Source organism: Acomys minous (assembly GCF_964271855.1).
Source record: "Acomys minous genome assembly, chromosome: 15".
Lineage (NCBI taxonomy): Eukaryota > Metazoa > Chordata > Mammalia > Rodentia > Muridae > Acomys > Acomys minous.
This window is the reverse complement of record NC_140497.1, coordinates 99,587,143-99,702,400: the sequence shown is the minus strand read 5'-3', so window position 1 is coordinate 99,702,400 and position 115,258 is coordinate 99,587,143. Positions and strand designations below refer to the sequence as shown.

General features: G+C 49.4%; 5 protein-coding genes and 1 long non-coding RNA gene across 10 annotated transcripts; 2 read left to right on the top strand and 4 right to left on the bottom strand.

Annotated features, from left to right (window-relative positions):
* Nucleotides 1–1,366: 1,366 nt before the first annotated feature.
* Nucleotides 1,367–6,033, bottom strand: MARCHF9 (membrane associated ring-CH-type finger 9). Its single transcript, XM_084759622.1, has 4 exons — nt 5,070–6,033; nt 3,926–4,081; nt 3,171–3,363; nt 1,367–2,220 (listed from the first exon to the last, which is right to left on the bottom strand). The coding sequence occupies exons 1-4, from the start codon at nt 5,424–5,426 to the stop codon at nt 1,886–1,888; spliced, it is 1,041 nt and encodes a 346-aa protein (XP_084615748.1). The 5' UTR covers nt 5,427–6,033; the 3' UTR covers nt 1,367–1,885.
* A 4,324-nt stretch (nt 6,034–10,357) lies between these two features.
* Nucleotides 10,358–13,922, top strand: CDK4 (cyclin dependent kinase 4). The gene is made up of 8 exons (XM_084759625.1): nt 10,358–10,516; nt 10,964–11,200; nt 11,346–11,481; nt 11,607–11,774; nt 11,889–11,998; nt 12,838–12,888; nt 13,003–13,138; nt 13,582–13,922. The coding sequence occupies exons 2-8, from the start codon at nt 10,983–10,985 to the stop codon at nt 13,672–13,674; spliced, it is 912 nt and encodes a 303-aa protein (XP_084615751.1). The 5' UTR covers nt 10,358–10,516; nt 10,964–10,982; the 3' UTR covers nt 13,675–13,922.
* A 1-nt stretch (nt 13,923) lies between these two features.
* TSPAN31 (tetraspanin 31) lies at nt 13,924–16,835 on the bottom strand. The gene is made up of 6 exons (XM_084759626.1): nt 16,622–16,835; nt 15,872–16,039; nt 15,459–15,539; nt 15,096–15,224; nt 14,848–14,961; nt 13,924–14,763 (listed from the first exon to the last, which is right to left on the bottom strand). Exons 1-6 carry the CDS (start codon nt 16,682–16,684, stop codon nt 14,689–14,691), a joined length of 630 nt encoding a protein of 209 aa, XP_084615752.1. The 5' UTR covers nt 16,685–16,835; the 3' UTR covers nt 13,924–14,688.
* A 4,491-nt stretch (nt 16,836–21,326) lies between these two features.
* AGAP2 (ArfGAP with GTPase domain, ankyrin repeat and PH domain 2) lies at nt 21,327–39,090 on the top strand. 3 transcript variants are annotated; one of them, XM_084759567.1, is made up of 19 exons: nt 24,799–26,698; nt 28,275–28,333; nt 29,011–29,098; nt 29,271–29,356; nt 29,494–29,641; nt 30,738–30,872; nt 31,164–31,273; nt 32,339–32,497; nt 32,659–32,745; nt 32,829–32,933; nt 33,506–33,668; nt 33,847–33,966; nt 35,088–35,216; nt 36,035–36,094; nt 36,331–36,479; nt 36,573–36,663; nt 36,766–36,988; nt 37,085–37,343; nt 37,465–39,090. In XM_084759567.1, the coding sequence occupies exons 1-19, from the start codon at nt 25,549–25,551 to the stop codon at nt 37,705–37,707; spliced, it is 3,564 nt and encodes a 1,187-aa protein (XP_084615693.1). In that variant the 5' UTR covers nt 24,799–25,548; the 3' UTR covers nt 37,708–39,090. The 3 variants fall into 3 exon arrangements, with proteins under 3 accessions (XP_084615695.1, XP_084615693.1, XP_084615694.1); XM_084759569.1 differs by lacking the exons at nt 24,799–26,698; nt 36,035–36,094 and adding an exon at nt 21,327–21,575; XM_084759568.1 differs by lacking the exon at nt 36,035–36,094.
* A 2,649-nt stretch (nt 39,091–41,739) lies between these two features.
* OS9 (OS9 endoplasmic reticulum lectin) lies at nt 41,740–68,441 on the bottom strand. 2 transcript variants are annotated; one of them, XM_084759608.1, is made up of 15 exons: nt 68,206–68,441; nt 67,684–67,860; nt 66,780–66,843; nt 66,598–66,674; nt 66,282–66,380; nt 46,397–46,607; nt 46,197–46,298; nt 45,918–46,015; nt 45,694–45,751; nt 45,069–45,157; nt 44,588–44,860; nt 44,137–44,326; nt 43,085–43,249; nt 42,808–42,917; nt 41,740–42,508 (listed from the first exon to the last, which is right to left on the bottom strand). In XM_084759608.1, exons 1-15 carry the CDS (start codon nt 68,365–68,367, stop codon nt 42,383–42,385), a joined length of 2,001 nt encoding a protein of 666 aa, XP_084615734.1. In that variant the 5' UTR covers nt 68,368–68,441; the 3' UTR covers nt 41,740–42,382. The 2 variants fall into 2 exon arrangements, with proteins under 2 accessions (XP_084615734.1, XP_084615735.1); XM_084759609.1 differs by lacking the exon at nt 43,085–43,249.
* An 11,206-nt stretch (nt 68,442–79,647) lies between these two features.
* On the bottom strand, nt 79,648–113,396 carry LOC311584901. Of its 2 annotated transcripts, XR_014775029.1 has the most exons (5): nt 113,263–113,396; nt 113,035–113,162; nt 110,028–110,143; nt 82,074–82,210; nt 79,648–80,550 (listed from the first exon to the last, which is right to left on the bottom strand). It is a non-coding gene; the product is annotated as an uncharacterized lncRNA (long non-coding RNA). The 2 variants fall into 2 exon arrangements; XR_014775030.1 differs by lacking the exons at nt 79,648–80,550; nt 82,074–82,210 and adding an exon at nt 108,555–109,281.
* Nucleotides 113,397–115,258: the final 1,862 nt, after the last annotated feature.

Genomic DNA, 115,258 nt, shown 5'->3' with positions numbered 1-115,258 from the left:
TTCTGTTAATGACAAATCAATAAGATCCACCTCTCCTGGTAGCTGGGAGGGAGAGGGGCGTGTCTCCGGGTAAAATGTCCTACTAGAGAACTGGAGAGCTCAGCATCAGTTCCCTTTCACATTTGGAATTAAGTCAGAGCCCCCAGTACAGCTTTGGTTCCTACACCCACAAGGCAATTGGACGCCAGCACCATGGACAGCAGCCAAGCCCGCTGGGGGGAGGGGAGGGGAGGCCCTCCCCCCCACATCTCCTCACTACTGGAAAGGCTTGCAGCAAGGTTTCTAATGCTCCAGGGTAGGCGGGCTGTTAGAAGGCAATCGTTCTCTTCTTTTTCTCCCAAGCCTTCTCAAGAGGAGGCAGAGCAGAGGGTAAGGCTACCAATAGTAGAGGACCAATAGTAAGAAAGGCCTCTGGACCTGACTTTAACAATGTATGAAGGAATTCTTTAATCGCTCACGACACCATCATTCATATAGCACCCAGCCCCCCAGGCTTCAGGAGAAAGGGACCAAGCTTCAAGCTGACCCACAGACTCTTTGTGGTGTTATGGGCGTTAACCTCATGCACACCAGACAAGCACTGTACCACGGACCCACACCCCCAGCCCTCGGACCCACCGTTCCCACATCTTCTCCCATGATGCTCCCTTCCAGGAATACCACTAGCTGGGCACAGCGGGATCAAACCTGTGGCTCTGAGCTGCCACAGAAATAGCTTCAGTTGGGGTCAAAGGCATGACCCTGAGTCATGTCCGTCTCACCTCATTTCTCTGGGGGAACATGGTACCTGGAAGGGACTGACCCAACACAGAACGAGTCTAGTGGCTCCAGCCTCCCCCCAGGGTCCACTGTTTTGAGGGTCGGGAATGTTCTTGTTCCCACTACTGACACTGTTCTGCACAGCTGCTGTATCTGCCTGTCTCCCCTTCGGCATCTGTATCTACTCCGTCACTCAGAATGCCCAAAGCTCTGGGCCACTTCTGACAGAAACCGCATTTTGGAATTTGCTGTACCACCTAGTGTGTGAAGTAAGCGGACTGGCAACTAGTCCAGAGCTCTTCCTATACCGCTGTCAATTTTCTTTGTAATAGCGTTCAGCCTGTCCTTCATTTACCCTCATCCCATGTCTGTGAGGTAGACAGGAAAAAGACAGCTCGGGGGTTTTCCCCTAAGTGATGTAACTCACAGGTGGCAAGTCCACCCCTCCTCAGCTCCCCCTGAGCACTGCCACCTAGCAGCCACTGTGAACTGTGGGAGTCCCTCCTCCAACTGCAATCGCACTGGCACTGCTGCTCCCGAGGAACCGCCCCATAGCCTCCAGCCCTTCAGAAGAGCCCCAGGTGAGAAAGGAGTCTCCACCTCCACGTGCATATAAATGATTCTTTATGCCCTCCCCCCATGCAATGGGGGGGTGGAGCAGGGGGAAGTCCCCCGCCCTCATGCAGGGAACGGGAGGTCAATGTTTACTAGTCTTATTGCCAGATGCCCTGTGGCCATGGGGTGGGGAATGGGGGGGTCTACAGCCCCTTTTTTTTTCTGGCATTGGTCTCCCTTTACCGAGTCATCGTGGTGGAGCCAGGGGACTGGAGGCCCTAAAGCTGAGGTAAAGATGGTTCTCTCCAGGAAGAAAAGCTGTTCTCCCCGCCTGCCTTGCTGGCCATCCTCAAGGTGAATATGAGGCGGTGTCAGTGGGAGCTGAAATGGCATCCAGATGTCTCTACCCTGTGGGCAATAGAGGCCGGACAATGTCTCCAAGCTTGAGGCTGTCCACAGAGATCCTCAGTGGTGGGGCCACTGTGCCCCCCACACCTTGTCTAGGTCGTACCTCCAGCAGCTCATGTCTGGCCGATGCACTGACTTACAATCCCTGCTCCTGAAGTCCAGGTCAGACTGTGGTGACTCTCATGACCACCTCTCGAGCAGAATGAGAGGTGGAACGGGCATCCGGTGGCCGCAGCTGTCCAAGGAGATGCAGAATTGTATAACCACAGCGCTGAGGCAAGAGCGTCCGCATGCGCTGGGCGGCTGGGGGCCGGCTGGGGGCCCCAGCAGGGGGGCTGGTCCGTGAGGTCCTGGGGCCTGGCTTCCCTGCTGTCCCTCCCCCTGCATCTCCTCCTATGTCCTTGGTCTTGTCATAGTTCAGGACCTTCCACTGTTGGTTCACAGCTTGCCAGCGCTTGAAGATGCGGTAGACGGAAGAGCCCTCATGAACGATGAGGCCTGGGCAAAGGGACAAGGAAACCAGGGTGAGGGTCTGGAGAGGTTGCTCAGCGGTTAAGAGCACTGACTGCGCTTCCAGAGGACCCGGGGTTCAATTCTCAGTGCCCACATGGCAGCTCACAACTGTCTGTAACTCTTAAGAACTGAAGCTCTCTGTCGGGAGGTGGTGGCCGACGCCTTTAATCCCAGCACTCGGGAGACAGAGGCAGGCGGGTCGCTGTGAGTTCGAGGCCAGCCTGGTCTACAAGCAAGTCCAGGATAGTCAAGGCTACACAGAGAAATCCTGTTTCAAAAAAACAAACAAAAACAAACCCACAAAAAAAAAAAAAAACTGAAGCTCTCGGGCTGGAGAGATGGCTCAGAGGTTAAGAGCACTGGCTGCTCTTCCAAAGGTCCTGAGTTCAATTCCCAGGAACCACATGCTGGCTCACAACCATCTATAATGTGATCTGATGCCCTCTTCTGACATGCAGGCAGAGCACCATATACATAATAAATAAGTAAATAAATATTAAAAAAAAAAAAAAGAACTGACACTCTCAAACAGACAAACATGCAGGCAAAACACCAATGCACATAAAATAAAAACATTATTTTAAAAAGAAAGAAAAAAAGAAAGAAAACCAGGGTGAGCTGGACGGTGGCGGCACATGCCTTTAATCCAGCCCTCAGGAGGCAGAGGCAGCTGGATCTCTGAGTTCAAGCCTAACCTGGTTCACAGAGTGAGTTCCAGGACAGCCAGGGCTACAATAGGCCACAGGTCCTTGAGCATTCATTTCTGCAGACAGGAGACAGAACTACAAAGGACAGGGGCCCCAAGCTGGTACTAACAGTCTCTAAAACGGCAGAATTAAGAGCAAGAAACCGAGAGGATGGGCAGGGAAGGTAGGTGACTGCGTGAAGGAATATGCTGAGCGGGTACAGGAAGAAAAGAAGCGAAGTGCCCTCACCTATGCAGACAACATCCATGAAGCCGTACATGCCATAGCAGATCTGGAAGAGCAGATCCTGGCGTTGCCACTTGGCTGAAGGGCTGAGTGAGGACCAGATGAGCCAGGAGATGCTGGCGACGAGGAACAGGGAGCCCAGAACTATAGCAGCAATCTGAACCTTCTCGATGACAGTCAGGGAGATGGCCTGCCACTGTTTGGGAGAAAGCGCTCTAGGAAGTCACGGGAAGGGACAGGAAGTGGGGCAATAGGTGGCCCTGAAGAGAAGACGCCAGGAGCATCTCCTAAAATGCTCAGGAAGGACTGAAGGTCTGTCTTCTCCATCCCCTGATCTAGGTTAAGACGTGGCGCTAAGGAAGATGCTACGCGAGTAGGGAGGAGAGAGATTGGGCAGGTGCTTTGAAACCCAAACACACAGGTTGGAGCTTGGAACTCCAACCTTAACTCCATCACTTACGAATTGAGTAATTGTAGACAAGTATTTAATCTCTATGTGTGTCTGTGCCCTCATTTCTAAACTCAGACATAATAATTGTATCTAATGAGATCATTATGAAAGTTAAAGGAGTTAATATACAACAAATGGCATACAGAAAACAAAATATATTCAATACCGTCCTTAACATTACTTTTCCCTATTGTTTTGAGTCCCTAGGACAGGGCCAGAACCTAAGTGTCTTGGAATGCCATAAAGATGGAGGGAGGTGGCTTCGGGAAAACGTTAAATAAGATGAAACAGGCTCCCTGCACCTCACCTGCAGCGGGTTCTTGGTGCTGATGGCCAGGACCTGGTACTTGAAGTAGCAGAGCTCGCAGCTCCAGGAGCCCCTCTCACTGATCCAGCGGATTAGGCAGGGTTGGTGTGTACAGCGCACTGAGCCGTCACAGCGGCAAGGGCTCAGGAGCTCCCCCTGGAGGAAGAGAGGGGAGGGCCCCTGTCAACCACCATCACCCCGACCCCTTCTGGGGCACTCCTGGAGAGGAAACCTCTTCTTCATGTCAGTAATACTACTCCACTTAAAATCTCAGTTTTTTTACCCAAAGCAGGGCAAGAGACTATGGCTGTGGCACAATAGCAAGAAGTCAGGGAGCGAGAAAAACTTCTCCAACCAAAGGGATTAAAGGTGGGGTGGGAGGGGAGCCCGTCTTTTTTCCTAGAAATTGTAAGGGTGATTAAGACATACTAAAGAGGGCCGCCTCTCGCTAGGACCCGGAAGGAGGGGAGAGGCTGTCCACTCCACAGTACTTCCAGGATATAGATCTGGTGCCAGCTGGGATGGACTAGTAGTCGTGGTGGTTTCCATGCTAAAATGGGGAGCATTCTGTGGGCAGGAGTGTGTACCAGGGTCCCCCCCCCTTTAGTCAAGCAGTCATCTCTCCCTGCACAGAGATGCCCTCTGCCACTATGCCGAGATAACTTTACCTATAAAATTAAACAAAGAAGGCTCTTTAGAATGAAGTGGAAAGTTGCAAGGTGGGAGCAAAAAGTGCCTCACTACGGGAAATACTGAGTTGGGCAGGGTCCTGGCTGGTCCCTCCCCTCATGGTTCGAACAAATGTACTCTTCTTTTCTGTCCACGTCCCAGAGACTAGGTTCCCTCAGCTAATGGCGACCCTAAGGTGAGGGAGCAGGTGCTAAGGGCTGTCTCCGACCATGGGTGAGAGAGATTCTAAGCCCTCCTAGGAGAGAGCCCCACCCCATCTGGGGGCTCCTGACTCCCGCCGCACCAATCTTGACACACTCTAGGAGTCTCCAGCTAGGCCAACCTCACCCTTCTCCCACTCGGGGTCCTGGGTCCCGCCCTGCTTCCCCAGGCCCCGCCCCCTGCTCCTGTCTCCGCGGACACCCCAGGTGCGCGCCCCCACCCCTCCCCGCCCAGCCAGGTGCTCGGGCCTGACCTGCTCCGGGCCTTGGAAGCAGATCCTGCACTGGGGGGTTCGGAGCCCACTGTCCAGGCTGCTACTGAGCGACAGGGCGTCCAGCGCGCCTGGGGGCGGCGGCGGCGGTGCGGGCGGCGGCGGAGGTCCGGCCCGCGGCTCCTTGTCGCCGGCCAGGCCCCGGGCCCGCGGCTCCGACCCGTAGTACTCCTCCTCGTCTCCGTCGCCGTCCCGGGCGGAGCAGCCAGCGAAGGGCGCCCAGCCGCAGCCGCCTCCCCCGCCCCCCCGGGGCTGCGGCTCGGCCCGGGGCCGCCCCCCGCCCGTCAGCACCAGCAGCTTCAGCTCGTTCAGGAACATGCGGAGCCGAGACTTGAGCATCGTCCGGGCGCCGGGGGGCGGGGGGCGGCGAGCGAGGGGGGCTCCCGGGTGGCGGGGGGAAGGGCGAGGACAAGGCCGGGAAGGGGGCGCGCGCGGGAGCGCCGGACCGGGCCGGGGTCTCCGCGGCCTGCAAGCGCGGTTCACTGCTGCCACCGCCGGGGCACCGGGGCTCGCGAGGCCGAGAGGGCCGTCAGCCCGGGGGCGGCGAGGTAGGCAGGCATGGCCCGAGCAGGGGCAAGGGGCGGGGAGGGGGCTCAGGGTGCCGCGCCCCGCGGGTCGGGGTCCGGAGCCGGCCGGGCGCCGGGGCTTATGCGCCCCGGTGCTCCTGCGGCGGGGCCGCCCCCCATCGTCGTCCTCCCGGCCCCAGTCCCGCTCCGACTCTCGGATCCCGCTCGGCTCGGCCCGTGCGCTCGGCGGTGGCAAATGGCGGCTCCTTCCGGCGGCGGCGGCGGCGGAGACCCCCCCGGAGCGGCGGGCGGGCGGGGCGGGAGCCGGGGAGCCGGTGAGGGATGGAGGGAGGGGTGGGGCGGGGAGGGGGAGCGGAGGAGAAGGGGCCGCGGCTGCGCATCCCCGCCCTGCCCAGCACGAGCAGGTGTCCCCAGGGGCGGGGCGAGTGTGCGAGACTCCGGAGGAGGGAGGGAGGGGAGTGGCCAACGAAGGGGAGTGTGTACCGGGATAGAAGAATAGGTGTGTGCGCGGGGTGGGGGTGAGGATGGAAGGTGAGGCGTCAGAGGCTGCAGGTGTAACGAGGCACGGAGGTATATGCACAATGGAAGTGTGCAAAGACAGAGCTCGGCGAGGGGTTAGAGGTGTGCGGGCGGTGAGTGGTCAAGGGATTGGAACCTAAAAACACACAAAAGATTGTAAAGGGTGCTCGGTGCGGGACTGTGAGGCGGTGGTGTGCGGGAGTGGAATCAGATTGTGTGAGAAACAACCGATTCATTCTAACGTGTGAAGGTGGTGAGTGCGCAGAAAGAGGACGACTAAAGGGATGGGCGTGTCCTCCATACCCTCCAGCCCTCAGCTGTGCTACTCAGAAGTCAATACCACACATACACGCTTAAATCTCAGTTTTATGTTGACCTCTAGGGCTGCTACCCAGCCTAATATTTTTTTTTCCCCGCTTTATATTGACACCTCCCTTTCAGTCTCTTTGTGAAGCTGAGGGAAAAGGGATTCCCGGGGAGCCCACTGGGTCAAAGACACCGAGAAAAAAATTAATTAGTAAAAGAGTAATTAACAGAAAAGGGAGGGACTGAGCAAGTCGAACTAGGGACAGACTGCCAGATGAAGACTCTTCGATGGAAAGTGGCAGCGAAGACAGTCATTTTCTGCAAAGCATCCAAGTGCTCTGGGTGGACAAATGAATGAAGCAGGGGGCAAAGTGTGTGAGTTAAGCAGACAAAGAAGACAGCTCCTTCAGCGAGGAGGGGCAAGCAGCGGTGGCCTCATAAAGGAGCTAAGATGAAGCAGGAAATACCTGTGCTGTGAGTTTAATAAGCTCACAGGCTTTCAGACAGCTAAAGAACCCAAACACCCCTAGGAATGTAGCCAATGAAGCACCCACCTCTCCAGCCCCTTAGCCAATTTAGGCCTCCATCTTTTTCTTTCTACTCTTTTGGGTTTTGGGTTTTTTTTTTGTTTGCTTGTTTCCAGAGGCAGGGTTTCTCTGTGTAACAGCCCTGGCTGTCCTGGAATTCAATCTGTAGATGAGGCTGGCCTTGAACTCACATTGATCTGCCTGCCTCTGCCTCCAGAGTGCTGGGACTAAAGGTGTGTGCCGCGACGGCTTGGTTCTCTGTGTGTTCTGGTCAGCCGGAAACCTCCTCAGAGCAGCAGGAAGAGAACTGTCCGATGCACCTTCCACTGTGTACTTGGTTATGGTTTACATTAACTCTACACCGTTACATTCACATTCTTACATATATTTGACACCCACCCCCGCCTCAGACAAGGTTTCATGGTGTAGCCCCAGCTAGCCTGGAATCACTGAGTAGACCAGGCTGGCCTTGAACTCACAGCGATCACCCATCTGTCTCTGCCTCCCAGTGCCATCCTGGGATTAAAGACGTGTCCCACCATGCTCCATCAGAAAAGTAACAGTAGACATTGGAATGGAGTATACCACAAACCAGAGATAGAAAGGTTTCAGTCTGGGTGTAGTGGTTCAGGTCTGGAATCCAAGAACGTGGATTTTGGAGAGTTGGAGGCCAGCCTGGGCTACATGGCAAGACTGTGTCTCAAAACTGAAAGAAGAAAAAAAGAAAGAAAAAAAACAGGAGAACCCCTACCCAGATCTAGCCAATGGACAGGATGTTCTCTATAGTTGAATGGAGAGTGGGGTCTGACTTTCACACGAACCCTGGTGCCCCATATTTGACCATATCCCCCGGATGGGGAGGCCTGGTGGCACCCAGAGCAAGGATAGCAGGCTACCAAGAAGAGACTTGATACGCCATGAGCATATACAGGGGGAGGAGGTCCTCCTCAGTCACAGTCATAGAGGAGGGGAATAAGGGGAAAATGGGAGGGAGGGAGGAATGGGAGGATTCAAGGGATGGGGTAACAACTGAGATGTAATATGAATAAATTAATAAATTTTTTTAAATTAAAAAAGAAAAGAAAAGAAAGGAGAGAAAGAAAAGAAGAAAGTGGTGTCGGCCTCTAACCTTAGTTCTTGGGAGACGGAGCAGTAGGATGGAGCAGTTGAGGCTAGTCTAACTACATGTTCACTCAAAGGCCAACCTGGCCTATATGAGTCCTTGTTTCATTAGGACAAAAGGTAACAAAAATCCACAAAAATAAAACAGAGCCAGAGTGGTCCCTCATGTCTGTAAAAGCAGCATTTAGAAGCTAAGATACAAGATTGCTATTTATCTGAGGCTAGCTTCAGCTATTTTGTCTCAACTATGATTTCAGAGCACAGTGACTGAATCACACATGCTTATATGTATAAAAACACTGATTCGGGCTGGAGAGTTGGCCCAGTGGTTAAGAGCACTGTATGCTCTTCCAAAGGACCAGAGTTCAAGTCCCAGCACCCACATGGCAGCTTACAACTATCTGTAACTCCAAGATCTGACACCCTCACACAAATGCACATAAATTAAAATTAAATAAAATATTTTTTAAAAAACACTGACTCTAACACCAGCACCAAAAAAAATTTTTTTAAAAAATAGATCTAGATTTTAGTTACTTTCTCACAAATGGGAACACAGTCCTTTATCCCCATGTCCCTAAATGATGGCAAACAATAAAGGAGTTGGAGCCAGTGAGACAATGAACATCCAACAAACCTACCTCTGTCTACCTAGATTTCCCTGTGCAGAGACCATTTGAGAAACGCTGTTCAGGGCGACAGTAAGTTCTAAAGCCAGGTGTGATGGTGCACGTCTTTAATCCCAGCACTCGGGAGGCAGAGGCAGGCGGATCTCTGTGAGTTTGGGGCCAGCCTGATCTACAAAGTGAGTCCTGGACAGCCAAGGCTACACAGAGAAATCCTGTCTTCAGGTGGGGGTGAGTAAGTTCTTTTTTTTAAAGATTTATTTATTATTACATATACAGTATTCTGCCTGCATGTACACCTGCAGGTCAGAAGAGGGCATCAGATCACATTATAGATGGTTGTGAGCCACCATGTGGTTGCTGGGGATTGAACTCAAGACCTTTGTAAGAGCAGATAGTGCTCTTAACCACTGAGCCATCTCTCCAGGCCCATGGGGGGGGGGGGGAGGGAGTAAGTTCTAAGAAAGCCGCAGGAAATAAAAAAGAATGTGACGCCAATGGAGAGTTGCGGGTTTACAGAGGCACACAAGTCACGCTTGGGTCAGAAGTGGTGTTGGTGACTGCCCTATACACAACCACCCTTTTGTCTGTTCATATGTACAATCACATATATGTAACAGGGTAACCTAAGTGTTGTAAGGAGACGTTTAAGATCAAGTACCCTTATTTACAATAACTTCTTGCTGCTATTAATAATCCCAGGAGGGTTTACAAGTTGGGAACAAGGGAGGTTATTCCAGTGTCACTCTTCCCTTACAATGGCTCGCTATATTAATCTTCCTTCTGTCCATCTTTTTATTTTATTTTTTTCCGAGACAGAGTCTCCCTGTGTTAGCTTTGGCTGTCCTGGATTCGCTTTGGAGACCAGGCTGGCCTCGAACTCACAGAGATCCGCTTGCCTCTGCCTCCTGTGTGCTGGGATTGAAGGCATGCTCCACCAATCCTGGCCTTCTGTTCATCTTTTAATCCTATTATCCTCCTCAGATAGAAATTGTCTCCTCCCTGTTTTAAAAGACCACGCTTGCCTATATTAGATATCCTTATCGTTACTTCAAAAGGAGAGTGCCCAAGACACCAAAACAAAAACATCGCATACCAACTGGAAGGAAGCAAAGCACTTAGTAAAATTTTGCTGAATGAATGAGTAAAACAAAGGCGCAAAGACGAATGTTTCCCCCATGGCAGTGGAGTGAAAATGTGACAGCACCATCTCTGGTACCAGGATCTCCCACTAGCACCCCGACCTCCTGCCCACGTAGAGATGCGTAGTGAAGACTGAAGATGCGCTCTGGCTCGGCCTTGAGCTGGTTGGCCCGGTTGCCATGGCACCGCCTTGCGCTCCACCCTCCCTCGCCCCCACACACCCCCTCGGCAGCCGGGGTAAGGCAGCCAGTCACGTGCTACGCAGCGTAACCACACCTCTGCTTCTCAGAGAGAAGTCAAGGGGTCACGTGGGATAGCAACAGGTCACGTGGTGCCACAGCTCCCACGCCCACTTTCCCCGTCACACCCCTCCCATCCAAGCGGTTCCCCCCCCATGGCCGCCCACTGCGCATGGGTGGAGGTCACGTGTCCAGAACGTCCTGCGTCCGCCCCGCCCTCCCGGTTTCCGCGCGCCTCTCTGGCAGCTGGTCACATGGTGAGGGTGGGGGTGAGGGGGCCTCTCTAGCTCGCGGCCTGTGTCTATGGTCTGGCCCGTAGCGTCCAGCTGCCCGGGACCGATCCCCGGTGTATGGCGCCGCAGGAACCGGCTCCCGGGCCCAGGTAAAGGGCCACCTCCTCAGATCTCCGCCTGGCGAGAGGTGAGTGCAACCCCTTCCAGGTATGGGGGCCAGCCCCGCCACCTCCACTATCATCTCGCTCCCCACGCGTGCGCGTCGCTGGATGATTATGGAAGTGGCTCAGTGGCGGGAAGTGGGGCCTTTGTGGTCGCGGCAGCGGGTGTGATTTCAGAGAGTTGGAGTGTAAGGTCTTCGGTGCAAACCCTGTGCCTTGCGTGATCTTCTTTGTGCCCAGTTCGATGTCCTCCCAAAGCAAAGAAAGCATTCTTTCTTTTCCTCCAGGGCATCACGTGGCTGGAGGGCTCGGGGGGTAGCCTTTGTGTTACCTGAGGCGCGGGCCCCGGGATTGTGGAGGGGTGGGGTGCTGGTGATGTTTGTGCTGGCTCGGGCAGGAGTTCCTTTGTTGGTGCTGGGTCCCCCTCCTAACTGGGAAGGAGAGTTTGGTGTTAGAAGCCTCTGTGATTGTAGGAAATCCCCTGCTCCGAGAATGGCTACCTCTCGGTATGAACCAGTGGCTGAAATTGGTGTCGGTGCCTATGGGACGGTGTACAAGGCCCGAGATCCCCACAGTGGCCACTTTGTGGCCCTCAAGAGTGTGAGAGTTCCCAATGCAGGAGGAGCTGGAGGGGGCCTTCCCGTCAGCACAGTTCGTGAGGTGGCCTTACTGAGGAGGCTGGAAGCCTTCGAGCACCCCAATGTTGTACGGTGAGGAGGTTGGATTGGGAGTGGGGCGGAGAGGACAATAAGCCTGGGGTGTGGTCAGGAGTGGGACCTTAAAAAAAAAAATCTGAGGCCACGTTGGAACAAAGGAGGTGACCAGATGGTCGGTCACCATTTGTTTTTTTCCCAGGCTGATGGACGTCTGTGCTACTTCCCGAACTGATCGCGACATCAAGGTCACCCTAGTGTTTGAGCACATTGACCAGGACCTAAGGACTTACTTGGAGAAAGCGCCCCCGCCAGGCTTGCCAGTGGAGACCATCAAGGTGAGCGCGCTGGGAGGGAGAGGCGGACAGAGAGAGAGAGAGGCAGCCTGGTGTTTCTGTAGAACTTGTTGGGGCTTTGAGAGCGATACATAGTTTCCAGTGTTCTGTGCTTTCTTCTAAACTAGGACCTGATGCGTCAGTTTCTAAGCGGCCTGGATTTCCTTCATGCAAATTGTATTGTTCACCGAGACCTGAAGCCGGAGAACATTCTGGTGACAAGTAATGGGACAGTCAAGCTGGCTGACTTTGGCCTCGCCAGAATCTACAGCTACCAGATGGCCCTCACACCCGTGGTTAGTAGAAAGATGGCAGCCAAAACAGGTTGTGATTGGGGGGGCGGGGCTCAGGTTTCCATGGCAACTGAGGAATCTTGTGTGAGGAGGACCCTGACTCGGCTGTCTCTCTAGGTTGTTACACTCTGGTACCGCGCCCCTGAAGTTCTTCTGCAGTCTACATATGCAACCCCCGTGGACATGTGGAGCGTCGGCTGTATCTTTGCAGAGATGTTTCGGCGAAAGTACGCAACTAGGAACTTCTGTTCACATTTTTCGTTTTTCAAGACAGGATTTCTCTGGTAGCGGTGGCTGTCCTGGACTTCCTTTGTAGACCAGGCTGGCTTTGAACTCACAGCAATCCACCTGCCTCTGCCTCCCCAGTGCTGGGATTATAGGCGTGAGCCACCATGCCTGGCTTGGGACCGAGACTCTTTTTTTGTTTTGTTTTGGTTTTTGAGACAGGGTTTCTCTGTGCAGCCTTGGTTATCTTGGACTCACTTTGTAGACCGGGCTGGCCTCGAACTCACAGCAATCCGCCTGCCCCTGCTTCCCGAGGGCTGGGATTAAAGGCATGCGCCACTGCCTGAGTGCTCTGTTTTTATACACACCAGATGAGGTAATCAGAATCCATTAAGATGGTTGTGAGCCACCCTGAGGGTGCTGGGAATTGAACTGAGGACTTCTAGGAAGAGCAGCCAATGCTCTTCACTGCTGTCTTATGGTGCTGGAGGTTTAAACCAGAACTCACGCACACGTGGCAAGCGCTATACCGCTACACTGCACCCCCGCCCCCCAAGTCTTTTACAGACCTTTCTGCTCTTCACCATTCTTCCTGTGCATGTTTGGGGTGGGACAGCCAACCTACAGTTGTGAGAGGCATGTCCCCTGCCATCCATCCGCTGTAGTCCCAACCTAACTGTTCATGCTGAGCACCTTGCCTAGAGTAGACAATCTTGTGAAATGTCCTAAAATTAAGGACTTCATGCTCCTAATCTCTAGTGTGAGCCACTTGACAGTTACTCCCCCCCCCCTCCTTTTTTCCTGAAATAATATACACTTTGGATATTTTTTTCTGCCTTAGGCCCCTCTTCTGCGGAAACTCTGAAGCGGACCAGTTGGGCAAAATCTTTGAGTAAGTATCCAGTGAGGGTCCGTTTCTGCTGAACGCCAGATGGCAGCTGGTCCTAGCCCTGGATCTGAGAGCCGGAAAAGGACCCTCTTGACCAGCGCTGTCCTGTCCCTACAGTCTCATTGGCTTGCCACCAGAAGATGACTGGCCTCGAGAGGTGTCTCTGCCCCGAGGAGCCTTTTCCCCCAGAGGGCCTCGGCCGGTGCGGTCAGTGGTGCCGGAGATGGAGGAGGCTGGAGCGCAGCTGCTGCTGGTACTGGGCCAGGGGTGGGGAGGGCTGGGGAGATGGCTCACCAGGCACAGCTCTTTTATATGAGTGTGAGGACCTGAGTTCAAATGCCCAGAACCCATGTAAAAGCTGGGTGTGGCAGTGGGCTGCTGCTGTTGTGCCACTCATGGTAAGAAGGGAGGTGCAGATAGACACCCTAGCAAAGGCCACACTGACAAGAGACTCAAACGTGGCAGAAGGCAAGGTTGACCTCCGGTGTGTGCGCTGACATGTGCATGCCCACATTTTCACACGTCAGCGGGTGCACACAAACAGGAAACAATACCTGTTAGGGGCCCAGACCATTGTGGCACTAAGACCTGGTTAGTGGCTAGCCAGGATGGGATACAGGAAAGACGCCATCCCAGCCAGACTGGGGTAGGCACCAGGCTCTTCAGCTGCTTTCTGACCTTCGCGTCTCCCCTTAGGAAATGCTGACTTTTAACCCACATAAGAGAATCTCAGCCTTCCGAGCTCTGCAGCACCCTTATCTGCACAAGGAAGAAGGCGACCCGGAGTGAGAGGAGTGGCCACCTTTCCACGCTTCTGGACACTTGAGTGGGAAGGACCTCACCGAAAGAGCAGCCTCCCAGTTTTTTACAGAGAATATTTTAAGCCTTAAATGACATTCCCCACCCACCCCTCCTAACGAGGCTTGCCCTCTTGCCCTCTGACTTCTCTACACTAAAGGGTGGGTGTGTCTTCCCTCCCTGATTTATATTTGGGACCCTTTTTTATACAGGAAAACAAAACAAGACAAAGAAACGTGGTCTCTCTTTCTCTTTTTTTCCTTTTCCTTTAATATTTTTCTGATTGGCTTTGCCATTGGGAGATTTGAGAAGCCACATGAAAGTTCCCTGCAAGGACCCAGGCAAGGCTGTCCAGCTCTTAGGCCTAGGAGATCCTTCAAATCCTTTGAATATTTGGTTAAAATGGCTTTAGTTAGTCTAAGATTCCTGCTTTGCTCTGCGTCTGCCCTGACAAGACCAAAGTGGGGCTGGGACTACAGTTCATGGATAGAAAGATGAGGCCCCTGGTTACAGCCTTGGCACTGCCTCCCCTCAAGGCTCTTGGCTTCCCCTTGATACTGCTCCGAGTTGTCCTTGTAGCAAAAGGTATTGAAGGAAAGGAAACAGTCATGAAAGGCTTCTGGGAGCATATCAGATCCTCCTGGGAGAAGTCCTGCCCTTCCTCACACACCCCTCCCGCGAAATCTTGTGAAGACATAAGTCTAACCATCACTTAATCTGTTTTGGGAAGTGAGGCAAGGGGACCTCTTTAAAGCAAACAAAAGGCAGATGTAGGGACTGAGATAACCAACCTAGGTTTTTAAAAACTTAGGGAAGCCAGGGAGAGCAAGATGAAGAGCAAAGCCATCAAACGGATCCAGGGACTCCCCGAGTGTGGTGACACACACCTGTTCTCCCAGAATTGGAGGCTGAGGCAGGAGAATCCAGAACTCAAGGCCATCCTTGACTGTATAGCAAGCTGGAGACCAGCCTAGGCTGCAGAGACCCTATGGGGAGCTCAGAGTCTCATAGGAAGGCACTGGGGTTGGCTCGAGGGTCTTTTTGGTTCCGGAATCTCATTGCTAGCCAAACACCAAGGATCTACAGGAAAGGGGAGAAGGAGTTACTTTTGACTCTGGGTTCAAGGCTTGCGGGTGTGTGTCCATGAGGGCAATGGGTCAGTACCTCTGTGAAGCTGAAGAAGAGCCCGACGCCGCCAAGGATTTTCAGGGCTTTGTCTGAATGTTTGAGGAACTTCTCCCCACACATCTGGCAGGTAGAGCTCCTGGTCTTACACATCTGGGCACAGAATGGGTACACAGAATACAAAGCTACTAACCTGCCCCATCCAAATACCTGTAGTGGGTGTCCCAGAAATCACTAATATCTGACATTCTCCACCTAAGCACAGCTGCTCCCACCCTTCAACTTACAGCTGTGCAGGAGTCCTCTTGTAGGTGCAGGGTTGTAAGGTTGAACAAACCACAACAGTCAAAACTTCTCTCAAATTCATGCCGGGTACTGTTGCTCATGACCCACCAAGAAGCATTGATGACATCTGCCTAAAACAAGTAGGCAGAGGAGCGTCAGGCTCCCTCCGTCCTGCACTGGGCTCACAGTCACCCCACAGTCAAGCCTCAGGCTGTCTCTGACTACATCTTGGGGAATTAAGCATACATGTTAGGAAGCATACACCTCTGGAGGGAGTGGGCCTCAGCACGACGGTATGAAAGGGTCAGATGAACAAGTCTAAAGGGGAAAGCAAGAAGGACACCCTTGAAAGGGTGACCCCTTACCTGTTTGCTTCTGTTAATAGCCAGGCATGAGCAGGAAATTCCGAACTGGAAGATGAAGACCAAACCAAGGATGATCATGTACTGAGAAGTTAGGGCAAAAAGATCTGGTTTCCACGTAAACTATCTCATCCAGGGAGACAGGCAGGCAGATCTGTGTGAAGGCCAGCCTAGCCAGGACTACAGAGCATGGTCCCGCTTTTTTTTGTTGTTTTTAAAATCTCACCCACGTAACTGTAACTGCAATGTGGCAGGCAAGAGGGCAGAGTTCAAGGGCCTCCTCTGCTCACAAAACTGCAGTTTTATAGTGTTGAGAACAAAAACATCTACTTGGGGGGGATTACAGAATATGAACAAAGAGGCCCCCTGCCCAGGAAAGGCCTGCCCAGGGGCCCCAGTCACTCCGGTCAGGATACAAAGAACAGCAACACTTGGTGGTGGTTCACGGCACCCACTAGTCCTGCCACCGCAATGAGGAGAAGGAAGACCCCCACGGCAATGACTCCTCCGATAATGTGGATGCTGGACACCAGACCCAGGCCCTTGCCCCAGGCGGCCACGCCAATGAGCAGTAAGCCCACGAGCTGCGAGAAACAGAAAAAGAGAATACACTGAATAATTCACCCCGGGGAAGTGGCTCCCACCTGCAAGCGCTGCACAGTCAAGTTTGAGGCTAGCCTGTGCTAGCTACATAGTGAGACCCTGTCGTCGCCAAAGAATTCTATCATGAAGCACATCCAAAGGCTATGATTACAAAGGCGATGTGGACTAAGCAGGGTAACCGGTTAAGGTGTGCTGTCAGCACTACTCATCCCCAGACACGCTTCACAAGCAGCTGGGATAGAGTGGGCCAGGGCACTAGCGACTCAAGAAACAAACGAAACCCTTAGCGTTGTTCAGCATCTATTATGGGAAGAAACTGGAGCAGAACTGAAGGCTCAGACTATAGGCCCTCAGTCTTCGGTCTACCCTTCCCCACCACCAAACAAGTCCCCTCATCACCGGAAGTCTCTCCTCTTCCACGGAAGTCCCCAGGAATTCCCTCTCGCCGGAAGTTTCTGGGAAGCTTCCCAGAAGCCCCGGCACACCCCTCTCCCCACCGGAAGCCCCCTAGAAACTCTCCCATTCTTTCCTCCACGGAGCTTTCCCTATCTCCGAAACCTCACCATATAAACCACGTTGAGAGCGCACAGAGCATTCTTGGAACAGGCAAATCCTCCGCAAACCATCTCCCCAGTTCTGGGGACCCAAATGGTCCCAAGGACTTGAGGGGAAGGTATTGGGGGGACCGTCTTGTAGGGCTCCAACAGCTTCTATCACTTTAAATCCAAGCCAGCCAAACTAATATTCTGCGCCTGCACGGTCCCACCCCTGCCTCTGGATTGGCGAAACTCGTGGCTAATCCAGGACATCCAGGACTTCAATGCCAATCAATCTGCATTACGTCACCAGCCCGCCTCCCAGTCCTTCCCTCCGTTTTTTCATTGGACGAGACTTAAAAAAAAAAAAACCAACCGAGGACAAGGTTTCTAGACAGTTTCTCAGGGGCTAGAGCCTAAAAACTTCCAAAGCCTAGATTTCTGAGTACGGAGCTGCGAGACTAGGAATTCGGGGAGAGACTCAGAAGACTCAGGTGAACAGAAAAAAGGGGGCTTGTGGAAGTGGGAGGAAGAGGCTCCGCCCCTCCAAGGATAGCCCGCCCGGCCCTCCACCCCTTTTCCCGTGTTTCACGATGATCTCACGATGATGCCATCGTTTTGTTAGTGCGTCATACCCTGGAACACCAAGAGGGGCCAAAAGACCTATGTGGCCTCGCTAGGGAGGATCCGAGTCAGGCAGAGCGACAGCAGGCAAATCCTCACATTTGTTTCAAGTGTATACTAGTACGCATGTTCTGTTCTCCATCCCTTCCTCTGCAGTGTCAACAGGGTAGAGGAGACATTCAAGTGGAAACCATGACTTGCGGCTGGTGCATTCCTGTTTGTCACAAAACCACAGGCGCAGACCCTGGTGTGCTCTACATCTTTAGAACACACACATGCCTGATCCAGGGCTGGCACAAGATGACACCAAATATGGGAGCGAATCTGGAATATGAATAAGAGCCCACACCTGTAATCCTAGTGGGAGGCAGAAGCAGGAGGATCGCTGTGAGTTCGAGGCCAGCCTGGTCTACAAAGTGATTCCAGGACAGCCAAGGCTACACAGAGAAACTCGAAAAACAAATAAACCAGAGTCTCCATACTGCTTTTTAATTATTTAATATTTTATGTGCTTTTGGTGGTGTTTTGTTTTTGCACGCATGTCTCTGTGAGGGTGACTCATCCCCTGGATCGAGTTACAGATAGCTGTGAGCCGCCATGTGGATGCTGGGAATTGAACTCAGATCCTCTGGAAGGGCAGCCAGTGCTCTTAACCACAAAGCCATCTCTCCAGCCCCCCACCCCACCCCAGAGTGTCCATACTTTTTAAAAATTGTATTTATTTTTACTTTAGGTGCATTGATTTATTGCCTACATGTATGTCTGTGTAAGGGTATGGAGCCCCTGAAACTGGAGTTACAACGTGAACTGCCGTGTGGGTGCTGGGACTTGAACACAGGTCCTCTGGAAGAGCAGCCAGGGCTTTTTATCTACCGAGCCCTCTCTCAACCCCGAGTCTCTATACTTTTGCTCCAGAAGGGCGAATAGTGGGTGTCTGGTCAGTGACGTTATTGCATAAGCGTTCGCGGACTTAGTGCCCTTTGAATGGGAGTGACAAATGTCACAACCCTTCTCTTCCTCTTGGACAAAGAAGCAGTCTTGGTGGGACTGAAACCAAAAAAAGGGCCCCACCGGCTCCACATGGTGACCTGCTCACATCCTGTCCAGTCCTGCAGCTGCAGTCCAATTGCACGGGTTTAACTTTGTGACTCACCATCTGTGTGGGCCAGGCACTTAAGCCCTCTGTGAAAGGGGGATGGACGACAGTGCGTCTACCTTGGACAGTACTTCTCTGACAATCTCTGGGTTGTCGTGAGGCCTGGGTTAGGGTGTGTAAAAGGCTTGAATCAGTGGGCAGTACCTAGCAGCCCTCACCTAGTACTGTTTACTTATTTTTATGGAGTCTAGTAAATAATCCAAACGCAGCCCCAAATATAAAAATGTTCAGTCACCCTTCACACATCATCCTCAAGAAGATATGCTTGATGGGCTGGAGAGATGGCTCAGCGGTTAAGAGCACCGTCTGCTATTCCAGAGGACCTGAGTTCAATTCCCAACAACCACATGGTGGCTCACAACCATCTATAGTTAGATCTGGCGCCCTCTTCTGGCCTGCAGCTGTACATGCAGGCAGAGCACCGTACACTTAATAAATAATCTTTAAAAAAAAAAAAAGTGCATGCCTTTAGTCCCAGCACTCAAGAGGCAGAGGTAGGCAGATCTCTGAGTTCAAGGCCAGCCTGATCTACCAGGACAGTCAGGACTACACAGAGAAGCCCTGTCTCAAAAAAAAAAAAAAAAAAAAAAAAAAAAAAGGAAAGAAAGAAAGGAAAAAGAAAAAGAGAAGAGAAAGAAGGGAAGGATGAAAATAATTTGCTATCTACAGACAGGTTTAACCCTTAAAACAAAATAAGAGACTGCTAAATGGGTAAAGTACTTGCTGTGCACGTGTGAGGATCAGAGACTGCTAAATGGGTAAAGTACTTGCTGTGCACGTGTGAGGACCAGAGTTTGGATCCTAAAGTGTCCATAAAGGCCAGGTAGCTGTGCCTGCCCCTGTAATTCTCCAGCACCTTGGAGGTGGAGCCAGGAGGTCTTCAGGGTAAGCTGTCTAGTTAGTTTAACCTGTCAGCAAGTTCCAGGCTTGCTGAGAGACCCTGCCTCAATAAACAAACTGGAGAGCAGTCAGGGAAGGCAAGCAACGTCAACTTTGAAGTAACCACACTGGCACACGTGGACAGGTGCACCCATACACACATCCCGTGAGCACACGCGGACAGGTGCACCCATACACCCATCCCGTGAGCACACGCGGACAGGTGCACCCATACACCTATCCCGTGAGCACACGTGGACAGGTGCACCCATACACCCATCCCGTGAGCACACGTGGACATGTGCACCCATACACATATCCCGTGAGCACACGTGGACAGGTGCACCCATACACCCATCCCGTGAGCACACGTGGACAGGTGCGCCCAACACACACATCCCATGAGCTGTGGTTCTAAGCGTCTTTCCGAGGTTTAGAATCTTTTGAGAGGAGGGTATGAGTGAAGGATTTTGTCTCCATTGGGTTGGAAATCCTGTGAGAAAAACCAGTCCACTGCAGGTGGCCCCATTCCCTAAGCAGGAAGCCATGAACTGTGTAAGAGTAGAGATAAGAGAGCTGACCACAAACAAACAGGTGAGCATAGCAAACATATATCCATTCAGTATATACACTCAGTCCTCTCGCTTATGGGTGCAATGTGACCGACCGGCTGTTTGAAGTTTCCACGGTGATGTCCTATAATAACACAAAACCTTCTTGACTTAAGCTGCTTTTTGCCAGAGTTATCGTATCACAGTAAGTAAAGCAAACTAGAACACATACACCTGTGCACATCACACACAACACACATACACACACACACGCGCGCGCGCGCATGCGCCAAGTCATAGTAATAATTGGGCCAAACTACCCTTTTTTTTTCCCCTTCAAACTACCCTTTACCTACGACCCCTAACTTGCTTTATCTCCATTTTCTCCTTCAATCCCTCATCCGTCTTCTCCTTCAGGTCCGCTAGTCAAGGGCAGATCAGTGGTACCGAGAAATAAGCTGGCAAGCACCTCAGTTGTACGCGTACTAAATTAAAAGTATAATTGGATCCTTGGTCACCAGCTATTGGCCTTTCTGAGCAACGGTTTCCACTACCTCATAACGATGATAAATTTTCCTACCCTTTGGCCTTGTCATGAATATGTAGGAAAGTTACACATGCGAACTGTTGTGACGGAGCCTGAACTTGGGCTCATCATTTTTAAAAAAGATTTATTTATTTATTATTATGTATACAGTGCTCTGCTTGCATGTACATCTGTAAGCCAGAAGAGGGCATCAGATCACATTACAAATGGTTGTGAACCACCATGTGCTTGCTGGGAATTGAACTCAGGACCTTCAGAAGAGCAGGTGGCGCTCTTAACCACTGAGCCATCTCTCCATCCCCTGTGCACATCATTTTATCAGGCCACAGGTTACTCCTCTTCCCTGTAACCTGCTCCCCGCTCCCCCAGGACACAGTCATAGTGAGTAGCCCGCTAAGGGAAGGCTATAGGAATGGGTAGAGAGATTAACGAATCACTGGGAACCAAGCTCTTGGTATTTAGAAGTGTGAGCCGTAGTTTTGCCGGCTGAGCTATCGCTCCAGCCCCAGCTAACGGTACACCAGCACATGAAGGCTGTGGTGACAGACCAAGGCTACGTGGATTTCTGTGCTATTCTGAGACAAAACTGAAAACCACCAAGACTCGGGAATCCTAACTGCGATACCATTAGCCCATCTTTCCCCGGGCCCCATACCCTGCAAGACTGGTCTCGAACTCATGATCTTCCTGCCTCTATCTCTCTTTCAGCAAACCCTACTGGCGTGTGCCACCACATGCCCATCTTAATTAGCTACCTCCCACAGGGGCTGTGAGAACTCTTATTAAGGTTGCTTCATTCACTTGGTTGAGCAATCCTAACCGGGGCTGGCTGTCAGAGCTGAAGGGCCAACGCTAGAGGGGGCAGGACCTGTGAGAGGTAGCACTGCGAGGGTTGTGGGTTTGAAGCTCACCAGTCAGGAAGTGAGGCCGACAGACGGAAGGGCGGGCAGGGTAGAGGAGTTCTGGGGAACAGCAGAAGGGGCCTTCTGAAGTTTTGGGGGTGCGGGGTCATGGGCTTCAGGGCCAGAGGTGGTTGTTAGTCTGGCAAGGCCGGTCTGCGCAACATGCATGCCCACAGGCAGTTGGCTATAGCCACAGTAAGAGCAGAAGTCAGGCGACATGAGGTGGCCAAGCAGGCTCTAAGCCGACTCAGGAAGCTGGCAGAGAGAGTGGGTGACCCTGAACTCCGAGACGGGATCCAGGCCTCACTGGACAGCATACGAGGTAAGAGATGCATTGATCCCTGACTTGGCTGCTTTGGGGAACCAGCACGGGATACAGAAATGCTTACCTGTGTCTTAACATAGTTTCTCACTATTCAAGCAGCCACTTCCTAGTTCTTAAGATGGAGTTGGGAAGAAAATATCTGGAGGATGAAGAGAAAGGCATGTGTGTGTGGTGTGTGTGTGTGGGGGGGGTATTATTATTCCTCTGTCCAAAACTCCATCTGAACAAAATGCAGGTCACTGTGGAGCTGACCTTCTTGGCAGTAGGGAGTGGATAGCATTGGGGACAGAGACTGTGAGAGACATACAAGACCCATTAGTCCTTGCCTGAGGAGTCTAGAACAGGAAACAGCCAGGGCAGGAGGTTCTGGGAGTCACTACTGTGTTCATTCCCAGGACCCACTAGAGATCAGTGACCTCTTGTTCTCCAGCTGTGGAGAAACACAGAGAACATGCGTGCCTGCGCGTGCGCGCATGTGTGTTACACCAAGAGTGTCGGGTTTTCAGATACACTAACCCTTAAAACTCCCATGCTTCGTACAGCTCCGGTGCGGCGAGGTCCACAGGGCTTGCCTCAGTCTCCTCTCCTTCTGTGCTCCCGGTCTTGTCTTCCCCTCTACCTCCTTCCTCTCTGCCTCCTTAGTGCCATTAGAGTAAGTGATGACAACACAGGGAGGAAGTGCTGTCATGGCAACACCATCCGCCACATCCTCCTGCCCACTGTAGCCTTGGATCCTGTGGTGGGGCCCTGGCAAGTCTGTCCTCCATCCACAAGGCCCACGGAGGACCTGGGGGTCCAGTTATGTTTCATCCATGTCTGGATGCCCAAGAACTCAGAGCAGCAGGCTTCCTTGTCAGTTGTGTCAGGCAGAAGCCCATCCTCCTTCAGACCCTGGTCAGTCCAATTGTAAGTCCTCTCCGTCCTTGGCTACTTCTCCCAGAAGGGGGCGTCAAACAAAACAAAACAAAACAATTTGGAGGAAGGGTTCGTTGTTTCATTTTTCAGTGGGAGAGTCCCATTCCCTTCGCATGTCTCTCTCTTCTCTCTAGCCTTCTGAAGCTAGTGTCTCAGCTCCTGCACTCTACCCTTTGATAGGAACCGCTCCTGGGTGTTCCCTGATCTCCAAAGCGAGACCTGGTGAGGGTGGTCTATAGAACTGGCTGGGGAGAAATTCTAGATTCCCACCTCAGTCTAAAATAGTGTGGGGCTGGGGCCAGGCAAAGAAAGGGCTAGTGTGATGGGGACACACTGAGCAATCCTAGCATTACAGTCTCACAACACAGAATGGAGCAGGACTGAGCGTTCTAGGGCAGCCTCGGTTACACAGCAAGTCCGAAACCAGCCTCAGACTCGGCTACGTAATAAGCAGCTAACAAACTCTTACAAAGGATGGTAAAGAGAGAACAGGCATGGAGGAGACTGTCTCTCCATATTGTTTTGTGTGGTGTATGTTTGCTGGGGATAGAACCCAGGGCCTCCAGGCCTCCTACACGCCAGGCTCCACCACTCTACAAATCTGGTCCAACACTACCTTTTTTTTTTTTTTGAGATTGGGGTTGGATGCTGCTGTCTATCCCAGGCTATCATTGTGTAGCTCAGGCTGGCTTAAAACTTTCAGCTATCCTCCTGCCTCAGCTTTCTCAAAAGGGTGCACCACCTCACCTGGCAAGACTCTTTTTGTAAGTACTTTTCATAAGTAATTTGTTCTACTCTGAGGCAGAATTCTGTTCCTACTAAATATAAAGAAAAACTGAGGCTGCCCCTCCCCCAAATATTAAATAGCTTAACAATTCCCCTTTATGGAATTGTCTCCTTCATGAAAAATTAGGGTGGGTCTCCTGTCCTGAGGACGGTTGTCATCCGGTTTGAAGGGCACTCCCTAAGAAACCACTGACCTCCAAGATAGGATCTGGGAGAGAGCCGGTATGGGTCTCTGGAGAACAGAGAACTCCCCATCCCTTCGGCCCCCAACCCTTACCCCCTACCAGGCCGATCACAGTGCTGGCTCCTGCCTCCAAGAGCCGCCCACGGCAGCCCTTATTATAGTCTCAGCCGCGTCAAGAGGGTGGGACGCCAAATCAAAGGACCGCCAAGGCTCCAGATCTCGGGCAGAGGTCTCCAAGGCTTCAGAGGGACCTTCTTCCTTCCAGCCCACCCCCTCCTCCCTTCACGGGGGGTCTCAGTCTCTCTTCTGCACAGGCTCATGCTTCTCTGTCCTCCTGGAGGACAAAGCCTTGAACTCCAAAGCCCCTAAAGGGGCGGTGACGCGGCGCAAATATTGTCCATTCACACCGTTACCCCCAACCCCCTTTTAACCTGCTGTAATACATAGAGCTCAGGAGAAAATGAACGGAAACACCTAAAGACTGGGTTCCAGATGCCTCAACTGAGGGGGGTCCCTTGTGCCCAGGGAGCAAAATCCCCCGCAGGTGGGAAACCAGGTGTGACAGTAGTTGCCTTCACTAACCAGCGTCCCCTGATTGGTCTCCCACCCATCCTACACACCGATTCCTCCTCTCCGCTTACCCCCGCTGCTGCTTCTGAGGCACTCTTGGAGCTACGGTTGCTATGGAGACTAGATGCATTTTGGAATGGGGGTGTGTGTGTGTCAATCGGTAGATGTATTTCTTCCACCTTGAGCTGGGGCCTTTGACTCACGCTGCAGCTGAGTCTCCGAAGCCTTCGTCGTTTCCCCCCTCCAGAGGCAACCCCCTCCCTTCCTACCCTGCTAAGTTCCTTGTTTGTCCCCATCCCTGGGGAACACTTTCCAAGTTCACTTTGGGACAATCAACCGAAGTCGCAGTGCTGTGAAAGTATTCAGTATGGGGTGGGAGTGGGGATGGGAGATGGAACTGGACGATGAGAAAGGAGACTCATTCAGGTACCCCCCAGAAGGGAAAGAAAGGGGGTCCTGGGAAGGGATTTCAGGGCTCCTCACTTTCCCATTTCAGCTTCCGCAGAGTTGACAGAGGCCAAAAGAGAGTTCCCTCTGTTCCCTGTACCTGTCCAGCCAATAGATCAGTTTTTACCTTTGTCCCTAAATGTCACACGTTCGTGTTCCCTAATCTTGGTGTGAGAAAGGCGGGGGCTAGGTAGTTGGTGGAGGTGAATCCAAGTCCCAAGGAAATCCAGTCCAGGTTTTGGGAGGAAAATCCAGTCCTGGATTTTGTACTGCCTTAGCAGACAGCGGTGCTGGGGTTGGGGGGGGGGTAAGAGATGGGATGGGGGGGGGCCCGCGGGCCGCCTCCTCCTCAATGTGAGGGGAGCGCCCGGACACAACGCGCATCCGGACCGAGCGGATCCCGGGCGAGCCCCCCCACCCGGACTCTTCTCCAAGATCCACGCCCCTCCCCTCCCAGACCCCAGACCCGTGGGTTCCTACCCGCTCCCGTTCCCTGTTCCCTCCCTCACCGCTTCTAATATCTCCATCCCTTGCATCCTCTCCGTGCTCCTGCGAATCCCCCGCACAGACAGCCTCACTAGTCTCCTACCCTCAAGACCCCCCCCCTTTCCCACTGCATCCGCGGCCTCTGCCCATTGAGTCCGCATTCCCGCCCCTGCCTTCCCCTCACCGGTGCTTCTCCCTCAGCCCCCAGTCCCCTTTTCTGCCCCTTTTTCCTTCATCCCATTTGCCCCCACTACTGTCCTCCCCACCCTCCTCCGCCCATCTCAGCGCCCCCACCCAGGCTGGGGTACACGGTCCGGCGCGCCTCCCTGGAGCAGCACTAAGGTCCCGGGGCTCCAAGGGGGTGGGGGCACAGGGCGGGGAGCATGGGGAGGGGGCGCCCCATGTGATGGGAGGGGGGCGCAAGAGGAGGCGGCGGAGGCGGCGGCGACAGCGGAGCCGGGCCGGGGGCTCAGCGGGGTCCGAGGGCTGGGGGCAGCGAGCAGGGCGGCCCCATGGCTGGGCCCCCCTGAGGCAGTCCCGGGGAGTCCCCTCCCCTCCCCAGCTCGGGGGTCTCCGGGCCCCATGAGCCGGGGCGCGGGCGCGCTTCAGCGCCGGACAACGACCTACCTCATCTCGCTGACCCTGGTCAAGCTCGAGTCGGTACCTCCACCGCCACCTTCTCCGTCTGCAGCCGCGGCCGGCACCCCCGGGGCCAGAGGCTCCGAGCCCCGAGATCCTGGCAGCCCCCGAGGCGCGGAGGAACCCGGCAAGAAGCGGCATGAGCGTCTCTTCCACCGGCAGGATGCGCTGTGGATCAGCACCAGCAGCGCGGGCGCCGGGGGCGCGGAGCCCCCCGCGCTGTCCCCGGCTCCGGCCAGTCCGGCTCGCCCGGTCTCCCCAGCTCCGGGCCGCCGACTGTCTCTCTGGGCCGCCCCTCCGGGACCCCCACTCTCCGGGGGGCTGAGCCCGGACTCCAAGCCCGGGGGCGCCCCCTCTTCCTCCCGGCGCCCTCTACTCAGCAGCCCGAGCTGGGGGGGTCCAGAACCTGAAGGCCGGACGGGTGGCGGCGTTCCGGGCTCGTCCTCCCCGCATCCTGGCACCGGCAGCCGAAGGCTCAAGGTGGCGCCTCCTCCACCGGCTCCCAAGCCTTTCAAGACCGTGACCACTAGTGGAGCCAAAGCCGGCGGGGGCAAGGGCGCGGGTAGCCGCCTGTCATGGCCCGAAAGCGAGGGCAAGCCCAGGGTCAAGGGGTCAAAGAGCACCGCCGGGACTGGAGCTTCGACCATTGCGGCCGGCGGGGGAGGGGGCTCTGCAGTTACGACCCCCGGAGGGGTCGGGACTGGGGCTGGAGCGAGAGGGAAGCTGTCCCCTCGGAAAGGCAAGAGTAAGACCTTGGACAATAGTGACTTGCACCCAGGACCCACTGCCGGCTCTCCTCCGCTCACCGTGCCAGCCACCCCAGTTCCAGCCACTTCTATCACTGCCGCCTCCACGCAGGCCCTCGGGCCTGCACCCCCTATCACTCTGGAGCCACCAGCTCCAGGGTTGAAAAGGGGCCGGGAGGGCGGCCGAGCCTCCACTCGTGACCGCAAGATGCTCAAGTTTATCAGCGGTATCTTCACCAAGAGCACAGGGGGGCCTCCTGGCCCTGGGCCCCTTCCGGGACCCCAAGGCATGTCTTCCAGCAGCGGGTCCAGGGAGCTGCTGGGCGCAGAGCTACGCGCCTCCCCTAGTGAGTAGGAAGGGTAGGGGCCCGAGACACCTGGATGTTTACTTGGGGTTGGGTGGGGGGTCGCTGTGCAACGAGGGGAGCTTTTTTCTTGGGTGGCTGGGGGAGCCCGGCTCGCTCCTCTACCAAGAGCTAAGGCCAAGGATAGGAAGAGGTCCTGGCTGTTTTCTGAGGTCTGTGCTTCCTGGGATGCTATGGTTGAAGTCTACTGTAGGAAATCACCCCCACAGAGGCTGCAGACCCCCAACCCCAGTCCTGGTTGGATCCTGGAAACTAGGCGATATAGGTTTGCCTTCTGTGGAGGGGACATTGGAGGTGCAGGGGATGTGGAAACCTCAGTTTCCCCGGAGTAACTGGCACAGGTGGTGTGGCGGTGACCTTGTAGGCAGTTCCTCGCTAGAGACCGGTCTCCTGGCTTGAGAGCCGGCTGGTGGCTTTTCCAAGCACTGAAAGGTGGATTGGGCGGTTCTTGAGTGAGCGGGGGTTGGAACGTGCAGATTTAAATGTGAACTGAGAAGGGGGGTAGATAGGAAGCCTGGCTTCCCGCACTACCCACCCCCGCCCCACGGCGGCGTTGAAACCCGCCCGGGGCTGACCCCGGAGTGAGTCAGGGGGCGGAACTGCTTCAAAGACAATTCTTACCCCGGGAGACTTGGGAGGCCATACAGGGAGGCAGCCTTATTTATTTCTTTTTCTGGAGGGGTGCTTTTATTATTTTCTAACTGGTAGAGACGGGCGCGTGGGGTGGGGGTGGGGGGTGCGACCGACGACTGGGTTCCGCTCACGTTCCCCCGGAGGGGAGGCGGGTCTGGAAGCGGGGGCGGACCCGGGGGTTTGGCTCCGGAGCGGGTGGGAGCAGATGGCTCCGGATCCCCGAGTTCCCGCCGCAGCTGCGGCGCCCCGGGAACGTCCGGCCAGTGTCAGGCGCGGGGGCTGGACCCGGCGGGCGCAAGGAGAATCTTTTCTCCCCAGGCCGGTGGTTTCTTTCTGCCTGGGGATTGAGCTTTAACACCCCCCCCCCCCCACACACACACCCGTTCTTTTGGAGGCCTTGGAGATCTAGGCAGAGGAAAATCCAAGTTCTGTCCCCTTGACGGATGGACAAGGGTTAGGACTACCTGTGCCACTGACCTTGAAAAAGGGCAGGGAACCCTCACCAATCTTCTCTCTGGTGAAAGAGATGGAAGAAGACCCAGTCCATTCTAGGACCCAGGCCTTCCCTTCTTGGATCTGCCCCAAGAATGTCACGGGGACACTCTAGTCTCCGTAGTGGAAGGACAATCGTTGCTAGTAAAGTCTTAGTCTGGTCTGGGGCAAGGACCCACGTTCCGGCTTGTGTTTAAGGGAGATGCAAACTGAAGTATTTTTGTCTTGCTAGCTCTGTTGCTAAGCAACCGCTGAGTGGTGGCAACAGCTGTGCAGAGAGCGGCTGGGATGGGAGGACTAGGGACCACTCTCAGACCTTAGCCAGTGTAGGCAGGGTCCTAGGGATTAGGTGAGCTCCTCAGAAAAGCGAGTGGCTGAGGGTGGAGAATGCTCCTAGGCCGAGTCTCCCTTAACTGTACCTTTCTCTTTTCAGAGGCTGTGGTCAATAGCCAGGAATGGACTTTGAGCCGCTCAATTCCTGAGCTTCGCCTGGTAGGTAACCCAGCCTTTTGGCTTGCAGGAAAGGGTTGCCTGCCCCTCAGAACTCTTTTGGTTTGTTTGTTCTTCCGAGACAGGGTTTCCCTGTGTAGCCTTGCCTGTCCTGGACTCGCATTGTAGATCAGGCTGGCCTCGAACTCAGGAATTCACCTTCCTCTGTCTGCTGGGATTAAAGGCTTGCGCCACCAATGCCCGCCCGGCTCCCTCGGCACTCTTAATTCTCTCCCTTCACCACTCCACTCCATGAGAGAACCAAGACCTCTCTGAGTAGAACGTTCAATTGATGCCTAGGCTTATGCCATGCTACACAAACAAGTTTAATGTGTTTACTAAACAACACACAAAATGGGCATTGTTCAGTTTGTGGCCTATCGGCCTTGGGACCGTTTCTTTCCATGGCAAGCCCTTCTCTTTCCAGCAGACTGGAAGCCTTGAAGGTCCTTATTTGGTGGCCTGATGCTGCCAGTCTCTAGCATTAGCAGAGCCAACTTCTTGCCTTTTTTTTTCTTGTTGTTGTTGTTTTGAGACAGGGTTTCTCTGTGTAGCCTTGGCTGTCCTGGACTCAATTTGTAGACCAGGCTGGCCTCGAACTCACAGTGATCCGCCTGCCTCTGCCTCCCAAGTGCTGGGCCCTTTCTTAACTCCTACTGTCCTCCCTGTCTCTCCGTTAGGGTGTGCTGGGTGATGTCAGAAGTGGGAAATCTTCCCTCATCCACAGATTCCTCACGGGCTCATACCAGGTGCTGGAGAAGACGGAGAGTAAGTTCCCGGGAGCTAGAGTGAGCTAAAGCTTGGGGACAAGGGACCCAACAGCAAGACCAGTACCTGGGGCGGGTACCAGGATGGCACAACAGCTAAAGTTCAGGGCCTGTGGAAGGCTTGGTGACCTGTCCTCTTCTGACCTATCAAACATCTCAACTCTTCTGGGCAGGCGAGCAGTACAAGAAGGAGATGTTGGTGGATGGGCAGACCCACCTGGTGCTGATCCGGGAGGAAGCAGGAGCACCCGATGCCAAGGTGAGGCATGGAAGCAGTGTCAGTAATAGGCCGGCTAGGGTCACCCCCCCCCCCCCGCCTTGCTAGGAGCCCCTCTGAGTGGTATGCAGAGCGGGTGTCCTGTATGACCCTCTGTTTGCCCTCTCATCCCCTGCAAGTTCTCAGGCTGGGTGGACGCTGTGATCTTCGTCTTCAGCCTGGAGGATGAGAACAGCTTCCAGGCTGTGAGCCGTCTCCACGGGCAGCTGAGCTCCCTTCGCGGGGAGGGACGAGGAGGTCTGGCCCTGGCTCTGATTGGGACCCAAGGTAAGGAGGAGAAGTGGAGGCCACCCTGGTTGATAAATCGGCAAGGTGTCGGGACTGGCTCGTTAGATTCCAGCAGCCCTCTAGAGGGAGCCTGATGTCCAAATAAGGAAGCAAAGAGCCAGACAAGGTCTGAGCGGAGGAAAGCGGACAGCCTGGGAGGGAAGGACAGCCGTAATGGCCATCCCTGTTACTTACCTTGTGCTCACATCACCATTTCTGACGCCATTACCGTGGGACACAGAGAAAATGTCAAGTTCTCGTGTGGATAGAAAGCCTTTCCCTTCAGCTGGGTCAGGCTGACACTGTTTAAAAGACATCTCTCTGCAAACAGAGGAAACAAGGAAATCAGGAGAGCCGAAAGTTTTCAGTCCTTCTCATAGTGGCTCAGAAGCATTCCACGACAGGAGGAATGCTGCCACCACCCATCACTGTCCAGCTGGTGGGATGCTCCGTGTGGCTGGCTGCACATGCTGCTGCAGGTGCAGGCCTCCCACCTGTCTCTTGCCTCTAGAATGAGCACCCCACCTGTTACCTATAGGTTTTCAACTTGCTAGTTCCCAGGCCAGGTGTCCTCTCACTTAGGTCTCGGGGTCAGTGAGTTTTCAGGACGTTTATCACCTGTGAGTCTCAGCCATCGTCAGGAAGCTTTGGTGAAACAGACAGACAGACAGACACATATGACATAGACACACAAACATGACACAGATACACAGACACACATATGACATAGACACACAGACAAACATGACACATACAGACACACAGACACGTAGAGACACACAGAGAAAGACACATACGACATAGACAGACAGACATACAGCACACACACACAGAGACAGACACTTACATGGACAGACACATACAGACACACATATAGACAGACACACACAGACACATACACACACAGAGGCCGACTGAACTTTGTCTAGGCCCAGTCCTCACACAGGGCCTCACACAATAACTGTCCACCTGAGGACAGATGTCCCCCCACACCCCACTTCTAGGTCTAGCTGGGCTCCAAACACATGACAGAAGGGATCTCACGAACATTGGAGGAAGGGCCCTCACCAGCCCTGCCCCTTTCCTGTCCCCTTAGACAGGATCAGTGCGTCCTCTCCTCGAGTGGTGGGTGATGCTCGCGCTAGGGCTCTGTGCACAGACATGAAACGCTGCAGCTACTATGAGACCTGCGCGACCTATGGGCTCAACGTGGACCGGGTCTTCCAGGAGGGTGAGTGTGGAAGGCCCCAGCAGGTGACAGTGAAAAGCTAGAGATCCTGGGGTACTCCAGAGGCCCAGTATCTTTCTCTCTGTGTTTCCTAGTGACAGGAGTTGGCTCCTGGGAGGCAGGAGGGGCCTAGGGGACCTATGGAAATGTCAGTTAACCCCCAGATTGTTTCTGGGCTGGAGGATCTGGTGAGGCCATGGGTGTCATGGAGGCCCCAGTGACAGGGAAGTTGGGGCATCTCAGAGGAGCACATGGCTATCTGTGCTGCTCATGACTCCCTCCCCTCCCCTTCAGTGGCCCAGAAGGTGGTGACCTTGCGAAAACAGCAACAACTCCTGGCAGCCTGCAAGTCCCTGCCCAGCTCGCCCAGCCATTCAGCTGCTTCCACCCCTGTTGCGGGCCAGGTGAGTTGGGGTGCCAGGGGCTAATGTCAAACTCAGGAGCGAGGAGATGAGTGGGATTAGAAGAGATGGCTCAGAGGTTAAGAGCACTGGCTGCTCTTCCAGAGGTCCTGGGTTCAATTCCCGGCAACCACACGGTAGCTCCCAACCATCTACGCTGGGATCTGATGCACTCTTCTGACATGCAAGTGTACATGCAAACAACGTGTTCATATACACAAATAAAAAAATCTTTAAAAAAAAAACCAATCTTTTTTAAAAAAAAGATTTATCTATTTTATGTATGAGTACACTGTCTTCATGCACACCAGAAGAGGGCACCAGATCGTGTTACAGATGGTTATGAATCACCATGTGATTGCTAGAATTGAACTCAGCCAGTGCTCTTAACTGCTGAGCCCTCTCTCCAGCCCAAATAAATAAATCTGTTTTGTTTTGAAGACAGAATTTGTCTGTAGCCCTGGCTGTCCTGGACTTGCTTTGTAGACCAGGCTGGCCTGGAACGTACTGAGATATGCCTGCTTCTGCCTCTCAAGTGTTGGGATTTATAGGCGTGCGCCACCATGCCCAGCTTTAAATAAATCTTAAAAGAAAGAAAGAAACATCGAGGCCAGGCAGTGGCGATGCTCGCCTTTAATCCCAGCACTTGGGAGGCAGAGGCAATCTGAGTTCGAGGCTAGCCTGGTCTACAGAGCGAGTTTCAGGACAGCCAGGGCTACACAGAGAAACCCTGTCTCAACCCCTCCCCACCAAAAAAGAAGGGGGAAAAGTAACATTGAACTGGAAATCAGCCAAGCTCAGGGTGCCATTTGTGACATCTAAGCAAGTTGCCTTCCCCCACTCAGGTTACCTGCGCTGTTGCACTGCACAGTACTTGGGAAGTCAAACTTGGTTAAAAAAAAAAAAACAAAAAAACGTAAAGCAGTGTGACGGTGCTGGGGAAGATAAGTGATGCTTGTGGCAGGATGAGTGGATAACAGTGACAAGAGGGGATGTCCCATACCGGGAAGTCAGCTGAGCTTGGTGGGCACGGATGCGAGCTCTGCTGACCCCTCTGTGTGCTTCCAGGCCAGTAACGGGGGCCACACAAGCGATTATGCTTCCTCCCTCCCTTCCTCACCCAACGTTGGACACCGGGAGCTCCGAGCGGAGGCGGCCTCAGTGGCTGGATTGAGCACCCCAGGCTCTCTGCACAGAGCAGCCAAGCGAAGGACCAGCCTTTTTGCGGTATTGGGCCATGCTGAACCTTCTTTTCCTTCTGTGCTATTGCCTGCCCATCCTCCTTAGCCTCTGGACCACTGTGTCCGGTGCTTCCTCTGTCTTTTTACCGTCCTTCTTCCATCACTGTATCCTACCCACCCACTGGCTAATTCCAACAACCATTCCAGAACCGCCGGGGCAGTGATTCTGAGAAGCGCAGCCTAGACAGCCGAGGAGAGACAACAGGCAGTGGGCGAGCCATCCCCATTAAGCAGGTAAGAGGTTTAGGAGCTGAAGAAAGGGTGCAGAGCGGCTGCTCCCGGCTGCCTTGTCTCCCACGTGTCTTCCTGCTCTCCAGAGCTTCCTGCTAAAGAGAAGTGGCAACTCCTTGAACAAAGAATGGAAAAAGAAGTACGTGACTCTGTCCAGTAACGGCTTTCTACTCTACCACCCCAGCATTAACGTGAGTAGCAGGCATGGTCCACACAGAAAACCTTGGGGGTGTGACCCTCTAGTTCTTTCTTTGCCTCTGACAAGTCCCCACATCACCAGTCCTGTTCTCTTAGGCTCATCATCCCGGTTTAGAGCCCACCCTTGCCCATGGTGGGGGCAGAGGGTAAATTTCTTTGCCCTCAGGAACTTGGAATCTTGAGGGAAAGTAGCGAGGACGGGCCTGTCCCTGGCCGACCATTCAGGGACTACTTCCAGGCCAAGTCTGACAGGTCTACTCCCTGTCGACCCATCCCAGTCAGCTCCCGAGGCCCTTTCTTTCTTTTATTTATTTATTTTTTTCAAGACAGAGTCTCTCTGTCTTGGCTGTCCTGGACTAACTTTGTAGACCAGGCTGGCCTCAAACTCAGAGCGATCTGCCTGCCTCTGCCTCCCGAGTGCTAGGATTAAAGGCGTGCGCCGCCGCCACCACCACCCGGTTCCAGAGCCCCTTTCTACCTTGTATTACTGCCTAACTCCCAGCACTCTCAAAGACCAGAACCACCCACCCACGCACCCTCAACCCTGTTCTGTACCTCTCTGCAGGATTACATCCACAGTACACATGGCAAAGAGATGGACTTGCTGCGAACAACAGTCAAAGTCCCAGGCAAGCGGCCCCCAAGGGCTATCTCTGCTTTTGGCCCCTCAGCCAGCATCAATGGGTTGGTCAAGGACATGAGCACCGTGCAGATGGGTGAAGGCCCAGGTGAGTGGGGCCCATGACAAGGGGTCAGGGAGAGAGGCAGGGATGGAGGAAAGCGATGAGGAGAAGAGGGAGTTGGTGCTACCCTGGCTGTGTGGGGTGGGGCCCGGTAAAGAGGTACCATACAAGAGGGAGGGCTGGGAGGCAGGGTCACTGATGTCTCCTCTCCCTCTCAACACAGAAGCATCTACTCCCACGCCAAGCCCCAGCCCCAGCCCTAGTTCCCTGCAGCTTCCGACAGACCAGACATCCAAGCATCTGCTGAAACCAGACCGGAATCTGGCCCGTGCCCTTAGCACTGGTCAGTAGGACCACCCTCCATCTCCTGGCTTCCAGAGCCAAACAGGATGCGGGTGGGAAGGGAAATGAGGCAGAGGCTTGGAGCGGAACAAATGTGTGAGGGAAGGAACACAGGGGTGTCTGCTGGGCGACTGGTACCAAGCTCATATGCCTCGTCTGTCATGGCAGTGAGGACAACTAGACTCGGAGGCAGTCTGCCTGCCTGAGCTCAGGTTCCTGGTTTCTTGCCCCCTTCTACTCCACAGGAAGTGTCTTTAAGGCAGTGGCTCTCAACCTATGGGTCTCGACCCCTTTCTAAACATCCTTATATTATGATTCATAACAAACAAAATTACACTTAAGAAATAGCAACAAAATGACAGGGCGTGGTGGCTCGTGCCTTTAATCCCAGCACTCGGGAGGCAGAGTCAGGAGGATCTCTGTGAGTGAGTTCGAGGCCAGCCTGGTCTACAGAGTGAGTCCAGGATAGCTAAGGCTAACACAGAGAGAACCTATCTAAAAAAAAAAAAAAAAACAACCAACAAAATAAAACAAAAAAAACCCCAAAAGAAATAGCAACAAAAATAACTTTATGATTGGGGAGATCACCACAATAATGAGGAGCTGTATTAAAGGGTCGCAGCATTAGGAAGGTTGAAAACCTCTGCACTAAGGCTTAAAAAACTGAGGGACTTAACCAGCATCAAGCCTTCAGTGTTTGGAAATTATATTTACAAATTACAAACACACACAGACACACAGACACACACACACACAGACACACACACACACACACACAATATACACATACGCATGAACAGGAAGCGACAGTGTAACAGATGTTCCTCACAACAACTTACCAGGTCAAGACTGCTACTCCCCATTTTAGGAATGAAAAACCTAAGGCCCAGAAGAGTAAGTTGCTCAAGGTCTCAGGGCCAATAAGTTGCAGTCAAGAGCTGAGTTCTGACTCTGAAGTATTCACTCATCTGTCCACCTCCCCAGGAATGATCCGGGGTGGGGTGGCGGTGGGGGCCCCTGGACAGGGCCAGCTGAGAAAGTGCCAGTTAGTTCAGGGCAGGACACAAGCTGTAAAGAAGTCTATGGAAGGCCAACTGAAGCACTCTGTCCCCCCTCCCTAAGACTGTACCCCATCTGGAGACCTGAGTCCCCTGAGTCGGGAACCCCCACCTTCTCCCATGGTGAAGAAGCAGAGGAGGAAGAAGTTGACCACGCCATCTAAGACGGAAGGCTCAGCTGTGCAGGCTGAAGGTGAGGCTGCGGTGTGCACCGGCACTTCCGCTCTGGACCCTCATCCCCTGTACCCGGACCCCTGACCTCGCTCCTGTGGAGCAGGAAGAGTGCCTGAGCTGAATGCCTGACTGTCACCACCACTGCACATAACTGAGTGGGAAAACAGACGGACACCAACCAGCTCCTGTCCCTTCCCTGTTTGCAGCCCCTTGTTCTGTTCCTCCGGCCTTCTAGTTCCCGCCCTCACCTGCACTACTGACTCCATCCTCTGCATCCAAATCTAGGACTGCAGCCCCTGAACTCAGTGTCCATATAGACTTCCCCAGCCCCTGCTCTCAGTAACCTAAGACTGGCCAAGAGCTCTTGGCCACGGATCCCTATACCTACCCCCAAACCCTCCCCCCTTTAACAACCCCTCACACCACCCTCTCCAGTTGTGCTGATGTTTAAGCCCCAGGTTCCTCATCCTAGCGTCTCGCCCCTTTCCTCCTGTTCACACAAATTCTGACACCCCACTCCCCCCAGAGACCAGGTTTCTCTCTGGCCACCGCACCCTGCCGCCCTGCCCTGAACCCATTCTCCTTTGGGTGCTCAGATCCGGGTTCCAGACCTGCCTACTCTCATGGCTCTTGGCTTCTGCTCCACTCCCGCTCTGGGGCCACTGACTACAGTTCTCCTTTCTCTCCCCCATCTGTCTGCCCTGCTCTTTCTCTGGCACTCTCCGTCACTGTCTCTCTCCCTCCGTCACCATCGCCTCCTCTTTCTTTTTCCTGGCCTCTCTATCTCTCTCTTGTGCTTTCTATTCTATCTCTGTCTCCTTCGCTTCGGGAAACCAGCCAAGCGCAAAATGTGGAAACTAAAATCCTTTGGTAGTTTAAGAAATATTTATAAAGCAGGTAACAAGTGGGAGCCGGGAGGGGTGCTAAGCTGGGGTGCAGAGGGGTGGAGGGGTGGGCCCTGCCTCTCCCTGCATGTGCTTGGGCTTCCTGCTGTTTGGCCACCCTTTGCTTCCCTTCCGTCCACTGTCCCCTCCCTCCCCCCAGGGGTTCCAAGGACTTCAGGGAGGAAGGGTTTGGGGAAGGCCTCCTGTTTGAACTCTGTCCCCCATGACCTCTCCCATCCACCCACCCAGAGGAGAACTTTGAGTTCCTGATTGTGTCCAGCACTGGTCAGACGTGGCACTTTGAGGCAGCCAGCTTCGAGGAGCGGGATGCCTGGGTCCAGGCCATCGAGAGTCAGATACTGGCCAGTCTGCAGTGCTGTGAGAGCAGCAAGGTCAAGGTAACCGTTTTGACTGTGGAGGGCTTAGCAGGAGTGGCTGAGGGTCAGAGGTGCCGGGATGTGTCAGTGTAACCTCTCCTCTGCTCTGTGCAGCTGCGCACTGACAGCCAAAGCGAAGCTGTGGCCATCCAGGCAATCCGCAATGCAAAGGGAAACTCTACCTGTGTGGACTGCGGAGCCCCCAGTGAGTGAGGGCGTTGCTGAGGGAACTGGGGATCCCAGGCTAGGGAGTTAGCTGCAGTCTGACGAACGGTGGGGGTGTCTTACTGTTGTATTCTGTCTCCAGACCCCACGTGGGCCAGTTTGAATCTGGGCGCACTCATCTGCATTGAGTGTTCTGGCATCCACCGGAACCTGGGCACACACCTGTCCCGCGTGCGTTCGCTAGACTTGGACGATTGGCCGCGGGAGCTGACCCTGGTGCTGACCGCCATTGGCAACGACACAGCCAACCGCGTGTGGGAGAGCGACACTCGGGGCCGTGCCAAGCCCACGCGGGACTCTTCGCGGTGAGGATAGAGGATCAGCGTGGAGGGCGTACGGTTCCTAGGAGATCCTGGTTAGAAGTCCCCTACAACTCTTTCCCTTGGTCCCTGGTCTTGCAGGGAGGAGCGTGAGTCGTGGATTCGCGCCAAGTATGAGCAGCTGCTGTTCCTGGCGCCTCTGGGCACCACGGAGGAGCCGCTTGGCCGCCAGCTGTGGGCCGCTGTGCAGGCCCAGGACGTTGCCGCCGTACTGCTGCTTCTGGCCCACGCGCGACATGGGCCGCTCGACGACACCAGCGTGGAGGACCCACAGCTCCGCTCGCCGCTGCACTTGGCAGCCGAGCTCGCCCACGTTGTCATCACACAGCTGTTGTTGTGGGTACGTGAGCGGAGAGGTAGGGAAAGGGAGCCTGGAGGTGGGCATGGAGGTGTCGGGTGGGTGGCGTGTCGGTGGAGGTCCCCTGGATGATGCGTGGTCACAGGGCCTTTTACTTCTGCAGTACGGCGCGGACGTGGCGGCCCGCGATGCTCAGGGCCGCACAGCCCTGTTCTACGCCCGCCAGGCTGGCAGCCAGCTGTGTGCCGACATCCTCCTCCAGCATGGCTGCCCGGGAGAGGGCGGTAGCACAGCCACCACGCCCAGCGCGGCCACCACCCCCAGCATTACCGCCACGCCCAGCCCGAGGCGCCGGAGCAGCGCCGCCAGCTTGGGCCGCGTGGACACTACGATCGCGCTGGTATAGTTGCCCAGCAGGGGGAGAGACACCCCCCCACCCCTGCACGGGCCGGGCACGACTAGACACCGGGTGGACCACTGGACAGATGCACCCACTCACCTCTCCAGTCCGCACCCCGCCCCACAGGAGCACTTCCTACCCCCTCGTGGGCACAGTCCCGCACGCCTCCCAGGAGACACAAACTCACCTCCCTCTCCCCAGCGAGGCATGGAGACCCTAGCTCAACACGCCCCTACTTCACTGTTTCCTTACTTGGATTGCTCTGGGTCTACCTGCTGGGTGTTCGTAGAAGGGCACGCCCTTGCACCTGTAAGGGCTCCTGGGTGCTTGGACTTGCTAGCTCGGCCCCCTAGGGGGCGGGAGGGGGGGGGGTGGGATCCAGTCCTGCCTGCAACCTACAAAATCTGGTGGCGGGAGCCGAAACCCAGGCTGGCTCCTGGGGCAACGCCATGCCAGAGGGAGGGGTTAGTACAAGGAGGACTAGCCCTGGGATTTGGGACCAATTTGGGGACCCCACCCCTTCCATGCTGATCTCACTGCCCAGTGAGGGGGAAGGGCAGCGAGGGGCAGGACCCCTGCTGCCCGTGGAGGTGGAGGGGTCCCCAACCCTTTCCGTGAAAGGGACCATGAGGAGTGGAAATATCCCCCTCTACTCTACCTGTGAATGGAAGCTAAAGAGCCAGGGGAAGCAGAGAGCCTGGGTCTTTCCCCTTACGATCTTGCGGTAGGGGGAGAAGGATTGGAACACGAGGGGGCTAGAGAGAGGGGCCTTGTAATTTATTGCTTTGTTCCCCAACATGGGGATGGGGTGGGTAGGGGCGAGGGGAGGGCATTTCAGGGTAGGGGAAGCCAAGGGTGGGCAGGGGTGGGGTGGGGTGGGGGTGCTCTCGGGTTGTGTCTGTGACCGTGACTGCGTACCTGTGACTGTGCAGCGCCCCGTGGTGATCTGGGGTAGGGGGCACCCCTACATTTGGGACCCCCTCCCCCATATTCCTTTCTGTCCAGCCCCTCTCTCACTGGAGCAGCTCCAGATTTGTTTCTCTAACCTTTGCTCCCTCCCAGCCAGGGCTGAGAGGGTGTGCAGTGGCTGGGAGGGTTTCAAGGTCCTGGCCCCATCCCCAGAGAGGGGGAGGTGGGACAGACGGACTTACCTGGCCCAGCCCTGCCTCCCTTAGTCAACCCAGGCTTTGGGCTGTCTGTGTCAGTGGTTTCCGGTCTTTCTTTTCTTTTTCTTTCTTTCTTTTTTTTTTTTTTCCTGGCTAAAATATTTTGCAAAAGACCAGGTAATTGGGGATGGGGGTGAAGAGGGGGCAGGGGTTGCCCCCCGTCACCTCTGAAGCAGGTGGTGTGAATCTTAACAGCAATTAAAGAGGAAGTGATTTTTGTCTAGGGGGTGAGATGCTGGTCTGTTATTGAACAGGCAGGTGAGGTCTGGTCTTGATGCTGGAACCATAGATGGGAAAAAGAAGACCTGGCAGAGGTGCTGGCTCCTGGGGTGGTGTTAGGACAGTACCCGCTAGCACAGAGGGAGTTCCAGCTTTGATCCTGAGTTTATGAGGTGGGAGAAACAGTAGGGACCTGAGAGCAGAAGACACCCAATCCATGCTTAGCCCGGGAAAGAGCTGGAGCAGGCTGGTGAGTCGTAGGCTGGGAAGGTGGCACTGTTGTGGTTCAAGAGGGAGCAGATTTGGTTTGAAACCTGGCCAACTGTTGCCTAGCTACGCTGAGAGGGCACTTGTAAGCGCTGAAATCCTGGGGAAGACTGCTGTCCTAGGCTAGCCAACTAACCTTGACTGCTAGACATCACAGCTAAAGGGGGCTGTGGGACACTAAGGACTGAAAGGGTGAAAGATTTCCCAACCAGTTGCAGGTCCTGGGGTCCACAGAGTCCATGCCTGCTGATGTGGGCATTTGCTATGGTGTCACCTGGTCATAGTGGCCTGAGCCACAGTGCTGCTTCTTGTGTAGAAGTGTAAGCAGCAGGCCTTACAAAGGCATGTAGGGTGGTACTAGGCTAATAGCAAAAGCAAGTTGGGCCCCTACACACTCTTGTCTACCTTGAGGAGTTGGTTGGTGGTACTGGCATCTTTGCGTAGAGTTGATTCTAAACCCTGGCATCCTCTAAAAGTGTTCATGTGTAGACATGCCAGGGAACTGAGTCTGGTCATAGCTCCAGAAAACAGGTTTCATCTGACGGTTGTTCAGGCTGTGTAATCACCTAAGCACGTCAGCCTGACCCAGGGAGGAGTAGACTCGAGGGCAGGGACAGACACAGATGCAGAACTGTGGTAAGGAGGGGTCAAAGACAAGACCTGGCCCACTCCACTGCCTGTCAGCTAAGACCCTTGCTCCTTTCCGTCCCCTCTACCTTCACACACGCCCTGCCTCAGCTCAGGGTGTTTGGGGAGGAAACAATGGCTGTGGGACAGAATGAAGTCACCTGTTGAGATCCGCGGGTCATAGAGAAAGGGTCAGATCACCAGCAGACCCTCTCCTCTGGCCCAGTAATTGATTTCTCACAATGGGTCACACATCAGTTTTGTGGGGCAAGGGATGAAGGGACAAAACTTCAAGCCCTCCAGGCTATGGCAGAACAGGACAGGCAAGCGGCTGCTCTTTTGGCACTCATGCAGCCCCTTAGTGACCATGCACTTCTACACTTGGGTTCTTGTCCCCAAAGCTCCCCACCCCTTTCTGGACGCCATCTGCCACACACCTGCTGTTCTAGTCCTTTGTTTGCCTTAGCACAGTCGAGGCTGGCTGACCTTTGTGGGAATTCTGCCAGAAGCCAAGAGAGAGGAAAAGGGAGTTTGTTATTCAAAGTTCAGACTGACTCAGTGTAGTGAGTTTTCTGTTTTCTGAGCATGCCATGGCACCAGTGCTGCTTTATCAGTCTGAGGGTGTCTCCTGTAACTCTACAGCAGCTTTTAGGGTCCTCTAAGACTTGCCTCCGCATGCTCATCCCTTCAGAGCTCAGAGGCTGGCTTAGTAGATAGATGACTGCTGTCCTATGCAAGCCCTATGATACTCACTGCTGCCCCCAGGAGGCCAGTGCCGGGTCAGCACAGGAAGGAAATGCTTGGTCTACGCTCTGATGAAAGGGTATGGATTTGAACCCTATGGCCACTCTTAAGACATGGAGGTGAGAGGCGGAACACTCCAAGTGTAACACACACATTCAGCATGGAGAGAGGTTGATCCCATGAACTCTCTGGAGATGGTATAGTGTCTCCAGCTAGGGGACCCCAGGGAGAAACTCTATTCTCAGATCCTCTACCCTGCGAGGGAACAGGGGCCAGAGGGACACAGAACTGCCCTTGCCAATCAGGAAGAGATGGAATCCCCGGGCCCACTCCACTTGTCTCTGCAATACTATGTAGCTGGCACGTGGGAAACAACTATCTCTGTCATGGCTGTGGGTGGGGAGTGGACACGGATGTGAGCAAGTGCGCGCACACACACACACACCGTGTCCAGCCAGTGGAATCTGGAGTACGCCCTGGGTGGGTGCGGGAGGGTCTCTGTGGTACACTTTTCACTTTAAGGATGTCAAGAGGGAGAGGACTGGGAAGGAATTGCTCCTGCCCAAGGGAGGCAACTGGACACAGCTTAGTGGTACTGTGCTCGCTCTCTGAGCACATTTGAGGCCCTAGGTTGGCTCCCTGGTTTGGCAAGATCTTTCCTAGAAATAAGGGAAAGGAGTGGAGGATGAGAGAGGGGATCAAAGGCCCTGTGGCTTAGTCAAGCTTTTAGGGTCCTCCAGGGCAGCACCTCCAAACGCTCAGCCCTGCAGAGCTGGGACACTGTAAGATGACTGCTGTCCTCTGTGAAGACTGTGACACTCGGGTCTCCATCAGCACCTGCTCAGTTTACCAAGCAGGGACCAGCAACCCTCTCTCCATGCTGGTGGGCCTGGTTCAGCCGCCCCCTCGACGCCTGTACTCCAGGCACACCGACACTTTCTGGGGAGTATATGGCAAGCAGCATCAGAGAACGTGCTCCCTCCCCCGAAACCCCTCCCCACAAAGGCCTACGGGCTGATGGTCCAGTTGTTTATTTAGAAACCTGATTGCTGAGAAACATGGTGGGTGGCTCCGTATCCTCCCCTTTGCTGGGACAGTGAGTGAGGCAATACGTGAGCTTGCCCATTCCTGGTGACTCAGAAGCACTGAAAATGGGACAACAGGAGCAGAAAGGAATTCCAAGGGGGGGGCAGGGCTCCCAGGGGCAAGCGGGGCATCGAGGGGTAGGGTAGGGTGAGGTGGACTTGGGGGGGGGGGGGTGTGTCTGCTGTCGTGGTGTCTGATAAGACTGCTCAGCCCTCCTGCTTTTCCCACCATGCCCCACTCACAAGATCTCAAGTCTCTGAGGGCAGTGGGTAAAAGCTAGGATGTTAGGGGACAGGAAACACCAGAGGGGCAAAGAAAAGCATGTTTGGGGAGTGGAGCCCATAGGTAGGCCTGGCTGAGGTCGTGAGGTGGCTCGATGGAGCTGCAAGAGCTCTCCTCTTGGGCCCCCCCCCCACACACACTCTCACACCCCCACTGGGCTAGGCCCCTGAAGTCCAGAGCTAAGCTCCAATCTGCCCTTTGCCTCCAGGGCCCCAGGGCAGGAGGGAGGGAGGCAGAGGCAGCAGGGAAGACGCTGAAACCCTTGCAGGGTCTGGTAGGTAGTGCTGGCTTCAGAAGTCAAACTCATCCAGGTCCCCAGTGTCCTCACCACCCGGAGAGCCCCACACACGGCGGTAATTGCTCTCCAGGTCTTTCTGTCGCTGGCGCTCTTTATTGGCCTCTTCTGTTCCCTGCACCTGCGAGGAAAGGGTGGGGTGGGGTGGGGTGGGGGTGTTGAGGGTTGAGCTAGAAATGCTGCCTTGTAGCCAAGGCAAAACTCGCACCGTAGGTTCTAGAGAGGCTTTGAGACGGGGCAGGCAGTGGGTATGTGGGGGGAGGGGGGGGAGGGGCCTAGCAGCTGAGGTTTAGTTTCACTTGGGACAAGGTTCTACAAATGTCAGGATGGATGGCAACGGACGGCTGATGCAACTAGCCCTGATTTCCACACCACGGTGGCATGTGCTTGGGACCCAAGACTTGGGGTGGGATGTCTCACCAAGATATTGAAGAAAATCTCCTTAAGGTTTTTTGTGTCCTCATCAGTCAGCCAACGTGTGTCCTCATTACCTTCCGCTCCGGGTCGCACAATTTTGATCTCAATCTTGCCTGGAAGGAGCAAAAGGGTGGTGAGGAGGGGATGGCTGAGAGCGACAGAGGGTCCCCTGCCCTCCAGGTCCCAAGCTGAGGAGGTCTCCAGTCCACCTTGACCCAGCCCTGCCACTCCTGCTGGCAAGCCCTTCCGACAGCTCTAAGCTCCGCCCCTCAGGGCCCACCTTCCGCCGTGAGCCCCTCCCTCTCCAGCACTTCTTTCACCAGCCCCTCGATCTGTTTCAGCTGTGGGTTTTCCCGGTTCATCTCCAGGACAGTCAGATCCTGATTGGGGCCTCCATGACGGAGCTTGGTGACTCGAACCCGGACTCTGTGCTCAGGCTCTTCCTCTTAGAGGGGAAGACACAGGGAGACACAAAGCAGAGCCGTGACTCCAGGGCGCAGGGCTGTGGGGTCTCCTCACTCTAAGGCACCGGCTGCCTTGGGTAGATACTCTACCTCTCCGGTATGGGATCTGAGATCCAGGGTTCACAAACATGCCCTTCTCCAAGGGCAGCCCGGACCTTCCCACCCTGCAGCTTTCCCAATTTCTACAGGAAACAGCTGTTTTCTGAAAGCCAGGCCAGGCCACCCGCACCTGCAAAGGTTTTGCTTTAAGGAGCAGGTTAGAAAGGCTGGCTCAGTTTTCAGCATGCTGAGGCTTAACATCCTCTCAGTGTTTACCAAAAAGGCAGATGGAAGGCTTGAAGCTGGAATGCCTTATCTCTTCATAGCAGCAGAATTCCATGATATGAGCACAGGGAGAAGGAACAGCTGATGTGTGTCCAGGCTGGTGGCAGGTGCCTTATGCCAATAGACTGGCCTAGTCACAGCGACTGCTGGAGCCTTTCTTGGTGCAGAGGGGGCCTGTTACTGTCTCCCTCCCACCATGTTTCACTAAGGAAACCCCCGAACTGTGTGTCTCCTTTTACCCATCCCCCACCCACAGGGAGGCGGGCATAGAGCACCTTCTTCATGGATGAGTGAGTGAGTGCTTTTCAGTTCCTAGGTCATGGGCATTTAGTTTCTGCCCATATGCCAGACAGAATGCAGGCAGTAGGCATAGAGAGCAAGGCAGGCTCTTCTAGAAGGATGGCTCTGAGGTGCCCACACAGAGGGGACAGCGGAGGAAGAAGCTGGCACTGAGAACAGTGTTCTCGAAGGTGGAAGAGAAAAGCGCTCTCTGCAGGCTGTACCCTCTGGGAGCAAGATGGCCACTCTCGGGGATGGTTCTCACCTGTGGGGTGTGGTGATGGGGGAGGCTTTTGGGGGGCGGCTCTCCTTCTCTTGTGTCTCTGCACAGGCTCTGGGGTCTGGCTTTCTTGCAGCCTCTTGATGAGTTTGTCGACAGTGGACGTGAGAGCCAATATGGCCTGCTCCCGCTCCGACACCTTCCTCAGCCCTTCTGCGTCCAGCTCCTTCTCTGTCTGGAAGGCCCAGAGAAGGCGGCAGTTAAGGGTCTGGAAGACAGAGACGCTGAGCATGCTCTATAGGAGAGCCAACTCTCTTCCTTTTAGTTAAGGAAACAGCCACTACGTTGGGAGACCCTGTCCTGTGCCACTGACACAGGCAGGTGGCACTGACACAGTGAGTGGCCACTGGCACAGGTGGGCGTGGCAGCCACTGACACAGTGAGTGGCCACTGGCACAGGCGGGCGTGGCAGCCACTGACACAGCGAGTGGCTCACCTCCTGGATAATGTTCTCCAGCTCTCGCTCCATGCCGGCCTTAACCTCTGAGCGGAGCCGCTCTCGGTCTGAGGGAAGCAACATGCCCTCCAGCTCCTTCTCGAACTCTCCAAGTAATTGCTGCTCATCCTCATCTTCATCCTCCTCATCGTCACTGTCCTCTTCTTCCACAAGACCCTGAGGCTCGTCACCCTTTTCCTTCACCTCTGCTTCCCCCTCAGGGGCCTCTGTGGCATCCTCTCCAGGCTGCTCCTGACCTGTTCCCGGCTTCCCCTGGGTCAGGCATTGAGGAGGAGATGGAGCCATTGTAATATGTGGGGGGGGAAACTAAAGAGTGGCAGGACATAGTAGTGGGGGGGGGGCAGGATGGGAGCCAGGCACAGGATCGCGCTCTACTGGGGCTAATATGTGCCATGTAAATATCTCTTCAGATGCTCATGGGGCGGAGGCGGGCCCCACCCGTCCTTGAACAGGGCCATACCTTTTTTGCCCCACCTTTCAACTCCTCTATCAATCGAATCAAGTCTGCAGGGCTTTGGATGATTTTGGCCCGCACACTGTTCTGAAAATCTGAGATGGAAAGAGAGAGCGGTAGGGGCCTTTTACATTTTAAGTCCTCTCTTGGTGCCTGAAGAGAGGGGCGAGAACCAGTCTCTGCCTCAGGGAGAAGGCAAGCAAACCCCTTGAGGGAGCTTGGTCCTCAGATGGGCTCACAGCAGGCACGTGGGTGACAGAGCACGCTAGCTTGTTTGGTGGGAGCAGATCTCTGGCTTTCAGGACCGCAGAGGAGGTGCTCAGGGCTAAGGCCGCTTTTCGCTGCGTTCTGCTTTCTATAGCTACTTAGCAGCTTCCCAGTTCTAGGCGTTCTTCTGTGGAGTGCAGATCCTGTTCCATTTCCCTCCCCCACACTCACACTTTACAGGTGGGCAACCTGACATTACATTACATTACATCGCAGGGGAGTCAGGGAGTAAGCTGTGAAGGCAGCAGTAAAGTGAGCGCGCTGGGGCCAGGCGCCTGGGTGACTTAGAGGTAGAGCTGTGCAAGAATCTGGTTTCATTTCTTGGCACTGTGGAAAACAGGGAGGGGACGGAGGGATGACTAACCATCAGGAGGGCCGGGCGCTGCTGGGTCTGCTGCAGCCTCAGGGATCAGGTCCTGCTCCTGAGGAGGAGAAAGGGCAGACTCAGCATGAAGGGCCGCTCTGCCCTCCACGCTCCCATCCGTAGACAGACAAATGTCACCTCGTGGACCTTGGCTCGAGGAACCCTACCCATCCCAGAGCCTGATCCAGGCTTATCAGGGCGGCAGCCGAGAGGCCGGATCTCACCCCCGCCTGTGCCTCCTCTCCTCCCGCAGCCTGTTCCTCTGGCTCACGAAGCATCTTCCAGAACTCTGATTCCTTATCTTCCTTGGCTGGGCTGACATCTGGGGAACAGAGGGGAGTGTGAACGGAGGGGAGGGAGGAGGAGGCAGAGGAGGCGGGGTAAACTCCCTCTTACAGGGCTAATGGGTTAAGAGTCCACCCACGCCTGTCTGCACAGGACAGCAAGACTGGGATAGGAAAGTGGTGGTGGCTTTTCACAGAATGGCCCAAATCACACCTTACCTTCTTTGCCTGGGGCTGTGCCAGCCGACTTGGTCTCACCCCACACTAGCTGGTCTGTGCCTTGAATGTCCTCTGTGGTCTTCTCTTCATGCTGCTTTGAGTCTACCAGAAAAACAGTATGCAAGCCGGATAGGGACCTGATCTGACACAGCCCTGCCCATCCCCTTCCCCACCGTGACCTCGCTCTCTGATGTACTCACCGGCTTGCCTCTGGAGGTAGGCCATGTACTCATCAGGCTGCAGGGCTGGGTGACAGAGAATGGCCTGTGGGGCAGCGCTGGCGGGGGGCCGGAGGAGGGGGTGGGGGCAGAGCCGAGAGGTCCGAATGGTCAGGACGTAGGAACATGACAAGGGCTCATCTACGCGGTCAATGTAGTCCCCAGAGATACCCGCGCCCTCGTCACATAGGAACTGTCGGGGCAGGAAGGAAGAGCCGCCTGTGAGAACCACCAAACCACCTCCTTTGTTACATCAGTCACGGGGTACACTGCATGTAACATGCTGGAAAGATTCAGTTGTTTGGTTGTCACATAGATCCTGCCAGGACAGCACTGGCACCCCCACTTTGTGGCCCGAGATGTGAGAACGTATGAGATGATGCTGTTGAGACTCATGCTCGGCTGACCACGGAGGGGAAGTTAGGCAACTCTAGACAGGTGGTCAACCACTTCCTTGTTCTGTGTAAATGTGGCGTGCTGGGGCTAGTGAGGTGGCCCGGGTAAAGGTAAAGCTGCTTGCCACCAAGCCTAATGACTTGAATCTGATCCCCAGCGTCCCACGAGGAGGAAGGGGAGAACTAAGTCCCACGAACTGTCCTCTGACACCCGTGTGTGCGCCATGCCTTGCGCCCTCACTCCCAATAATAGAAAATGACACTCGGCTCAGTGGCTCACATACTAAGACTGGGGTGACACGGGCCTCGTGTGGCCCCTGAGCAAGGATGACATGCACACTCCTTTCTTTAAACATGTCTAAGCGTGGTGGGGGCAAACCTGTCGTCTACCACTCAGGAGGCTAACGCAGGATGATGGCTGGAAATTCAGGCCCGGTCTGGACTACAGATTAAAAAACAAACTAGTCAAACCAGTGAGCGTAGACACAGCACTGTGTGGGCTGGTAGCTATGATCCTGGCACTAGGGAGCCTGAAGGAGGAAAATCTAGGGTTCAAGGCCAGCTTGGGTTACATAGCTAGTTCAAGGCCAGCCTGGGCTACAGTGCAAGATGCTGTCACTCTAAAAATAAAACGATAAATAACCCAATTTTAAAATGTGAAAAGAGCCGAACAGATCTTGTCTAAGGAAGAGAAATGCTAACCCTAACTCTCTTGAGGACATGCCTGTCAAAACCACAAGGAAATCCGCTCCCTCCACCTCACTCACTGCAAGGGCTGTGGTGAGGAAGGCAAGACCAAGCACTGCCCAGAATACAGAAAACTTCACAGACACTGGTGGAACTGGAAAATGGAGCAGCTACTTTGGGAAAAGGTTAGAGCTTAGAAGGTTAGGCAGGGTGGCATGTAGCTTCTGGTAGAGCACCTGGCTGGCATGCACAAGGTTGTGTGTTCAATCCCAGCATGGAGAGACAAAACTCCCAAAACTTTGCCTAAAGCCTTCCAGAGCAGGGCCTGGTGGCGCACGCCTTTAATCCCAGCACTCAGGAGGCAGAGGCAGACGGATTGCTGTGACTTCAAGACCAGCCTGGTCTACAAAGCAAGTCCAGGACAGCCAAGGCTACACAGAGAAACCCTGTCTCGAAAAATCAAAAAAAAAAAAAAGTATTTGGTGCAGGCTTTTAATTTTACCACTTGGGAGGCAGAGGCAGGAGGATCTCTGTAAATTTAAGGCCAGCCTGGTCTACAGAATGAGTTCCAGGCCAGACAGGGCTACACAGAGAAATCCTGCTTCAAAAATAAATTAATAAAACACTGAAAACAAGCCAAGTCAGGTCACACCTAGGCAGTTACAGGGAATACATAAGTCAAAATCTTCTGTCATGGCGGAGGTCGGGGGCACAGTCCTGGTGGAGAGACAACACACACATGTGTACTAGCTGTAGAGACAGGGCGGCCTAGAATACACTGCCTTGGAAGGAAGGAAGGAATTCAGGTATAGTCAGGTTTGGGCTTGCACACCTGAGAACCCAACACTCAGGATGAGGGACAAGAGGCTCCAGATTTCAAAGCCAGCCTGCCTCAAAACACCAGCTAAAAGATAGACAAATATGCTAAACAAGACAAAGCACAACCCCCAAGAATAGAAATTAGTTTACTCTAACTTGTGGGTACATAAAGGAAAAAAAAAAAAAAGGAAAGTAGACTCTTTACAATAAAAAGGCAGGAAGATGGAGCGGGGTTTCCCACGGGGCAGATGAGAGAACTGTGAGACTGTGTGTTCAAACCCCTGGAAGCCACAGAAGAGCTGACCGGGCTAGCGCACTACTGCCTGCGCCGCTACAGAGCAGCCGGTGTGACTGGGAGGGGTGGAGAGACGCAGAAGCCAGCGCCTAGTGCCTGACCCGGGAGGTGGAGGCGGGCATCTTCCCCTCTGTGGCTAAGTGTGAACAGGGCTTGAGCAACATGAGATCTTGTCTCAAAAACCAAACCAAAACAAAAGATGATAGCTATACAGTGAATAGCTGTATGTTAATCTGAAAAATGAGATGAAGTGAAAATACATCTCCCCAAAAGAACTTACTAAAACTAGTTGAACAGGACAGCCAAGGCTTAACACAGAGAGACCTTGTCTCGAAAAACCAAACCAAACAAACCAAACAAAAATAAAACTAGAAGTTGAGGTAGAAAATTTAAATTCTCCCAGAATTAGTAAAGATAATTAATCAGGAGCTGTGTAAGTGTGGGATTACATTTGTAACCCCAGTACTCGGGAGGATGACGCAGAAGGACTATTGTGAACTTGACACCAGCCAGAGCTGTGTAGTGAAACCCTGCTTCAAAACAACACGCAGAACCGCAATCCTAGGCCATGACTTTACAGATTAATTCTAGAAAATGTCAAAGAATAAAATGTTCTGATCACACATGGTCTTGAGAGTATGGAAAACCTAAGACTTTTTACAATTTGTCTTTAAATTATTCTTTTAGTTGAGTTTTTAAACATTCATTTACTGTGTGTGCATAATCATGATGTTGTATGGGTGTGTGTGCGTGCTTGCATGTGTGTGTGTGTGTGTGTGCATGCTTGCGTATGTGTGTGTGTGTGTGTGTGCATGCTTGCATATGTGTGTGTGTGTGTGTGTGCAGGTCAGAGGACAGCCTGATTGGGGAATTGAACCAAGGCTGTCAGTTTTGGCAACAAGAACATTTAGCCACAGAACCATCTCACAGCCCTGATTTTTTTTTTAAATTACTTTTCCGAGGTTAGCATGATTTTATAAACAGAATGGCACAGGGACAGCTGGGAAGTTCAAAGGTGGTAGGCAGGAAGGACCATTACAGGTCAGCATAGACCATGAGTCAGTCCTTTGGCCACTTATATGCGAACCTACAAGAAGGACGATGCAGACAGCAAGGGAACAAGTACTGTTCGGCCAAGAACACCCCCATAAACGTTACCATGGCAAACCTGGAGTCTACAGTGTCACACAGCATACTGTTGGTGTTGTAAACAAGTTACAGGCAGGATTCTTGCCAAAAGGATTAATGCTCACATTGAACATACAAAACGTCTAAGGGCACACCTTTAATCCCAGCACTTGGGAGGCAGAGGTAAGTTGGAGGCCAGCCTGGTTTACAGAGTAAGTTCCAGGACAGCCAGGGATGACAGATCCTGTTTCAAAAAACCAAAATGAGGGCTGGAGAGATGGCTCAGAGGTTAAGAGCACTGTCTGCTCTTTCAGAGGTCCTGTGTTCAATTCCCAGTAACCACATGGTGGCTCACAACTACCTATAATGATATCTGGTGCCCTCTTCTGGTGTGCAAGTGTACATGCAGGCAGAACATTGAATACAAATTAATTAATCTTAAAAAAAAAAAAAACCCAAATGAAAAAAGTGTAAAGGGAACAAGAGAATCTTTTTGTTGTTGTTGTTTTGAAGCAGTGCCTCGCAATGCAGCCCTGGCTGTCCTGGAGCTCCACATTTAAAGCAGGATGGTCTCAAACACCCAGTGATCTTCCTGCCTCTGCCTCCTAAGTGTTGGGATAACAAGAGAGTCTTAAAGACCAGTGAGCTTACACATTTTTTTTTCTTAAGAAGAATGCAAAATAAAACCATCCTAAGAATGAGCTCTTTATCTGATGCATAGCCAAGGATTAGTCAAATTCCAAAAGTTTAAAAATACACCAGGCTGGCAGGGCTATAAGGAGACTGGCATTCTCCCACACTGGGAGGCGAGCGGTGTTCCTAAGTAGGGTGATTGGCAGTGCGGATCCAAAGTGAGTCTACTTCCAGGAATGCACTCTGCAAACACTCTGCAGGTACCGGGCCTGCGGCACCGCCACACTAATAAAAGATTTAAGACAACCTGCACACCCATCTACAGGAGCCACTTAGATAAACAATGGCGCAGATGTGGACCAGGCAAACAGCTTCTCTAAAGGAGCCGGAGCTTTTTATGTACTGATTTGGAAAGAGCTCGCGGATAAATGCTTATAAGCACATTTTAAGAGTCAGTGGGTTGAGCCAGGCGTGGTGGCGCACCCCCTTTAATCCCAGCACTTGGGAGGCAGAGGCAGGTGGATGGCTGTGAGTTTGAGGCCAGCCTGGTCTACAAAGTGAGTTCAGGACAGCCAAGGCTACACAGAAAAACCCTGTCTCAAAAAACCAAAAAGCAACAAACAACAAACAACGAAAAAAACTAATTGAGCCAGAGTGGTAGCTAACGACCTATAATCTTAGTACTTGGGATGCAAAGGCAGAAGAATTGCTATAAAGTCAAAGCCTGGACCACAGAGTGAGATTCTGTCTCAAAAGGCAAAAACTAAACAAAACCCAAGATGCTAAGAAGAAACCAGAATAAATACAGAGGAAAAAATATGAAATAGATAAATAATGAAGATGTTAATGTAATAGTAAATGGACAATAGAGAGAATAAACAAAACTAAAACAGGGTTCTTAGGCTAACAAAGACAAATATAGAAATGTATAAAAGAGAAGTGATGTCAGCACTTGGGATGAAAAGGGCAGCCAACAGAGGGCATCGGATCTCATTACAGAGGGCTGTGAGCCACCACGTGGGTGTTGGGTATTGAACTCAGGGCCTCTGGAAGAGCAGTCAGTGCTCCTAACCACTAAGGTGTCCCTTCAACCCCCAGAATTTCTTACAGGATGGTGGTGATGCACCACCTTTAATTCCTGCACTTGGGAGGCAGAGGAAGGTGGATCTCTCTGAATTTGAGGTGGTCTACAGAGTGAGTTCTAGGACATCCAGGGCTACATAAAGAACCTCGTCTTGAAAAAAAAAACAAAAAAGAAAGAAAGAAAGAATATCTATCTTAGCAAATTGTTCCAGAGAATAAAACAAAAGGCGGCAGGGGTGGGGGGTGGGGGCGACACTCGGACTGGGGAAATGGTTCAACAGGAGGCAGCCTGGAGTAGCAGCAAAGCAGCAGACACACACACACACACACACACACGAAGAGAGAGCAGGACAGACAGAGAGAAGAGGGCGGGAGACTGAAGAAGGTGGACAAGAGCCAACTCCTGAGAGCTGTCCTCCACACCCACACACATACTAAATTAATCAATTAATTAGCTTTTTAAAAAATTAAGCATGCTCCTGAAGAGAGTTCATGAAGTTACTGTATGTTGATACCAAAATAAAATAATGATGCTACAAAAAAAAAAAAAAGAAAGAAAGAAAGTCAAAGACCAATTTACTCATGAAAATTGTATAAAAGTCAATTAACATATTAGGGTACTTAATAGGCATCTACGAAAATGAAAATGCACCATGACGTCAGACTAAAGCTTCTGCATGCTAAAGGTAAGCAGAGTGAGGAGGAGCCAGTGTTCACCCCAGGGGACACTTACAGCAAGCCTGACAACCTGAGTTCAATCCCTGGGGGTCCACCGAGTAGCAGAAGAGAACTGACTCTCACAAGTTGTGCTCTGATCTCCACATGTGGCACACACATATGCACACACACAGTGACTAAGATGTAATAGTGGCACACGCATATCCACACACACAATGAATAAGATGTAATCATTTTTTTAAACAGTGAAAAGACAACCCTCAGGAGAAAGTGTCTGCAAACCTGACATCTGTCAAGGGATTAATATCCAGAATATACAGGAATCTCACACCAATCAATAGCGAGAGTGACAGAACTGTGGTTAAACATGAGCAACAAACGAGGCAGCATCTTTGAACTAAAAAAGAAGGAAAAGGAGGCAACAGACTACATTAACTACTTCACAAAAGACAAAGGGCCAGCAAGTTTATTTATTTATTTTTTAATGCTGATCATCTCTAGTTATCAGGGAAATGCAAACTGAAACCACAGTGAGATATCACCTCACTCCTGATGTAATGGTTTTAACAGAAAGAGAAGACAGCAACAGCTGGCGAGGCAGCGAGGTAAGATACTGCAGCCATTATGGAAAGAAGTATGGAGATTCTGCAACAAATTAAAACTAAGGCTGCTGTGTGACTGATGTGAAAACATGCTAATGTGGGTTGCTGAAGTACCACAGGAGGCAGACTGCTTGCCAAGCACACACAAAACTCCCACGTTTGCTTCCCAGGACCACATGAACAGGGCACGGTGGTTCATGCCTGTAATCACACACTTGGGAGGTGAATGTAGGAGAATTAGGCATTCAAGGTCATCCTCAGTTATACAGTTTGAGGCCAGCCTGAGCTACAGGAGATTTGTCTCAAATAAATAAATAAATAAATAAATAAATAAGAGAAATGGTTCAGAGGTTAAGAGCACTGGTTGCTCTTCCAGAGGTCCTGAGTTCAAGTCCCAGCAACCACATGGTGGCTCACAACCATCTATAATGAGATCTGGCGCCCTCTTTTGGTGTGCAGATGTACATGCAGGGAGAGCTCTATATACATAATAAATAAATAAATCATAAAATCAATTGCTAAACCAGATGCGGTGGTGCAGGCCTGTAACCCCAGCATTTGTTAAACAGGTAGATCTCAGAGTTCAAGGCCAGCCTGGTTTACAGCCAAGGCTACACAGAGAAACCCTGTGTAGGCATAAAGTTATTTTGTACTTGAAAAGCTAATTTCTGTACCCTCCCTACCCCATATTTGGTTGCAATATTTGGTTGTCTTAAGAATCTCCTGTCTCGGGGCTGGAGAGATGGCTCAGAGCACTGTCTGCTCTTCCATAGGCCCTGAGTTCAATTCCCAGCAACCACATGGAGGCCCACAACCACCTATAATGTGATATAATGCCCTCTTCTGGCCTGCAGGTGTATACAGATGCAGAGCACTATCTACATAATAAATAAATCTTAAAAAAAAAAAAAAAAGAATCTCCTGTCTCAAAGTTGTGTAAACACCGTTCCCCAATTGTCCCCTGATATGCCAATAAAGCAGCTTACAGCCAATCACTAAGCAGGGGAGAGAATAGGGCTGGACTTCCTGCCAGACAGGGGAGGAGGAGTTAGAAGAGGAAGTAGGGGACTGAGCTGGGGGAGTCAGCCACAGGGAGAGGTCAGAAGAGGGCATCATGTCTCCTGGAACTCCATAGTTGCTAGCTGGGATCCAAACCCAGGTCCTCTGCCACAGCGTGCACGAGAGTCAGGACTTGCTGCTAGTCAGGTACCAGGCACACAAGGTACACAGACATACATGCAAGCTAAAGACTATACGTTAAACATAAAAATAAGGGGACTGAAGAAATGGCTCTGTGGTTAAGAGCACTGGCTGTTCTTCCAAAGGTTGAAATCCTAGCACCCACATGGCAATTCACAACTGTCTGCAATTCCAGTTCCAGGGGATCTGACACCTTCACGCAGACATACGTGGGGGCAGGACACCAATGTAAATAAAATAAAATAAAATAATACTTTGAAAAAAAAACTTAAAAAAATGGTGCAGAAAGATAGAATTCTCTCATGACACCCAAATGGACCTTTACAAATACATGCACATCCATACATCCATAGAAGAAGATGTGTGTGTGTATATATATCAATCACACAATGTGGCTTAATTGTACAACAGAACACTATCTTGCCATAAGAGGATAAAATCTTGTTGCTTGTAACATTGTGAATGGACTCGAGTCATTCTCCTAAGTATTAAAAAAACCAAAACAAAACCCAGACACATAAAGACAGGTACTTCATGATCTCACTCATGTGGTGTTTTTTTTTTTTTTTTTAAAAACCAACTCTGTAACTGAATTTTACAGAGGTGAGCATGTTAGCATGGTTACCAGCGTCAGGACACTGTTGTACAGTCAGAAGAACCGGGCTCTGTGGTCCCACCGTGCAGCAGGCAACAGGGACAGTGGCCATGTACTACATTTGCTTCTCTTTTCTTATTTTGAGACAGAGTTCCACTATGTAGCCTAGGCTGGCCTGGAACAAATTACGTAGACCAGGCTGGCCAAGAACTAACAAGAGGGGCTGGAGAGATGGCTCAGAGGTTAAGAGCACTGGCTGCTCTTCCCAGAGGTCCTCAGTTCAATTCCCAGCAACACATGGTGGCTCACAACCATCTATAATGTGATCTGATGCCCTCTTCTGGCCTGCAGGTGTACGTGCAGGCATAATAAATAAATAAATCTTTAAATAGATAGATAGATAGATAGATAGATAGATAGATAGATAGATAGATAGATAATATAAAGGGGCTAATGGGTGGACCGTTAGCAAAAAGTAAGGTACAAATGGCCAATAAACATGAAAAAACACCAACCTCACCAGCCTTAGAGAGACGCAAATAAAGCTACACTGGGGTCCCTGACCCTACTCAGAATGACGGCCACAGGAAAGCAAACAACATGAGATGCTGCGAGGATGTGGACACAAGAGAACCTTCACACACCCCTAGTGTGAATGTCGACCATCTCTGAGGAAGTCAGAATAGAAGCTCCTCTAACACGAAAAACTGTCAGGGGTGGCAGCACATGCCTCGAGCCCCAGTACTCAGGAGGCGAAGCTAGCTTGGCCTATAGAGTGAGTTCTGAACCCCTCAGGGTATATACTGAGACCGTATCTCAACAAAACAAAACAAAATATATAAATAAAAAAATACATTCATCAGCTGATCGACGAAAGCACTTCTGAGCATTTAGGAGGATTCCAAGCCAACATTACACTGAGACACTTAGAGACCAATACCGATTTCAGCTCTACTCACAATAGCTAAGTCATGGGGAAAGCTCAGGTGTCCAAAACCCCAGAGGAATCGATAAAGAGAAAGTGTTTTATACACGCACAATTGAATTAGTTTTTCAGCTATAAAAGGACAAAGTTATGGTGTGTCATAGTCACTGTCCTACTTGTGAGGAGACACCTTATTTGTGGATCTCGGATTTTATATAGATATACGAGCTCACACACATGTATACACAACATGAAAGTAGAAGTGAAACTGTAAAAGAAACTTTTATTTGCCTGTTTCAGTTATTGTCTGGGAGGATTACTACTCTGTCTGCTAACCTCAGCCTAGTCCGGAAGCTTCTAGCCTCCATCAATCTAACCTAGGCCAAACATTTTTTCAGCCTCTGAGACTTACTACATAATAAGCTCACCTTTTCTAACTCTTTCTGAGCTCTGGGCCGGTTCAACTCCGCTGTTCTGGCTCAAACTCCTCTCCCAGCTGACTTACTTAATCTGGCGTTTCCCGTAGCCTCTGAATTACTTTGCTTGGCCTCAAACTAACTCCAGGAATCTGCTCTAAACTTCTGGTTCCTTCTCATTCTCTGGCTCGTTCCATCTTCACCTGCGTTCTCTCCCTGCAGCCTGTCTCTCCATTACTGACCCGGTATCACTGCCTGCTCTCCCTCTGCATTGCGCCTTAAGTAGCTTCCCTTCTCTCTTCTCCTGTGAGTTGGGCGTATCTAGTCTGTCAAATCTTCTCTGATTCGTCACCTTTTCAGACATCATTTTCAAACATGGGTGCTTCCTTCTACAAACTTTACTTCCATTTGGGATTAAAGGCCTGTACTAGGGGGCTGGAGAGATAGTTCAGTGGTCAAGAGCACTGACTGCTCTGCCCGAGGTCCTGAGTTCAATCCCCAGCAACCACATGGTGGCTCACAACCATCTATAATGTGATCTGATGCCCTCTTCTGGCCGGCAGGTGTACATGCAGGCAGACAGCTGTACACATAATAATAAATAAATATTTTTTTTTTTAAATAAATAAATCTTAAAAAAAAAAAAAAGCCTGTACTATCCCACCTGGACCTAAGCTTTTCTTTACCTGATACTTGCTCTATACCAGGCTGGCCTTGGCCTTGAACTCAGATCTGTTTGCCTGTGTCTCCTGGATTAAAGGTGTGTGTGTATTCCAGTCTGACCACACAGACCTAGATCTTTGTCTGTGATCTCTTGAAAGAGCAGCCATGTTTTGAATTAAAATTCCTCTACAAAAGTATGTAAGGGGGACAAAGCCAACTAACTATAGAAGATGGGTGTGGAAGGAGGGGGAGCAGGAAATGGGGTGAATGAGTTTAAAGTACATTACATCATATGTACAGTAATGTCCTTATGAAACGCACCATGGACAATGAGCACACATCAGCTTAAAACACTAGTAAAGGCCGGGTACAGCGGTGGACGCCTTGTGATCCCAGCACTCAGGAGGCAGAGGCAGGCGGATCTCTGTGCGTTTCAGGCTAGCCTGGTCTACAAATTGAGTCCAGGACAGCCAGGGCTACACAGAGAAATCCTGTCTTGAAAAACCAAAAAACCGAACAAAAAACAAAAAGCAAAAAAAAAAAAAAAAAAAAAAAACCAAAACACTATTAAAGAATAAAATAGAGAGCTGGAGAGATGGCTCAGTAGGCAAGGGGACTTGCTGTTCTTCCTGAAGACCTGAGTTCTAATCCCAACACCCACACTGGGCAGCTCACAGAGACCTGTAGCTCTAGGGGGGATCCAATACCTCCGATCTTTGACCTCTGAGGGTACCCACAATGCATGCGCGTGCACACACACATACACACACCTAAAAATAACAAAATAAATCTTTTTTAAAAAATGAATAAGGGCCGGGCGTGGTGGCACATGCCTTAAATCCCAGCCCCTTGGGAGGCAGAGGCAGATGGATCACTGTGAGTTTGAGGCCAGCCTGGTATATATAGTGAGTCCAGGACAGCCAAGGCTACACAGAGAGATCCTGTCTCAAAAAAAAAAAAAATTGCTGGGCATGGTGGCGCACGCCTTTAATCCCAGCACTCAGAAGGCAGAGGCAAGCGGATCACTTTGGGTTCGAGGCCAGCCTGCTCTACAAGGCAAATCTAGGACAGCCAAGGCTACACAGAGAAACTTTGTCTTGAAAAACAAAACAAAACAAAAATAAATAAAATAAAATAAAATTAAATTAAAATTAAAAATAGTGGCTCAAAGAAAGAATTTTGAATGTGTCACCATAAAGAAATGATAAATTTTAAAGAGACAGATAGGTCTTTCATGATTTAAACAGCATTCAGTATGTGTATCCTGAAGCATCACATGGTACCCATAAGTGTGTACAATCTTCTATCTATCTATCTATCTATCTATCTATCTATCTATCTATCTATCAATACTAGCTATTTTTATGAAACAGCCTTAGCTGTCCTGGACTTCAATGTAGACCAGGCTGGCCTTGAACTCACAGTGATCTACCTGCCTCTGCCTCCTGAGTGCTGGGATTACAGGTGTGCGCCACCATGCCTGCCCCTCTATGTGTATTTAAACATCACTATGACTGTACATTACTACAGAAATATAATGAATAAACAAAGAGCTTTAGAATATAACAACTCACTATATAAATGAATCAAAGATGAAAAAATAACACACATGATCATGTTAATGACTGTGAGAGATAGATATGAAAAATTCCGTATCATCTGTCATAAAAATGACCAGCCAACCAGGAACAGTGTGAAAGGGCATTTACAAGCAAGAGCAAAGCCTTGACAGCAGAAACAGGAGCAGAGGGACATGGCGTTTGTTTGGTCTGCAGACCTGGACTTTGTCCTAGCACCCATGTGCTGGCTCCAGTACCTTTGTCTTACTGGGCAATCACATGGTACATATACACACATGCAAAACACTCATACACATAAAACAAGACAAGTAAACCTAACAGAGTCAGGAAAGAGCTGGGGAGACGGCTCAGGTGCTTGCTGTGCAAACATGAGTAACTGAGTGCATACTCCCAACTCCCACGTAAAGAGTTGGGCCGGAGAGATGGCTCAGAGGTTAAGAGCACTGGCTGTTTTCCCAAAGGTCCTTAGTTCAATTCCCAGCAACCACATGGTGGCTCACAACCATCTATAATGAGATCTGGTGCCCTCCTCTGGTGTGCAGACAGAATACTGAACAAATAATAAATAAATATTAAAAAATAAACAAATACATTCTTTAAAAAAAAAAAGCTGGCAACAGCAGCACACATGTGCGAGCCCAGCCCTGGGAGGCTGAGACAGGTGGATTTCTGGAGCTCAAGCTCCGCCTGGCCTGATTGATGAGCTCCAAGTTCATGGTGAGACCCTGTCTCAAAAGACTAAGGTATGCAGTGGTAGAGGAAGAAACCTAACATCAACCTCTGACCTCTGTGCACATGCATACACACACACACACAAACATGTACACACATACAACACACACACATCTATAAAAATATTAATTCAGGAATAATAAGTAAAGAGTGCCCACTAGCACTGGCTCTATTACTTCAGAGCCGTAAGAAAAAATGAAATGTGTGAGGGTCAAAAAGGAACCCAGGCCAGGTGTAGGAATACACACCTTTAATGCCAGCACCCAAGAGACTGGGGCAGTTAGCTCTCCTGTGTGTCTGAGGCTAGCCTGGTTACATAGTGAGTCCCAGGCCCTCCAAGGCTACATAGTCCTGAGTCAACTTAAAAACGTGCACAAGAACCTGCAGCTGACAGAAATGAAAGACATTTAGGTGTGGCGGACACGCCTGGAAACCAGCATGCAGTCGGATGAGGCAGGAGCATCATGAACTCACGGCCAGCTCAACTACATAGTGAGACTATGCCAAGAAACAAAGAGGGCTGGTTGCGGTGGTGCACGCCTGTAGGATTTGGTGAAGGAAATGGAGGCAAAAGGACTACATGTTTTGCTAGGCAGTGGTGGCGCTTGCTTTTAATCCCAGCACTCGGGAGGCAGAGGCAGGTGGATCTCTGTGAGTTCGAGGCCAGCCCGGTCTACAAAGTGAGTCTCAACAAAACAAAACAAAACAAAACCAAACAAACAAAAATAACAACCCCCTCCAAAAGAAAGAAAGCAGGCTGAGCAATCCATGGGTGACAAGCCAGTAGGCAGCACCCCTCTGTGGCTTCTGCTTCAGCTCCCGCCTCCAGGTTCCTGTCTGTTTGAGTTCCTGTCCCGAGGTCCTTCGATGATGAACAGTGATGTGGAAATGTGAGCCAAATAAACCCTTTCCTCTCCACATTGCTTTCCTCTCCAGTGGTGTTTCATCCCAGCAATAGGAACCCTAACTAAGACTCACAAGGTACCCAGGACTGGCAATATCCACACAGAGAAAGCAGAAGGGAGCTGGGAAGGGAGAGACAGGGAATTAATTACCCCTTGTGGAGGTGTGTTTCTGCTACCACGCTGCACACCTGAGCGTGAGGACGGTAACTTAGGTGGTATGAATTCTTTCCCACATTAAAAAATAAGAAAGCAAAGCTGCCTCTGTGTCCAAAAGATCCGTCACCGAATGGGGCAGTGGCCGTAATGAGTAAAACCTGCGCTCCCACAGCGCAAGGCTCTGCTTCCCCTTGTTTCTCTAGGGATCCTGCACGTTGCCAGTGACCCACGCTGTGCTGTGTGTAAGAAAGCAAACTAAATGTGGTGGAGCCGCCTTTAATCTGAGCATGTGGGAGGCAGAAGCAGGCGGATCTCCATGAGTACACAGCTAGCCTGGTCTACAGAGTCTAGGACAGCCAGGGATACATGCTGAGACTCAAAACATACTCAAAACCAAACAGAAGAACTGAAACTGCTTCTCTGCAGGTGTGCTGCAGTGCAGTGCGGTGAGCTCTCACAGTCACAGGCTAAAGCTGTGTGTCACCTTCCAGAATGAGAAGGACATCAGCAAAAAAGCAAAGTAGTGTACTGGAGGATTTTTTTTCCCGTTTTTGTTTTGTTTGTTTGTTTGTTTGTTTTTTGCTAAGTAGTCTGTCCTTGAACTCAAACCCTCCTGACTCAGTGTCCTGGGTACTAGATTGACAGGCATGCACTGTCACTCCTGGATACTTTCTTTTACTTTTTGTGGTCCTGACCGTGAACTCAGGGCACTCCACCACAAATGAAACAATGTATACAGTCAGGAGTGGCAGTACAGGCATGTGACCCCAACAGTGGGAGGTGGAGGCAGGGTGCTAAGAATTCAAGGCCAGGTTGCTGGAGAGAAAGCTCAGAGGTTAAGAGGACTAGGTGCTCTCCTAAAGGTCCTGAGTTCAATTCCCAGCAACCACATAGTGGCTCACAACCATCTATAATGAGATCTGGTGCCCTCTTCTGGCTTGCTGGTTCATAAAATAATAAATAAATCTTAATTCAATGCCAGGCTCAGCTATATAGTAAGTTGAAAACCAGTCTGAGCTAGACAACATCCTGTCCCAAAAACAAAAACAAAGCAAACCCCAACAATGTATACTTTCTATGATATATGTATTTATATTTAAAATACAAAGAAAAGGCCAAGATAATGGTTGTGGTTTCTAGAACCAAGAAAGGAGGTAGTGAGAGGTCAGGCTTTAGTTGTGTTTTAGCATCTTAGCCCCCTCATTTTTATTTTCTTTTTAGTTTTTCAAGACAGGGTTTCTCTGTGTAGCCTTGGCTGTTCTGAGCTCTCTTTGTAGACCAGGCTGGCCTCGAACTCACAGTGATCTGCCTGCCTCTGCCTCCCAAGTGCTAGGATTAAAGGGGTGCGCCACCACGCCCATTAATTCCCTTTTTAAAACAGAAATAGAGTGGGTGTAGAGGTGCATGCCTATAATCACAGCATCCAGGAGGCAGATGAGGAGGATCACAAGTCTCAGCCAGGCTTGGTTGGCTATATAGAAAGGCCCTATTTCAAACACCAGTTCCAAGGCTAAAGCAACGGCAACAATGAAGCAGACTCAAAGCAAATGTGGCAAAAGAGCAACATGGATTCTCTCAGAAGCAGACTTCTCTGTATCTGAGGCTTGTCACAATAAAGAAAAAACAAATCTGTGACATTGCTGGAATCATAAATACCTGTAAATGCCTGAGAGAGGGATCTAAATTCATTTAATCCCATATTGCTAACTTGGTCTTGAGCTCCACTGAGTCTACTTTTTTATTATTATTTCATTGCTTGAGATAGTCTCACTCCATAGTGTAGACACGCCGCTGACACTGCTCACGGAGAGATCATAATGACCCCCACTGTACTGCAGTGATGGTCGGGGTGACCACGGATCAAGAACCCACTCCCTTCTTCCTACTGTGTGATGGCCTGGTCCTTACCAAATTGCCTGTGACCACCTGCAGCAGTTTTCAGTCTTCTTCTTTTTTTCTTTCTGTCAGATTTATTTATTATTATGTATACAGTGCTCTGCCTGCATGTACATCTGCAGGCCAGAGGAGGGTATCAGATCACATTATAGATGGCTGTGAGCCACCATGTGGTTGCTGGGAATTGAACTCATGACCTCTGGCAGAGCAGTTAGTGCTCTTAACCACTGAGCCATCTCTCCAGCCCCCAGTCTTCCTCTTCTTTGAAAGTTTAGACGCAGTCAACACCATGGCCCTGTCCTTCCTGGATCCTACGTCACAGTAACGCCTCTGTGGCCCCTTAGGAAAGTCCCCTTTCTACGTGCTTTCTAGAATGCCATGATGGCTTCCTCAAAGGTCTGTCCCAGGCTGGTCTCCAATTCTTCATCCTCCTGCCTCAGCCTCCCAGGTGCTGGCATTACAGGCATGAGTTCCCATGCTCAGCTTCTATCCGACTTTCTCAACTATACACTTTCATTGAAGTATTTTCTCCACACACATGACTTCAACAATTGAGGATAAGCCTCTGGCTGGGGTATGGTCTCTCTCGGCTCCCGGAGTCACTAAAAGTACCTGGAAAACCCAACTCACCATTTTCGACACCGAGCTCCTTCCTCTCTCTACCATCTATCTACCCAAGAATCATTCGCAAATCTTTCCTCTCACACTCTCTCTCTAAACCGCTCTCTGCAAGCTTACTCTTCACCCTTCAGTCACCTTCGCTTCTCCTCTGGATGACCCGGCTGATGCCTCAGTCACTGGGAGTAAGCCAGAGTGAGCCTCCAAAGCCAGCTGTAAACCTGTGAACATGCCGGCACCCTCTTTACACTGCACTGACTCCCCACTATCTGGTGTGGGCTCCTCACAGCTTGGGTCCGGGCCCAGCAGCTGCCCACTTCCATCTCCTACGTCCTTTTCTTACGCTTAACCCTTCCCATCCCTGTGACGCAGGTCCCGGATCGCACCCTCGCCTCTTCACTTCCAAGCCTTCTTCTGAGCTTGACCGCCCCTTCCACCCACCGTGCCTTCTCTTCTTCCTCTCTCCTGCCCCTCTGCACCTGCTGGGCCAAACTTCCCTCAGGTATCAGGTCACTTTCTCTCCCCGTGGTGTCCCGTGGTGTGCACCTCATCTGGAATGACGCTGGTCCTCCTTCCCTGAACACCTGTCCCCATGGGCCAGACTAAGGCTCAGTCACCTTTCTACTCCAAGGCACAGGGCGTGTGTTGGGGTGCATGGGGATGCTGCACAACTAAACGCCGGAGTCCAGTGAAGTGTGACGGTAGATCTCACACATGGATGCGGCTCTCTGCTTATGGAGCACTGAGGAAACACAAGTGACTTTCTGGGTGAGTCAACAAAGGAAGATTTGAGGCCCGGGATGCTGGTGCATACCTTTAATCCCAGCACTTGAGAGGCAAATCTGTGTGAGTTTAGCCTGGTCTACATAAAGAGTTCTGGGACAGCCAGAGCTACACAAAGACCCTGTCTCAGAAAAAGAAGAAGCTGACATTTGTTTTTTGTTTTTTTTTTTGTTTGTTTGTTTGGTTTTTCAAGATTGGGTTTCTCTGTGTAGACTGGCTTTGTAGACCTGGCTGGCCTCGAACTCACAGCGATCCACCTGCCTCTGCCTCCCAAGTGCTGGGATTAAAGGCATGCGCCACCACGGCCAGCACAGAAGTTGACATTTGAAAAGGTTGTCGTTCATTTTACTCACTGAGTGAATAACTGGGCGTCTACTTGGTACGGGGCATTATTCCAGGAGCTGAGGATCAGCAAGAAACAGGACTGACGCTGCCCTTCCGTCCTTCCTGGCCTCTTGTTAGTGGAGTTGGACGGAGGCAGATATTAAATAAGATCATTTCAGGTAATGACACGTGCTCTTGCTTGCTTGTTTTTGAGACAGACTCATTCTGTACCCAGGATGGCCTCGAACTCACTATGGAGCCCAGGCTGGCCCCAGCCTGGCAGTCATTCCCGCCTCAGACTCCTGAGTGCTGGGGTTACGGGAGTGAGCCACCCCATGGCCACTTTCTGACACAGACTCTGAGGGACATAAATGCTTTCCCAGGATGAAAGGGACCTGTGTCTGTGCGTCCGTCCGCACAAGGTATCGTTTGAGTATAACTGAATGAGGAGACAGCTGGCCATTCACGGGACGTTACGCTGTTCCGGGCAGGAGGACAAGGCTACTGCGACAGAAACACGAGGAGTATTTTTATCACCAGCCTAGATTTCATTCTTGAATCACAGAGCTAACTGCCAACTGAAGAAGATCACCAGAGGGACGTCTGACAGGCATTTCGACTTCATCTGCACAGAGCCAACCCACCTTCCTGCTTTAAACCTTTGCACTGTAGGCAAGGACAATTCTGTCATTTGCAGCCACTGAAGCCACAACGGGCATGTTCATTCTTGTTTCGTTGGGTTTTTCAAGACAGGGTTTCTCTGTGTAGCCCTGGCGGTCCTGGACTAACTTTGTAGACCAGGCTGGCCTCGAACTCACAGCAATCCGTCTGCCTCTGCCTCCCAAGTGCTGGGATTAAAGGCGTGCGCCGCCGCCACCACCACCACCAGGCTCAATATGATCATTCTTAACTTGCCCCATGTCCAACCCAACAGTAAATCCTATTGGCTTTACCGTCAGAATATGTCTCCGGAGTGGTGGGGGCTGACATAAACAAAGATACACATGTATGGGATGTCATGAGTGGCTGGAGGCCTGGCCTGGTGGCTAAGAGCACACACTGCTCTTGCAAGGACCCAGGCTCAGTTTCCAAGACCCACAGTGGGTGACTCACAACTGCCTGCGCCCCTGGTTCCAGGGATCCGATTCCCTCTCGCTTCTGAGGGCAGCTGTGCACACACATATGTGCATATAAACTCATTTAGACACACACACACACACGCCTAAATATTTTTTTAAAGAAAGCTTTAAAATGGTTTCTCTTAAAAATATTTTCAAATGTCATAATGAAACCCACTATTTTACATAAAATTGATATTTTTTTTAAAAAATTAGAATTAAGTCGGGTAGTGGTGGTGCACACCTCTAATCCCAGCACTTGGGAGGCTGAGGCAGGTGGATTGCTGTGAGTTGGAGGCCAGCCTGATCTACAGAGTGAGTCCAGGACAGCCAAGGCTAAAACAGACAAACCCTGTCTCAAAAAAACTAAAACAACAACAACAAAAGGCCATCGGCTGAGATGCAGGCGAGAATTAAGAGTCCCATACACAGAACACAACAGGGCTTTCTCTTGTTTGTATTTCAGTTAGTACAGGTATATTGCCATGTAGCTCACAACAGCCTTGTGCTCACAATGCACCCACCTCAGCCCCCCAACTTACTGAGGTTACGGGTATGTGCTGCCACCCCCCAGCCCCCCTCCACCCCCCGATGAACAGAGGTTTCTGTTTTCTGAGACAGTCCTGGAACTTACTATGTAGACCGCATTTGGCTTTAAGCTGCACCTGCCTCTGCCTCCAGAGTGCAGGGATTTAAGGCATATGTCATCATGCCCAGCATGGAGAGAGTTTTAATAGACAATTAGAAGGATAACTGGGCTTTAAGAGAACTAGACACCTCCATCTCTCTCTCTCTCTCTCTCTCTCTCTCTCTCTCTCTCTCTCTCTCAAGACAGGGTTTCTCTGTGTAGCCTTGGCTGTCCTGGACTCACTTTGTAGACCAGGCTGGCCTCGAACTCACAGCGATCCATATGTCTCTGCCTCCCGAGTACTGGGATTAAAGGCGTGCGCCACAAAGCCCGGCGTTAGACCTCTCTCTTTCCTTCTCACCGTCACTCCTTAGCTGTGGGTCTCAACCTTCTAATGCTGCAACCCTTTAATATCGTTCCTTGTGTGGTGGTGACTCACAGCCGTAAAATCACTTCATTACTACTTCATAATTGTAATTTTTCTACTGTTATGAATTATAATGTAAGTATCTGACATGCGGCCCTTGTGTGTGTGTGTGTGTGGGGGGGGAGGTCTCAAGTCAAAGGCTGAGAAAACACTGACTTAGTGGCTTCCTTCAGACTCATTTCTCGTGTGAACATGTCTTCCCTTCTACATCAGGGCTTCCATGTAGGAGCTTCCTGTCTGCTTCCCACTTTACTGGAAGAGTTAAGACCAATACATCCATGCTCCTCCCAGCTACTAGCAGCCACAGCTCAGGTGACACTAGCAGCCACAGCTCAGGTGACAGAAAGGAAAAGTGCTGTTAAGACTAAATATGGTCAGAAGTACTGAGGGTAGCCTATGGGAAATGCAGAATTGAATTACGCCCGAGAATCCAGACAGTGGCATCAAGCTGGCAGCTAGCTATGGGCCTGAGACCCTGGTCTACAGCTAAGAGACACCCTTGACTGCATGGCACAGCTGTCTTCCTCCCCTGGAAGGCAGTCTGCTATTAAGGGAACATTTTCTTTCTTTTTAAGACTCACCCGAACTTCGGCCTCTCGGGGCCTCCCATTGAGATCGCATTTAGACCCATTGCCGTAGGTCTGGCTGTGGTAGCGTTTCAGCCGATGCTGCTTGGAGGCCTGGAGAGAGCAGGAGGCAGGAGGGAGGGGGCATGAGGAAGGAAACGAGGAGGAGGGATGGCACCCCCCACCCCCAGCAACCTGGAGAGCACAGGAATCCAGATCCCAGGGGACTTGGTCTCCACGGCACACACCAGCTAAGTCTGACCCTTCAGGTTGCCCGAGCTCTCAGCCTGGTGCCCTGCCCCTCCCCACTCCACCCGCACACCCCTGTCACCTTGGCTGTTTCATCATCCCAGTTGAAGGCTGAATGGTAGTAGCCGAGATACAGGACGTCACCTTTGATCTCTGAGTCTGTAAAGGGAAGCCCACGATAAAGCACATTATTCTAGTTATGAGGTCTGGAAGGGAAGACTGGGAGGATGGTGAAGGCTTAGGGAAAAGGTACGAGCGAGTCACCTTCCATATGGTACTGCTGGATATGGCGTCCATAACAGAATTCGTATGTCCACCAGTCCTTGGTCTGACAGTGGAAAAAAGGAACAAGGGGGCGTGAAAAATGTCTCCTTTGGAAACCAGACACTCCTGGCTCCAGAATATATAACCTGTCTTTCAGCTCTCAGCTCTCTGTTCCCTTGCGCATTCTCCAGACTCCGTGAGAAGGGACAGATATTTTCCTTTCACGGATGGAGACTCACGTCTGAAGTGTGACTGCTTTGCACCTGTGCCCTTTTTATTCTTTTTTATTATTTTTTTCTGGGGGTGGGAGTGGGTCAGGGAAGCGAAGAGACAGGGCCATGCTGTGCAGTCTGGTCTGGGATCACAGACAGGAGCCATTTGCCTGGCCTTCATAAACACAAGAAATCATGGTATCCCTGAAGCAATGGGATAGACACTCCCACAGGTTCAAGTAATAATTTAATTTCTTCAAATACAATGGAACCCTGAGGTAAAGAGCAACAGAAAGGTGACTTCAGCCAGCTGTGGTGGTGCATGCCTTTAATCCCAGCACTCGGGAGGCAGAGGCAGTTCAAGGCCAGCCTGGTCTACAAAGTGAGTCCAGGACAGCCAAGGCTACACAGAGAGACCCTGCCTGGAGAAACCAAACAAAACAAAGGAGGCGACTTCATAGGTGGCCTCCATTCCTCCTGCCCACCGCCTATTCTTTATTCACTTTAATCTTGGTTTAACCTATTTTGAAATGTACTATCCTAACCCTTGCCTACATTCAGCAAAGAGTCTTTGCTCTGTCCCCCGGTTCGTGTCTGTAAATCCATCTAGTACACCTATGGCCTCTTAACTCCCACCGGTCCCCCACTCCAGTTCTCAAGATATCACAGCACCCCAACCCAGTTCCCTTCACCTTCAGCAGGCATGGAGCATCTCTCATGGGGCTCAACAGCTCGGGAATCCCGGGCCCTTGGTAAGCAGGTGCCTCCTCCTCCCTCACGCGCTGGAAATGGATAGCTCCGGCTGGTAGGCGGCACTCGTAGCGCTGTTTGTACTTTGAAGACACAATCACCACGTCTGAAGCTTGGCTCTGGGAAAGAAGGGTAGGGAAAGGGGGGCAGGGAGACAGAAGCTGGGATCCCTCTTCGGACCCTGGGGAAGTGCCCAGTGCAAGAAAGAATAAGCCACAGGACGGGCGAGGGGCCGGGCGAGCGGAGGAGAGGGCACTCACACTTCCCCACCCGGCGACCTGGGACCCACCCGAGCCAGTGCCTGGTCCCCAGGGGACGCGTCTACCTGCGATTCCCAGCACGACGGTAGGAGCACCACCTATCTTCCCCATCGCCCTAACCTCCCGCGCCGGATGCGTAGGTGCCCTTGCTGTACCGGGTGCCCCTTCCTCTTGCACAGGACCCTCGCCCCCACACCCCCTCACCTGCCCTCCCATGACAGGTAACGGCAGGATCTGGATCCCATAACGCATCTCACTCAGCTCCTCCAAATTCAGGCTCCCGACACCGTCCGTCAGACGCGCAGGTACCAAGAGCCCCACAAATAGCAATCCCAACAGGCTGGACAGCAGCGTCTCCGCCGCCATCTTTCGTTCCGTCTTAGCTGGAGATGTTCCTTCCGCCCCGAACCTGGCAGCGGCCTCACCCGCCCATTAGCGCCCCAAGCTCTCATTGGCTACTGCGTCTATCTCTCTTACGTAACCCATCCTCATTTGTAAACGTGGCGTCAAAGCCTCCAGGGAGGCGGATCGCGCTGGTAGTAAAATATCATTCGCTGCCCGTGATTGGCCAGGGATAACAACCAATCAACAACGAGATTAAGCCCCTCCTCCTCTTCCTCCTCCTCTTCGCTCCTTGCTCCTGAGAGGCGTGGTCCAAGGCTGTGTTCTTTTGCCGCTTGTCTCTGCCTTCGCCCATCTGTGGGCATAGCGGTTTTTTTTCCCTTTAAATTACCTTTTCATATATTTCTTGCAATGTACGGCGCTCCCATCGGGCACAATACTGAGGCAGATGGTGGGTGTGGGAGATGTGTTTGAAAGTTAATACCTTTTTGCAAAACAATTAATACAGAAGCATACCTCTTCATTTGAATATATATATTTGGATATATATTTATATGTGCACATATATTTGTGAACATATGCACATTGATATATGTACACAAATATACATATGTCAATGTACATATATATGTACACACATATGTATACACACATATATACATATATGTACCTATGCTACTCTAGGGCAAACAAATAACTGTATCAAAACCTGAATTTGTCCTCCAATAAAATTATGTCATGGAGGTGAGTGTGGCAGTGCACACCTGTAATCTCAGCACTTTTGACACAGAGGCAGGAAGATCAATAATTCAAATTTATCTTCCTCCATATAGTGAGTTTGAGACAAGCCTGGGATATATCAGATCCCAGATATGTCTCAAATACACACAGACACTGTTTAGCATGTGTAACTCTCCGGTTCAATCACCAGCACAGTATAAACCAAGCATGCCGGTGTACACCTGGAATGCAAGCCGTCATCCTTGGCTTCATAGAGCTCCCTCCAAGCCTGGAATACACTAGACCCTGTCTCAAAAGGAGAAGAAATAATAATGGAGCCCAAAGTGGTGGCGGTTGTCTATAATTACAGGCTGAGGCAAAAAGATGGACAGTTGGAGGCCAGCCCAGCTTATACACAGCAAAATCTTGAAGGGGGGGGGAGAAAGAAAGAAAACAGGCATGGGCAAGGAGAAAGGAGGCGATAAAATAAAGAGGTCTTCTATTTAAGGTTGTGTTAGGCCTTGGGAGCTTGAGGAAAGCCTCTGTTTTGTTCAGCCTGTAAGGGGAAAAACCTGTGAAAACAAAGCAAAAGGGAAATGACACGGAATACTCTGGAAACTGGAAAACAAACAGAATGGTAGCTGGTTTAACAACCCTGAGACTATTAACTCCTAAGCAAAGGCAAGTGAGGGCTATAATTTACCCTTGGGAAACCTTCTGTGGGAAAGCTCACCACCTAAGGGAGGCCGGGAATCTTAAAGGGGAAAAATGGAATATTCTCCTCAGGGTTCTGCTAATGAAACAGACATGAACCCCTCAGCTGATGCGCTGTAGCCCGCACACAGACTTACCAACCAGCTTTTTACAAGGCCTCACTCTTAAATGCACAGGAAGCCAAACATCATTATCTAGTCAAGGAAAAAAATGTTAATATACAAGAAATAAACCAAAAACAATCAAGCTAGAAAGGAAAAAGCAAATTGAAGGCTTAGAGAGATGCCCGGGGGAGGGGAGATGGGAAAGTGTTTTTGTGCAATCGTGAGGACCTGTTCCTCCTGGGAAAGTCAGACTCAGCCAACAGTCTGTAACTTCAGCCCACCGAGGCACTGCGCTGGCTTGTTTTATGTCAACATGACACAAGCTAGAGTCATGAGATTGGAGGGAGGTCAGCTGAGAAAATGCCTCCACAAGATGAGGCTGTGGGCAAACCATAAGTGATCAACGGGGGAGGGCTCATCCCATTGTGGGCGGGGCCATCCCTGGCCTGGTGGTCCTGGGGTCTATAAGAAAGCAAGCCAGTAAGAGGCGCCCCTCCGAGGCCTCTGCATCAGCTCCTGCCTCCAGGATCCTGCCCTGCTGGAGTTCCTGTCCTGACTTCCTTCAGTGATGAACATCAGTGTGGGAGTGTAAGACAAACCCTTTCCTCCCCAGCTTGCTTTGATCACCGTGTTTCATCACATCAATAGTATCCCTAAGACAAACAGAGGCAAGCAGACACTTGGGAGTTTGTTGGCCAGCCAGTCTAGCCAAATTGGCATGCCCCAGCTACAACCAGAGACCCTACCTCAAAAACTAAGGTGGGGAGTAATAGGCTTCTTTGCCAAAGTAACAAGCCAATTTAAGCCAAACTGAGTGTATAAAGGCAGGTTAATTGGGAGGCAGCTCTCACGTGAGTTCACACTGGTCTCATAGGTGCAGGCCAATGAAGTCACACGCCCAGGCTAAAGTAAGGGGGCTTTCTAGAGCTTGGGCGTGGAATGTAAAAAACTGAGACCCTGGGCAGGCAGTCCTCGGTGGGTTGTGGGAAAGAGACAAGGGATGATGACGTGTACGGATGGCGCTGAAGGAAAGCGAGCAGACAGACAGGGTGTCCTGGCTTGTGCAGGGGAGAACAATGGGTTCCAGCCTAACCAGGAGCAACAGAGGAAGACACCCATGTTAATCTCTGGTCTCTATATGTGCGCGCACGCGTGCGCGCGCGTGCGCACACACACACACACACACACATATATGTACACATGCATGCAGACCCCACATGTTCAAATTTTTAAAAAAAATTAAAGCAAATTAGAGGAAACAGATTGCACAGGAGGAAAACAGCTAAATATCCTCAGTGAAATAATACAGTGACTCTGAAAAGAGCAGCACTGCACTGTTAACCTTTAGCTATGCAACCCCAGGGCTTTGTGTGTGACAGGCAAGTGCTCAGCGCTGCAGTACATCCGCATTTCAGGCAGGGTGGTGGCACTTCGCTCTAGGGACCTGGAATTCCCTCTCCTCCACCTCCAGGCACTGTGATCAGTCCTGCACTCAGAATGTTATCTTGTCGTTTGTCTTTTTTATTATTTTGTTTCTTTTATTTATATTTATTTTTTTCCTTGGTTTTTCGAGACAGGGTTTCTTTCTCTGTGTAGCCTTGGCTGCCCTAGACTCACTTTGTAGACCAGGCTGGCCTCGAACTCACAGCGATCCGCCTGTATCTGTCTCCCGGGTGCTGGGATTAAAGGGTGTGCCACCAGGCCTCGCCTTATTATTTTGCTTATTAATTTGTGTATTTACAAACATGTGTGTGCACACACATGCACATACACACACATGCACGTACAAGTGCCCAAGGAAACCAGAAGAGGGCACTGAATTCCCTAGAGCTGGGGTTACAGGTGACTGTAACCAGCCAGATGTGGGTGCTGGGGAATCGAACTCAGGTCTTCTGGAAGAGCAGTATGTGTTTTTCACTGCTGAACCCATCTCTCCAGCCAAAAAGCTGTTTTTGAAGTAACTACCATTCAAATGAACAAAAGGAGTTCTTGGAAATCCAAACTGTGATGAAAGAAATAAAAACTCAATAGAAAGACTGGCAGATAAAGTTGAACATAAAAATTTCCTCTACTTTAGGAAACAATTTATAGATAATAGACCATCATCTCTGAAGGTCAAATAGGTAAACAGTGAAAGTTCCAGAAAGGGAATAGACAACCAGGAGGGAAAACATCAAAGAAATGTATGGGGTTGGAAAGTTGGCTTGGTGGTTAAGAGCACTTGTTGCCCTCGCAAAGAATGTTTTTGCAAACTGGACCCTCAGCAGGATGCAGGTTCAGATGCCCAGCCCCCACATGGAAGCTCACCACCTCATCATGCACCAGGCACACATTTGGTGCACAAATGCACATGCATGCACAAAACATTTCTACAACAAAACAATAAAAATTAAATCTAGAAAAAAAAATTTTTAAGCTGGAGATAGTGGTACATACCTTTAATTCTGACATTATTCCAGTGGCAGCAGCAGGTGGGTCTCTGTGAGTTTGAGTCTAGCCTGGTCTACAAAGCAAGTTCCAGGACTGACAGGGCTGTTACACAGAACTACCCTGTCTCAGGGGGGAAAAAAATAGAGTAGTGGCGGGAATTTAATTTTAGTACGCAGAAGGCAGAGGCAGGCAGATCTGTTAATCAGAGGAGCAAGTCTCAAATACCTAGAAAGACCTTGTCTCAAAAAACAGAAAGAGTCAGGCGGTGGTGGCACATGCCTTTAATCCCAGCACTCGGGAGGCAGAGGCAGGTGGAGCTCTCTGAGTTCCCAGCCAGCCTGGTCTACAAAGCGAGTCTAGGACAGTCAAGGCTACACAGAGAAAAAAACCCTGTCTTGGAAAAAGAGAGAGAGAGAGAGAGAGAGAGAGAGAGAGAGAGAGAGAGAGAGAGAGAGAAAGAAAGAAAGGGGAGGGAGGAAGGAAGGAGGGAAGCAATTTAAAAGTAGTTCTGGGGCTGGAAAGAGAGCCCAGTCAGTGAAGGCACGCCCAGGGAGGACCTGAGTTTATGCCCAGATGCTTGTGATCCTAGCAGGCAAGAGCAGCACAGTTGTTAGTAACAGCACTGAGGAGGTGGGGAAAGGACGCCTGGGGCCTTCTGGCCAGCCAACCAATCTATCTACCAGATGAGCACTAGGCCAGCGAGAGACCCTGACATAAAGACCCAAGGTCTCAGGCTAGAGGAACAACAAAGCTTAACCTCTGGCCTCTACAGGCACTAGCACAGGCGTGCATGTGCACGAACACAGATCCACAGACACAATAAATAAACAATGTTTCATAAAAGGGTATGGCACTGAGCGCTTGTAATCTCACTACTTGGGATACTGGGAGAAAACGGCTGTAACTTGAAATCCAACCTGGTCTACATATCAAGTTTCAGGTTAGCCAGGAATACGTATCAAGACCTTGTTTCAAAAAGAATCGTACATAGGTCATAGCAATTTTAAAGCCAGCAATAGTGGCGCATGCCTTTAATCCCAGCAGAGGGAGGCAGATCTCCGGTTTGAGACCAGCCTGGTATAAGTAATGGGTTCCAGGACAGCCAGGGACACAGGGAAACTCTGTCTTGAATAACAAAAAACCAAAACCAGAAAAAGAAAAGAACAACAACAACAACAACAAAAAAAACCCAAAACTACACACACAAAACACACAAAAAAACACCACCAATAACACAACAACAAACAAACACCAACAACAAACAATTTTAAAAGCTCCTAGAGGAAAAAAACCAAGAGGAAAAAAAAAGTTAGAGGCTGAGGCTGGGTGGTGGTAGTACCTGCCTTTAATCCCAGCACTTGGGAGGCAGAGGCAGGTGGATCGCCATGAGTTCAAGGCCAGCCTGGTCTACAGAGCGAGTTCCAGGACAGCCAGGGATACACAGAGAAGCCCTGCTCAAAACAAAATAAAACAAACAAGCAAACAAACAAAACCAAAACCCAAAACAAAACAGTAAGGGGCTGGAGAGATGGCTCAGCAGTTAAGAGCATCACCTGCTCTTCCAGAGGTCCTGAGTTCAATTCCCAGCAACCACATTGTAGCTTATAGCCATCCTTAATGAGATCTGGTGCTCTCTTCAGGTGTGCAGACATACATGCAGACAGAATACTGTATATGTAATAAATAAATAAATCTTAAAAAAAAAAAGTCAAGCCAGGTGGTGGCACACACCATTAGTCCCAGCACTCAGGAGGCGGAGGCAGGAGGATCCCCGAATTTGAGACCAGCCTGGTCTACAGAGTAAGTTCCAGGGCAGACAAGTCTACGAAGAGAAACCCTGTCTTGAAAAAACAAAAAGTCAGGACAGCCTTAGGCTTATCAGTTCATGGGGAGTAAAGTGACAATAGAAAAGGCCTATAGTGTGTCACTCACGTGGGGCAGTGCCACCTCAGTACACAGAGTGACACCTGTAGCCTCTAGCTCCCCTTAGTGACCTTTGCAATTAAGCCAATATTCTGAAAATTTTAAATAATCATAGCTTCTTTTTCTTTTTTTAAATATTTTATTTAATTTTAATTTGTGTATGTTGGTGTGAGGGTGTAAGATCTTGGAGTTGCAGACAGTTGTGAGCTGCCATGTGGGTGCTGGGAATCGAACCGTGGTCCTTTGGAAGAGCAGGCAGTGCTCTTAACCACTGAGCCATCTCTCCAGCCCATAGCTTCTTTTTCAAGAACTTCTAAATTATAAAACATCACACAACCAAGCATGGTGGATGTGGGGGTGCCCGGCTGTAATCCCTGCTACTCCCGAAGCCGAGGCAGGGGGGATCAGAAATTCAAAGTCATCCTGAGCTATGTAGGCGTTGGAGGCTAGCCTCGGCTACATGAGTTCTCTCCAAGTAAACAAACAAAAAGGCAGCAAACAAAACAAAACAAAAAACTAGAAACTATATTAGTTTAAACGGCGATTATTCTCCCCAGGACAGCTCCGGCTAAGACAGGCAGCAGGGCTAATGTAGGAGCAGCTGTCCTGCATCTGAAATGCTTGGAACTGCATGTATTACTTCAGATTTTCAAATGTTTGAAAATATGAGATATTCTGGGCATGAGATCTGTGTCTAAAACATGACGTTCACTATATATTATATATGTTCCATATGTATTATACACGTCTCAATATAATTTTCTACAATATTTTTGCGCACCTACGTTTTTGTCTTCTTATTTTTTTAATGATGTTTTTACCTTCGTTTAGGATGTGTTTCAGTGTTTTTAATTATGAGTACGTGTATGTGTGGGTATGTGCTCCTATGTGCCGGTACCCAAGGAGGCTAGAAGCATACGGTCTCGAGCTGGGAACCCAACTCAGGTGTAAGCTCTTAACGGCTGAGCTGTTTCCCCAGCACCCTGTGAAGAGCTCTAACAGGCCCAAACATGGCCCTGGCCAGTCCTGCCCTTCCCTTCTTCTGTCTGTGCTAAACCACTTCCTTATTTGGTTCATTCCTGTGTCTGGTCACCAAAGATCAACTATCAAAACATCAAGGTCCAACCACCAAAATTCCCCATTTGGCTGTCCCGACTAACGTGTCCAATCAGGACCTACCAGCTCACTCCTTAAAACCACTCCTGCTAAACCAGCCCATTCAGGTTCAGCCTCCCCCACCCCCCATCTTGTTTAACAAATAAATCTCCTTTGTGCAGGAACCTGATGTCCAGTTGTGTTCTGTGCTGGCTCTGAGGCACCCTCGCCCTGTTTTTTATTTTTATTTTTAAATTATGTGTCTGCATGCGCCTGTGTGTGTCTGTGCATATGAGTTGAGGTGCCCTTGGGTTGCAATTATAGGCAGCCGTGAGCCACCCCGCATGCATGCTGGGAATGGCGGCTGGGCTCTCTGCAAGGGAAGTGCACACTGCTTCCAGCCCCTTCACTTGGTTGGTTTGTTGTCTAGCCATACAGTCCTGACTGGCTTGGGACTCCATAGACCAGGCTAGCCTCAAACTCAGAGCCCTGCCCACCTTTTCCCAAGTAGTGGGGTTAGAGGTGTATGTCTTCATGACTGGCGGCATCTGCATGTTGACTGCAATTCCTCACAAAAATGCCATTTTTGGAATTTTTTTCCTTAAAAAAATAAAGCTATTTATTTGTATTTTATATGCATCAACCTTTGCTTGTATGTCTGTCTGTGTTGCCGGCAGACGCCAGAAGAGGGCACTAGATTTCCAGAAACTGGGAGTCACATACAGTTGTAAATGGCTGTGTGGGTGTAGGGAATAGACCCTGTAACCTCCATAAGGGTAGCCAGTGCTCTTAGCCAGTGAGCTACCTCTATCTGTGGAATTTTTCAGTTCTGTGGAATTGACAACTTAGTGCCAAATGTTTTGTATTTCAGGGCATCTCAGGCTTCAGACTCAGGAATTCATTATAGTTTACCTGTACCACCACCATAAAAGGCTGACCTAGCGTTAGGTACCACTGCCTGCCAGACACACCGAGGAAGAGGCTCAAGAGTATGTGCAGCTGACACCATGGAAGTACACTATGTACATAAAACAACAGAGCGCATGCCTTTAATCCCTGCACTCGGGAGGCAGAGGCAAGTGGGTCGCTGTGAGTTGTGAGTTCGAGGCCAGTCTGGTCTACTGAGCGAGTCCAGGATGACCAAGCTACACAGAGAAACCCTGTCTTGAAAACCCAGAAACAAAAAACAAAACAAAAACAACAGGAGGAAGGGAAAGGCACGGCCTGTAACGTGATAGGAAAGGGAGTTAGGGTAATCTGCAAAGAACACTTTTGGAAAAAAAAAACCCTCTAAAAATAACTTGTCAGTTTCCAGGCAATACGAGAAGTAGATGCCTGTGTTGAAAGACAAGGCAGGCATGTAATCAGTGACCAAGAACAATGTCCTCACTTGTAACAAAGCCGAGGAGAAATGTTACAGATTAAGAGAGCTCTGCTGACATCAACCGAATGCAATGCGAGGCAGGACTGACCTTCGTGAGTTGACTGAGGAACTCTGGGTTTGTTTTTGTTTTTTTGTTTTTCAAGACAGGGTTTCTCTGTGTAGCCTTGGCTATCCTGGACTTGCTTTGTAGACCACCAGGCTGGCCTCGGACTCACAGCGATCTGCCTGCCTCCACCTCCCAAGGGCTGGGATTACAGGTGTGTGCCACCACGCCCAGGCAACTCTCTGAACACAGCGGAATAACACATAGTAACCACAGTTGATACTGTCAGATGCAGTACTAGCTATGATGATTGAGGTTTTTTTTGGGGGGGGGATTGTTTTTCTTTTTTCTTTCTTTTTTCTTTCTTTCTTTCTTTCTTTCTTTTTTTTTGACACAGGGTTTCTCTGTGTAGCCTTGGCTGTCCCAGACTCACTTTGTAGATCAGGCTGGCCTCAAACTCACAGTGCTCTGCCTGCCTCTGCCTCCCAAGTGCTGGGGTTAAAGGCGAGTGCCACTCTGCCAGGCTTATGGTTGAGGCTTTTAAAAACAGCCTTATCAACTAAATAGTATAATGCCTGGAAGGCAAACTAGATTTGTTAAGGACAAGAATGAGCTCCTGAGACTGGGAGGGGATTCAGGAGGAGGAAATTCCTGTCAGGAGTTTCCTAGAACAATCCTGTAGACATCTAAGAGGGCGTGTTGGGGCATAGAAGAAAGATTAAAACTCTCGCCATGGTGAAAGCAGGTGATAGCTGATACGGTCTATTTATATTTTACTTTTGATTGTACCTCAGAATGGTGTTCCTTTCTTTTCTTTCTTTCTTACTCTATAGTCCAAGCTATCCTGGAACTCACTATGTAGCCCAGGCTGGCTCAAATTTGAGGTAATCCTTCTGCCTCAGCCTCCTGAGTGGGAGTATTACATGTGAGGGACCTGTCTCAGATCAAAATTTTCACTTTGTTCCTACTACTTTTGGAAAACACAAAGGGTGGTTTAGATTTAGCTGAAGGTAAGCTTAATGAAATAAAAGTCAGAGGAAACTGCCCAAAGTGCAATAGAGAACTGCACAAAGGGGAACATGAAAAACAAAAACAAAACAAAAAACCCCAGAACCACACACATGAAGAGTAAAGTGAAGGCAGGGTTGGTGGAACAGCCTTTAATCCCAGCACTCAGGAGGCAGAGGCACGAAAGGTGACCTGGTCAACACAGCCAGCTCCAGGCTACATGGTGAGATAGTCTGTCTGTCTGTCTGTCTGTCTGTCTGTCTCTCCCCCTCCTCTCACCAGACCTATAAAATGAATATTTTGTTCAAAAGTCCCTGCTTCCTGTAGTTGTAAAACCTAAAGCAAATAATATTTATCAAAAGTTCACGTTCTGTACCTGGCACAAAATAGACACTGAATAAATATTTGCTGCATTTTAAATGTTTGACTGAAGTAAGATTTCATGCAAGCCTTTGTTCCTTCTGTATTCAGAAAACTGGTTTACCCTGTCTCCCAGTTGTCACCACCAACAGAAAGGAGTACATTATCTCCCGAAAACGATATAAATTGGCTCCCATAACTTTTTTTTTTAACCCCAAGCAAAGTGATTTCAAAATGCTGGGGAAAGCTAGGGCCAAAATAAACTCCCTCAAGCCCCCCCCCCAACACTCCTGTCCCTCTTCACCCCCCCCCAAGAATGAAGTAAAGAAAACAAAGGGGGTGCTGGTGAGGGAGAGCTGGCTCAGCAGTTAAGAGCACTTGTTCTTGCTGAGGGCCTAGATTCATTCAGTTCCCAGCAGCCAGATGGTTCACAGCCATCTATGATCAGTTCCAGGGAGCCTGACACCCTCTTCTGACCCCCAAGGACCCCGGGCATGCACAGCGGTGTGCATACATACACGCAGGTGATGCATGCACATTAAATCTCTTTCTAAATTTTCAAAGTTGAGGAATGCGGACAAGTGATCTTAATCTGCTTCATGCTGTCCCAAGCGTAGCCCATACTTAGCTCTTTTGTGAAATACTTTAAACTGTTAACTAGAATAGGACCTAGGAGTCCTAGTTCCTGGCTAACATGGAGAGACAGCGAAAGGTGTGGTGTAGACATTCAACCAACATGGTGGTTGTAGTGCTGCCCATTATAGGCACGATACTGAGTTAAACTACGTGTCTATCAGCTGGTGGTGGAAAGTTTAGTGCATAGTATTTAGTTATAAAAATAACAAAAGTTAGCCGGGTGATGGCGGCACACGCCTTTAATCCCAGCACTCAAGAGGCAGAGGCAGGCGGATCCCTGTGAGGTCGAGGCCAGCCTGGTCTACCAAATGAGTCCAGGACAGCCAAGGGCTACACAGAGAAACCCTGTCTCGAAAAAAAAAAAAAGATGAAAGTCTTGGGGAAGAGAAGGCATGAATATTGTACACTATATGACCTGGGTGCAGTGGCACGCACCTTTAATCCTAGAACTCTGGAGGCAGAGACAGGTGGGCTTCTGTAAACTCAAGGCCAGCCTGGGCTACATGAGGAGCACCAGAACAGTAAGGGCCAGCCTGAGCTACATGAGGAGCACCAGAACACTAAGGGCTATGTAGAGAGAGCATGTCTTAATGTTTACATGTAGTGTTTATATATATTATGAAAACATTTTTTCCAAGAAAAAGGAAAAAAAAATTAAAGTGTCATTTACAGAAACACGGAGGGAACTGGAAAATAGTATGTTAAATGAAATAAGCCAGGCATAGGAAAACATTGTTTGTTTTCATTTATATGTGGAATCTTTAAAAAGAGTCTACAGAAGTAGAGACTAGAAATGAGGTACGGCGGCTCATCCTATAATCCCAGCACTTGGGAGACTGAGGCAGAAGGATTCCAGCAGTTTGAGGACAGCCTGGGCTACAGTGTGAGGCACTATCTAGAAGAAGAGGGGAAAGAGGAAGACAAGGGGGGGAGAAAAGAGGAAGACAGGGGAAGGGGGCTGGAAGAAGGAATGCCTGCCGTCCCAGCACACAGGAGGCTGAACAGGGAGGTCATGAGTTTGGGGCCAGCCTGGGCTCCTTTTAACGCAGCCATGAGATGATTCACCTTAGTTAAAGTAATCTAGAAAACCTTTCATGGACACGCCTGAGATTTGTCTCCAGGGTGATTCTACAGCCTAAACTGACAATTTAAACGGCCACAAATCCACCTCACATCAACTTGCTTCCCAAACACATCATTTTTTCCCCCTCGGCCTGATGGGAGCTTCATTCAATAGGAGAGACACCTTCTAGCCCCAGCACTCTTCTCAGGGATTTGGAACAAGATGTGGCAATCAAACATTCGAAGAGGGGTTTGACAGACAGATGTCCTATCAGAGTAACTGCCCAGAAAAGGGGCTTCAGACCTGAACAATCCAGTGTGATCCAAGCATGCATATTTCTCACTTTGGATAGCTCATGTTACCCACTGCCCTGCCTGCTCTTTCCTGGGCTGGCCCTCAAGGCACGTGACAGCAGTGACTATACAAATAATGATAAATGAAGCTCTGAGTTCAAGACTCAAAGAAAAGACACAAAGGCAGCGGAAAAGGCTCCTTTATCCCAAGAAGGCAGTGCGTGGAGAAGCAGGTCCAGCCCACCCTGTGTAGCAGCTGGGGCTAGGGCAGGGCCTGGCTGTGCTTCCGGGGAGGGCTGATGCCCAGCTCCTTCCGCAGGGCCATCAGGGACGACTCCCAATGCCGCTGAGTGTGCTGCTCCTAGTACATGTTGAGGACACACAGGGGTCCTAATTGTCCGCAGGATCGGATCAGAGAACAGCACCTGCAGGCTCTGAGCACAGAGGCAGATGGGTCAGAAGAGCGTTCCCAGGATGCACATGGGTAGCCGGTCTGCACAGCATCAAACCGTTTTACCACAACCTCTCCCAGCATATTCTATTGGTGGGCATCCCCAGCAGGGTGGGGAGCATGTTGTGCACCTCATGGTATCTCTGGGTCCCATAGGGCTAGTTCCTCATCGTCCACCAAACAGGTAGGCGCTGCTTTATCTGGAGAGATCTAAAAACCTCTGAGGTCCCCAGGGCGTGCACCATATTCACAGCGTCCTACCTCCAGCGAGGTGAGTAATGCTCAGGGAGCCGTTAGTTAAAAGCTCTGTAGTTGTTTCGCACTCCTAATCCACCTGGGCCACAAACCACAATTTAAAACACTAGAGGCGTATGTGGTACGGTGTAGTGAATCAAGAGGTGGAAAGAGCACAGCCAGTCACAACTTTTTTTTTTTTTTTTTTGGTTTTTCAAGACAGGGTTTCTCTGTATAGCCTTGGCCATCCTGGACTCACTTTGTAGACCAGGCTGGCCTCGAACTCACAGCGATCCGCCTGCCTCTGCCTCCCGAGTGCTGGGATTAAAGGCGTGCGCCACCACGCCCGGCTGCCAGTCACAACTTTAAAGGGTAAGTGTGGTGGGCTGGTGAGGTGACTCAGTAGGAAGCGGTTCTCATGGACAGCCCTGAGGACCCGCGTGGATCTCCTAGTACACGTAGAGAAACAACTCCTGCAAGTTGACCTCTGACCTCTGACCTCTGACTTCCGCACTGTGCCGTGGCACTTAGGTGATGCTCTAATAGGCAGACGGATGGATGGATGGATGGATGGATGGAGAGATGTAATTAAAGCTTTGGGTGACCGGCACAGGTCCCCGAGAGGTTGGTTGGTGAGGAGGAGAGGAAGAGATGGAGATAGAGCGATGAGGAAGGGACAGAGGGGCTGGAGAGGTAGCTCGTCCAAAGAGCACTTGCTGCTCTGGCGAAGGACCAAAGCTTACGCTGTGGCCCTGGGTCTCCTGGCACTTGAGCTACTGATGGTCCTGAGGCACCATGTGGGTGCCAGTATTGAATTTGGGTCTCCTGGAATCATAACTGCTGGGCCATCTCTCCAAAACTTTCCGTTTGTTTGATATGGGGAGGGGCATCGCACCATGTAGCCCAACTTGGTCTGAAACTTTCTCTGCCTTTACTTCCCTAGTGCTAGGATTAAAGCATGCAGTTCCTGCTTTCTTTCTTTCTTTTTTTTTCCCTTTCTTTTGAGGCAGGGGTTCTCTGTGTGGACCTGGCTGTCCTGGAACTGGCTCTGTAGACCAGGCTGGCCTCGAACTCACAAATCTGCCTGCCTCTGCACAACTGTTTCATCAAACGAGATGAATCTCTAGCAGGTAGATAGAACGCTCGTTACTCATGGTGTTTCATTCTCTAAGTTGTTATTATTCAAACCACAATTAGATACCACCATATACCCACAAGAGTGACAACAGTGAAAAAGACACAGGAGCAAATGTTATTTGTGAAAACACTTACAGTGGAGACACTGAAACTACCATCTCCTTCCTGTGAGACTGCAAATGGAAGTGTCGCTCAGTGGTCGCACCCTGGCCTACCATGAACGAGGCCTCGAGTATGATTCCCAGATAGCCTCCTCCACAAGCCAAACATCTCTGCAAAAGCAAAAGTTAAACGTCAAGTCAGATGTGGTGGTGCACGCCTTCAATCCCAGCATTCCTATAGTGAGTTAGTTAGGCAGCCGAAACAACCGCTTTGGGAAGCTCAGGGGTTCTCTCTCTCTCTCTCTCTCTCTCTCTCTCTCTCTCTCTCTCTCTCTCTCTCTCTCACACACACACACACACACACACAGCTCACAAGTTAATAGTAAATAAATAAAACTTTAAAAAGAACAGTTTTAAAAATCAATCACGCCGGGCATGGTGATGCACACCTTTAATCCCAGCACTCGGGAGACAGAGGCAGGTGGATCGCTGTGAGTTCCAGGCCAGCCTGGTCTACAAAGCGAGTCCAGGACAGCCAAGGGTAATACAGAGAGACTCTATCTCAAAAAACAAAACCAAAAACAAAACAAAATAAAAAATCAATCACATTCCTATGACAAGCAAGTTATAAAGTTAAATGCTGAAGATGCTGTTGTAAAGGCATAAAAACACAAAGTGTCTATATACCCAACAAAATTGTACAAAATCTCTTAGATGAGAACTATAAAGCTTGGTGGTGCACGCCTTTAATCCCAGCACTGGGGAGGCAGAGGCAGGCAGGTTGCTGTGAGTTCGAGGCCAGCTTGGTCTACAAAGCAAGTCCAGGACAGCCAAGGCTAACACAGAGAAACCCTGTCTAAAAAAAAAACAACAAAAACCAAAAACAAACAAACAAACCAAACAAAACAAAACAAAAAGGTAGTCATGTCCTCTTTAGAGTCATGAAGAACTGTGTCTTTAATTTCCAAAGTTAGGATGTTGTGATGGGCTCTTTTCATCTTGATGTACAGTGTGGTCCATATCATAACATGATAGGTTAATTAGCTTGTTTTTTATGGTACTGACCATTTGTCTGTGTTCATGGGCTGAAAGATTAACTAGATAACGTGTTGGCCACACATGTCTGAGACTTGAGTCCAGATCCCCAGAAGTCGCATGGGAGCCTACGACATCCTAACACATACCCAGATGCCAGCACCCAGCACTGAGGTAAGCCACAGAGACAGGAGATTCTCAGGCCAGCTTGCTTCTCATACATAGCAGCAAACGAGAGGACCTATTTCAAACAAGAGGGAGGGCCAGGATAGAGCCTCGCTGTCCCCCAGGCTCTCCTTTGTTCTGGAACACACACACACACACACACACACACACACACACACACACACACACATATAGAGAAAGAGAGAGAGGTGGGGGGGGGGAGGAGAGAATTTAATATACCAGGTACCAAAACATGTTATAAATGTATAGTAATTAAAACAATGTAAGCTGGGCATGATGTACATGCCTGCAATCCCACGCTGGGGATACAGAGGTGAAAGAACTGCCACAGAGAACAGCTTTGTCTCTGTAGCAAGTACCAGGTCAGTCTACTACCCAGACTCTGTGGGAGAAGAAAGTTAGAGAGTGGAGGACAGAGGAGGGAAGGGAGTGTACACCAGGCTGGCCTTGAACTCAGAGATCTGCCTCCCTCTACTTCCCAAGTGCTGGGATTAAAGGTGTGTACCACCACACCTGGCTGTACCTTTGATGTTTCGTTTTGTTTTTTGAGACAGGGTTTCTCTGTGTAGCCCTGGCTGTCCTGGACTTACTTTGTAGACCAGGCTGGCTTCGAACTCCCAGTGATCTGCCTGTCTCTGCCTCTTGAGTGCTGGTATTAAAGGAGTGCACCACCACTGCCTGGCTTCAGAGGGCTTTTCTATTCACCCGTTCAGCTCCCAAATAAATGACACACAGACCTATATTTATTATTAATAAGCTAGAAGCTCAATAACTGGGCAGATAACGCTTTATACTAATTCTCTAGGCCAGTCTGCCTACTTCCCAGCCACATGCTCCAATTTACTTGTTAAAATTGGTCCTGTTGAGCTGGGCGTGGTGGCGCATACCTTTAATCCCAGCACTTGGGAGGCAGAGGCAGGCAGACTGATGTAAATTTGAGGCCAGCCTGGTCTACAAAGTGACTCCAAGGCCAGGCAAGATAACACAGAAAACAAAACAACAAGAAGAAAATGTTGGTCCTGTCTGGGCTACATCTGCTCCATCAGGCCACATCCTTTCTTTTTCTTCCCTCCCTTCCCTTGTGGTCCCAAGCTGAGACCCCAGGCCTGGGAACACAAGCTCCGCCTACCTCTCTTCTGCCCAGCTACAGGCTGTCCAGCTTTTTTTTTTTTTTAACTAACCAATCAGAGATGACCGGGGAGCAAAGTTTATACAACACCGTTCAGAGTTCAGAGTTCGTGGCAATACTCCCGGACTGCAACCAGATTTTGGAGGCCCAGATTTCAGCATTTGTATACAAAGGGCACCAGAACAACCCCCAACAGAAGTCTCAACTGAGTTGCCAATATCAAACAGGCCCGTAGACACATTTGTGGGGAGCAGTCTTGCTGATTGACGTGGGCGGGCCGGGCGGGGCGGGCGGGCCCCGCCCTCTGTGGGCACCCGGCCATGCTGTGGGTGAGATCCTTCCTTGTACAACCCTGAGCCAGAGGGAGCAAGCCAGGAAGCAGCTTTCATACATGGCTCCTGTCTTGGCTCCCACTTGAACTTCTACCCTGACTTCTCTCAGTCATGGACTGGTACCTAGAAACAAGCCATCCCCTCCCCATCCCCAAGTTGCTTTTGGTCAGGGCATTTTTATCACAATAACAGGAAAAACAAAACAAAACAAACAAACAAACAAACAAACAAAAGCAAAAACCAAAAACCTGTGTGGACCTGTTCCTGCAGGCTCAGCTGCCGTGAGTTTATGGTGGCCCTGGCTTTTTACAGCCTTTCTCCCTGTCTTCCAACTCGCATATTCCTTCCCCTCCCTCTTCTGCAAAGTTCCCTGGGCCTCACGGTGAGGTGGGCTTACTCAGGGCTGAGCCTCAGCCATTTCTTCTCAGCATCTTGTGCAGCCACAGGTCCTGGCACTCACTGCAGTTTCACGGTGACAAGAGACTCCTCTGGCTAATCCTGACAATAGCCTTTATCTGTTGCTTAGGAACAGATATTCAGCAGGTTGTGTGAGGCCGTGTCAATTCAGCTGAGCAGCAGTCTTCGGATCCCCGTAGGACCTGGGCCCTCACCAGTCATATGTTTGGGTGTTAGGGTGTTACGGTGTTAGGGATGGATTCTCTTGTAGAGGGGGCTCAAATACATTCACGGAGTGGTTGGCGGGGGAGGGGTGCAGAAATCAGCATTTCAATTACACAATAACCTTATGCCTACAGTTGGCTTCCCCAGTAAAAGTCATGATATTGGCGCGCCAATGTGAATATCATACCCAGAAATTATACTTCATAGAGTCCGCAGCTGGACAAGACCGCTGTTGCTTTTCCCGCCTCCCAGCCTGGATTATGAACTACAGGCACAAGGTCTGAAGCCCAGTTCCAGCTTGGCTGCTTTATACCTCTCATCTCCAGGTGTGCGGTATCTTCAACACGAGAGTGTTATCAACCAGTTACGTTGGACCACCCTGCTGTTTGAGGCCGCAGTCCACCATGTCCGGACAGCTCTCCCGAGCTCGGCACAGAATGGGGGACCCCCTTTCTCTGCCTGAATTCACCTGCAGAGTGTCTCTAGGCATGACCTCCACCCCTGAGGGGGGTATCACATAGCCCCTTGCCAAAATGCACGTTCAGCTTCCTCTCTCCGGATAAGAGCCTACCCCTGACAGCATCTGGGATTCCTGGAGTGTAAAGCACTTCAGGCCCCAGCCCATAGTGTACACCTACCCTGGGAACCCCTCACCCATCTCCCACCCCAAGAACTATATAACCTTTGTTCACTCTAAATAAAGTTGAGCTGTCTCACTGAAGCTGCTCCTGGAAGTCAGTCATTCGCTTATATTTGAGTCTTATCTGGATACCCCTCCCCCGTCTGTTGTCTCTGCTCTTTTGCCTTTGTGGACTAATATTGGCCAACGATCCCCAGGGGATGGGGTGGGGAAGGATCACAGCTGGTGCCTGAACAGGGCCACTGGGCCATGCAGGATTTGTGAGTACACCTCCCCCCTCCTGAGGTAAGAGGCATTTTTCACCCGATTGTCCCGCCTGAGGACCAGTTGTCTACTTTCCTTTCCTTGCTTTACTTTCTCGGTTTGCACCTTTGCGAGGGACCGGATACGCTTTGCGGACAACTGAAGCCTTTTGGTCCAGGGCTGCTCCCCGATATTGGTTGAAGATCCTCCTGCCCTCTTTTTGAACCCTGACAGCCTGGCTGGGTGTAGGCAAATAATCTTTTAGCTTCTCATAAAGAACATGGTGATGCAGTGGCCATAAAAATGTCCCTAGGATGTCTGCCTGGTTCCTAAATCTTTGGACAGACTTGTGCTTGTTAGGGTGTGTCAGTTGCCTCAGGACTGGAGATCGTCTCTGGCAGCACTTCCCCCCTTTCCTGTCATGGGGAACTCAACATCACACCAGAGGGATTTCCAAATTCATTCTCTGAGAGCTTACTTAAATCAAGAGGACTTAAATCTCCCAAAAAAAGAGGGCCTAGAATTCTGGAACGTGGTACGCTAATACGCACCATGGGTCCTGTCGGCAAGTATCTGGCGTCTGGACCCGCAATACCTACCTGGCTCGTAAAAAATAAGTTCAGGAAGGCTGTCTTTTGTCCCTCTCCTCTCTGTCCACTCTCTGTCCATGGCACCTGCCATTACTCAATGCATAGGAACACCCCCCACCCCCAGCCTCAAAAGAACTCATTAGAGGAAAAAACACAGGAGGAAAAAAGGACAAGACTCAAATGAGGAGCAAGTGTTATTCCAGTAGCCTGATTCTAGGTTGCCTAGCAACTTCTTACATCCTTGCCTGCCATTGCTGTCAGGTGTGTGCCAGTGTGCTAGGTAGGCTCCAAGTGTGTGCCTGCCAGCCTTTTTCTCTCTCTTTCTTGCTTTCTCCTGGTCTCTCTCTCTCTCTCTCTCTCTCTCTCTCTCTCTCTCTCTCTCTCTCTCCTCCCCCCCCCCAAACTCTCGGTTTCTCTCCCTCTGTCTCTCTCTCTCCTACTCACTATTTCTCTCTCTGTCCTCTGTCTCCCTCCAGCCTCAAAGCTCACTCAGTCCCTAACTCCCCTCCTCTCCCCTCCCCTTCCCTTGAATAAATATCCTTGTACCATATATGTTGAGAGGCGACCTGTATATATTATAACATTGGTGCTGTGAATCTAGGGGCAGGGGTGCAAGATGGGGGGCAATCTTTGTATACTGGGATCCCTCCTACTGTCCGCCCACAACACATTGGCTTTCTTTCCTGGTACCACACACAGGGACTCACCAGTACTGCTCACCATCCCATCTACCAGTGACACCCCACTGCCCCCAAACTGCAACCCTGCAGTTTATTTTAAGCCCTACTAGGCTACTGCAGCCTTTCCTGCTCCTCTGTCATCTCCGCCCTGGAGCTGCCTGTAACCCCTAGGCCTTCATGGCTTTCTGCCTCAGTCCTTTCCAGGGGATGAGATTCGTCTACAAGACCTCGGCCTTCACTGGGGCTAAAGACGAGGTGCCGCGTGCTGAGTCTTCTCTGGCCTAACCTGGCTAAGGCCCTGACTTCCGTGTTAGCTGGCTGATGAAAAGCTAACTGGCTTGGTCCACACTGTCCCCCCTGAGGCCTGGGGACGCCCATGACTACAGGCTCAGGCACCTTCCATTCCCCTTTCTCACGCACAGGAACAGTGGCTTTGTATTTTCTCATTCTGCGCTGGGGAAGCTCCAGTCTCTCCACCCAACCCGAAGGGCTTTAAATGTATTCTCCTTTCTGATCAAATTTCTAATATTATTCAGGAACACTAAGAGCGATCGATGAAATGGAAAGCACTTCCCCATTTTTCTTTTCTCAAAGTTGTCTCTTTCTCTTTGGTTTCTCCCCCCCTCTGTGGAATTTAAGTTTGCAGTAGCTCAGGACAGGGCAGGACCAGAGCCCACATGGCTCGCCTGCTCCCGAGCTGCCCACTGGCTACTCCAGGCCAAGCTGTGAATTTGACCACTCCTGATGTATGTATGAACCATTTGTCTGTGAATTTGATCCTAAATTCTACTTAGTCCAATTCCTCCGCGTGGACCTGCTGACCACCGCTTGCCCCTCCCCCAGCTGGCCTGCCGGAGTTTCAAAAGCAATTACAGGCCCCGTCCCATCTTCAATTAACTCTCTATTACAAAAACCTGGCCTCATTAAAAGCCAGAAACCACCACAGACAAATGATCCCCAAATAGCTAACGTCTGCTCTATGTTCTCAAAGCCTCTCAGCCTTGAGCATCTACTTTCCAGCTTTTAAAAATCTTTTCTCTTAAGTGCCAGGTGGTGGTGGCACACGCCTTTAATCCCAGCACTCGGGAGGTAGAGGCAGGTGAGTCGGTTGCTGTGAGTTCGAGGCCAGCCTCGTCTACAAAGTGAGTCCAGGACAGCCAAGGCCTGTCTTGAGACCCTGTCTTGAGAAACCAAAGGGAAAAATTTTTTTTCTCTCTGATTTTTTTACATTCTGCTCTTAGAAAATGATAATTTAAGATTATGCTTTTAACTCTTATCAAAGGATTTGTATAATTTGCTCATTGGGTATGGTGTTTAAAATCTAAGTTCAACTCTGATTTAGAACATATATATGTGTGCATATGTGTTTATAACACCTATTGAAACACAGATGTTTTAAAATTACAACCGCATTGACCACATGGTCTGCAATCTGCCATGTGACTCCACCATCTTATGATGACCATGTGGTATAAAACAACAATTATAAAACTTCTTAGTCTGGGGGCTGGAGAGATGGCTCAGTGGTTAAGAGCACTGCCTGCTCTTCCAAAAGGACCCGGGTTCAATTCCCAACACCCACATGGCAGCTCACAACTGTCTGTAACTCCAAAATCTGACACTCCCACACGAACGGACATAAATTAAAATTAAATAAAATATTAAAAAAAAAACTTCTTAGTCCTAACAAACTTCTTTTAGACTAAGAAAGCAACAAGTCTCATTTTAAATTGGTGTGGATTTTTAAAGAAATTCAAAGTTACATTTTTACAACATGCTATACACACACACACACACACACATATATACATATACACACAAATATATATGATTGAACCCTGGTTAAAAACATTCCTTATATGATGGTGAACTTACAAGGTTAGTCTACCCAGATAAACAAGGTAATTTAAAATGTATGTCTAACTACTTATGTCTTTACTAGTTCTTGGATGCATAAATTAATGAATGATGTTTCTCCTGTCACCAGCTGCCTGTGCTCAGGATTCATCTTCAGGCTTTCTGGCCAATGGATTTGATATAATAAATTCAAAATTAATTTGAAAGTTGTTTTATAATGTTCTACTCTATTGCTGACTCTGAAAATGGGTGGTTCCAAAAATAATTTTAAATTGGGATATGCTAATTCTAGAGACAGTTATTTGTTTACAATGTTAGAACTCGGTTACTATGCTCTACCTTCACTCCCAAAAGGTTAAAAATCACTGCATTAAAATGTTTATCTTTGAGGGCTAGAAAGATGGCTCAGAGGTTAAGAACACTGGCTGCTCTTCCAAAGGTCCTGAGGTCAATTCCCAGCAACTGCATGGTGGCTCACAACCGTCTATAATGAGATATAGTGCCCTCTTCTCGCAGGCAGGTGTACAGGTAGGCAGAGCACTGTATAATAAATAAATAAATCTTGAAAAATTTTTATCTTTGTTTTTGCTAATATTACTAATCTATACTATGGCTTTAGATTAAAAAATATTTATTTACTGTATGTGAGTGCTCTATCTGCATGTAGACCTGTAGTCCAGAAGAGGGCCTCAGATCCCTCTATAGATGGTTGTGAGCCACCATATGGTTGCTGAGAATTGAACTCAGGACCTTTGGAAGAGCAGCCAGTGTTCTTAACCTCTGAGCCATCTCTCCAATCCTAGGTTTTTATAAGCTATAGACTTTTTATAAACTAAATCGTACAGGAAACTCTTATGCTCTACACTGGCACACCATAAAATGGTCAAAAAGGTTCCCAGTGTTGTTATGGACTATGTTTATGATTTTTAAGGCTCCAACTTAACAGGGATGAGACCTGAAACCCTAGTCTTTAATGATTAAAAATGCAAATTAACAGTCATCTTAAAATGATCAAATCCTTAAACATGTTCAGAAATATATCTCAAGTCATGCTAAGAACCAGTGTGATTAATTACGAGGCTAAGCTTCATTTGGACTCCTATACATGTTTTCAAAGTTAAACAGAAAGCAAGAGCATAACACCGCTATCATTTTCTGAGAGCAGAGTGTAAAGAAATCAGAGAGGCAGTGACTGCTCCCAGCAATCTCACCTCTGTCTCATGGTAAATAACTAGAAAGGAAGAAAGATGTAAAGCTTATATAAGGCCTAAGGATACAGAAGCTTAAATTGTGAGGACCTAAGAAAGTATTTTAGGGTCTAAGAAGGTATTTCAAGGTTAACAAATATAAGTGAAAGCCTAGGTTGCTGTAAGAAGGTGATGCTTTGGATTTTTCCCTGTTGCTATCTATGTTAACTGTTGTATTGAGACTGTTCAAAGCTTTGACATTAATAAGTGTAGCCCTGATTTATTAATCTAACTCTGGTAAAAAAAAAATCCACTATATGATCCCCTATCATAGTTCCAAGATCAAGAGTTTAAATTTCCTTTGATTTGTCTTTTAAGTATGGACTTTAAAATGTTTCTCATTGTGCTAAATTTATATACATCCAGTCTTCTGGATAGAAGGAAGAAACCCCTCTATCATGATGTGAAATCATACTGAAAATCAAGATCAAGTGAACGTTTGCTCTTTCTGCTTCACGGAGGGCTTCTGTCTTGCCTGAACTCACCTCAAAGGGTGTTCATGCTGTTCACCGGAAATCATTTCCCAAGCTGCTGCTCCCCAAGGCCAGCTCCAGGACCAGTGAAGAGGAGAGAACAGAGGTGGATCCGCGGTGGGGAGAACTGAGCAGGTTGGTTGAACAACTAGCTAGAGGAACTAGCTGTTGAGGAGACATTGAGAAACAGGGGAAGAAGGAAAACTCAGAGACTCATGCATTTGTGGTACAAGCTGGAGGTCTGAACGCCCAGGAGAACTTTTCTTCCGGCTCTCTGTCTGACTCTGTCTCTGTCTTGCTTGCTGTCTGCGTGACTTCTTGCTCGTTGTCACCCATCATTTTATCTCTCTTCCTGTCTGTTCCCTATCTCGGCCTCTCTTGCTGTTCCCCATCTCACTCTAGGTTACTCTCGCTTGCCCTTTCTCCTTGGGCCAGTGTCGGCGCCGCACCGTCCAGCGGAAATAAGACACCAACAACTAGACTTTTTCTCAAGATCTTTACTCAGGATTAAGCTCAGTGGGAATGGCCCCGAAGAAGGGAAGGGCCAAGCTTAAGCACAACTCAAGGGCCAATCAGCTCATGTCAGGTGCCTCCTCTTTATAGGTCCGCGTCAGAGTAGGACTGTTCGTCATCAGATCACCAGTTACCCTTGCACAGCCTTTTGTCATATAAGGACTTGTTTATCTTCGAGAGCGCTCGCCGTCGGGATGGCGGAAGGCGGAAGCATGCGCCATGTTAAGGCGCGGCACCTCGCAGCTCTCCACAGGCCAGCATCAGTATTTTATTGAAATGAGGTTTAGGTTTTTTTTCATTACAGATTATATCATGATTTTTAAGCCCATCTTTTACAATCACTAGGGCAATCAAAAATCAACAGAGTAACAAGGAAATACAAAAAGTTCTGTAACCTACAACAAAGCATACAAAGAAATCAAGCAATTTTCAAGCAATGGTCAGCATAACCTGATGGTTGTTTTTTGTTTTGTTTTTTTGAGACAGGGTTTCTGTGTGTATCCCTGGCTGTCCTGGACTCACTCTGTAGACCAGGCTGGCCTCAAACTCACAGTGATCCACCTGCCTCTGCCTCCCAAGTGCTGGGATTTAAGGCTTGATTGTTATTTTTCAAGCAATACACAGGAATGTTTAATCATAAATTTCCCCGGGCTAAAGCCATTGTGTTTACAAGATTGTCATAGCAACAGGACTTGAGTTAAATATTCTCTAAAGAAAAAAACTTGACTTACTCTCAGTCCTAAACTAATAAGTGTGCTCTCCAAGCCTAGGCTAATTGTCAAGGGGTCCTTACTTGTCAAATATCTGTAAAGCGTGACATTCAAAGACCACCTTTTATTGCTCTCAAAGCAGATCCTAGAGAAGTGTTTCGACAGCTAACAGTATCTAGCCAGGTACTGTTATGCCCAGGTCTTAACTTTGTCTCATGCAGTTTCTGCTTGGGTGCTCACAGCCAGAACAAAAACTCTATCATTGTCTCAAGCCTCTGGCCAGGTGCCCTCTTTCAACATTCTCTGTGGGAAAAAGTTTTCCCTGTATGATTTTCCTCAGGGCTGAGAAATAAAGAGAAAATGCAGCTTTAGGAGAAATATCAGATTTCTAAACAGCATTACACCTGGACCATACATAACATTTGGGGGCAGTGGTGATCAGCTGGAAAGGTTTGGAACTTTGTCAAGCAAAGCCTCAACAGCTGCTCTGGATGTCTAGAGATCGTGCGGGACAGTTGGAGGTCTCTGGAACTTTGTCAAGCAAAGCCTCTGTGACTTGTCCTCATGTCTGTGACACCAAGCTTCTGCTATGCCATGACACAAAGATGTACATCTACTGCCTTTTTCTACAATGTGTATTCCACTGAAGATTACAAACAACGGTAATGAAACATGTTTAAAACTTATGTTCTTTGTAAACTTACAAAGGTCTCTTGTAAGCTTCAGGAAACCCACCTCTCAGGTCAAATGGACTCCAGATAAGTGCTGCCAATCAACAGCCTAGGTTTCCCAACTATTGCCTATTTTGGAAGGTGGGGTTTCTCCCCCTTTCCCTAGTTTTGGGACTCCCATCCCTCAACTAACAAAACCATGGGTCTGAAAGTTTCAAATGTGCACAATAAATAAATAAATAAATAAATAAAATAATTTTTTTCTCCCACCTAACATTGTTTTATATATATATATGTGTGTGTGTGTGTATATATATATATATATTACAAACAACGGTGTATATATACACATATATATGTTCCAGTGCCCTGTCAGGTCCAGGTGTTTCCTATATCCAGGACAGCACTGAAGCTGCTACCCACAGGTACTCAGTCTAACCTCACAGACTGCAACTGGGCCTGCACTTTCTAGATGTTCTCACAGATCCTGGACAGCAGCAAAACAGCTGGTTCTCACAGGACTTCGCCAGCCCACCCCATTAATTAATTCTCTTAGGGTCACCAAAGATGTTGTTCCCCCCAAGTCAGCAGGAAGCAGCCATTTTTTAACACAATGTCCTCATTCCTTCCTTACCATGCGGCCTGTTTTTAGGTTGCCTAGCAACCTCTGATGTCATCACCTGTCGCCGCCTCCAGGTGTATACTGGATAAAAAGGACCTGCCGGCCTGTTTTCTCTCTTTTACTCTCTTTTGCTCACGCTCTCTCTCTCCCTCTCCCTCCCTCCCTTTCTCCAGTTTCTCTGTATTTCTCCTTCCGTCTCTCTCTGTATCTGTCTCTCTCCCCGCCCTCATGGCTCACTCAGGCCCTAACTCCCCTTCCCCCTTCCATCGGATAAACGTCCCTGTACCATATATATATAGGGTATGGTGGCCTTTATTTATATAACAGGCAGACTCCGAGGATTGCCCAGGAGCTGATTAAGTTGCTTTAGAAAAGGCAATTGATGTAATCAGAGAAAAGTTTCTTCCTGACCCACAACTGCCATCCTCCTTTCGCCCTCTCTTCCCCCTCCCCGCCCCCACCCCCAGCCCCGCCCCCTCCCTTCCTCGCCCCCTACAAACCTTCATTGGCTACAGAGGATAAAGGCCTAGAAATTAAGACCAAAGGTCCTAAAGATGCCCAGTTAAACCTTCCCCCAACTAAGAATGTCCACACACCACCCCCACAAGCATGTAGCAACTCTGTATCTCCCAGACACTGGAAACAATTGCCATATCAGCTCTATGACTCAGGGATCCAGAAACCTCCACCCATGGGAAGGCTTCTCATTAACCTACTTATAACAAGACACTATCCACTGCTGTGGTATCCTCTCCCAACGGCAGACTTAAAAGATCTATGCAATACTGTCTGTGAGGACGGAATTCATGCCCCTAGGACCAAGTCTATTTTACAAAGTTTCAATAGCAACCTTCTAGCACCCCAAGACTGGAGAGATACATGCTGGTCCACTCTCCCTAGCCCTCAGTTTGCAGAGAGCGAAGCCCTGTTTACAGATAAATGTCAGATGCAGGCTAGGAAAATGAATTGCATCATCAACAAAGAGGACCACAAGGGCCAAACCCTCCCATTTGCTTTAGGAGCTGGAATCATGACCAGCTGTTTGGCTAGGGTAACTTCACAGGAATTCCTTACTTCCTCAGCTGCTTTGAGCTGGTTCCTTTATGGGGACTTCAGGCCTGGGACAGTTTAACCCCTTGTCCACAGGGCCCTGGCAAGACCTCCTTGTCACTGACCTTCCTAAAACAAAAACCAACGGAGACCTTCCTGGATTTTATACTAAGGGGGCAAGCCAGTTTAGGCAGAAAAATGACTAACTCTACAGCAACAGCAGTGCTCGTAAACAACTGGATCTGGGAAGGAGCAACCCCAGAGCACAGGCAGGCGTGCCAGTGACTAAAACACAAACATTATGACAAATGACATTGGGACTGTCTCCCCTCTCGCCCAAGCCTTTGCACTTGCAAAAAGGTCTAATTCAAAGTGTTCTAAATGTGGGGAGACTGAACACTTGAAAGGAGATCACCCCTAAAATGACCCATCTGCCCTTAAACCTCCTAAATTCATCTGTCCCTGCTGCAGGAATGGCTTTCATTTTGGAAAAGGACTGCAAATCCAAATGAGAAGAAGGCAAGCCCCTGCCGTCTTTAAACTCCTTGTGAGGCAGATCTTGGTGCCACAAGAAAGAAGAAAAAACCCACAAGACCACTGGGTCAATAATGTATTAGAAAGATCTCACACTAAACTCTCAATAAAAATTGACAGCCAGAGCCGGGCATGGTGGCCCACGCCTTTAATCCCAGCACTCAGGAGGCAGAGGCAAGCGGATGGCTGTGAGTTCGAGGCCAGCCTGGTCTACAAAGTGAGTTTAGGGCAGCCAAGGCTACGCAGAGAAACTCCGTCTCGAAAAACAAAACAAAACAAACAAAATGAGTGGTTGGGGGAGCGTATATGTGTCTCTGCACGCATGTGGGGGGCAGAGGATAACTTTGGAAAATTGGTTCTCTCTATCTTTATTTTTTTTTTCCTATTTTATGTATATAGGTGTTTTGTCTGCTTGTGTGCCTTTGCACACATGCATCCGGTGTCTGGGGACTGGCATTGCAGATGGCTGTAAGCTGGCAGGTGGGAACTGCCCCCTTATGAAGAGTTGCTAGTGCTTTTAGCCACTGTGCCACTCTCCGTCTTCTCTTTCCACCTTTATGTGGGCTGTAGAGATTAAACTCAGGTCTACAGGTCTGTTCAGTGACCACCTCTACTGCCTCAGCTGTCTCCCTGGCCGTGTATAATTCCTTTTCTGTATTAAAAATAATGTTTGTAAGTAGAGGATTTATTTATAATTAAGTAGATTGCACCCAAAAGAAAACTTATCTCTACTCAAAGAAGATAAAACTACAATGAAAATATCCCAAATACCTATTAAACAGACAGGCCTTGTTTTTGCTTTTGTTTTGCTTTTGGCTTTGGTTTTTTGAGACAGGGTCTCTCTGTGTAGCCTTGGCTGTCCTGGACTCACTTGTAGACCAGGCTGGCCTTGAACTCACAGTGATCCACCTGCCTCTGCCTCCCAGAGTGCTGGGATTATAGGTGTGTGCCACCAAGCCTGAAGACAGGCCTTGTTTAAAACATAAAAACAAAGTAAGCACTTCCTTGGATGGAGAAAACATGGCTAAGGGCTGAAGCCCAGCTCAGCAGGCCTCAGGGCAAGCAGCAGCAGATGCCAGGAACCCATCTCTTCTGAATCTAGCAGGATATTTTGTGGCATGACAAGTGGCTGTGTGACACTGTGACACCTTGCTGGTTTTTTTCCATTAACAAGTGCTTGCCTGGACTAGAAGAGCAGGGGGAGGGGGAGCAAGGGGGGCCAGGCTAGCCAGTCCAGCCAGTCCACAAGGCTATCACGCTGAGTGGGACTGGCCCCAGGGCAGACTGCTGGGGACAGGTCAGCAGCTCTCCCTCTCAAGGTCAGCAGGAAGTCTTTCAACTCTCCCGTGCGCTTTGCGTGTAAACCATGGATATGGACTATTGAGACACCCTCAGAACCATTTAGTAGAAAGGACATGGTAGGGAGAGAAGGGACCATCCAACCTCCAAGCACACTGGTGTATTTAGAAGCCACTACAGTCTTTTCCTAATGCCCTCCTAGTTTCCTAATGTAAACTAGAATTCTTTCTCAGGGAAGACGTAAGCTGTGCCAACCGCTCCTCCTGTGGTCTCAATGAACAAACCGAGGTGCAAGCCCACCAAAGCTCACCCTGGGGAGCCAATGAGTTTATTGAGCTTCTTTACAGAGCACAGATGAGGACTTACCTATGGAGTGTGGGTGCTTCTCCTACCCCAAAGGCCACACCACAAAGTCCTGGGGGTGAGGGTGAGGCCTGCCCTCCCCACCCCCCCATTTTTCCCCATCCTGTACGGTACAGTTCCTAAGGCAGCACTGCTGTACACATAGGCGAGGGGCTCATGACCCTGCCCATCTATGAAGGGATGTGAACAACCCACAAACCCAGCTAGGATGATCTTTTTCAAGCAGGCATAGCTGAACTCCACAAGATGGCTGTTGTTTGGCTCGGCTAGTCCCTGTACATCATCTGAGGCAGGAAAAACTTTATTTACCAAATTCCCTTGTGTCAACGAGATGCCAGTCTAAGAAATCTGGATGGGGAAAGGCTTTAAAGCAGGAGTGAAGGAAAGCTGCTGGGCGTGGGGGTGGGGCGGTGGGGAGGGCTGTTATTAGCATTTTGAGACGTTCTTCCATTCTGGCTGAACAAGGACAATTCCCAAGTGAAGGTAGCTTGTGCAGCTGGATTTTTGTTCTCCCTACCATGTGATGGCTGGCCCCAAGTGATAATTACAGGTCACCAAATAGTCCACCACACACCCTATGTCCTAATCACCCTTAACAGCGATCAACTGTAGGCCCTGAAGGCGGAAATCTCCAGCCCAGTCTTCTTCCCCTTTGCAGACCTCAAAAACCTCTTCCTGTGACCAGACAGCAGCCTGTGACTGATGACAGGCTGTGGTACCTACACTGTATGGACTTTTTATGTCTGCCTCAGCTCTGGGTAATGACATGGAGACTTATATCTATTTGTAATAGCTTTCTACTTTAGCTTACTGTTGTTCTCAACCAGCTTTTTTTTTGTTTTGTTTTTGTTTTTGTTTTGAGACAGGGTTTCTCTGTGTAGCCTTGGTTGGTCCTGGACTCTCTCTGTAGACCAGGCTGGCCTCGGACTCACAGAGATCTGCCTGCCTCTGCCTCCCAAGTGCTGGGATTAAAGGCGTGTGCCACGACACCCTGCTCCCCAACTAGCTCTTATAACTTCTGTTTAATCTATGTGCTGGCTTGTGGTTCTTTACTTCTCCTTTGTTTCAACTGTCTGACTTCCTGGTAGGTGAATCTTTTCACTTCTCTTTCTTTCCCCTGAGTTCCTGTCTCTCCACATGTCCCGCCTTTGCTATAGGGCAGTCAGCTCTTTATTCAACCAGAGAGCAGTGATTACAAAACATTGAGACAGATGATGCTTTACAACACCAAAGTCCTGGTCCGTGCTCAGCTCTCTGCTGGTTTGTAACTCAGCACTTGAACATACAAGGACAACCTTAACGTGGTGCACAAACACATCACTCCAACATCCATTGTCTTTTCTCCCTACTGGTGGGGATGTGGCCTGTCCTAGGAGCTCCTCCTCTTTTTCTTTCCTCACCACCCCTGCACTAACTCCCCAGACTCCTTTCCCAACAAATAACATCCCCATTGCTTTCATGTATCCACTACTTGTCATTATTGGGTAAGTTTTGAGACTTTTCCTCTCTCCTCTAGAAACTCCTCTGACTACGTGCCAGGTGGACCTCTGTGCTGGCTGGCTTCATGTCAGTATAACACAAGTCAGAGTCGTGTGGGAGAAGGGAACCTCAGTTGAGAAAATGCCTCCATTAGATTTTTGTTTTGTTTTGTTTTGTTTTTGTTTTTTGAGACAGGGTTTCTCTGTGTAGCCTTGGCTGTCCTGGACTCGCTTTGTAGACCAGGCTGGCCTCGAACTCACAGTGATCCGCCTGCCTCTGCCTCCCGAGTGCTGGGATTAAAGGCGTGCGCCACCACGCCCGGCTCTCAATTAGATTTTAATTAGTGCTTAATGTGGAAGAGTTCAGGCATCAGGAGTGGTGACTGTAAAAGTTACTTTTATTTACCTGTTTTGTCATCTCTGAGGCTCACTGCCTCCATCTGCTAACCAAGGCCTGCTAACCTGGAAGCTTCTAGCCTGGGTACAACTTAACCTAGGCGTAGAATGTTTTTAGCCTCTGAGACTTACTGCTTAATAAGCTCTTTCTAAGCTCTGGCTGGCTGGCTCAACTCAGCTATTCTGGCTCAAACTCCTCTCCGATTGGACTGATTCAATCTGGCTTCTCCCAGTCCTGACTAAATCGTTCTGCTTGGCTTCAAACTAACTCTAGAAGACTCTTCTACTCTTCTGGATCCTTCTGATGACTCATTCTATTCTCAGCTGTTTCTAGGATGTTCTCTCTTCAACCTGTCTCTGTAAAATGTAAAACTCTCCTGGTGGTAAAAACTGCCTCTGAACTCCACGAACTGAAGTGCCATGAACTCAGCTCCACTGCACGCCCTCTCAACTCAACTGACTCAACTGAACTGCCTGGGCAGCGCTGACTAGAACTCAGAGATCTGCTTGTCTCTCTCTTCTGAAATTAAAGCTGTGTCTGTATTCCAGACGATCACACAGACCTAGAAGGTTTGGGGATGTGATTTCTTGCCAGAGCAGCCATGTTCTGAATTAAAAATCTACCACTGCCACCCCTGGGCTTGTGGTCCTGGGTGCTTGAGAAAGCAGACTAAGCCATTCACAGATTAGCCAACAAGCTGCGTTCTTCCATGGCCCTTGCCCAATTTTGAGTTCCTGCCCTCGCTGCCTTTGATGTCTCACTGGACTGAGAAGAGGAAGTGTACTCCAAATAAACCCTTTCCTCTTCAGGTTGTTGTGGTCATTATTTCACCACAGCAGTAATAGCCCTGAGTCAACAACTGAAAAACCCTGGTGCCTGTTGGAGAACTTCTTGCCAAATTTACTGTCAGTCCCCTAACTGGAGGCAGCCCTAGCCCTGTCCACAGCCTCCGTCCTCAGCAGGGTCACAGTTGCAGGCATGTACCTTCCGCTTGTCTCTTTAAAAATGTGTGACCTTTGGGATTAAAAGGTCCTAGTGAACCAAAATGCCACATGCCCTACTCTAGCACAGGATAGCAAGAGTGCCCGCCACGGTGGCCATTGCAGGCGAAGCTGAGAGATGCTGAGAGAGAGCAAAAAGACGTTTGGCTATTTCTGGTTATGGCTGGATCCTCTTCTGTGGTGAGACACGAACTCCTCTTCTGTGTGAGGAGACAAGAAAATTATTTTCTTCCGTGTACCATCTTAGGCTACAATGCTTTCCCTAGATCAGTCTGAGGAGGTAATACCCTCCCTTCATGACAGGCTTTTTTTTTTTTTTTAATTTTGATGTGTATTTTACAGAACACACCCACTGGGTTCTAAGAGAACTTAGTTTGCTCTGCAGCCCTGAAAGATATCAGAAGGTGACTCATCAAAATCCTATGTTTCTCCAGCAGCATTCAGGTGTCTTGGGAAAGGACTGCGTTCTGTCTCCTGTTGACCCTTGTTCCCAGGGCACAACCCACCAGTCAACAGGACTAGTCTGAAGGAATGTGTTCAGCTGATATGAAGAATGAGTCTTCTGGGTGAGGCCTCATGTCAGTGAACTCAACAAAGAGTCTCCAAGTAAGCTGGTAAATATTTTTGTTACTGTTACTAGGTTTATGTTAAGAAAGGACAGAGGGGCTGGAGAGGTGGCTCAGCAGTAAGAGCATTTGTTGTTCTTGCAGAGGACCCAAGTCTGGGTCCCAGAACCCACATAGTGGCTTACAGCCATCTGTAACTCCAGTACTAGGGGACCCAGCATCTCTTTTGAACTTGGTGGGCACCAGCATGCATATGGTACACAGACAAACACCAGGCATGCACACAGTGCACAGACATACACAAGGCATGCACACAGTGCACAGACATACACCAGGCATGCACACAGTGCACAGACATACACCAGGCATGCACACAGTGCACAGACATACACCAGGCATGCACATAATGCACAAACATACACCAGGCATGCACACAGTGTACAGACATACACCAGGCATGCACATAATGCACAGACATACACCAGGCATGCACATAATGCATAGACATACACCAGGCATGCACACAGTGCACAGAAATGCACCAGGCACGCACACAATGCACAGACATATGCCAGGCACGCACACAGTGTACAGACATACACCAGGCATGCACACAGTGCACAGACATACACCAGGCACACACACAGTGCACAGACATACACCAGGCACGCACACAGTGCACAGACATACACCAGGCATGCACACAGTGCACAGAAATGCACCAGGCACGCACACAATGCACAGACATATGCCAGGCACGCACACAGTGCACAGACATACACCAGGCACGCACACAGTGCACAGACATACACCAGGCACGCACACAGTGCACAGACATACACCAGGCACGCACACAGTGCACAGACATACACCAGGCATGCACACAGTGCACAGACATACACCAGGCATGCACACAGTGCACAGACATACACCAAGCATGCACACAGTGTACAGACATACACCAGGCATGCACACAGTGCACAGAAATGCACCAGGCACGCACACAATGCACAGACATACACCAGGCATGCACACAGTGCACAGAAATGCACCAGGCATGCACACAATGCACAGACACATGCCAGGCACGCACACAGTGCACAGACATACACCAGGCATGCACACAGTGCACAGACATACACCAGGCACGCACACAGTGCACAGACATACACCAGGCACGCACACAGTGCACAGACATACACCAAGCATGCACACAGTGCACAGAAATGCACCAGGCACGCACACAATGCACAGACATATGCCAGGCACGCACACAGTGTACAGACATACACCAGGCACGCACACAGTGCACAGACACACACCAGGCATGCACACAGTGCACAGACATACACCAGGCACGCACACAGTGCACAGACATACACCAGGCACGCACACAGTGCACAGACATACACCAGGCATGCACACAGTGCACAGACATACACCAGGCATGCACACAGTGCACAGACATACACCAAGCATGCACACAGTGTACAGACATACACCAGGCATGCACATAATGCACAGACATACACCAGGCATGCACATAATGCACAGACATACACCAGGCATGCACATAATACATAGACATACACCAGTCATACACACAGTGCACAGACATACACCAGGCATGCACATAATGCACAGACATACACCAGGCATGCACACAGTGCACAGAAATGCACCAGGCACGCACACAATGCACAGACATACACCAGGCATGCACACAGTGCACAGACATACACCAGGAATGCATATGGTACACAGGTATACAACAGGTATGCACATGGTACACAGGTGTTGCTGTTACTGTATCTGTTCGACCTAGGAAGCCAGTAACTGACACAATGAGACTGAAATATAATTCAAAGCTGCAAGCACCATGATGGGCAGAGTCTAATCTACTAGTAAACTAAAGTAAACTACTCTAATCCTCATAACCTACCATATCCCAAGCACTTGCCAGTCAGACCCTTCTTGGGCAGCTTCTCTCATCAGCTGAACTCTCAACTGTAAACCCCTGGCTCCTCCTCCTCTACAGGAAGCCCCGCCTTCTACTTCCTGTCCTTCAGCCCAGCTAATTGGCTAAACAGTGCTTTATTGACAACCGCTATATTTACTCAAAGCATTCCTCCACAATTCCCCTTTTTAGTAAAACAAAACAACACAAAACAAACAAACAAAAAAAACCAACAACAACAACCAAAAAAACCTTTACCTATACATTTATATTACTACACCAATATACAATACACACACACACACACAACAAACTATATACAGCAAGAAGAACCATGAAACAATCACTATATTAATGTTATACTCATAGGTGTTTTGCTGTCTTCAACTCCATCAGAGACTTGAAAAGGAATAAAATTAATTACCTGAGTAAACAGGAAGTGCAGGTTCGCAGCTTCCAAAATGAAAAAAATGACAGGGACACTTTGCTGCCCGAACAGTCACTCAAAACTCTTTAACATGCTGGAGCATCATCTTTAGCCTTCTGGTCCGGTATATCTGATGGACATATTTGTGAAGCAGGGATTCTTGAGGACTTGCCTACCCTGACTTGGCAGAGATTGGCTGTCAACTCTACCTGCATCCAAGCTTGCCCATTTCAGTCAGAATTCTGTCTGTGGCAGAAAACAAGGAAACAAAAAAAAAAATTTTTTTTTTTTGCCCTGGTTTGCCACATCTGAAGCCATCTCCATAAGGAGGTTCCTCAATGCTCATTACCTTCTTTGAGGCAGGCTGGGAGTTGCCAGGACTCAACCTGTCTCGTTTTCAAAAAATCCTCAAAACAACAACACAAAAAAATCTTAAAAAGCCATATTCTGTAGGTATCTTAAGTTTTTGAGGACCTTATCTAAATATTTTACCTTAACTATCTATTGAACCTAGGATGTATATTCTTGTGATAAAATTGAGTAGTATCTGACATGACCATGAGTTTATCAACCAAAAATTAACTTATATTGCTAATTATCTGAAACAGCCTACAATAGTATTTTCAAAGTTTTGAAAACAAACTTTGTATCATAATCGAGTTGTAAGGGAACAATACCTCATATTAGAGTAGAAATATATATAATGTATATGAAGAATAATCTTAACTCAGAATCCTATAACAATGAATTTAAAATAAACTTATTTTACATTGATATATAAAATTCTATACCAATAAATTAAAAACAATCTTGTAAGTAACAAATAAGGCCTTAAGTTGAAGAGTAGATTCAGTAATCTACCTTTTGTCCTATCATCCCTATATATTTCTATATTCTCAGAAAGAAACCCCTGAGTCCAATCTTGTTCTCTTTCTGAATAAAACCAATAATAACATAAGCAATTCCCAATGAAAATAAATATCCATAGCCTAAAACCTTACCCAACCCCCCTTAAGGGAAATAAAATGTTCTTTTTTTTAAGTCTTCTTCCAGCTGGTGGGATGAATAATACATATTCAGGGGCCCAAATAAAAATAGGAAAATAAGCTGGGCAGTGGTAGCGCACACCTTTAATCCCAGCACTTGGGAGGAAGAGGCAGGTGGATTGCTGTGAGTTTGAGGCCAGCCTGATCTACAAAGTGAGTCCAGGACAGCCAAGGCTAGAACGAAAATCCCTGTCTCAAAAAACCAATTAAAAAAAAAAAGGAAAATGGTTAAACAAGCTAGAGATAGCATTTGTGGTCCAGTCTCTAAATGTTAAGAAATTCCAGGCTTAATAACAGTCCTGTGTGGGACAGTCTGAAATGCTGGACCAATTGGAATCAGGAGCTTTCTTCGAAGCTGTCCTGGAAGATGTGCTGTTCTGATGACGAACAGCAACCGAAGAACTCATGGATGGAACAGGAAATATGCTGGATGTCAGCATCTCAGGATGCTGGAGAATGAGTCCTGTTGGGTCTGATCCAGCATCAGTGTCTGGTTCTGTTTGTTTGTTTGTTTGTTTGTTTGTTTGTTTGTTTTTTGGTTTTTCAAGACAGGGTTTCTCTGTGTAGCCTTGGCTGTCCTGGACTCACTTTGTAGACCAGGCTGACCTCAAACCCACAGCAATCCCCCCTGTCTCTGCTTCCCGAGTGCTGGGATTAAAGGCATGCACCACCATGCCCAGCGAGTGTCTGGTTCTTTTGTTCTGAAAATATATAATTTCTCACAAGCATTATACAGTTCTAAAACTATAAATGCATGAGGTGTGCAGGATGCACAGAACAATCAAGGCTGGTTCTGTAGTTTGAATTCATGTACGTATAGACTGATTTAAGTTATCAGTCTCCCTTTCATCCAGGTCTGTTTTATTTTGACCTCTTTCAAAGAGGAACTAAGATATTACCATTAACAAAGAACATACAATCATTAGTTAATTGAAATCAAAACAAGATTGTATAGTTCTAAATGTCCTTCTCTAGGCTCTGTGGCCCCTGATGTATAGACCAGGTCGCTACCTGTTTTCTGAGAAAATGTATCTCGTTTTAGAGACAAGCCGGTTGCTCTGAGCAAAAGAAAAGGCATTAAGCTTACCCTAGGCATCTTGTAACTGGGCTTTTATTTTTGGTTTTTCTTTTTCTTTTTTCTTTTTTTGGTTTTTCGAGGCAGGTGGATCGCTGTGAGTTCGAGGCCAGCCTGGTTTACAAAGTGAGTCCAGGACAGCCAAGGCTACACAGAGAAACCCTGTCTTGAAAAAACAAAACAAAACAAAAAAAAAAAAAAAAAAAAGGAACTTACATAGTTTACATAGTAACTTTAAGGAAAAATTTGTCAGTTTAAATCCTAGGCTGTCTCTGCAAGTAAGTTATCAGCAGGGGGGTCACATCCTGACTGACTGTGGAGACCCCGCTGGTCTAGAACTCATAGAGATCCACTTGTCTTTGTCTCCATTGCATTAGGATTATAGGTGTGTGTAGGAGAGATACCTACAGGGTGTGTGTAAGATTTTCAGGGGGTCTTCCTCTGTCATATCTGTTTTTTATACGTTTTGACGAAATCCATAATTTCCCCTTTCCTGTATGAACATATGCAAAGCCTCTTCCCCATTACCACACATTTCCTGTTCTGTGTTCTGAGGTTAGGATGTTCTTGAAATAGACAGGCTGAGGCGGGCGTGGTGGCGCACGCCTTTACTCCCAGCACTCAGGAGGCAGAGGCAGGTGGATCACTGTGAGTTTGAGGCCAGCTTGGTCTACAAAGCGAGTCTAGGACAGCCAAGGCTACACAGAGAAACCCTGTCTTGAAAAACCAACAAAAACAAAAACAAAAACAAAAAATAAAGAAAAAGAAATAGACTGATCTAACTCAGCAGATTTTCCAAAATCCAATGTCTCTCTGCAGCTGTTGTTGTAATCTATCTCTGGGGGGTCTTTGATACCCCTCTTAGTTTGACAAGCCTTTCTTTCAAAGTATGATTGGATCTTTCAATGACTGTTTGTCCTGTAGGACTATGTAGTATACCTGTAACATGTTTTATGTTATAATACATAAAAAAATGTTTCATTTTATCAGAGACATATGATGGAGCATCGTCAGTCTTAATCTGTTTAGGTATACCCATAACCACCATGGCATCTAATAAATGCATAGTAACATAATCAGCCTTTTCAGAACTGAAAGCCGTTGCCCACTGAAATCCTGAATATGTGTCTATAGTATGCTGCACATACTTCAGCTTATCAAACTCTATGAAATGAAATACCCCCACTTGCCAAATGTCATTTCTTAGACTACCTTTAGGGTTACTTCCTGCAGGTAATGGAGTTTGGTTACATAAAGAACAAGTTGGACATTTTCTCACAAGTTCCTTGGCTTGTTGCCAAGTGATAGAAAATTCCTTTCCCAAACCTTTGCTGTTAACATGGTGGTTTTTATGAAACTCTGAAGCTTCTAGCACACTTCCTGTCAATAGCTGATCAATCTCATCATTACCTTGTGCTAGAGGTCCAGGTAGATCGTGTGAGACCGGATATGAGTTATATAACAATGGATGGTTTCGATTTCTGATCACTCGTTGTAACTGAACAAATAGTGAAGTTAGTTTGGAATCATCTTGAATTAGGTCAGCAGTTTCTATATTCAAAACAACTCTTTCATCATACTGAGAGTCGGTAACTATATCAAGATAGTCTTCGAACTCTGATAACACCAGCAGAATTGCATATAATTCTGATTTTTGAACTGAATCATAAGCACTCTCAACTACCTTACATATTTTTCTGACTTATAACCCGCTTTTTTAAATTTGTTGGTAGCAGTGTGAAACGTAGGAGCACCAGAAATTGGAATCCTCCTTATTGTACAAGGAAGAATCTAATTAGTTCTTTTTATGAATTGAAGTCGCTTGCTTTGGGGGTATCTGTTATTAATTCCCCCCCCCCCCAAAATCACTGCAAGCGCAAGCTCTCAGCCAATGTTCATCGTCTGCCCATAACGAGGCAATCTCAGCATTAGTAAAGGGTACCACAATCTCAGCTGGATCTATTCCACTTAACTGGCAAAGTCTCATTTTTCCCTTTTTGATCAATTCAGAAACCTTTTCTATGAAGGTTTTTAATTTTTTACTTTGTGTGGTAAAAATATCCATTCTAAGACACAATCTTCCCTCTGCATAAGAATTCCTGTGGGAGAATGAGTAGAAGGCAAGACAACTAAAATACAGATCAAGGTGGTCTATATGTGAATCTTGCTATTTCCTTTCTACCAGACCCAATTCCTTTTCAGCTTCAGCTGATAATTTTCTTGAGCTATTTAAGTCCTTATCACCTTGTAAGGTTTGAAATAAATTACTTAGCTCTTGGGTAGTCAAGCCAAGACTGGCAAAAATGGGGCCAATCTCCTACCTTTTACTCTCCTAAGGGCCAGGCGCATCCTTTATCATAAAGTTCACAAGACAAAAATTGCTAACCACTTCTTTCCCAGAGTCCCAGACCCTGCAACAGACCCAGGAGACTATTCATCAGATGGTTCAGGAGGCTTAGCCCTTGCCTTAGTCTGAACATGCCCACACGTTCCAGCCTGGTCACCTTACACGGGTAAAGAAAATCTAAATCTAAAACAATGGTGAATGAAGGCATAAAGTTATTGTGTAATTCAAATGCTGGTTTCTGTACCCCCACCCCATATCTGGTTATAACCCTAGTTCTGAGAATCTCCTGTCTCAATGTTGTGTAAACACTGTCCCCCTTACATAGTCCCCTTTTATGCTAATAAAGCATCTTAGAGCCAATTGCTGAGCAGGGGAGAGAACAGGGCTGGATTTCCTGCCAGCCAGGGGAGGCGTTAGAAGAGGAAGTAGATTCAGCCACAGAGAGGTCCAGGAGACATTAGGAAAGAGAAGCTGAAGCAAGGAAAGCTACAAGTGCAAGTATCTAAGCAATGTACACTGGAAGGAAGTCAGATTGCTTTGAGGGTAAAGAATAGAGTAGTAACTGCTCAGTTCTTGTGCTGTGAAGCTTATTATTAAACAAATATAAAATAGTCTCAATTATTTGTGTGATAGCTGGGTTAAGAGAAAAACTGAGAAACAAACACAGTTTTGTAAAAATAAGATTAACAAGTGAAGGTTGCTGTTTTTTCACCCATGGAGCCAGTACACCCAACTGAAGAAGGCTGTTGCAGTTATTTTACCAGTATGGCCTAATAATATTTATTATTAGGTCTATAATTATTACAGCAGTATTTTCTAACCTGCTAGCAATCAATCAAGACACAGACACTTGTTATATTTTAAAATAGCCTTAGTTAACCTGGGGTAGAGAAGATATCAATCCCCTAAACTACCTCCCATAGTGGGGCAGGTATGGGATCCCTGTCCCAAGTCCATGCCATCTGCTTCTAATGATTTCTAGCAAGCTACCTCCCTTCCATAATCCCACATACTTGCTAATTATCATCATCTGGGCCAAATCTCCATCCATGCCAGCCAAGTGCTTCTCCTCCACCTAAGCTGTGGTGCAGCCTTCTCCTCTCCTCTCCCCCAGTCTCTCCGTCTCCCCAAGTGCTGGAACCTTAGCCACGCCCATCCCGTTTGCCCTGCCCAGGTGTGATGGCCTTTTATTGGTCAAACAGGTTAGGCTCTTAGGCAAAGTACAGGTAGGTGGGACAGAGACAGCCAGCAGTAATTAGCATCAAAATACATCAGACCAACCAGAAAATAACATTAGATGTCTGTCGCCAGCCCCCCTAAAGGTAAGACGGACATGGGCCCTATAATTATAGTGTCCCATTCTGTCTCCTTTGTCTCCCCATGGGAAAGGCCCCCCACCTTCCAGCCCCCCAAAAAGCCAGGACCTCGGATATGAGAATTAAGAAAAACTGGAGCCAGAGATCTCATAGACAACCAGGCCACCGAGACACAACCCACCTTCCAGGTAGATTTCTGTAAAATATTACATCCAGAGGCTCCTGGGGCGGAGCATGCCCCTGGGGCTCCAATCTGTCCAGTACTATCCTTGCCTGGCAGACAGCCCTGCAAGCTACCAGAAGCCAGGCAACAACAACAACAACAAAAAAAAACCACTGTGTTCAGTAGGGTTACAAAACAGAGATTTCCCGAGAACACACTGACCCCTTCATAGTATCCACCTGTGGTCACAGACACAGATATGAAGTCTCATTTCCATACCAGTTACGGCCTGGCAGGAAGCCAAAAACCATTACTGGAAAGTTGGAAGAACGTAGGGAGTTTGGTTATACCTGAATACTCCAGGCCCAGGCAAGGAAAGGAGTTCATGACACAAAAGCAGCAAGCACCGAGAGTCCACCAGTCCACTGGCCCTGACTGACCCATCTTAATACCCCCTGGAATACGACTCCCCTAAGATGGTAAGTCCCTAAAACTCCTCCAAGTTCCTAAGAATCCCCTCTGGTAACCTCAAAGATAAAGGTGCAGGAGGCAGTGGAAGGCAGCCCATCGGAGTTCGGGATGCTGGAAGGCGTCCATCAGCTCCCATTCGTATCCCTTCTCAAGCAGGCGGCTGTCAGGGCTGCTGGCTGCGCCTGAACTCCAAGCCCCTACATCTGGAATGCAACGAATTAGGCGATAAGCTCTACTTTCCAACCCTAACAGCTGCAAATGGGACTGATCTAAGCTCATCCTGGGGGACGTCCAGGGGAAGGGGGCCTGCTTAATGTCACCAAGATACCTGGTAGGTCATTGCTCCTGTGCAGGTTCCTGTAGCCACACACAGCAGGCCAATCCCAGGAATGTTGGTCGGATTTCTTCCAGGCCCCTGAGACTACCTGGCTTGCTCGCACTAATGGCTAAACCAAGTGTGCATCTTTGGGATTGTTTACCCTGGAGGAGACCCCTTGCCTCCCTGTCCTTCTGCATGTTATACCACAGGTGTTTATCTATAGTAATAATTTTAAAAAATAAAAATGAGCCAGGCGTGGTGGTGCACGCCTTTAATCCCAGCACCTGGGAGGCAGAGGCTGGTGGATTGATGTGAGTTCGAGGCCAGCCTGGTCTACAAAGTGAGTCCAGGACAGCCAAGGCCACACAAGAGAGACCCTGTCTTGAAAAACAAAACAAAAAAATAATAAAATAAAAAATAAATAAAAATAAAAAAGAGAGGCCAGGGTCCACCTAAATCTAGATTCTGGGCTTCTCTGGGCATGATGTGACCCCAGTATCATCCCCTTGTTCGTAGGGCAGGAATCTCGGGCTCCATTGCAAATGGACCTCTGGGACTAGTTGTGGGGAATAAAACCTTTACTGCCCAAGTAAACATAGAACCAGGCCAATTAGAAAACTCTGTTCCTACCTGAAAGCCCAGTTAGATTTCCTAGCCGACGTCATTCTTCATGATCAGAGAAGGCTGGACCTCCTCCTTACGCGACAGGGAGGCCTCGGTATGGTGCTGGGAGAAATTTGTTGCTTCTGTGCCAAGCAGTCAGGGATAATTAAAATAATAATAATAATAATAATAATAATAATAATAATAATAATAATAATAATAATAATAATAATAATAATAAATTCACCATAGTAAAAAAACAACCTTCAAAAATAAATTTTAAGATGTCAAAAATCTGACACCTGATACCAATCTTTGTCTCCCCGGCCCCCCTTGGCTAACTACTCTCCTCAGAGCCATGGTGGCGCCATTCATCCTTTTGCTCCTCACTCTCACTGGAAGACCCTGCGTGCTCAACTGCCTGCCTGCCTTTGTAAAAGAAAGAATAAGTTCTGTTAAAATCACTATTGCTGCCAGGCAGTGGTGGCACACACCTTTAATGCCAGCACTTGGGAGGCAGAGGCAGGCGGATGGCTGTGAGTGCAAGGTCAGCCTGGTCTACAAAGTGAGTCTAGAAAGGCCAAGATAACATAGAGAAACCCTGCCTCGAAAAAAAAAAAAAAAAAAAAACAAACAACAAGAACAACAACAACAAAAAATTACTAACGCTAAATAGACAAGATAATTCCCCTGCCCCTAGATGAGTCCATGACTTTACTTATGCCCACAGCACCAGTGGGAACTGTAACAGCCCCCAGATTTTGGTAAGCCCTCAGACCTTAGCACAACTGACTCCATGATGGGGGTGCCGTCCACGCTATAAAACTTAGCATGTAGCCAGCACCACCTGCCAAAATGAAAGCAAAGACCTAATCGTTCCGGGAAAGACTAACTGTTCGAACCTTGCTGTTTTGCTTCTGTAGTTCCACTCCTGGCTAACTGTTCCTGCTAACTGAAGTATGCTAATCCAGGACATGTTTCTGTGCTCAAATTTCACCCTGAAAAAGGCTCAGGGCTACACTGGGATCCCACATGCCCAGTGTAGTTGCCAACTAGCTAACAAAGACTTTCTATTGCCTTAAACCCGTGTCCGAGTAGACTTTCCTGGTGGGTAGAGAAGCTGTTTCTGCTATGACAAATTGGGTCCTAGCTTACATTTCCCCCTCAAAAAAAAAAAAAAAAAAAAAAAAAAAAAAAAAACAGGAAATGGGCAGTGATGACTATGTAACGATATATTGAAGTCCTGGAAGCAAATAACCATCAACTAAGACCGCTACATCCCGCCGAGCTCCCTTTCAGATTTGATGAAGAAAAGACACTGCAAGACAAGCGCAAACTAAGGCAGCTCAGGAGGCAGCGCTTCAGAGGATACACAGAGGAGAATTACACACCCAGGAAGAAGAACGAGGTCCAGCAACAACAGGAAAGACAGATCTCACCAGAGGATAGAAGAACAAAACATGCTCTACACAGAACACCAGCAAACACTCTAAAAATACTCATAAAGGAGAAAGGAAAGGCAGCAACCCAGGCAACAGGCAAACGGAAGAAATGAGCAAAAATCTCTTGATGATTACCATAAATGTGAATAGTCTTCAGCTTACCCATAAAGAATTGTGGACTAATTGGGTTTAAAAAATGAGATCTAGGGCCAGGCAGTGGTGGTGCATGAGTTTAATCCCAGCACTTAGAAGGGAGAGGTAGGCGGATCTCTGTGAGTTCGAGGCCAGCCTGGTCTACAGCCAAGTTCCAGGACAGCTAGGGCTACACAGAGAAACCCTTTCTAGGAAAAAAAAAAAATAGATCCAGGGTCTGGGGATGTAGTAGAGCTGGGAGAGCACTGGGCTGGGTGGATCTCTGTGGGTTCAAAGCCAGCCTGCGCTCCACTAGTTTTAGGCTGGAGTGAACTATGTACTGAGACTCTGTCTCAAACAATAATGAGAAACAAAAAACAAGAGCCAGGCCCGTGGCACACACCCACTTACAATCCAGGCCCGTGGCACACGCCCACTTACAAGCCAGGCCCGTGGCACACGCCCACTTACAAGCCAGGCCCGTGGCACACGCCCACTTACAATCCAGGCCCGTGGCACACGCCCACTTACAATCCAGGCCCATGGCACACGCCCACTTACAATCCAGGCCCATGGCACACGCCCACTTACAATCCAGGCCCATGGCACACGCCCACTTACAATCCAGGCCCGTGGCACACGCCCACTTACAAGCCAGGCCCATGGCACACGCCCACTTACAATCCAAGCATTTAGGTCAAGGCAGAAGGATCAGACATTCAAGTTCATCCTCAACTACAGAGGAAATTTGGTATCAGCCTGGATAGGCTGTCTCAAGCAAAGAATAATTAAACAAAGTTAGCAATTCCCTAACCAAATCAAATGAGAGAGAGAGAGAGAGAGAGAGAGAGAGAGAGAGAGAGAGAGAGAACTCCATGAAGTTAGAAATGAAGGGGGATGTTGCTGCAGATTCTAATAAAACATAAAGAATCATTAGGGAATACTTTTAAAAAAACCTTATGTTCCAAATAACTGGAAAACTTACTTGAGATAAATAAATTTCTAGACATATGAGACCTACCAAAATTAACCCAACAGGATATAAACAGTTCCTACCCAGCTAAACAGCGGAGGGCTGCTGCAGGGAGATCTCTCCTTTGAGAGATGGAAAACCTGAAGTAACCTCAAACTACCCTTGATTTCGGGAAATAAAATTATCTATAAGGAAACGAAGACAATGGGTGTGTATTAGCCAACCGTGCATAGCCATGTACACTGGGTTGCAGTGGTAAAGCTGACAAAGAGGGCTCTAAAAGCTGAATACTTCCGCCAGATGGAGTGCATTAGTGGGTTCTTTTGTTTTGTTTTGTTTTTGGTTGGTTGGTTGGTCTTATTTTTTTTTTTCCAAGACAGGGTTTCTTTGTGTGGTCATTGCTGTCCTAGAGCTAGCTTTGTAAATGAGGCTGGCATCGAACTCACAGAGACCTTGGTGGATTCTTAGCCTACAAGGAAAATCTTACTTGTAGTGGGTTTCCCAGGGCGAGGTTCGTCTGCCACACTAGGATGCGAGGACGCTGCCATTTTGCCAGATGCAGACAGCTCCGTTGCATAACTTGTGGTAGTGGGAAACTGCGGTTGGCCTCTCACACTAGAAAAAACAAACAGGATACAATCCTGACCCTGTGCTCAGAACTCCCCTCCACCCGGTTCACAGGCACACCAGTGGAGCATTTCTTTTAACAACTTACTTAACTTGAAGTACAGCGAAGTTTAAGGTCAAGGCCGCTGCATGGTTTGGGATGTGAGCCACAAAACTGGAACAGCAACCTGGGACAGAGCCATGGGCACCAGGACAATCACGTGATACTGGATTTTCCCCCAGGCCTCCTTTACTAAAAAAAAAATTTTTTTTTTACTTTGTTACTTGCATATGCAGTCACCTTAGGGTCAGAGTTGAATTCATGAGCCTAGACAAGACTTTATAAGTAGGTTCCTCCTACTTATCTCTCTTTAAGTTGTGTGGTGCGCAGTTTTCTTCCCTGAGGCAGGAGGTTATCTGCATGGATGTGGTGGGCTACGTGAGGGGAAATGCCACACTATTAGAGTGAGTGTCGAGTGGAGACTACGGCAAGAGCATGATTTTATACTTACTTTGGTTTCAATTTAAACTTTTTAAAAGATGTGTTTTCGATTGTGTGTTTGCATATATGTATGTGTATGTGTGTGCATGTATGCATATGTGTGTAAGTGTGTGAGCATGTATGCATATATGTATGTGTGTATGCGTATGTGTGAGCATGTATGCATATATGTATGTGTGTGTATGTGTGTGAGCATGTATGCCTGTGTGCATGCGCATGTGCATGAGTGCAGGTGTCTGTGGCGGCCAGAAGAAGCTACTGAGTTCCCGCAGACTACAGCAGCAGGCAACTGTGAGACACCCTGTACTTGGGTGCTAAAAACCAAGCCCAGGTCCTCTGCAAGGGCAGGACCTCAGCTGCTGACTCACTTATCCACCCTTTAAATCTTTTTTGTTTTGTTTTTCGAGACAGGGTTTCTCTGTGTAGCCTTGGCTATCCTGGACTGGCTTTGTAGACCAGGCTGGCCTCGAACTCACAGCGATCCGCCTGCTTCTGCCTCCCAAGTGCTGGGATTAAAGGCACCACACCCGGCAAATCATTTTTTTAAATCCAGTTATTTCACTTAATTTGTTAACTTCAGAGGCCATCCAAACTGCCTAGTGCTGAAGTCTCAGTGTTACCTGGCCTGTGCTGGCCAGCGTGCCATATTCTTGTTGGAGATGAACAGTAGGGCCAAAGCCCATCCTTCCTGGCCAGTCTTAGCCCAGAGATGACACCATTGCTGGTTTCTTGTCACCACACACAGAACTGGTGACGATGGGAAACTCTGATGTGGGGCAGCACTGCCTGTTGTCTTTTCTGTGTAGCCTTTACACACAGTTAAATAAAGTCACAGAGTAAGGAGCAGCTTACACAGCTCCACTGCTATCAAACAGAATTAGAGCAGAACTGAAAAGCCTCCCAACAGCTCGCTGGTGATGGTGGCACACGCCTTTAGTCTCAGCACCTGGAACTCTGTGAGTTCAAGGCCAGCCTGGTCTATACAGCAAGCTCCAGGACAGTCAGGGCTACACAGAGAGACCCTGTCTTGATAAACAAAACAAAACAAAACAAAAACCAACAACAACAACAAAAAAAATGGGGCTGAGAAATGGCTCAGCAGTTAAAAAAACATTGGCTGCTCTTCTAGAGGACCAGGGTTTAATTCCCAGCACCCATACGGCAGCTCACGCTATCTGTAAATCTAGTTCTGACACCTCATAGGAATATACATACAGGCAAACAACACCAATCAATGCTCATAAAAGTAAAATAAATAAGTTATTTTTAAAAAAGGAAAACAAAAGTGAAACAACAAAAAAAAGCCTCCCAACAGAGAGAAACATAGGAGCAGATGGATGCGTTCTTTGTAAGATTCTTCCAGACCCTCACAGAGGAGCAAATTCGGGTGCTCCTGGATCTGGTCCACCCAATACCAACAGCAGGAACACTAACTAACAAAGGCCTCCTATAAAGCCAAACCTTTCCTTGGTACAAAACTGGATGAGGGTATGAAGAAAGGAAATTTGTAGTACAACTTCCTTGGTGTACATTGAACAACAATAACAACAAAATCTCAATCAAATTTTGGCAAACTAAATTCAAGAACACATTGAGGCAGAAG

What these genes read in the sequence shown, in the direction of transcription:
- MARCHF9 (XM_084759622.1), bottom strand. Translation starts at nt 5,426, where the DNA reads ATGCTCAAGTCTCGGCTCCGCATGTTCCTGAACGAGCTGAAGCTGCTG. An exon ending in GCACCAAGAACCCGCTGCAG is followed by an intron (nt 3,364 to 3,925) that starts GTGAGGTGCAGG and finishes TCTCCCAAACAG; the next exon opens with TGGCAGGCCATCTCCCTGAC. An exon ending in CATGGATGTTGTCTGCATAG is followed by an intron (nt 2,221 to 3,170) that starts GTGAGGGCACTT and finishes CCCTTTGCCCAG; the next exon opens with GCCTCATCGTTCATGAGGGC.
- CDK4 (XM_084759625.1), top strand. Translation starts at nt 10,983, where the DNA reads ATGGCTACCTCTCGGTATGAACCAGTGGCTGAAATTGGTGTCGGTGCC. An exon ending in TGCCAGTGGAGACCATCAAG is followed by an intron (nt 11,482 to 11,606) that starts GTGAGCGCGCTG and finishes CTTCTAAACTAG; the next exon opens with GACCTGATGCGTCAGTTTCT. An exon ending in CTGGAGCGCAGCTGCTGCTG is followed by an intron (nt 13,139 to 13,581) that starts GTACTGGGCCAG and finishes GTCTCCCCTTAG; the next exon opens with GAAATGCTGACTTTTAACCC.
- TSPAN31 (XM_084759626.1), bottom strand. Translation starts at nt 16,684, where the DNA reads ATGGTTTGCGGAGGATTTGCCTGTTCCAAGAATGCTCTGTGCGCTCTC. An exon ending in CTATTAACAGAAGCAAACAG is followed by an intron (nt 15,225 to 15,458) that starts GTAAGGGGTCAC and finishes TACTTGTTTTAG; the next exon opens with GCAGATGTCATCAATGCTTC. An exon ending in TCTTCTTCAGCTTCACAGAG is followed by an intron (nt 14,764 to 14,847) that starts GTACTGACCCAT and finishes CCTTTCCTGTAG; the next exon opens with ATCCTTGGTGTTTGGCTAGC.
- AGAP2 (XM_084759567.1), top strand. Translation starts at nt 25,549, where the DNA reads ATGAGCCGGGGCGCGGGCGCGCTTCAGCGCCGGACAACGACCTACCTC. An exon ending in GGCTCTGATTGGGACCCAAG is followed by an intron (nt 29,642 to 30,737) that starts GTAAGGAGGAGA and finishes CTGTCCCCTTAG; the next exon opens with ACAGGATCAGTGCGTCCTCT. An exon ending in GTGAGAGCAGCAAGGTCAAG is followed by an intron (nt 36,480 to 36,572) that starts GTAACCGTTTTG and finishes TGCTCTGTGCAG; the next exon opens with CTGCGCACTGACAGCCAAAG.
- OS9 (XM_084759608.1), bottom strand. Translation starts at nt 68,367, where the DNA reads ATGGCGGCGGAGACGCTGCTGTCCAGCCTGTTGGGATTGCTATTTGTG. An exon ending in CCCGAGAGGCCGAAGTTCGG is followed by an intron (nt 46,608 to 66,281) that starts GTGAGTCTTAAA and finishes CTGCCCCGACAG; the next exon opens with TTCCTATGTGACGAGGGCGC. An exon ending in CCCATCACCACACCCCACAG is followed by an intron (nt 43,250 to 44,136) that starts GTGAGAACCATC and finishes TTCCCCTCTAAG; the next exon opens with AGGAAGAGCCTGAGCACAGA.